This window comes from Saimiri boliviensis, chromosome 14, assembly GCF_048565385.1.
Source record: "Saimiri boliviensis isolate mSaiBol1 chromosome 14, mSaiBol1.pri, whole genome shotgun sequence".
Classification (NCBI taxonomy): domain Eukaryota; kingdom Metazoa; phylum Chordata; class Mammalia; order Primates; family Cebidae; genus Saimiri; species Saimiri boliviensis.
The window spans coordinates 10,167,155-10,289,050 of record NC_133462.1 but is presented as its reverse complement, the minus strand read 5'-3'; the positions used below and the strand labels follow the sequence as shown (position 1 = coordinate 10,289,050).

Below are 121,896 nucleotides of genomic sequence, written 5' to 3'. Positions count from 1 at the left end.
GTAGTCTGGGAGATCTTTCCCTATCAGTACACAGAGAACATCCTTGTTCTTTTTCTTTTCTTTTCTTTTCTTTTCTTTTTTTTTTTTTTGAGACAGAGTCCCGCTCTGTCACCAGGCTGGAGTGCAGTGGCATGATCTTGGCTCACTGCAACCTCCATCCTCACTGGATCAAGCGATCCTCCCCCTTCAGCCTCTGGAGTAGTTGGGATTACAGGCACCCACCACCATGCCTGGCTAATTTTTGTATTTTAGTAGAGATGAGATTTCATCATGGTGGCCAGGCTGGTCGGGAACTTCTGACCTCAAGTGATCTGCCCACCTCAGCCTCCCAAGTGTTGGGATTACAGGCGTCAGCCACTGCGCCTGGCCTCATTCTTTTTTTTTTTTCAACGACATCTTTATTGACATGTAATTCACATACCATAAAATCCACCCATCTAAAGTGTACCAATTCAATGGTTTTCAGTATATTCACAGAATTGTGCAGCCATCACCACAGTCCATTTTACAACATTTTCATCATCCCGAAAAGAAACCGTAGTCATGAGCAGCCGCTCTGAATTGCTCCCTCCCCGCAGTCCTTAGCAACCAGGCGTCTACTTTTGGTCTCTGTGGGTTTGCCTGTTCTGGACATTATGCCTCAATGGAATCATGCAGTGTGTGGCCTTTGTGCCTGGCTCCCTTCACTCTGGGTCATGTGTTCAGTGTTATACATGTTGTAGCATGTGCCAGTGCTTCCTTCCTTCTTATAGCGGAGTGATATTCTGTGGTATGGGCTGGGCATGGTGGCTCACATCTGTAATCCCAGCACTTTGGGAGGCTGAGGTGGGCGGATCACTTGAGGTCAGGAGTTCAAGACCAGCCTGGCCAACATGCTGAAACCCTGTCTCTACTAACAATAAAAGATTAGCTGGGCATGGTGGCACATGCCTATTATCCCAGCTACTCAGGAGGCTGAGGCAGGAGAATCGTTTGAACCCGGGAGGCGGAGGTTGCAGTGAGCCGAGATCATGCCACTGCATTCCAGCCTGGGCGACAGAGCAAGACTCCATCTAAAAAAAAAAAAAAAAAAAAAAAAAAAAAAGAAAAAAAAAAAAAAAAAAATCCATGATGTGGATATACTACATCCATTTATCCATTCATCCACAGACAGGCATTTGGGTCCTTTCCACCTTTTGCCTCTTGCAAGTATTGGTGCTGTGGACGTTCACAGGCCAGTTTTTGTTTTGTTTTCTTGAGACGGAGTTTCGCTCTTGTTACCCAGGCTGGAGTGCAATGGCGTGATCTCGGCTCACCACAACCTCCGCCTCCTGGGCTCAGGCAATTCTTCTGTCTCAGCCTCCCCAGTAGCTGGGATTACAGGCACGCGCCACCATGCCCAGCTAATTTTTTGCATTTTTAGTAGAGACGGGGTTTCACCACGTTGACCAGGATGGTCTCGATCTCTTGGCCTCGTGATCCACCTGCCTCGGCCTCCCAAAGTGCTGGGATTACAGGCTTCAGCCACCGCGCCCGGCCAAGAGATGGAGTTTTACTATTGTTGCCCAGGCTGGAGTGCAGTGGCGTGATCTCAGCTGACTGCAACCTGCGCCTCCTGGGTTCAAGCGATTCTTCTGCCTCAGCCTCCTCCTGAGTAGCTGGGATGACAGGCATGAGCCACCGCGCCCGGCCCCCGGCCAGTTTTCGTGTGGACATATGTTTTCATCTCTCTTGGGTGTATAAGTAGGAGTGGAATTGCTGGGTCATGTGGTAACTCTATGTTTAACTTCTTGAGGAACTGCCAGGCGGGTTTCCACAGCAGCTGCACCATTTTACGTTCCCTCCAGCAGGGTGTGAGCGTTCGTGTGTGTCGCCACACCCTCACAACACTTGCTCTCGTCTGTCTCTCTGATTAGAGATCTCCTCATGGGTGCCAAATGGTATCCTGTGATTCTGACGTGCGCTTCCCTGGTGGCTAGTGATGTTGAGTATCATGTCATGGCCATTCGTATACCTCTTTCTTTTTTGTACAGCTGCATAATATTCCCCTGCTTAGAGGAACTGTAGTTTGTTTATTTATTTATTTTATTACTATTATTATTTGAGACAGAGCCACCTTCTGTCACCAGGCGGGATTGCAGTGGTGCGATCTCTGCTCACTGCAACCTCTGGCTCCCTGGTTCAAGTGATTCTCCTGCCTCAGCCCCCCGAGTATCTGTGACTACAGGTACCTGCCACCATGCCTGGCTAATTTTTGTACTTTTAGTAGAAATGGGGTTTCACCATATTGGCCAGGATGGTCTCGATCTGCTGACCTTGTGATGCACCCACCTCTGCCTCCCAAAGTGCTGGGATTACAGGAGTGAACCACCGTCCAGCCTGGAACTGTAGTTTATTTAACCTGTTTACTACTGCAATAGTCCTGGCCCAGTAATTAAAAAAATAAATAAATAAACCTGTTTACTCCTGATGGCCAGTGGATTGTTTCCAGTGTATTGCTGTTATTAATAGAAACATAACTGTAAGGCCAGGGCATGGTGGCTCATGCCTGTAATCCCAGCACTTTGAGAGGCTGAGGTGGGAAGATTACTTGAGCTCAGAGAGTTCAAGACCACCCTGGGCAGCATAGCAAGAATCCATCTCTATGAAAAAAAAAAATTCACAAAACAACACACTTGTAAATGCTCCTAACTGTATGATTTTGGTCGTCTCAATGGTACCTGCAGGATACGTTCCTGTAAGTGAAGTCGCCGGGCAAAGGGTGACTGCGTCTTGATCTTGCTGTAGGTATCATCATGTGCAGTGGGTCCTCATTACTCCAGGATACCACATTTGCAGATTCATCTAATCGCGAACGCTTACTCATAACCCCAAAATCAATAATGCACGATGCTTTTCCCGTCATTTACAGACACTCACGGAAGAGCAAAAAATTTGAGTCGCCTAGTGTATACTTCCCCAGACCTGTATACTCGTGCTATAAACAAGTGTTCTTTTTTGTGGTCTAGTTAGTGCCATGTTTTCTGGTTTTGTGCTTTGTGATTTGGCTGTTTAAAACGTCCCCAGTTTGGACAGGCACAGTGGCTCATGCCTGTAATCCCAGCACTTTGGGAGGCCTAGGTGGGTGGATCACCCGAGGTCAGGAGTTCGAGACCAGCCTTGCCAACATGACAAAAACTTGTCGCTACTAAATATACAAAACTAGCTGGGTGTGATGGCACGCGCCTGTAATCCCAGCAACTCCGGAGGCTGAAGCAGTAGAATTTCTTGAACTTGGGAGGCAAAGGTTACAGTGAGCCAAGATTGTAGAGCCAAGATCGCGCCACTGCACTCCAGCCTGGGAAACAAGAGTGAAACTCGATCTCAAACACAAACAAACAAACAAAATTAGTAAAATGTTCCCAGTTTAGGCCAGGTGCAGTGGATCATGCCTGTAATCCCAGCACTTTGGGAGGCTAAGGTGGGTGGATCTGCTGAGGTCAGGAGTTCAAGACCAGCCTGGCCAACACAGTGAAACCCCATCTCTACTAAAAGTACAAAAAACGTTAGCTGGGCATGGTGGTGCATGCCTGTAATCCCAGCTACTCCAGAGGCTGGAGGCAGGAGAATTGCTTGAATCTGGGAGGCAGGGGTTTCAGTGAGCCAAGATTATGCCACTGCATGCCAGCCTGGGCAACGTGGTGAGATCCTGTCTTGACAAAAAAAAAATTAAAAATTAGCCAGTCGTACTAGCACACACTTAGGAGGATCATATGAGCCTAGGTGGTCAAGGCTGCAGTGAGTTCTGGTCCCACCACTGCACTCCAGCCTGGGCAACAGTGAGACCCTGTCTCAAAAAAAAAAAACACACACAAAAAAAACAGTAACAAGAAGGCTGTGATGTGCCTTTCAGAGAAGAGACATTTATTAGAGAAATTTCATTCAGCCACAAGTAAGGGTGCTGTTGATGTGAGGCTCAATGTTAGCGATTCAAATATATATATATTAAGTAAGGTGTCTTCAAACAGAAACAGACATAAGCCAAGGTTATATATTGGTTGTTGAAAGTATCGTGGCCACAGGCTCTTGGGAACCTAACTTTGTATTTCCCCCAGGAGACATGGCTCAGTATTTGCTAATCCAGTGTTCACAGTGACTTTACAGATTCTGTAATATAGAACACAGCCACCTGGAGTAACCATCGATTGCACAGGGACTTTTTTCTACATGCTCGTGGTGCCTTACTGGGATTGAATTCATGTGCAGGAAAACGCACAGATCTGAAGTGCACAGCGTGATGAGTTTTGACAAATACTACCTGTATAAGCATTACTCAGATCTAGCTACAGAACATGTCCATCATCAGCTCCCGCACAGCCTTTCCCAGTCATTCCTCCATCCCTCCCTTGAAGCCGCCACACCTGATTTTTTCCCCAGTGTAAATCAGTTCTGGATGTTCTAGATCCTTACACAGACTTGCACAGCGTATAGGCTTTGGTGCCAGCCTTCCTTTGCTCAGCATGAGCCACTTTAAGACTTGTTTGCGTTGTGGCCTGTAGAATTCCTTCATTCCCTTTTTTTGTTCGTTTGGTTTTGTTTTTTGAGACAGTATCTTGCTCCGTCGCCCAGGCTGGAATGCAGTGGCATGATCTCGCCTCACTGCAATCTCCGTCTTTCGGATTCAAGCAAGTCTCCCAAGTAGCTGGGACTACAGGCACCTGCCACCACACCTAGCTAATTTTTGTATTTTCAGTAGAAACAGGATTTCACCTTGTTGGTCAGGCTGGTCTTGAACGCCTGACCTCAGGTGATCCACCCGCCTCGGCATCCCAAAGTGCTGGGATTGTAGGCGTGAGCCACCGTGCCCGGCCTTTATTCCCTGTTACAGCCAAGCTGTATTCTGTCGTGTGGAAGTATCCGTGTATCCATTTACCTGTTGATGGCTGTTTGGGTCATTTACAGTTAGGGGCTTTTATGAGTAAGGCTGCTGTGAAAATTTTTATACAGGTGCTTTTGTGGACGTATTCTTCACCTCTGTTGACTAAATGCCTTGGTGTGACATTGTTCGGTCATAGAGTTGATATATGTTTAACTTTGCTTAATACAGGCTTTAAATTCTCTTCTGGGACAAGATGTCTAGGAGGAGGCCATTCCAGGGATGTTTGGCAGCTGAAGATCGTCAGGCTAGTAGGCCAACGTCCCTCTGATACTCTCTCTCTTTTTTTTTTTTTAACCTGAGTGTGTTTGCTAGGGAATCCCTGATCCTCTTAACCTTCCCCTCAGGAAAGCATAATGGCTGCTGTGGCACCGGTTGTTGTCATTGTATTCACAGCAGTCTTTCAAGCAAAAAGAAGGGGCAGGAGCCAACAGTCTTCCCAAGACAAGATTCTGCCTTTTTAGCCAAATGTGAAACTTTCCCATATCCACAGTGAGCTGCAAGGGAGTCCGAGGAGAAAAGTTTCTGGCAAAGGAGCAGGGGTCTATACTCACTGCGGTCCACCCTCTGTTGACCAGGATGTTGGGGTTGGAAGTGATCATCAGACCCTGGGCAGCTTCTTTGGCCCTCCTGAGCCTCGGAGAAAACTTGGTGGGGCCACTTGGTTGGGGGCCTGGACCTTGACCAGGAACTGGTGGCTTGTGTCTGATACAAGGACAAGAACCCCAGAAGGAAAACTAAAGAGGCAGAAGCTTCTAGGCTGGGCGCAGTGGCTCATGCCTGTAATCCCGACACTTTGGGAGGCCAGGGCGGGCAGATCACTTGAGGTCAGGAGTTCACCAGGCACGGTGGCAGGTGCCTGTAATCCCACTTACTCGGGAGGCCGAGGTAGGAAGATGGCTTGAACCTGGGAGGCAGAGGTTGCAGTGAGCTGAGGTCGTGCCACTGCACTCCAGCCTGGGTGACAGAGCAAGACTTAATCTCAAAAAAAAAAAAAAAAAAAAACAAGTAGCTTCTAGAACAGTGGTTCCCAGATCGTGGTCTATGCCAACAGCATCAGCATCACCCGGGAACTGGTTAGAAATGCAGTCTCAGGCCACGCCGGCACCTGCTGATTCCCAAGTCTGTGTAAGAACCAGTGGTCCACAAACTGTATGCACATCTTGGGGATGTTTGTTTCCCCTTTGCTTCTCTTAGCTGCGTTTTGTTTTGTTTTTTTTCCCTTGAATTCGAAGCCTGCTTTGTTGCCTGATGACTTGTGAGGCCCTGTGTCCCGTGATCACAATAATTTCTTTTGTCTTCCCTTCACCCACCCCGAAGGCCTGTGCTTCACCCTCTCCCACGGTTTTTCCTGCTTCTCATAAGCCAGCATTGAGAAAAATCCAAACCCTTTTGAGATACCTGGTTTTCTTGGCAAGGCTGCAGCTTTATAGCTGTATTTAGAACAGCATCAAATGGTGAAAAGGGAAAAGAGAAGAGCACAGAACATTTCTAGTTTGTGACTACCTGTATCAAACAGGCTTTTAGGAGTTAGACTCCAGTCGCTTTATGAGCAATCTAAGCTTTATGGGGCCTACTTTACTTGGTTAAACTGATTCAATGGTTTTAGAACTCAAAAGGTCACTAAAAATAAAGACGGTGTAAATTTTAATTGCTCTTCAAATTGCTCTTTCTCTGTCTTCCCCAACAAGGGTGGAGGTGGGTAAAGAGCCAACATTTTTTTTTCCCCTTTTCCTTCTCTGGCTTTGAAATAGACACGTCATGCAAGTGGCTACATAAGCCAGCTCTTAGGGGGCTTTTGCATGCAATTGAAAATGGTGCTTTGTTCCAGAGGGCGTGACTCTGTGGCGTGTCCTTTGTATGAATTGGGAAAGGGGACTCCTTCCTCCGTGTGGATGCCACCCTTCTCTGGGGCTCACAGGTATGAGCAGAACCTGGACTGGATTTGATGCCCCACTTGCCTCTTTGTCTGGGTTTCTTTGAGCAGTGAACAGCCTGTGCAGCTGTACATGGTGGTGCGCGCGCGCGCACACACACACACACACACACACACTCACTTTCTTTTCTTTTTTTTCTTTTTTGAGACAGGGTCTCCCTTTGTCACCCACACTGTAGAGCAGTGACATGATCCTGGCTCACCGCAGCCTCAGCCTCCCAGGCTCAAGCCATTCCCACACCTCAGCTACCCAAGTGGCTGGGACCACAGGTGCACACTAGCATGCCTGGCTAATTTGTTAAAATTTTTTGCAGAGTTGGGGGTGTCACAGTGTTGCCCAGGCTAGATATATATGTTCTGTACTCGGTACATATTATAGGCTGCTTCTCTGTTTGAGAAACTTACATGTACGTTAGTTTCCCATTGTTGTGGTAACAAATACTACAGTTGCGGGATCTTAAAGCAGAAAGCTAGTCTCGTATAGTTTCAGAGCCCCTAAGTTCAAAATCAAGGTGTTAGTACGGCCACTGGGGTGGTCAGAGCTGTGCTCCCTCCAGAGGCTTTAAGGAGGAACGCTTCTTCACCCGGTCCAGCTCCTGGAGCTCTGGGTGGTCCTTGGCTTGTAACCACATGACACTAAGCTCTGCCCCTTCCTCATGTGGCCTTTTGCTCTTCTGTGACATCTTTGCGGTTAAGAGGACACTTATCATGGGATTTTGAGCCTACCCAGATAATCCAGGACGGCCTCCTCTCACGATCATTCATCTAATTATATCTGCAAAGACCCTATTTTCCAAATAAGGATGGCCACATCCACAGGTTCTGGGATGTTTACGTATTTTTGTGTGTGTGGTGGGGGCCCCCATTCAACTCACTACAAACGCCTTGGAAATACATACATCCTAAGAGCTTCACTTGTAGGCATCACAGCATGTGAAGTCCTTATCCCAGGTGAATGCATCACCTGATTTGTCGGTCTGACCAAGGCGCACGGGAATGACTCATTTAAGGCATTTTTTTTACATTTCTTTTCTTCTTCTTTCCTTTTTCTTTTCTTTTCACTGTATAGAAAAGTCTTCTGCCAGATCGAGGCATTTCAGGACAATGCAAGGGATAGTGGACCTGGCCGGGTGGTAACTGGAGGAGGTGGGGAACCTGTCACGGTACTCCCTGCTGCAGAGGGCAGAGGGGGAGATGGCCAGGCTGGCACCATCATGTAGTTCCCATGGCTTAGGAGTCTCAGCTGGGTTCAGATCCTGGCTTTGGGTGACCTTGGGCAAGTACCCACCCCTCTTTGACCTCAGTCTCCTCATCTGGATAATGGGCATGAGGATCATGGCATCTGCCTCAGAGGGTTGCTGTGAGAATGAAATGAAGTAAGATGAAGCACTTAGTAAGCACTACTTGGCCGGGGCGACAAAGATGATGAAGTTGGAGATGACTGTAGCCAAGGGCTCATGGGACAGAACCTGACCCAGTCAAACACCCAGATTACCAAACACCAGGGAGGCTCCCAGGCAGAGATCAGACTCGTCGTTTGAGCAGGTCCAGCTGGTGGCCGGTGAGGAAGGGGGTTGGTGGGGAGGAGCAGGGGCCAGAAGGAGCCAGGCCGGGGAGGTGGGCTTCCTATGATCATTTGCACATGGCATCTCAGTGTCCAGCATGGGGCAGGAATATAGGAGGAGCCGAGGCTGCTCGAGGAGCATTTATTACCAATCAGTAGGGAAGCTTTTGAGTATTCTAATGACAGAAGCAGCCAGATGTGAAGAAGCCAAATATGAACCCAGGCTGGGTAGTGGGAGAAATGGTAGGGCCTAGATTTGGGCCAGAGTAGTGGTCATGAGAGGAGGGTACAGACTGGAGAGATTTGGGAGGTGGCATAGATAAAACTTGGGTGAGTCAGTTATGGGGTCAAAGTTGATTCCTAGTCCCCAAAGAGAGCTGTATCAGTGAGCTGTTGCTAAGTAACAAACAGCCCTAGCTGGCCACAGTGGCTCATGTCTGTAATCCCAGCACTTTGGGAGGTCGAGATGGGAGGATCGCTTGAGCCTAGGCATTTGAGACCTGCCTGGGCAACACAGTGGGACCCCGTCTCTACAAAAAATTAGCCAGGTGTGGTCGCGTGTGCCTGTAGTCCCAGCTATTCTGGAAGCTAAGGTGGAAGGATCCCCGGAGCCCGGGAGGTCAAGGCTGCAGTGAGTCTTGATTGTACCACTGCAGTCCATCCTGGGCAACAGAGCGAGACCCTGTCTCAGAAAAAACAATGATAAACAGAAAAAGGAAAACCATGATCCCAACGATTAGAATTTGGACTGGGCTTAGCTAAGTGCTTCTGGTCTGGGCTGGGTATCTGCAGTCAGCTGTTGGGCAGCTGGTAGCTTTGCGTTTAGGCCTAGGCTGACTGTTAATTGGCGTGATGGGGTGATGAGCACGTGGCGCTCATCCTCTTGCCGGCCAGCCTGGGCTTCTTCACCTGGCAGCTGGGCAAAGAGTGGAAGCGTGCCAGGCTTAGAATCACACATATCACTTTCACTGCATTCTGTTGGCCAAAGCAAGTAAAGAAGCCAGTCCAGGGTCAAGGGCTGAAGTAATAGACCCTACTTTTTTTTGTTGTTTTTTTCTGAGAGTTTTGCTCTTGATGCCCAGGCTGGAGTGCAGTGGCATGATCTCGGCTGACTGCAGCCTCCACCTCTTGGGTTGAAGTGATTCTCTTGCCTCAGCCTCCTGAGTAGCTGGGATTACAGGCATGTGCCACCATGCCCAGCTAATTTTTTTTTTTTTTTTTGGAGATGGAATTTCGCTCTTGTTACCCAGGCTGGAGTGCAATGGCGCGATCTCGGCTCACCGCAACCTCCGCCTCCTGGGTTGAGGCAATTCTCCTGCCTCAGCCTCCTGAGTAGCTGGGATTACAGGCAAGCGCCACCATGCCCAGCTAATTTTTTGTATTTTTAGTAGAGATGGGGTTTCACCATGTTGGTCAGGCTGATCTCGAACTCCTGAAACTCCTGACCTCATGATCCACCCTCCTTGGACTCCCAGAGTGCTGGGATTACAGGCATCAGCCACCGCACTCGGCCCGCACTTCTTCGTAGGAGGAGCTGCGAAGAGTGTGGGTTGAGGAAGGAGAATTTTTGGCTACTTTGCAATCAACCACAGTGGGCTTTGCTTCAAGTGCCTGTCCACCAGGCCTCTCCCATTTTGTTTGGCCTCTTCTTAACCAGTGACCCACCAAGAACAGCCCCCGACCCATGTGCAAGGCCTTGCCCTGGGTTGCAAAGATACCCAGAAATGGAAGCTCTTTTGCCTCACGTTGTATTTGGCTGCAAATAATGGGAACCAAATAGTGGTTTAACTCATAAGGATTAACAAGTCTGGAAGGGGGCAGCCCGTGAAGTTATTAACAACACAGTCTGGGCTGGCTGGCTGTAGTGAGCCCCTGGTGTGGGGGCTCATGCCTGAAATCTTAGTACTTTGGGAGGCCATAGCGGGCAGATCACTTGAGGTCAGGAGTTTTGAGACTAGCCTGACCAACATGGTAAACCCTGTCTCTACTAAAGATACAAAAATTAGACGGGCGTGGTTGCTCACGCCTGTAATCCCAGCACTTTGGGAGGCTGAGGTGGGCAGATCACTTGAGGTCAGGGGTCCGAAACCAGCCTGGCCAACATGGTAAACCCTGTCTCTACTAAAATACAAAAATTAAGAGGGGCATGGTGGCTCGTGCCTGAAATCCCAGTACTTTGGGCCTCCCAAATTAGCTGGGCAGGGTGGCAGGCACCTGTAATCCTAGCCACTCAGGAGGCTGAGGCAGAAGAGTCACTTGAACCTGGGAGGCGGAGGTTGCAGTGAGCTGCAGTCACGCCACTGCACGCCAGCCTGGGCAACAGAGCGAGACTCTGCCTCACAAAAAATAACATGGTCTTTTTGTCAACTCCCAGCAACCATCCTATGCGGATGGACATTTCAGCATCAGGTTTGTAGTTTCATGGTTGTAAAACGGCTGCCACTGCTCTAGTCATTGCAACTGTATTTAAAGCTGGAAGCAGCAGCAAGAGACTGTCTAGAGAAGCTCTGTCTTTGTATTCTGGAGGAAACACTTTCCCTGAGCCTTCCCTGGAAGTCTCACTGAGCAGAACCTGTCTGTACACTTGGGTTTTTATATTTGCAGAACTGTGCTTACTTATTCTTACCGCAAGAAAGGCTGGCAAAATGAGTGTCTGATAAAGGAGATAGGAGAGCCTCCAGCTCAGTTCAATTATTTTAAGGCTATTTTGACCACAACTCACAGTCCAAAATATGTTTCTGTGTGACGCAGTACACACACGCGTGTGCGCACACACACACACACACACACACACACAATTGAAACCAGTCTGTCAAATACTCTTAGCATGTATGATGCACGTTAATGTTTGCTGTTCTATTCCGCGCTCTTTTATTATTTAAAGCAGTTCCTAGTCACAACCTGCTAATTTGATTTCACAACCTTCGACAGCGTGACCCATACTTAGAGAAAGACTGGCCGAGAACGTTTTTGTTTACGTCTAAGCGTTGGCAACTTCTGTGAGCAGAGGAGGAGGAGAGGTGGGGAAACGGTGTTTTGAAAAGCAACAGATAGACTTTGCCACAGCATCTGCATTTCCTCTTGGCAAATGATAAAGTTCTGGAGACTTCCTTACTGGCAGGTAACCTGAGGGTCACTCCCATTTATACTGGGAAATTAAACTGCGCCTGCTTGTGGAGCTCGGAGGGCCCTTTTAATTCTGTACCCTGCTGGCAGCCTGGCTTCTGCACAGCTCCTGATGACAGCGCAAAACTCCGACTGCATTACAAGTGGAGGAGGAATTCACACAATTTTCTGGAAGGACACCGTGTCATTGTTGCGTCATGGCTGTTCTCTGGAGCCGTTTGTGGTTTTCAGGCCCGGCCTTTCCTGCTTTTTATAGCGTGGTGGTAGAGAGTGAGATCTTCAGAATCACAGGGTCTGAGTTCAAATTCTGGGCCCACAGTGCGATCTGGGGCAAGTGTCCCGGCCGCCTCTGAGTCTCCTTTTCCTGTACGATGTGCGTCAGCATCGCTTCTGAGGGGGCCGGTACCCAGAAGCACTTGGGCGATGCAGGCTTTTCGGGGTGTGCTAGGCAGCTTCGGCTGCACGATGCCACCGTGACGAGTGAGCCTGGGTCACAGTGGCTCACGGTGGCAGAGGCTCGCTTCTTACATGTGTGTGCGCCCGTGGTGGGTTGGATGCAGCTCTGTCTACATGTTCGCCCTGTCCTGGGACTCGGGCGGAACCACGTGATGGCTCTGAAAGCTTCTGTTCTGAACGTGTACTGTGTGCCCACTCCATCTCATGGAAGGAGAATCTTCCCATAGGAGCGGGCCCACTGGGTAGAGGACAGCGGACAGATGGTTAAAAAGCCAGCGTGCCACACCAGGGCTTGTCTCCAGGGTGCTGGTGACCATTTTGGGTCTGCAACCCTGCATACTAATTTCTGGCCCACCCCCGCCCGTCCGGCAGCCCCACAACCTCAGTCACTGTTTCAAAAGTTTTTGAGTGTGGGGCGGGGAGGCGTCTCCAGCGCCCTCCCTGGCTGAGAGCCACCGGCCGTGCTCCCCAAGCCAAGGATGGGGTCTGCTTCTGTCCTTTCAGTGTCTTCAGCACCCTCCCACCAGACACCCAGTAGGTGCCAACTAAACGCACATTTCACCAGGTTGCCCGTCGAACAAATGCATGGATTTGTTTAACTTCCTCTGCAGATTCGCTCGTTCCTCCCACAGATACTTACTGAGCTCCTACTGTATGCCACATACTGTGCCAGCCCCAGGGATCTTGCCAAAGATTGCTGGGGACAAGACAGGCAAAGGTGCCTGTCCTGGGGGACACTTGGGTAGAGGAACACACGTTAGTAAACAACTAAACCATCAGACAGATGTGTGATATTTGAGGTTAAAGTTTTTTTTTTTTTTTTTTTTTTTTTTTGAGACGGGATCCTGCTCTGTTGCCCAGGCAACACATGGTGTGGTGGCACAATCACAGCTCACTGCAGCCTTGAACTCCTGGGTCCAAGTGATTCTCCTGCCTCAGTCTCCTGAGTAGCTGGGACAAGAGGTGTGCAAGACCATGTCTGGCTAATTTTGTTTGTTTGTTTTTTTAATCTTCACGTGTGTCTTTAAAGCCTTCCTCTGCCTGCCGGGTTGAGAGCAGCAAGACGCTGAGCTGGCCTGGTGTGGGGGCAACACAGTATGGCTGCCGTAGCACCCCCAAAACTGCTCTTTTCCGCTGCGCCAATCTCATCTGGAAAATGGGAGTAGGACCAGGGTGGTGGGAAGGATTCAGGGAGACCTGGTACCTGGCAGTTTGAGTAGGACCATGTTGATAAACCCCTGGCGGAAGCAGGGGATCTGCGCACCCTTCCAAATCCACACGCAGGCCACATGTAGCAAAGAACGCCAAAGTGCAGCGCCTTCTGTCCCGCCTCACTGGGCTGTGGCCCGAAAGCTCTGGGAGTCACCCCAGTAGATAGCGTCAGCAGTGGCAATCAAAATGATCACAGCTAGCACACATACTGCCTGCCAGCAGAGTGCTTCAGGACACGGATTAGAGATGTTCATATGTAACAGTCCCATAGAGGATGTAGTGTTATCCTCCCCATGTTCCAGATGGGGAAACTGAGACACAGAGTGGCTAAGTAATTTGTCTTAGGGTACACGGCTGGGAACGGGAAGTGGCAGCCCAGGGAGGGGAGCTGCAGAACCGGTCAAGCTGCACTTCTGCTGTGGGCATGCCAATACAGCAAACCCAGCCCCTCGCCCAGTTTCAATTTTTTTTTCTTTTTTTCTTTTTTTTCCCCGAGATGGAACCCCACTCTGCTGCCCAGGTTGGAGTGCACTGGCATGATCTCAGCTCACTCCAACCTCTGCCTCCCAGATGCAAGCGATTCTTCTGCCTCAGCCTCCCGAGTAGCTGGGACTACAGGCGCCCGCTACCACGCCTGTCTAATGTTTGAATTTTTAGTAGAGATGAGTTTCACTATGTTAACCAGGCTGGTCTTGAATTCCTGGCCTCAAGTAAGCCACCGCGCCCAGTCCCCTTGCCCAGTTTCTGACCTTCTGGATGCAGGGCAGGTCCTGAAGGTCAGTGTGAGACTGTGGAAACGAGGCCGGGGAGGGGAAAGGGTGGAAGCCAAGGCCCCTGTACCTCTGAGCTTTTCTCAGTAGCTGGCCATGTTTAAAAACACTCACAAAATCATGTCAGTACCAATGAGATCAACACCAGCATCCTGAGCCGGGCACTGTGCTGGGGGCCTGGAGTCCCAGCTACTTGGGAGGCTGAGACAGGAGAATCACTTGAGCCCAGGGGTTTGAGACCAGCCTGGCTACCTGGGCAACATAGCAAGACCCTGTCTCTAGAAAATAAGAAAATCTGACTTAAAAAAATACACTGACATCAGTTATGCTCAAACCACAGACCAGGCCCTGTTCTTTGTGCCTCTGCCCTGCCACATGAGAGGTGAGGACATGGTTGTGCCCATTTTACAGAGGAAGACATTGAGGCCCAGAGAGACAAAGTCACTTGCCCAAGGTCACCCAGCCAGTTTGTTGGGGAGTGGGGATTTGAGGCCCAGAACTTGTACCTGGCACTGTCACCCCACAGGGCCTCTTGGCATCAGCCTGATGGGAGACATAGCTGCCAGCCCAGGCACCTGAAGTTGGGGCGCATCTAAGAGGAACCCCAGACCTTCCTGTCATTGACATGTGTTTCCTTTCTTTTGAGACACAGAGTATTGCTTTGTCACCCAGGCTAGAGTGCAGTGGCATGATCTAGGGTCACTGTAACCTCCGCCTCCTATATTCAAGCGATTCTCGTGCCTCAAACTCCCAAGTTCCTGGGATTACAGGCATGTGCCACCACATACCCAGTTAATTTTTGTATTTTTAGTAGAGATGGGGTTTCCTCAAGTGGCCAGGCTGGTCTTGAATGCCTTGGCCTCCCAAAGTGCTGAGATTACAGACATGAGCCACTGCGCCTGGCCTTTTTGTTACGGAGTTTCCAAAATATGCCAAGTAGATAGAACAGTGTGAAGAAGCCCCAGGGATCGATCCATCGCCTGCTTCAGCAGTTCCCAGCGTTCCGCTGTTCTTCTTTCTTCCTCTCACCACCACTCCAGGATGCTGATGCTGATGCTGATGACTGGCATTTTGGTTTTTTAGAGACAGGGTCTCCCTCGGTCACCCAGGCTGGAGTGCAGTGGTGCGATCTTGGCTCACTGCAGCCTCTGCCTCTCTAGCCCAGGCCACGTTTCCTCTTCCATGCCAGTCACTTTATCACCTTTTCCCATCTGAGGCATCCCAGGCATCCACAAAATAACAGAGACGCACACCGCCGCCACCCAGCCCTGCAATAGCGTCTGAGCTCTGACACCCGGGCTGGAGTGCAGTGGCGTGATCTCGGCTCACTGCAACCTCTGCCTCCTGGGTTCAAGCGATTATCCTGCCTCAGCTTCCCAAGTAGCTGGGACTACAGGTGCGTGCCACCGTGCCAGGCTAATTTTTGTATTTTTAGTAGGGACGGGGTTTCTCCATGTTGGCCAGGATGGTCTCGATATCCTGACCTCATGATCTGCCTTCCTCGGCCTCCCAAAGTGCTGGGATTACAGGCATGAGCCACCGCGCCCGGCCCAGCTGTCAAACTCTGAACACTCATATAACCACACCTCAGTCACAACACAGAACATTTCCCTTTCCCCAGGAAGTTCCTGTTCGTGTCTTTAATGTTGTCATTGGAATGAAAGCACACGAACACAAAATCCTCACTGAGAGCTCTGCAGCCCCCACTTGGAAATTCTCCCTCAGGACTGGTTTGCAGAAGGCCCACCGGAGCCGCACTCCTCCTGTCTCTAATTCTGCTGGAAGGTAGGACATGCGCAGAGCTTGGGCCACACCTGCCAGAGCCAGGGAGGAGGCATGAACAGACGTGAACCCTTCATCTTGGGAGCCTCGTGCACACCCCCAGGCCAGAAGCAAGAGCACCCGGATCCAGAGGAAAAGAATCCTGTGTTCCAGGGTCTTGCGACATCTGCTTTCTGGATCTTTCTGGTATTGGGACCTAAGAGGAAGAGGGAGAGCCACTTGCCACTCCTGTTCTTTCCTCCCTCTTCCATGCCAGTCACGTTATCACCTTTTCCAATCTGAAGCATCCCAGGCATCCACAAAATAACAGAGACACACAGCCCCCTCATCCAGCCCTATGATACTGTCTGAACGTTTCTGCTGCATGTTTCAGATCCTACGAGAGAAGTAGCAGGAGAGGGTGGCCTGTGGGGCAGTGGTTAAGGGCGGGACCTCTGCAGTTAGTCTGCCCGGGTTCAGATCCCAGCCTGGGCTGAGCACAATGCCTCACGCCTGTCATCCCAGCACTTTGAGAGGCTGGGGCAGGCGGACCACCTGAGGTCAGGAGTTCGAGACCATCCTGGCCAACATGGTGAAACCCTATCTCTGCGAAAAATACAAAAGTTACCTGCGTGTAGTAGTGCATGCCTGCATGCCTATAATCCCAGCTACTCGGGAGGCTGAGGCAGAAGGATCACTTGAACCTGGGAAGTGGCGGTTGCAGTGAGCCGAGATTGTGCCGTGGCACTCCAGCCTGGGTGACGAGCAAAAAGATAAAATTAAAAATCGCAGCCTGGCCCCTTACCAGCTGCAGGATCTTAGGCAGATAACTAAGCTCTCTGAGCCTGTTTCCTCATCTACCGGGTAGGGATCACAGAAGCACCTGCCTCTTGGGACTTAGGGAAAGCGGAATGAGTTATACATGCTGGGTACCTAAACCAGCACCCAGCACATGGTGGACGTGCACTCGGTGTGGGTTATCATCATCGTTACAGTCGGTCCTCGTTCTTCACAGATCCCATATGTGCGAATTCACCGACTTGCAAACATCGGTAACCTCAGAGCAGTGCTGGCCATTTGCAGAAGTGGGTAGAGTGGCCAAAACAATGACGCCGGCCATGCAGGCTCCCAGCCGAGGTCGGCGGCGGCACTCCGACTTCCCGTTTCAGCTCAGATCGCAAAGCAGTGTCCTTTTTGCAGTCTGTTTAGTGCTGCGTTTTTCACATCTTTGTGTACCTCTTTTTATTTTTATTTTTTGAGACAGAGTCTCGCTCTGTCACCCAGGCTGGAATGCCAGTGGTGCGCTCTCAGCTCACTGCAACATCCACCTCCTGTGTTCAAGCAGTTTCATGCCTCAGTAGCTGTGACTACAGGCACCCATCACCATGCCTGGCTTTTTTTCTGTTTTTAATAGAGAGTGAGTTGTGCCATGTTGGCCAGGCTGGTCTCGAACTCTTGGCCTCAAGTGATCTGCCTGCCTCAGCCTCCCAAAGTGCCAGGATACAGGCATGAGCCACCACACCTTGCTGTCTTTGTGCTTCTTGTTGGTGATTTCTCTATTTAAAGTGGCCCCTAGGCCAGGGGCAGTGGCTCACACCTGTTCCCAGCACTTTGGGAGGCCGAGATGGGTGGATCACTTGAAGTCAGGAGTTTTCAGACCAGCCTGGCCAATATGGTGAAACCTTATCTCCACTTAGCCCGGTGTGGTAACATATGCCTGTAGTCCCAGCTGCTCGTGAGGCTGAGGCAAGAGAATTGCTTGAACCCAGGAGGCGGAGGTTGCAGTGAGCTGAGATCACATCACTCTGGGTGACAGAGCGAGACTCTGGTCTCACAAAAAATAAAAGCATAGAGCTGGGTGCAGTGGCTCACGCCTGTAATCCCAGCACTTTAAGAGGCTGAGGTGGGCAGATCACGAGGTCAGGAGTTTGAGACCAGCCTGGGCAATATGATGAAACCCCGTCTCTACTAAAAATACAAAAATTAGCTGGGTGTGGTAGTGCGTGCCTGTAATCCCAGCTACTTGGGAGGCTTAGGCAGGAGAATTGCTTGAACCCAGAAGGCAGAGGTTGCAGTGAGCCGAGATCTTGCCACTGCTCCAGCCTGGGCAGCAGAGCGAGGCTGTGTCTCAAAAAAAAAAAAAAAAAAAAAAAAAAAATTAAATAAATAAAATAAGTAAATAAATAATAAAACGGCTCCAAGCAGGGTGCAGAAGTCTGGTGTTCCTAAGGGCCATAAGGCTGTGACGTGCCTTACGGAGAAAACACCTGTGTTAGAGAAGCTTCCTTCAGGTGGGAGTTACCTGTTGGCCGTGAGTTCAATGTGAATCAGTCAACAGGATGCATTAAATAAGATGTCTTCGTACAGAAACGCATGTAAGTCAAGGTGCTGTATCGATTGATGGGCGGAAAACCTTGTGGCCAGAGCCTGGCAGCAACCCGGCCTCACGCTTCCCCCAGGAGAAGGGCCTCCGTGTCCACCGTGACTCTCTAGAACCTAGCTACTGCAAATAGCAGGACTGGCTGCATCCTGTTAGGCTATACTTAGGCTCCATGACTTAGTATAATGTTGCATGCCATAGTGTGTGTGCTACATATATGTAGTATACGCATGGGATACTCGTAAGTATAGTGTTGTTCTGTGTGATTTTAATTTTTTTTTTTTTTTTTTTTTTTTTTTTTTGAGACGGAATTTCGCTCTTGTTACCCAGGCTGGAGTGCAATGGCGCGATCTCGGCTCACCGCAACCTCCGCCTCCCGGGTTCAGGCAATTCTCCTGCCTCAGCCTCCTGAGTAGCTGGGATTACAGGCACGCGCCACCACGCCCAGCTAATTTTTTTTTTTGTATTCTTAGTAGAGACGGGGTTTCACCATGTTGACCAGGATGGTCTCGATCTCTTGACCTCGTGATCCACCCGCCTCGGCCTCCCAAAGTGCTGGGATTACAGGCTTGAGCCACCGCGCCCGGCCAATTTTTTTTTTTTTTTTTTTTTTGAGACAGGGTCTCACTGTCGCCCAGGCTGGAGCGAAGTGGCGCAATCCTAGCTCACAGCATCCTTGACCTTCTGGGTGCAAGCGATCCTCCTGCCTCAGCCTCCCGAGTAACTGGGACTATAGGCAAGAAACCGTGCCCAGCCAAAAAAAATTTCATTTTGTAGTGACAAGATCTCCCTATGTTGCCCAGTCAGGCTGGTCTTGAACTCCTGGGCTCCAGCAATCCTCCTGCCTTAACCTCCCAAAGTACTGGGTTTACAGGCATGTGCCACCACGCTGGCCATTTTGTGTCATTTTAAACTTGTATCTTTTTGTTTTTTTCTTGAGATGGAGTCTTGCTCTGTTGCCCAGGCTGGAGTGCAGTGTCGTGATCTCAGCTCACCGCAACCTCCGCCTCCCAGGTTCAAGCAATTCTCCTGCCTCAGCCTCCCAAGTAGCTGGGATTATAGGCACCTGCCACCATGCCTGGCTAATTTTTTGTATTTTTAGTGGAGACGGCGTTTCATAGTGTTGGACAGGCTGGTCTCGAGCTCTTGAGCTCATGATCCACCCGTCTCGGCCTCCCAAAGTGTTGGGTTTACAGGCGTGAGCGACCATACCAACCATGTTGCGTGATTTTAAACTTGTGTCTGTTTTTAAACTTCACTTGAATATGGCCGTTTCAGCCGCCCATCTTTCTTTCATCCCTCCTTAGTCCATCCCTCTCCTGTCTGCCTTCCATAGCTCTGTCCATCTCTGACCACGTCTCTTTCCTTTTCTCTGACTTATTTACTCACTGCCTGCCTCTCATTTTCTCCACAGCTGGCCCCCAAGAGGACTCTTTCCAAGTCCCCAGCTGGGGGCCCCGCGTAGACCTGGAGTGGACACGCCCCTCCTTCCCTTCATGATTCGTTTGTAGCGCAGGTAACCAGCAAAGCATCCCTGTTCTTGGAGGGGCAGCTGTCCCTCGTTCCACCTCCCCAGCCCCACCCTGACCCCTGGATGAGGAAGGAGCATTCCTTCCTGGCAGAGCCTAGCTAAGCAACATCTCCGGCTCTTTCCTCTCCCACCCGGGCCCCCTGGGTCACCTGGGCCATCCCCCTGCCTCTGCATTAGCTGCAGGCAAAATCTTCCTCCCCGCCCCTTTTCCCTCTTCTCCAGATTCTTTGCAGACCATGCCTTTTCGTGCCCTCTGTGGGCGGGTTGGGGAGGGAAGGGGCTCTTTGGTCGTGGACGTGGTGAGACCGGGGAAGGAAGCCTGGAGGGGCCACAGGGGATATGGGGCAGGCGAGAGCACATCCTCACCGCTTTCTAAGGTAGCAAGAGGAGCCTCCTTGGGGACAGTCCCCACAGCCAGCCCCTGAGTGGCAGAGTAATTGGCATGTGGGGCTCCAGGGATGCATGCGTGTCTGTGCTGCAGGGAGGGGCATCTGTGAACCCCAGGAAAGTATGTGTCACATTTTTCACCCACATGCATGTTTTGGCGTGAAATGTGCATGTGTCGTCAGATTTTTCACGGCATGATTCAGCAAATACTGTCTCCCCACCAGCCCACTGTGGGAGGTCCCTGGCCGGGGCTCTTCATTACGTAACAGCATCGGGGATGGGGGACCTGAGGGTGGCGCCGAGTAGGCCACCCGTTAGGGGAGTTGAGAGTGTGCTGTTGGGGTGAGAGGCTGTGAACCAGCCGAGGGTGCATGTAAGATTTCATAGGTGGGGTTTTTGGGTGGGGATGGTGACCCATGGCAGTTGTCACATGATCAGTGAGGTTTGGGATCCCCTACCCCAAGGGAAAAAGAGAGTAAGGGCGCACTCCATGGTTCTGAGCTGTAAATTCCCACCATTCAAGGATGGGGTCTTCTTTCCCATTGTGTATTTTGTGTGTCATTGGGAGGAGAGGTGAGCAGAGGGTGCAGGAAGAGATGGAGGGGGTGTTGGATGGGAGCTTGGAAGGATGGAGGTATGAGCAGGTAGATGGATAGAAGGACGGGGCGATGGGTGGGAGGATGGAGGATGGGTGGGAGGATGGGTGGGAGGATGGGTGGGAGGATGGAGGATGGGTGGGAGGATGGGTGGGAGGATGGGTGGGAGGACGGGTGGGAGGATGGAGGATGGGTGGGAGGATGGAGGATGGGTGGGAGGGTGGAGGGCAGAAGAGACTGATAGTTGGAGGGAGGAAGGAGGAAGCTTTGGGGGGACGGGTGGTTGGATGTCTGGAGGGATGAAGAGGTGGATGGATGGATGGAGGCAGGGAAGGGAGGGATGTTTTGGAGGGTGGTAGGAAGTTGGGTGAAAGGATGTTTTGGAGGCAGGGAGGAGGGGTGTTTGAAGGGATGAAGGCTAGATGGATGGGAGGGTGGATGGGTAAATACATAGAGCATCTGCTTCCTCTGGTGTCAGATGGGACTAACCATCCCTTCCCCGTGGGGGTGGCACAAGCTAACATCGCTGAAGCGCTCAGACAGTGCCTGGCACCTAGTGAGCGCTCGACAGATGTTAGCCATCCTCATCCTCATCATTCAGATCATGGGCTCAGCCTCGCCCCGGCGGCTTCTCTGACTCAGAGCACCCATCCTCATGAGTCCGTCTCCCTTGCTTCTGCCTCAGTTTCCCCACCACCCTCCTCTTCTTTGGTAACACACTGTAGACATCTTCAAGGACCACCCAGAGCCTTGAGCCACAAAGCCCTTCTCGTTGCCCACACTGGCTCCCTTACTCCTTCACCCGTTTATATGTAGGGCAGACTCTCACCACACGCCCCATGTCCAGAGAGACAGGACAGTGGGGTGGTGAAGAGCAGGCTCGGGAGCCAGGCTTCCTAGGTTCCAGGCCTGGCTCTGCCACCTGCTTCCTGGGAGACGGAGGATGACCGTCCTGGTGCCTCCAGTTCTCTGCAAAGTACAGGCCACAGGGCCCCTCCTGTGATACCTTGAGGACTAGCTCAGTGTGTGTGAAGGACAGTCAGGACTCACTTAGTCTTAGGTGATATCATCATCAGGGGCTGGGAGAGTTGGAGAGGGAGGAAAAGGACCCTGTCCCTGGTCAGGGGTTCCTGGCTGGGAGGGCACCTGGGAGGTGTTCCTTGTCCCCATCTATCCCCACGGACTCAAGGGAACAGAAACTCTGACCCCCTCCAGGGGGCTCCCCTGAAGGGAGGGGGCCAGGCAAGCTGCCAAAATCTAACCTTGTCTCCCTCGCCCTCTTCCTGACCCCACCCCATCCAGTGGCGATGGATGATGAGGATGGGAGATGCTTACTAGACGTGATTTGGTGAGTAACAGGCTCCCTACCCCCCAACCCTCTGTCTCAACCCCCTTCCCCCCCTCCCCTCCCCAGCTCCTTACCTCCTCAGTGTCTCTTCCTCTTCTCTTCCAGTGACCCACAGGCCCTCAATGACTTCTTGCATGGATCCGAGAAGGTAAGCATTGGCACAGGGAGCGGCGTTCCCTTGGTGGGGGCTGTATAGCTGGGAGTGAGGGGCAGTGAGAGACGTCCCCTTGATGCAGTGGCCATCTCCTTGTGCCTTCTAACACCGGGCACCGGAGTTACACCCTTGAGCAAAACTCATGGTAAATCCCTGTCCTCCTACCGTGTACACCTCCTTGGTAAACAAAGAAACCGGTCACTAATAAAGGTGATGGCTAAAAGTACCATGTAGACTATGATAAAAAATAATGTCATTTGCCCAATGAAAGAGGTTTTAAAGAACCTCCTTTAGACAGTGTGGCCAGGGAGGGACACACAGGGGAGGTAGTGAAGGGGAGACCTGAATGACCACAGGGAGGTGTCCAGGCCAGGTGCTCCCGGCAGGGGAAGAGCAGGTTCAAAGGTGGGAGTGAGCTTGGTGTGGCTGAGGAACAGGAAGGAGGCTGGTGGGGCCAAACTGAAGGGGAAGCTAGTAGGAAGTGAGACTGCAATAGGGAAAAGTCACCAGGTTATGCAGGCCTGGAAGCCCCTGATAGAGGAGTTGTTATTTTTATTCTGAATGTGACAGGCAGCTCTGATGGGCTTTTAAACAGGAGAATGCCATTTTTGCTTTGCTCCCCAGAGAATGGAGCAAAATAAGGAAAAGTGGAAGTCTGTTGAGCTCTGAGCAGCTCTGTGGCTGTGTAACAGATTATTCCAGCATGCAGTGCCTTCAACATTTGTTAGTGCTCTTGCGGTGTCCGCAGGTCAAGAATCTGGGAGCAGCTTAGCTGGGTGGTTCAGGCTCAGGGACTGTCATGAGGCTGCCGGCAAGCTGTGGACTGGGGCTGCTGTCATCCGAAGGCTTGACTGGGGCTGGCAGATGTGCTTCCACCAGGACTCATTCTTGTGGCTGTTGGCAGGAGGCCTCAGTTCCTCACCGCACGGGCCTCTCCATAGTGCTGCTTGAGTGTCCTCACAGCATGGCAACTGCCTTCCCCCCGAACGAGTGATCTGAGAGGGAACACAGGAAGAACCCACAGTGCCCTTAATGACCCAGTCTCCAAAGTCCCACATTCTTCCTGCATCGCCCTGTATTCACTAGAAGCCACTCAGTCCGGTCAGCACTCAGAGGGAGGAGAATTGAGCTCCACCTCTTGAAAGAGGAGAGGTATCAAATAATTTTTAGAGCAAAGGCACGGGCAGCAGGATGATGGTGGCCTGGGCCACGGTGTAGGCAGTGGGGCGGGCGTGTGGCACTGTATTTGGGATCTATGTGGGAGGTAGCATCAACTAGACTTGCTGGTGGATTTGATACTGAGGGGCAGAGTGTCCAGCATGGCTTCTGGATTTCGGCTTGAGCAACTGAGTGGATTCTAGTGCCATTTTCTGAGGTTGGGAGTTTGGGGAAGATTCCAGAAGTCCAGGTGGTGCTGGTGGATGTCCAAGTTGGGGTTGTAGACAGATGTCCAGCTGGAACAAGAAATGAGGGAGGCCCCAGCCATGGCCAGACATTCACTGGGCACTTAGGTGGATGCCAGGGCCTGTTGCGGGTGCTAGGGTGGTGCTGGGAATCCGATACGGTTCTGCCCTTCCAGAGACAGCACCACACGGCTTCTCAATCGTGGGCGTGCCAGGCACTCGGACTGCCCTGGGAAAGGAGTACTCAGTGAGGAGGGACAGGAGCCGTTGGAGGAGGTTGCACAGGTAGCCACTCCTGAAGGCTGTGCTACAGGAGAGACTGGGGCTGCTGGCAGGGCACAGCTTGGGCAGCGGCGTGGAGGCTGGCTTCTAGGTTTTGGAATTCAAGGCAGGCATGGCAGGAGAGCTTCGCAGGCCAGGCTCGAGGACTCAGAGCTGCGGATGCCTTGGGTTTTAGGCAGGCACCCAAGCCCCTGGCTTTGGGGCCTCTTTCCGGGGGGCAGGGACAGGCAGACAGAGTTTCCCATACCCCCAGCCCTCTCCCATCCCACCCGTCGTCTTTCTGTCCCGAGTGACCCTAAATTGGTTTCTGCCCCAGAGCATGGGCCTGCCCTGCTGACCTTTGACCTTGGATGGGGTGGGTCTTGTTGCAGCTCGACAGTGATGACCTCCTGGATAATCCTGGGGAGGCCCAAAGTGCCTTCTATGAAGGTCCTGGGGTAAGTGCCGTGGCTCCCAGTCATCACTTGAGCTCCTGGGGCCGCCAGTGGGAGGGGGGCCCTGGAGGCAAGAAGGGAGGCTTGGGCTCGTCTCCTGAGGGCTGTCGATGGGATGAGGGCAGGGGGTGGGCCACCGAGGGTGGCTGGACCACCCTGGCAGTGCAGAACGGAGTAGAGCTGGGGGACCCTGGAGGTGGCCAACATGGGCAAGGCTGACCGCGCCTTGCAGGCCCCTCGGGGAAGAGGTGGGAGTCCCCGAGGGCTTGGAGCCCTGGAGCAGCTGGTGCAGAGTAGTTTTGGGGAGCTGACGCGGATGTGGGTTGCAGGGCTAACAGGGGCACTGCTCTGGAGAGCAGGGGGCTGGAGGAGCCTGGGGTCCTGTCCACCTCAGCCATGGCAGGGTGTGACCTAGGGGAGGGGCCTTGTTACCTGCAGGCTTTAGTCTTCACCTGGACAGTCAAGACAGCTGCTGAGCAAAGCCCGGAGCGGGCAAGGCAGAGGACATTTTTTGAGCACCTACTGTGTGCCTGACTGTGCCGGTCCCATGACAAAGTGCCAGTTGTCCACACCACGGTGGCCACCCCTTCCGCTTTCTCCCTCTTCTGCTGCTGCCTTCCCCGCCCTTACCTTTTCCTCCCCCTCCTTTTCCTTCAGCCTCCCTTCTCCCTGCCTCGCCTTCCTCCTTCCGCCTCCTCACGCTCCCCACCTTCCCTCTTCATCACCATCACACTCACTCCCTAAACACTTATCCTGTGACAGGCCTTCATGGTCGTGTTCATTTAGTTCTCACAACGATATCATCTTCCAAATAGCTTACCTTTCGTAATTTAAATGGCGAGGAAATGCAATAATTTATATAACCTTGATGCATTTGCAGGCCCAGTAACAGCGGTGATCCTGTTACTATTTTGTGATCACACTTCTTACCGTTACCATCATTTTCACATACCCTGAGGTCCGCAGTCAGGTTCTAAATACTCTCTGAAGGTGACGTCCGTGAATTTTCATAGGCACATCCCAGGGGGCAGGTTGGCTGTGGCCGTGTGGCACATAAGAGATGAGGGGGTCACAGTGGCCTGCCTGGTCCTCAGTCAGTCAGAGGCCGAGCCAGAGCCCCATCTGCCTGCCATTCCCTCCACCCACCGCTGGTTGACCCAGGCAGTACCCTCACCTGTGGCATGAGGAAGGAACCAGCACCTGCCTCATGGGACTGTCACCAAAAACGACAGAATGGACAGTAGTAATGACAGTGCTGATGATAGATGATGCTTCTTGTGGCAGGTGCTACTGTGAGGCCTCCATGTGGATTTACTGAGAATCTTGGAAGCTGCGGGTTTTGATGGGTTATCTGGGCAGGTACTGGTGGAGATCAACTGCCGTATTGCCAAGCATGGTGGCTCACGCCTGTAATCCCAGCACTTTGGGAGGCCAAGGCGGGCAGATCACGAGGTCAGATCGAGATCCTCCTGGCCAACATGGTGAAACCTCATCTCTACTAAAAATACAAAAAATCAGCTGGGCCTGGTGGCACGTGTCTGTAGTCCCAGCTATTTGGGAGGCTGAGGCAAGAGAATTGCTTGAACCTGGGAAGCGGAGATTGCAGTGAGCGGAGATAGCACCATTGCACTCCAGCCTGGGTGACAGAGCGTGACTCCGTCACAAAACAAACAAACTGCCGTATCATAAGTATTGCTTGTGGGGCTTTCCACACATATGCAAGCGGACATTTTTCCATGCGTGTGCTGGGTTGCAGTTCAGGCTAGCATGAAAAGCACTTAAAAAGCATTGAGCTCACAGTGCGGGTGGCATGAAAGGTCACAGATGGGAGCTGCTCACTGCCGATGTGAGCTTGACTCCACCAGAACTACGACTGTTTGTAGGAAACTTTTAGGGCCAGGCATGTTTCGGAATTTCGAATTTCTCAAATTCTGGAAAAGTGGTACCAGGTGTGTTGTGTCTGTAATGTCACACGCTTGCCTCTCGGTGGCCAGACTTACGAAGCCACATCGTGTGGATAGATGGATCCCACCTAAAGTGCCGTGTTAGTTCTGGTCAGGTTTTGCTGCCAAAAGAGCTATGAAAACAGTCTCAGTTCTTAGAGCTTTTCAGGTTTTGTAATGACGGGTAAGTGTTATAGGCCCGTATGACCATTTAAACATAGTTGCTTGTTTTTATTTATTTCTGTTTTGTTTTTTCGAGATGGAGTCTCGCTCTGTTGCCCAGGCTGGAGTGCAGTGGCAGGATCTCAGCTCATTACAGCCTCCACCTCCTGGGTTCAAGCCATTCTCCTGCCTCAGCCTCCCAAGTAGCTGGGGCTGCAGGTGTGAGCCACCACACCCAGCTAGTTTTTGTGTTTTTAGTAGAGATGGGGTTTCACCATGCTGGCCAGGCTGGTCTCAAACTCCTGGCCTCAAGTGATCCACCTGCCTCAGCCTCCCGAAGTGCTGGGATTACAGGCGTGAGTCACTGTACCTGGCTAACAATAGTTTTTTAAATTACATTTTACTGAGGGTTACAGATGGAGAAACTGAGGTCAGATCAAGCCCTAGGCAGAGCTGGGATTTGATCCCGGGTCCAGCCACTTGCAGATGGAATGTTCTTTTTTCTTTCTTTCTTTCTTATTTTTGTAGACAGAGTCTTGCCCTGTCGCGCAGGCTAAAGGGTCATGGTGTGCACCTAGCTCCACTATGCAACCTCAAATTCCTGGGCTTTAGTGATCCTCCCATCTCAGCCTCCCACGTAGCTAGGACCACAGGCACATGCTACCACGCCTGGCTAATTTTTCTTTTTTTAAATTTTTTTTACAGAGACAGGGACTCACTGTGTTGCCCAGGCTGGTCTCGAACTCCTGGGCTCAAGCCATCTTCCTACCTGTTTCCCAAAGTGCTGAGATTACAAGCGCTAGCCACCCTGCCAGGCAGGAATGTTCTTTCTTGAACATGGCTGCCCTGTCAACCTGAGCATTCTTTGCCACAGCGGTGGCCTGAGCCTAGCCCCTTGCTAACCTCAGCTTTTTCCTTCCCATCTTTCGTGGCCTCCAGCTCCATGTGCAAGAAGCTTCTGGCAACCACCTAAACCCAGAGCCCAACCAGCCGGCCCCCAGTGTGGACCTAGACTTCCTGGAAGATGACATCCTGGGCTCTCCTGCGACAGGGGGCGGCGGCGGGGGCGGTGGGGGCGCTGACCAGCCCTGTGACATCCTCCAGCAGAGCCTCCAAGAGGCCAACATCACAGAGCAGACGCTGGAGGCCGAGGCCGAGCTGGACCTGGGTCCCTTCCAGCTGCCCACCCTGCAGCCTGCGGATGGTGGGGCGGGCCCGACAGGCGCTGGAGGGGCGGCAGCCGTGGCTGCGGGGCCCCAAGCCCTCTTCCCGGGCAGCACCGACCTCCTAGGGCTGCAGGCCCCATCCACTGTGCTGACCCACCAGGCCCTGGTGCCACCCCAGGACGTGGTCAACAAGGCCCTGAGCGTCCAGCCCTTCCTGCAGCCTGTGGGCCTGGGCAACGTGACCCTGCAGCCCATCCCGGGCCTCCAGGGTCTGCCCAATGGCAGCCCTGGGGGCGCCACGGCGGCCACGCTGGGCCTGGCGCCCATCCAGGTGGTGGGCCAGCCCGTCATGGCGCTCAACACGCCCACCTCCCAGCTCCTGGCCAAGCAGGTGCCCGTCAGCGGCTACCTGGCCTCAGCAGCTGGCCCCTCGGAGCCCGTGACCCTGGCGTCGGCCGGCGTCTCACCGCAGGGGGCTGGCCTGGTCATCCAAAAGAACCTCCCGGCCGCTGTGGCCACCACGCTCAACGGGAACTCTGTGTTTGGAGGCGCGGGGGCCGCCTCGGCATCCAGTGGGGCGCCCTCGGGACAGCCGCTGGCGGTAGCCCCGGGCCTGGGTTCCTCGCCACTGGTCCCGGCGCCCAACGTGATCCTGCATCGCACGCCCACGCCCATCCAGCCCAAGCCCGCGGGGGTGCTACCCCCCAAGCTCTACCAGCTGACACCCAAGCCGTTCGCGCCCGCGGGCGCCACGCTCACCATCCAGGGCGAGCCAGGGACGCTCCCGCAGCAGCCCAAGGCTCCGCAGAACCTGACGTTCATGGCGGCGGGGAAGGCCGGCCAGAACGTGGTGCTGTCGGGCTTCCCCGCGCCCGCGCTGCAGGCGAACGTCTTCAAGCAGCCGCCGGCCACCACCACGGGTGCGGCCCCGCCGCAGCCACCCGGGGCCCTGAGCAAGCCCATGAGCGTCCACCTCCTGAACCAGGGCAGCAGCATCGTCATCCCCGCCCAGCACATGCTGCCGGGCCAGAACCAGTTCCTGCTGCCCGGCGCACCCGCGGTCCAGCTACCACAGTCGCTCTCAGCCCTGCCGGCCAACGTGGGCGGGCAGATCCTGGCGGCCGCTGCCCCCCACACGGGAGGACAGCTCATCGCGAACCCCATCCTCACCAACCAGAACCTGGCAGGCCCGCTGAGCCTGGGCCCCGTATTGGCACCCCACTCCGGGGCTCACAGCGCACACATCCTCTCCGCCGCCCCCATCCAGGTGGGCCAGCCCGCACTCTTCCAGATGCCCGTATCACTGGCTGCGGGCAGCCTGCCCACGCAAAGCCAGCCAGCTCCCGCTGGGCCAGCCGCCACCACAGTCCTCCAGGGGGTCACCTTGCCACCCAGCGCCGTGGCCATGCTCAACACCCCTGACGGCCTGGTGCAGCCGACCACCCCTGCCGCCGCCACTGGGGAGGCCGCTCCGGTCCTCACCGTGCAGCCTGCCCCCCAGGCGCCCCCCGCGGTCAGCACGCCCCTGCCCCTGGGTCTCCAGCAGCCGCAGGCACAGCAGACCCCGCAGGCCCCCACCCCGCAGGCGGCCGCTCCGCCTCAGGCCACCACCCCCCAGCCCAGCCCTGGCCTGGCATCTAGCCCGGAGAAGATCGTCCTGGGGCAGCCGCCCTCTGCCGCCCCCACGGCCATCCTCACTCAGGACTCCCTGCAGATGTTCCTGCCCCAGGTAAGCAGGGCGGGGCAGGGAAGCAAGTGCCAGAGGAGGCGGCGGGTTTGGGAGGAGGAAGGGCCCTGGGGCGAGGGCCCAAGATCCAAAAGTGGTTGGCACTGTGGCAGCCAAGGGGGAGGGTCTCAGTCATGGCATAGGTGGCCGCTAAGAGGAGGCCAGATGGCCGAACTGGCAGGAAGATGGATTGGCAGGCTGGCTGGCTGACAGATGAGGGGCAGGACAACTCATTAGTCAGCTGGACGGACTGTTGGACAGACAGACAAGGAGAGGGACCGGCAGACAGACAGACGGGGGGAGGGACCGGGGACGGACGGACAGAGAAGAACAGGCACTGGCTGGCCTGCTGCCAGGCAAGGAGAGGGATCTCAGAGAGGAAGTGGACGAGTTGGGGACTGACGGACAGGCAGGTGGGGCAGGAGAGAGGCAGGGCAAGGTGGAGCTGGCAGAGGGGCCAACGGGAGCTTAGAACGGAGCGGGCGGCCTGGGTTCCGGCCTCCATGGCCTCTGTGCCTGGCACCTCCTCGCCCACCTGGCTGCCCACCACCCCATCCTCTGGAGCCTTGGGAACATCAGCAGGGGCAGGGGTCTCGGGTGGGGAGGTTGAGGGCCCGTAGGGGCAGCCTTCTGACCCTGTGTGGGCTGCCCGTTGCAGGAGAGGAGCCAGCAGCCCCTCTCCGCAGAGGGCCCCCACCTCTCCGTGCCTGCCTCGGTCATAGTCAGCGCCCCGCCTCCCGCCCAAGACCCAGCCCCGGCCACCCCCGTCGCCAAAGGAGCTGGCCTCGGCCATCAGGCTCCCGACGGCCAGGCTTCCCCGGCTCCGACCCCCCAGGTAGAGGGACCCCAGCAGCCTATGTCCGCAGCACAGACCCAGCCTCGCCCCTCCTGCCCGCTCTCCCGCTCCTGCTCTCTGCCCTGCCTGCATCTCTGTCCTGCTGATGTGGAACACAGAGCTCTCCTTCACCCAAGTGTTTCCCAACAATCATGGTTGCTTGAGAACAGGGCCGGCCCTGGGGGAGCCCACACTCTACAGGAATACAAGACACACACTGTTATTTCCTGAAATTCTAGTTGTCACATCTGAATGTGTGATGCATTCAGATAATTCACATTTCAGAGGTACAGAAAGGTGCACAGGGGAAAGCCCACCTCTCCTGAACCAGAAGTCCCTGTCCTTCCGTGGTGGTTTTCTTGCATTTGTTATCTGGACAAATGCGAGAAGGGAATCAAATATGGATTCTTCTCTTCAGTTTTCACAAAAAGGGTACCATCCTCTGCCTGCAGTATTGTATCTTTTATTATTTAAAAAAATTGATCTTGGAGCCATTCTTCATTCTCTCTCTCTCTCTCTCTCTCTTTTTTTTTTTTTTTTTTTTTTTTTTTGAGACGGAGTCTCCCTCCGTTGCCCAAGCTGGAGTGCAGTGGCGTGATCTCAGCTCACTGCAGCCTCCACCTCCCGGGTTCAAGTGATTCTCCTGCCTCAGCTTCCCAAGTAGCTGGGACTACTTGTGCCTGCCACCATGCCAGGCTAATTTTTGTATTTTTAGTAGAAAGGGGGTTTCACCATGTTGCCCAAGCTGGTCTCGAAGTCCTGACCTCAAGTGATCCACCTGCCTCAGCCTCCCAAAGTGCTGGGATTACAGGCATGAGCCACCGTATCTGGCCCCATTCTTCATGCTCTTATATGACTGTGTAGTATTTAACTGTGGGCATGTACTGTTACTTATGTAGCCAATCTAGATTGTTGTTGGGCTTTTAGGTCACTTCTGATCTTTAGCTATTGTGAACAAGGCTATAGAGAAAATCTCTGTATGTATGTTGTTTTGTAAGATAAGTTCTTCAGAAGGAATTTGCTGGCTCTAAAGGCATAGCATTTTTATCTCTGACAGATATGGCAATTATAAATGGGTTTAAAACCTTTATCAGCAATATATGAATGTGCCTTTTTCCCCACTGCCTCACCATGTGCTGAACTTGGCTAGTCTAGATAGCTGAAAAATTGTATCTGGTTGGTTGGTTGGTTGGTTTTGAGATGGAGTCTTGCTCTTCCGCTAGGCTGGAGTGCAGTGGTGTGATCTCAGCTCACTGCAACCTCCACCTCCCGGGTTCAAGATTCTCCTTCCTCAGCCTTCTGAGTAGCTGCGATTACAGGCACTCGCGCCACCATGCCCAGCTAACTTTTTGTGTTTTCAGTAGAGATGGGGCTTCACCGTGTTAGTCAGGATGGTCTCTTACCTCCTCACTTCATGATCCGCTGGCCTCGGCCTCCCAGAGTGATTATAGGCGTGAGCCACCGCAGGCGGCCTGGCACTCTCGTTTAAACCTCACACCCTCCACCAGGTCGGTGGTATCATCTCATTTTGCAGGTGAGGAAATAGAGGCACAGGGAGATTAATTCACTTGCCAAGGTTATCCATCTGGCAAATGCTAGGGCCTGGATGAAAACCCTGGGAGCTTGAGCAAGCCAGACCTGGGTGTGAATCCAGCTGTGCTTGGCGGAGCTCTCTGAGGCATGGTTTATGCATGTAAAATGGGAATAAGGCCGGTGACCTCACACGACGGTGCTGCACGGAGCCGGCATGAGTGAACAGTTAGCAGTTGCAGCAGTGATGCTATAGCTCAGCTTCCTTTTTTGGAGACAGGGTCTGGCTCTGTGGCCCACGCTAGAGTGCAATGGTGCAATCTCTGCACCTGCAGCCTCCGCCTCCCATGCTCAAATCATCTCCCCACCTCAGCCTCTGAAGTAGGTGGGACTACAGGCGCGTGCCACCACGCCCAGCTAATTTTTTATTTTCTGGGGGGAGGGAGAGATGGGATCTCACTATGTTGCCCAGGCTAGTCTCAAACTCCAGGGCTCAGTAATCCTCCCAACTTGGCCTCTCACAGGGCTGGGATTACAGGGGTGAGCCACTGGCTTGACTATGTGGATGACCTTTGAGAAGGAAGGTTAGCCGATCCTTCGGGGACACACACACAGGCGGGGAGACACAAGGTAGGGCCCTCCACAGTAGCTGTACCTGCAGCAGTGCCCCGCGTGGCAGAAGGTGGTCGGTGCATGTTTGCTGGGTGGGCAAGCGATGGACAGATGGATGGCTGAACGGACGGATAGATGGATGGCTTGGGTGGGTATGTGACTGGGTGATCAGCCAAGTGTCTCCTGGTGAGGACAGAGTCATCCAGACTGAGAGCCGCCATCCTGTGCATATGCAGGAATGCACAGAATAGCAGTTCTCAGTCTGGGAGATTGTTGTCATTAGTAAGAATAGTGGTTCCCTTACTGTCCGAATTCCACCCCTTGCACTCGGAACTCTGTGCTTTCTGGACCCAGGTGGATTTGACAGTGTGTGTGTGCACATTTGTGTGTGTGTGCATGCTCACGCATGCACATTTTCCCTTTGTGTTAACATAAACAGAAGCACAAAGCCTCTGGCCTGTGTCTGGCTTTCCTTACTTAGCAGCACGTCTCGGAGCACTGGCTCTCTGACCTGTTTTTCGCTTGACCCACCACCTGGGATAAGAATTCTTTATTTTGGCCGGGCACGGTGGCTTGAGCCAAGGCGGGAGGCTCACGAGGTCAGGAGTTCAAGACCAGACTGGCCAACATGGTAAAACCCTGTCTCTACTAAAAAATACAAAAATTAGCTGGGCATGGTGGCTCGTGCCTGTAATCCCAGCTACTTGGGAGGCTGAAGTAAAAAGAATTCCTTTTTTTTTTTTTTTTTTACACTGTCACCCAGGCTGGAGTGCAATGACATGATCTCGGCTCACTGCAACCTCCACCTCTCAGGTTCAAGTGATTCTCCTGCCTCAGCCTCCTGAGTAGCTGGGACTACAAGCGTGCACACCACATACAGCTAATTTTTGTGTTTTTAGTAGAGATGGGCTTTTTTTTGGCCAGGCCGGTCTTGAATTCCTGACTTCAGGTGATCCACCTGCCTCGGCCTTCCAAATTCTGGGATTACAGGGGTGAGCCACTGCGCCCAGCACGAGAACTCCATTGTATGTCGACACCCAGGACCTGCATACATATATGTATTTGTATATATACACATATCACTGAAACACAAGTGTCATGAGCTAACGCCTATCATTACAATGTGTGATACACATCAATATTTTCTATTCTGTTTCCACTGGTGTTTTTGGGCTGGGGGGGATGGAGTCTCCCTCCCTCTGTCGCCCAGGCTGGAGTGCAGTGGCACAATCTCAGCTTACTGCAACCTCCACCTCCCAGGTCCAAGTGATTCTCCTGCCTCAGCTTCTCAAGTAGCTGGGATTGCAGGCACGCGCCACCACACCAAGCTTATTTTTGCACCTTTAGTAGAGACAGGGTTTCACCATGTTGCCCAGGGTGGTCTCGAACTCCTGACCTCAGGTGATCACCTTGGCCTCCCAAAGTACTGAGATTACAGGCATGAGTCACCTTGCTCAGCCTCCACTGTTTTTTTTTAAGTGCTGGTCACAATCCCCTAAGGTGACTTGAGCCATTACCAGTGGGTACTGCGTGCAGGGATTTTTTCTTTTTGGTTTTGTTTTTGTAAACACCATCGGGGAGGATTGTTGTGATGTGGGAGTTAGGACTTGGCCACTTGCAGGCTCTGTGACCTTCGGCAAGCTGCTCTCGTCTCTGTTAGGCTGTGGTGTCTACCTGCAGAATGAGAATGATAGGAACAGCGGCTACTGTGTAGAGCTGTGAGGGTTAAATAAACTAGTATCTGTAAATTGATAGACGTATATTAACATTAGGATGTTTGAGAACAGAGTTGGGCATTTTGAAAGAGCAATGAAGGGAACGAAGCCAGGCAAACTTTGTTTTTGCTTATTTGATTTTTATTCACTTGTTTATTTTTCCAGGCAACTTTCTATAAAGAGGCAAGAGTAAACGTTTCAGGCTTTTGTGGGCCATATGGTCTCTGTCATTATAGTGCAAAAGCAGCCACAGACCGTATGTAAATGAAGGAGCACGGGAATGTTCCAATAAAACTTTATTTAAGGACACTGAAATTTGAATTTCATGTAATTTTCGCAAGTCACAAAATAGTACTTATGATTTTTTCTTCAACTATTTAAAAATGTAAAAACTATTCTTAGCTTGTGGGCTGTAGTTTGCATCTTTCTTTTGATATCTTTATTGTGTTTTGTGATATGGACACACCTTGATTTCTTTATTCAGTCCCCTTTTCAGGAATACTTCAGGGGGGTTGTCACCATTTACAACCAACACTCCTGTAAGATATTCTTGGATGAGCACGGTGGCTCACACCTGTAATCCCAGCACTTTGGGAGGTCGAGGCGGGCGATCACTTGAAGTCAGGAGTTTGAAACCAGCCTGGCCAACATGGTGAAACCCTGTCTCTACTAAAAATACAAAAATCAGCTGGGTGTGGTGACAGGCGCCTGTAGTCCCAGCTACTTTGGAGGCTGAGGCAGGAGAATCACTTGAACCTGGGAAGCAGAGGTTGTAGTGAGCCAGGATGGCGTTGCAGTGAGCCGAGATCGCACCCCTGCACTCTTGCCTGGGCGACAGAGTGAGACTCCGCCTCAAAAAAAAAAAAAAAAAAAAAAATCTCACACCCATGCTTCCCATACAGGTGTGAAAATACTTGCAGGGTAAATTTCTAGAAATAGAATTGCCAGATGCAAGGGATAAGCTTTGCAGCCGTTTTATGGAAAGTGCTAAACCTTTTCGAAAAGGTTCATGCCAGTGACGGCTCCGCCTGGTCCTGCAGCTTTACTGATGTGCCAGATTTGCAGCCCGCCTGCTCTTCGCCAGGCTGGAAAGTAACACACTCCCTGTGTTTTCTCTCGTGGTGCGTGAAGCTGAGCATCTTGCCGTCTCCACAGGGGGCTCTTGAAATCTCTTTTAAGCTGGGCGCGGTGCCTCATGCCTGTAGTCCCAGCTACTCAGGAGGGAGGCTGAGGCAGGAGGATTCCTTGAGCCCAGGAGTTTGAGGCCAGCCCGGGCAACATAGCAAGACCTCATTTCTGAAAAAAAGAAAGAGAAAGAGGAAGGAAGGGAGAGAGAGAGGGAGGGAAGGAATCTATTCGTGAACAGTCCACTCATTTGGTAGCTTTTTTGCTTTGGGAGGCTAAGGTGGGGGGATCACTTGAGCCCAGCAGTTGAAGACCCAATAATAATAATAATTTTATGCTCACGTAGAGAAAGTAGAAAATACAGAAAAGAACAAAGAAGAGGCTGGGCGCTGTGGCTCACGCTGTAATCCCAGCACTTTGGGAGGCCAAGGCAGGCAGATCACGAGGTCAAGAGATTGAGACCATCCTGGCCAACATTGTGAAACCCCATCTCTACTAAAATACAAAAATCAACTGGGCGTGGTGGCACACACCTGTAGTCCCAGCTGCTCGAGAGGCTCAGGCAGGAGAATCACTTGAACCTGGGAGGCAAAGGTTGCAGTGAGCCGAGATCGCACCACTGCACTCCAGCCTGGCACCTGGCGACAGAGCAAGACTCTGTCTCAAAAAAATAAAAAAGAACAAAGAAGAAAAATATGTCACATGTAATTGTGCAAGCAGCTGGTAAAATTTTTTTTTCTTTTCATTTTTTTCTTGTGTTTTGTTTTGCTTTTTTGTTTTTGAGACAGCATCTCTCTCTGTCACCTGGGCTGGAGTGCAGTGGCATGATCTCTACTCACTGCAACCTTCGCCTCTGGGATTGAGGCAATCCTCCTGCCTCAGCCTCCCAGGTAACTTGGATTACAGGCATATGCCACCATGCCCGGCTAACTTTGGTATTTTTAGAGAGACAAGGTTTTACCATGTTGGCCAGGTTGGTCTTGAACTCCTGACCTCAAGTGATCCATCACCTCGGCCTCCCAAAGTGCTAGGATTATAGGCTTGAGCCACCATGCCAGGCCTAACTTTGTTTTTTCTAAGATAACTATTGTAGAAGAAGCAGCATTTTCGTATGGACTTTGTGTTTAGCCCCCTGCCCCCGCCACCCCAATTTTATTTAAAACATTTTTTAAATACAGTGTTTTATTCACATGGTATAATCATCCAAAAAAAATTTTTTTTAACTTTTTTTGTTTTTAGAGATAGGATCTTGCTCTGTTGCCCAGCCTGGATTGCAGTGGTGCAGACACAGCTACACAATTCCCTACTGCCTCAAACTTCCGGGCTCAAGCAGTCTTCCTGCCTCAGCCTCCTGTGAACCTGGATCTACAGGTGTGCACCACCATGCCTGGCTAATCTTTTTTTTTTTTATTTTTGTAGTGATGAGATCTTGCTCTATTGCCCAGGCTGGTCTTGAATTCCTGGGCTCAAGCATTCCTCCTGCCTTAGCCTCCCAGAGTGCTAGGATTACAGGCATGAGCCACTGAATCTGGCCTAATTTTTTTTTTTTTCTTTTTTTGAGATGGAGTCTTGCTCTGTCGCCCGGGATGGAGTGCAGTGGCAAAATCTCGGCTCACTGCAACCTCCATTTCCCAGGTTCAAGCAGTTCTCCCTGCCTCCACCTCTGGAGTAGCTGGGATTACACACCACCAAGCCCAGCTAATTTTTCTATTTTTAGTAGAGACGGGGTTTCGCCATGTTGGCCAGGCTGGTCTTGAACTCCCAACCTCAGGTGATCTGCTTGCCTTAGCCTCCCAAAGTACTGGGATTGCAGGTATGAGCCACTACGCCTGGCCACCTGGCCTAATTTTTGTATCCCTTTACAGTCCTTTGTATATATACAATCCAGTGCAAATATGGGTTACATTTCTCTCCCATTTGTACCCAAAAGGGAGCTCATTATGTATTCACTGTGGCAGTAACAGAGAGTTCGCCTGTTCTCTGTGGTAGTCTTGAAGTATCCTTTGTACAGAAGCGCCACAGTTCACGTCCCCAGGAAATGCCATATTGACGCATGTTAGACCACATCCAGATTTTGGCATTCTACACAAAGCTGCAGCAAACAACTTGCTCACCTGTTTTATTTTTGTTTCTGAGGCAAAGTTTTGCTCTTTTTGCCCAGGCTGGAGTGCAGTGGTATGACCTTGGCTCACTGCAACCTCTGCTTCCCAGGTTCAAGCAGTTCTCCTGCCTTAGCCTCCCAAGTAGCTGGGATTACAGGCACGCACCACCGTGTTCATCTGGTTTTTGTATTTTTAGCAGAGACTGGGTTTCACCATGTTGGCCAGGCTGGTCTCGAATCCTGGCCTCAGGTGATCTGCTCGCCTGAGCCTCCCAAAGTGCTGAGATTGCAGGTGTGAGCCCCCGTGCACGGCCTACTTGTTCACCTGTTATTTCTCACATGTGCAGGTCTGTTTGCTGGACTAAAGCAAATGTGCATTTATAATTTGGATAGCTACTGCTGAATTGCATTCCTCTGGAGTTGTAGCAAATTGTGCCCGTTTAGACCTCCACGGGTAGTATATGCAAGTGTCTTGACTAGACAGAGGGTTTATTCCTAATGCAGTGGGTGAAAAACAGTACCCTAGGGTGAAAAATAATGCCCTACGGTGAAAATAGTGCCCTAGTGTGTGTTTTGCTGTGCATTTCTCTTATTTCAAATGAGGTTGAGCAGCTCTGGAAATACTTAAGCCTTTTGTGTTTCCTTTTCCGTGTGCTGTCTGATCATATCATTTGCCCCTTTTTCTCACCAGTTGTAATTCTTAGTGATTTCTAGAGGCTCTTTATATATGAGAGAGGATAACTTTGTGCCAGGAGTTGCAGGTATTTTCCCCAGCAAGTCATTTGGCATATGACTTAAGTTGTGGGGGGAGTGTGTGTGTGTGTGTGTGTGTGTGTGTGTACTTTTGATGAGAATGAGATTAAAATTTTTTAATGTTTTGGTATCTTTAAGCTTTTTATGTTTAAATGACTTCAAATACATAAAAAGTTTCAGGACTAGTACAAAGAGCTCATGGGAGTTCTTTACTCCTTAACAAAATGTATTAGTTATCTATTGCTATGCAGTAAATTGCCCCCAAAACTCAGCAGCTTAAAACAGCAGGCATTCACATATTTCACACTGTCTCTAAGCATCAGGAAGCTGGAAGTTAGGAGGTTCTAGCTCTGGATCTCCCATGAGGTTATAGTCATGATGTCAGCTGGGGCTGTGGTCATCTGAAGGTCCCACTGATCCAGAGAACCTGCTCCCATGCTCACTTGTGTGGCTGTTGTCAGGAGGCCTCAGTTGTTCCCTGCGAGGGCTCTCCAAGGGGAAGCACATGACACGGAGAGGTTGGCTTACCTGCAAAGTGAGTGACCCAATAGAAACAGATGAGAAGGCTCAGGATGGGAGCTGCAGGCCTTTTATAACTAATCTTGGAAGTGTCATGTGATCACTTCCGCCAAATTCTATTGGCCACAAAGACAAACAGTGGGAGGGGGCTGAATACAAGAAGGTGGGGATTGGTGGTGGCCGCCTCACACATCTACCCATGATCAGCCTTTTGCTGCATTTGCCTCGACCTTAGCGCCCTTGATCTGTGTATATTTTTGTCTGAGTCAGTTGAGAGTACATAAGTAAGTTGCAGCCATCATACCCATTTACCCCTTAATATTTTATCTGTTTATTTTTTATTTATCTGTTTATTTATTTATTTATTTATTTTTGAGTCAGAGTCTCACTCTGTCACCCAGGTTGGAGTGCAGTGGTGCAATCTTAGCTCACTGTAACCTCTGCCTCCTGGGTTCAAGCAGTTCTGCCTCAGCCTCCAGAATAGCTGGGATTATAGGAGCCCGCCACCACGCCTAGCTAATTTTTGGGTTTTTAGTAGAGACCGGGTTTCACCGTGTTGACCAGGTTGGTCTTGAACTCCTGGGCTGCAGTGAGCCACCGCGGCCAGCCTACCCCTGTTTTAGTGTAATATTTCAGCCCTGAGAACAAGGACATTCTCTTAACCATCATACGGTGAAGAAATAAAGCAGACAGCATTGACACGAGACTGTTGTGAAATCCACTGTCCATAATCCGATTTAGCCAGTTGCCCAGGGATCCTGTAATGCATTCCTGTCGGTTTTCATGTGTCGTCGGAGTGCCGCTGTGTGCAGACCACCCCCTGAGCCCTTGGAACCTGTCAGGTGGGCCAGCTCTCTTCCCCTGCTCACTCAGCGACACACCTGCCATTGGTCACCTGAGTCAATTCCCCTTTTCCTCTATTGTAAATACTCCCACAGTGGGTATCTCCACGAGCGACTACTTTAATACTCTATCACAGATTCCTGGAGGGGGAACTTCCAGGTCAAAGTCGTGAGCCTGTCAGAGTCCCCGGACCAAGCTGCCTCCCAGCGGGATGGTCCAGGGGGCCTCCCAACCAGCTGCACATAGCGCCAGGGGCTGCCCCTCTGATCCCTTCTTAGAGGTGGCAAACCTTTCAGATGTCTGGATTGATTGATTGATTGATTGATTGGGTCAGTTTGGTTCTTTAATTGCCAGAAGTTACTCAGGGCCCAGCTTGGAAGGGATGCTGAAAGGGCCCTGGGACTTAGAGGCTGAAGCTGGTGGTGAGTCTGATGTCATGCTGAGATCCCCAGCTTTGGAGTGTGGGGGTGCTGGCTGTCCTGGCCGGGTCCCCGGAGCCCTCTGAGCTCAGTCAGCTTTGAGAAACCACTCAGAAGTCACTGAGCTGTGTAAAGGCTTCAGTTCCGCCTTCCCCCACCTGGAGGGTCTGGACCAGTTTTGGCTCCTTGGCCTCAGTGTCTCATCTGTGAAACGGGTCCAGTGTTGCCACTGCTCTCAGGGCTAGGAAGAGATCACACGAATGCGTGCGGGAGGCCAGCCATCCGTGTTAGATCAGCATGAGCTGTTACTAGGGTGTAGATTCTGTGACAGTAGGTGTCACAGTGCCAGCCAAGTGTTGGGTACACAGCTGGTGCCCACTGGTTACACAGTGGCTGCTCTGGTTATGATTTTTTGGAGGAGGGCCCAGAGGAGCAAGGCGCTCTGTCTCAGACAAGCTTCAGGCAAGGTGGGTGTGCGTGTGGGGTGGAAGTAGCCCCAGATCGCGTGAGCTTGCAGGCGCAGGCTTCAGCAGAGTCTGGTGCGTCGCACGTGCAAGCACGCCTGTACTTGCAAGCTCACGTGGCGGCCAGGTGGGCCTTCAGCCATGGCCACACGGACACACAGAGCCGGGGTCCCAGGCCTTCCCATGCCGCGTCTAGAGGTCCACACGTGCCTGTGAACCCAGGCCTGGCCCTGTCCCCTCAGTGGCCATCTGTATCCTTGGCAGCCCCCATTCTGTGGCCGTCAGCCCTGAGCCATGGTACACAGCATCACGCTGGTGTCTCTCTGCCTTGACTTGGCTGGAGGGGCGGGCGGGGGCTGGCAGCTGGGACGCTGCCCCGCCTGCCCTCCTTCCCCGCTGCTGTGCTCGCCGCTGCCCGCCTGGCCCTCCTGCCTCCTGCTGGGCAGCGGGTATGGTGCCCCTGCTGCCGCTGCCACGCTGCCTCTGCTTCCTCCGCTGCTGCCACCCCAACCCCGCAGGGCTCGCCTTCGTCTGGGGAACTGCGAGGGGTGGGGGAATGGGGCAGACAAGGGGGATGAGATCGGAAGCCAGAGAAATATGGAGGAGCTGGGGTGCGGGACAGAGATGGGGGCAGGTGGGGGGGCGCCACGAGGTGAGAGAGGGAGGGAAGGACAGCCGTAGCGGGCCCCCCTCTCAGGACGGGGGTGGGCTAGGAAGGGGGCTTCTGGTGGGGATGGCTGGGGTCCCCAGTGTCTTGGGGCAGTGGGAGCCACGGTTGGTTCTGACCCTTGCGCCTCCCCTCTCCCTCCCTTCCCTGCCCAGATCCCGGCAGCGGCTCCGCTGAAGGGCCCAGGCCCCTCTTCGTCCCCATCACTACCTCACCAGGCCCCTCTGGGGGACAGCCCCCACCTACCCTCCCCACACCCTGCCCGGCCCCCTTCCCGTCCACCCTCCCGGCCTCAGAGCGTGTCTCGCCCTCCCTCAGAGCCAGCCCTGCACTCTTGCCCTCCACCCCAGGCCCCCCAACTCTGCCTGGCATCTTTGTCATCCAGAACCAGCTGGGCGTTCCCCCACCTGCTAGCAACCCAGCCCCTACTGCCCCAGGCCCGCCCCAGCCACCTCTCCGCCCCCAATCCCAGCCGCCCGAGGGACCGCTGCCCCCAGCCCCCCACCTCCCTCCATCCTCCACGTCTTCCGCCGTGGCCGCCTCCTCGGAGACGTCCACCAGGTTGCCAGCCCCTGCGCCATCCGACTTCCAGCTCCAGTTCGCACCCAGCCAGGTGCCCCACAAGTCCCCCACGCCCCCTGCAACCCTCCACCTGGTCCCCGAGCCGGCAGTGCCCCCCCCACCGCCTCCTCGGACCTTCCAGATGGTGACCACCCCCTTCCCAGCGCTGCCCCAGCCGAAGGCTCTTCTCGAGAGATTTCACCAGGTAACGGGAGGCAGGGACCGCCCACCCCACCAGCCCCCCCATCCCACCCCCTCAATCTGATGGGGGTCCCCCCACCTCACGGCTCTGTGTTCCTCCCCAGCCCTGCTGCGTCTGGACACCCCACTCCTAGCCCGTGTCCCCCACCCCTCATCCACCTGTCCCTCCTCAGGTGCCGTCCGGAATCATTCTCCAGAACAAGGCTGCGGGGGCCCCTGCCACCCCGCAGGCCTCCACCAGCCTGGGGCCTCTCACCAGCCCCACTGCTTCTGTGCTGGTCAGCGGGCAGGCCCCATCTGGGACCCCCACCACCCCCAGCCACGCCCCCGCCCCGGCACCCATGGCCACCACAGGTAGGGGAGAGGCCTGAAGATGGGTTGCGGGGCTGAGAGCAGGAGGGTGGGGTGGGGCAGGGCTGTGGGACTCAGCACAGGGCATCCGAACTCAGGGATCCAGCGGGGGTGGAGGTGGCAGGGCTGGCCCCCGATCTGAGGGGCCGGAGGGCCAGGAGGAAGCCGTGGGGTTAGGGCCGGGCCCCCATTTGAGGAGGGCTCCTGCCGTGACTGCAGGCCCCGTCTCACCCCGCCCACCCCCAGGCCTCCCTCCTCTGCTTCCGGCCGAGACCAAGGCTTTTGCCAGCAACCTCCCGAGCCTGAGTGTGGCCAAGGCCGCTTCATCCGGGCCAGGGAAGCCCTCTGGGCTGCAGGTAAGGGGCCCTCGGAGCGGGGGACGGGACAGGACCAGGAGTCTTTGGGGAACTGGGCACTGGGGCTGGCGAGGGCACGGGGGACCAGGAAGATGGGGGCAGGGGGAAGCTGGGACCGTCAGACAGAGGCAGCTGGGACACCACCAACAGCTGTGCAGGGACAGGGAGGGCAGATGACACCCAGACGGGCGGCCAGAGATGAGGCAGAAACACGGAGATGGTGGGACGGAGACGGCGCCAAGATGGCCGATGAAGGTGGCGTGGACACGGGATGGGAGGACAGGGCCGAGGGACAGGATGGTGAGCTCAGGACAGGAGAGGCGGGGATGAGACGAGACCAACTAGAGACGGAGCGGATCAGGGACCCAGAACGGAAGGGCGAGAGGGCGAGGCCGCCTGTGAGATGGAAGACGGAGGGAGACGCAGACAAGGAGACGGGCAGGTGGGAGGACCGGGGCGCAAGAGGCCAGGAGAGGCGCAGACACGGAGGCGACGGGACAGAGGGCAGACACCGAGGACGAGAGGGGAAGCCAGGAAGGGACGGGGGCGGAACGACAGGAGCCATGTGGGGAGAGAAACCGTGAGAGTCAGGAGCGCTGGGCTGGATGGTGACCAGGAAGCAGGCGTCTGGCAGAGAAGGGAGGTCACACAGACGCCCTGGGCGAGGGGACAGGACACCCAGGCGAGGGTGCCCAGCCTGCCTGTCACCCTCTTTGTCAGCTCCCCAGCCCAGTCCAGGTCTCCCCTGGGGTTCATCGTGATGGGCAGGGGATCCCGCCGCTGGGCCAGTCCCCCACCCAGGTGTGACACCGGTCCCCTGCCCCGTCGACATCCCAGGCTGGAGGGGAAGCGGGTCAGGGCGCAGAGGGAAGCCTTCTCCGAGGCAAAGGCCTCTCACTCATCCTTCTTCCCCCAGTACGAGAGCAAGCTGAGTGGCCTGAAGAAGCCCCCTACGCTTCAGCCCAGCAAGGAAGCCTGGTGAGCCCACACCCCACCCTCTCACTCCTGCCTTGTACCTTTCTGAGACCTGGGGGAGCATGGGGCCACCCTCCAGAAGCGAGGGTCGGGGCGGCGGGCCAGTGCCAAGCCCAGCTCCACCTCTTCATAGCAATGTGGTTCCCTCATAGACCAGAAGGTGGTGGAGGGATGGTGGGCTGTGGCTCCGAGAGGCTGGGGCTCAGATGGGCGGCAGCTTGGTCCATCCGGGTTGTGGGTGTGCCCTCGTCGTGTCCCACACGGCTGGGCAGGGTTGGTCCTGAGCCCCACCGGGTGGGTGAAGTGCTGGGTGGAGGGAGGGAGTGGCTGGCATGGCTGCTGGAGGATGATGGGTGGGTGTTTGGGATGGAGGGATGGGAGTCTGAGCAGGTAGACGGGCACATGCTGGATGCCAGCCTGCCCTCTCTCCTGCCCTCCTTCTACCACCAGTGTTTTTTGTTTGTTTGTTTGTTTGTTTGTTTTTTTTGAGCTGGAGTCTTACTCTGTCACCCAGGCTGGAGTGCAATAGCACAGTGTCGGCTCACTGCAACCTCTGCCTCTTGGGTTCAAGTGATTCTCCTGCCTCAGCCTCCCAAGTAGCTGGGACCACAAGCGCATGCCACCTCACCCTATTTTTAGTAGAGACGGGGTTTCACCATGTTGGCCAGGCTGGTCTCGAACTCCTGGCCTCAAGTGATCCACCTACTTCGGCCTCCCAAAGTGCTGGGATTACAGGCATGAGCCATGACGCCCGGCCCACCATAAGTGTTTTTTAAAAATATTTTTTTTAAATGCTTGTTTTTTTTTGTGGAGACCAGGTCTTACTATATTGCCCAGGCTGGTTGGTTTGTATTTGTTTTGTTTTGTTTTTGAAGATGAAGTCTCATTCTGTCGCCCAGGCTGGAGTGCAGTGGTGCAATCTCTGCTCACTGCAACTTCTGCCTCCCGGGTTCAAGTGATTCTCCTGCCTCAGCCTCCCTAGTAGCTGGGACTACAAGTGTGCACCACCACACCCGGCTAATTTTTGTATTTTTAGTAGAGATGCGGTTTCACCATGTTGGCCAGGCTGGTCTCGAACTTCTGACCTCAAGTGACCTGCCCACCTCGGCCTCCCAAAGTGCTAGGAGTACAGGCGTGAGCCACTGCGCCTGGCCTAGGTTGGTGTGAAACTCCTAGGCTCAAACGATCCTCCCACCTCTGTCTCCGGAGTACCTGGGACTACAGGCACATGCCTCCACACTCGGCTAATTTTTTATAATTTTTGTAGAGACAGGGTCTTGCTGTGTTGCCCAGGCTGGTCTTGAACTCCTGGGCTCAGATGATCCTTCTGCTTCGGCCTTCCAGAGCGCTGGGATTGCAGGTGTGAACCCCTGTGCCTAGCCTAGGAATGTGAGGGAAGTCCCCACTCAGTGCCCAGGCCCTGGGCTCCATGCTGGGAACACAGCAGTGAGTGCCAGAGTCCCTGCCCCCTCATGCAGAGAGGCTGCTGGTCTTTAGCAGAGGACGGAGTTGGGCCTGCCTGGTTGGAGACAGTCACACGGCCAATAGACAACCCACCGTAACACAGGCTACACACGCCGCCCCGTGGGAAGACAGGATCCAGCCTCCCTCCCTCCCGAAGGCTGCCCTGAGGCAGGAGGCAGGGTGGAGCCACACTGCCCCCAGGTGGCGGGAGGCAGAATAGCAGCTTCGAGGCTCTGGCCTGGCTCCCACTCTGCTCTTTCTCCCAAATGTGCTCTGGGGAGGAGTGACTTCACTTCCCTTTCTCGACCTCACCTTCCCCTTCTGTAAAATGGGGATAGCGATGGCACTGCTTTGTTCGGCTCCTGGGACTGAGTGAGACCGAACAAGCAAGCTCAGCACATGTGAGCAGCGCTGTGAAGTCCTCCCCTTCCCTGTTGTGTGCAGCTGCGGCCTGGGGCTCCGGGTTCAGGGGCCCCCCCTGGTCCTCACCCGCTCTCCCCCACCCGCCGTGTGTCACCTCTCCCCTCTCCACCCGTAGTTTCCTGGAGCATTTGCACAAACATCAGGGCTCCGTCCTGCACCCCGACTACAAGACGGCCTTCCCCTCCTTTGAGGACGCCCTGAATCGCCTCCTCCCCTACCACGTCTACCAGGGCGCCCTCCCCTCCCCCAGTGACTACCACAAAGGTAAGGCCTCCCCAGGACACAGCCCTGTATGTCCTGGGGGACCACAGCCGGAGGGGCGGTCCGCCACCAGCGTGGAGTCGTGGGTGCTCGGTGCGCGATGCTGACCCTGCCCCGCCCTCCTTCCTGCGTGTCCATCCGCGGGTCTGCGTGCCCCCGACATCGCCGCCCCTGCCTCTCTTCCCTTCCTTGCAGTGGACGAGGAGTTTGAGACGGTCTCCACGCAGCTGCTGAAACGCACCCAGGCCATGCTCAATAAATACCGGCTCCTGCTCCTGGAGGAGTCCCGGGTAGGGTCAGAGTCGCCTTCCTCGCTTCTGGGCTCCTCCCCACTGGGACATGGCCCCTTCCCCTCACCCTCTCTGCGCGCAAAGTGGAGCCCCCCCGGGAAGCAGGAAGGAGGGGGCGGGAGCTCCGATCACAAGGGGGACAGTTTGGACCCTGCGCGCACCGTCCCCGTCGCTCACGCCCCTTCCCCCTTCTTGCTGGTTCACTCTTGCTGATTGTTCTTCCCCCCCCCCCCACCCCAGAGGGTGAGCCCCTCAGCGGAGATGGTAATGATCGACCGAATGTTCATTCAGGAGGAGAAGACCACCCTTGCCTTGGATAAACAGCTGGCCAAGGAGAAGCCAGGTGAGGGGGGGTGTGAGGGGAGGGGAGGGAGAGGTGCCCCCACCCCCCCACCCCTGGCAGAAGACTTAGATTCAGGGTGGGGAGTGGGTGCGTGGCCCTACCTCACTCCACCACCAGGCGGCGCCCAGCCCCACCTTCCTGCTGCGGCTGGGCCTGCCCTGACCTCCGGCATCCGAGACCAGAGAGCCCACATCCGCCTTCCTCCATCCTTCTGTGTCCCTTTCATGCCCGCCACTCTGGGATCGGGGGAATATTCTGCCACCTGAGGACAGAAAACGGGAGAGCCGGTGCCTAGGTTGCAAAACATACAAGGTGGCGCCTACTCTTGGGTGCCTGTCCTGAGTGCCTCCTTAAGTGTCGCGCCTTAGGTGGCTCGCTGGTCTCGTCTGCTGTCTGCAGGAAACGGCCCAGGCTGATCCCAGATGCCAGAGTTTCCAAATATCCCCTTAGCCCTCCCCCACGGCTTCCCTGCTTTCTGCTTCCAGCCCCAGGCTTTTTCACCTTGAGCTCTGGACGTTAATTTTGAAAAAGCGGTCATTGGTACTTAAATGGGTGCAAAGGGGCGGCCGTAGTGAAGGAGGCAGGAGTGATTCTGAAGTCTCTAGGGCGGGAGAGGAAGGATAGTTCCTTAGGGGCACGATGCTGCAGTCTTGGTTCAAATCCTGGTTCTGCCACTTACTAACGGTGACCTTGGGCAAGTTCCTTACCTTCTCTGTGTCTCCGTGTTCTCATGAAGTGGGGGTTGTGATGATCAATTTACATTCTTTTATCTGACACCCGGGGTGCCTGATGTGTTCTGGGATCTTCTGCTTTTAGAAAGACGATGAGCTGCCCACATGCTGTCTTCTGATTTACCCCCAGTGGGTTTGGGGAAGCACCCTGTGATCAAACACACTCATATTTCTGTAGCGAAACCGATGGGTATCCAGAGTAGTTGGGATGCATCAAGACCATAAGTAACCTTATGTAGTAGGGTCCAGTGGCTCACGCCTGTACTGGAACTTTGGGAGGCGGAAGCAAGCAGATCACGTCAGGTCAGGAGTTTGAGATCAGCCTGGCCAACATGGCGAAACCCTGTATCTACTAAAAATACAAAAGTTAGCTGGGCGTGGTGGTGCGCAGCTGTAGTCCCAGCTACTCAGGAGGCTGAGGCAGGAGAATCGCTTGAACCCAGGAGGTGGAGGTTGAAGTGAGTCAAGATGGCGCCATTGCACTCCAGCCTGGGCAACAGAGTGAGGCTGTCTCAAAAAAAAAAAAAAAAAAAAAAAAAGCAAAAGCCATGTCATTTCAGACTAGATTTTGAAATTGGATACCTCACCCCCATTTTTTGAAAAATCTTGTATATACGAGTGGTGCTGTTAAGTTGAACTTTTTTTTTTTTTTTTTTTTTTTTTTTTTGAGACGGAGTTTCGCTCGTTACCCAGGCTGGAGTGCAATGGCGCGATCTCGGCTCACTGCAACCTCCGCCTCCTGGGTTCAGGCAATTCTCCTGCCTCAGCCTCCTGAGTAGCTGGGATTACAGGCACGCGCCACCATGTCCAGCTAATTTTTGTGTTTTTAGTAGAGGCGGGGTTTCACCATGTTGACCAGGATGGTCTCGATCTCTTGACCTCGTGATCCACCCGCCTCGGCCTCCCAAAGTGCTGAAACTTCTTTTTTGCAAAGACAGGGGTCTCACTATTATGCCCAGGCAGGTCTCAAACTCCTGCGCTCACGCAATCCTCCTGCCTTGGCTTCCCGAAGTGCTGAGATGACAGGCCTGAGCCACCACCAGCCTTGTATTCTTTTAATTCATTTAACTCTGAGTGAGCCCCAGTGGTTCGTGGCCGCTGTGCCAGACACGGTGGTTTAGATTTGGGGGGATCTGGGCCTCGCTGAAGAGGGTCACAGGCAGCCTGTCCAGAGGATTGGAGGGGCCAGGACGCAGCCTGGTGTCTGGGTGGCAGTCGGTGCTCCCTGCACACAGCCCTTCCCAGCTCGGTCGGGGGCCTCATCCTAACCCTGTGCTTTCTTCGCCCCTGATTCTGCAGACGAGTATGTGTCTTCCTCCCGCTCGCTCGGCCTCCCTGTCACAGCCTCTTCCGACGGTCATCGGCTCCCCGGCCACGGCCCCCCATCATCCTCGGCTCCCGGGGCCTGCTCCCAGCCCCCTCCGCACCTGCCCACCAAGCTCGTGATCCGGCACGGCGGGGCAGGCGGCTCCCCTTCGGTCACCTGGGCCAGGGCGTCCTCCTCCCTGTCCTCCTCCTCCTCCTCCTCCTCCGCCGCTTCCTCCCTGGACGCCGACGAGGACGGCCCCATGCCTTCCCGCAACCGCCCGCCCATCAAGACCTACGAGGCCCGGAGCCGCATTGGGCTCAAGCTCAAGATCAAGCAGGAAGCCGGGCTCAGCAAGGTTGTGCACAACACGGCCCTGGACCCCGTGCACCAGCCCCCGCCGCCCCCCGCCGCCCTCAAGGTGGCCGAGCCCCCGCCGCGGCCCCCGCCGCCCCCGCCTCCCACGGGCCAGATGAACGGCACCGTGGACCACCCGCCGCCCACCGCCCCCGAGCGCAAGACCCTGGGCACCGCCCCGCACTGCCCTCGCCTGCCGCTGCGCAAGACCTACCGCGAGAACGTCGGGGATCCCGGCGCCCAGGAGGGGGCGCCCGCGGGCAGGGCGCGGGGAGGCAGCCCGGCCCCGCTGCCGGCCAAAGTGGACGAGGCCACCAGCGGGCTCATCCGCGAGCTGGCGGCCGTGGAGGACGAGCTGTACCAGCGCATGCTCAAGGGCGCCCCGCCGGAGCCCGCGGCCAGCGCCGCCCAGGGCACCGGGGACCCCAGCTGGGAGGTTCCCGCGCTGCCCCCAGCCAAGCGGCGCAAGTCCGACTCGCCCGATGTGGACCAGGCCAGCTTCTCCAGCGACAGCCCGCAAGACGACACGCTCACCGAGCACCTGCAGAGCGCCATCGACAGCATCCTGAACCTGCAGCAGGCCCCCGGCCGGACGCCCGCGCCCCCGTACCCCCACGCCGCCCCGGCCGGCACGCCCGCCTCCCCGCCGCCCCTGCACAGGCCCGAGGCCTACCCGCCCTCCAGTCACAACGGTGGCCTCGGCGCCAGGACGTTGACCAGATAACACCGGGCCGGCTTCCCTTCCCCTCCCCTCCTCCCGCAGCCGCCGGGACAGCCGCGCGTCCGCCCCCAGCGTCCCGCGGACTCGAGCCGGGGATCCCCTGACGGTTTTTCTTGCCTAAGTTATTTGAGTCACAAAGGCCTCTCCTTCCCCGCCGCCTGTAGCTGGGTGGCTGGGGGGTGGGCACGGCGGCGTGGATTTCGGGGAGGGGCCGTGCTGCCAAACGTCCCCCCTGCCAGAGGAGGGGCCAATCGGTGTGTCCGTTCCTGTGTCTTCCCACTTCCTGGCACACACTGCCCCTCTGCCTGGGGGACACGCGCGCGTTTGCCAGGGATGGGGCCGCCAGGTTGATGCCAACGCTCCGGGTGCCTGTCTTGTCCGTGTGGCTTCACTGATGGTGGAGGGCGCGGGGAGCTGGCGGGGTCCTTCCAGACGGGCTCGGCTTCTCCCCACCGCCCCCAACAGGCCGTTAAACAAAACCAGAGACGGGGTGGAGGAGCCAGCCTCCCTGCGCGCTGTGCCCGCGGGCACCCGTGTGACATGCGCACGTCCGGCGCGTGACCTGTGTCCCTGTGTGTGCGTGTGCGCGTGTGTGTGTCCGTGTGCGTGTGTCCGTGTGCGCGTGTGTCCGTGTGCGCGCGTGTGCGTGTGAGAGATTTCGAACGCTCCCATCCCTCGACTTTGAGCAAAACAAGAAATTGGGGTCTTCCTCTCCCCCGACCCCCTCCCCAGCCAGTCTTCCCTCTGTTCTTCCTGCCTCCATCCACCCGCGCCAGATTTTGAAATCTCGGAGACAAAACTAGTACTGTAAGATAAAGTTTTTTGTACTGTATTTATTGTGTATAACGACTTTTTTAAAGGAGAATTCTGTACATTTAGAACTCTTGTAAATTAAAAACCAATCCTTTTTTTAAAACTGTACTCAAGCCCCCTCGGCGCATTGCTTTGGGTGTTTGAGGGTGGATCTGGGTGGCGAGGCCGCCGTCTGTGAGTGTTGGTGGAGCACCTGCAGAGTGCCACGTTCTAGCCTCGGGGTTCAACATGAACGAGGCAGGCGAGAGTTCCGCTAACAAGCCGACTTGGTAGTGAGGAAGGCAGACAGTAAACCTATGGCTGGTTGCCTCGCAGGGAGTTCGAACACGCCCAGCTCCCTCCCCGCTTGAAAATTACCTCACCAGAATATGCCCATCATCTAGCCCCGCCCTTGGAAATCCCCTCTGCACTCGGCAACTAGCCCCGCCCTTGGAAATCCCCTCTGCACCCGGCACCTAGCCCCGCCTTGGAAATCCCCTCTGCACCCGGCACCTAGCCCCACCTTTGGAAATCCCCCCTGCACTCGGCACCTAGCCCCGCCCTCGGAAATCCCCTCTGCACCCGGCACCTATCCCCGCCCTCGGAAATCCCCTCTGCACCCGGCACCTAGCCCTGCCTTGGAAATCCCCTCTGCACCCGGCACCTAGCCCCGCCTTGGAAATCCCCTCTGCACTCGGCACCTAGCCCCGCCTTGGAAATCCCCTCTGCACTCGGCACCTAGCCCCGCCCTTGGACAGCTCCTCTGCACTCGGCACCTAGCCCCGCCTTGGAAATCCCCTCTGCACTCGGCACCTAGCCCCGCCTTGGAAATCCCCTCTGCACTCGGCACCTAGCCCCGCCCTTGGACAGCCCCTCTGCACTCGGCACCTAGCCCCGCCCTTGGACAGCTCCTCTGCACTCGGCACCTAGCCCCGCCTTGGAAATCCCCTCTGCACTCGGCACCTAGCCCCGCCTTGGAAATCCCCTCTGCACTCGGCACCTAGCCCCGCCCTTGGACAGCTCCTCTGCACTCGGCACCTAGCCCCGCCTTGGAAATCCCCTCTGCACTCGGCACCTAGCCCCGCCTTGGAAATCCCCTCTGCACTCGGCACCTAGCCCCGCCTTGGAAATCCCCTCTGCACTCGGCACCTAGCCCCGCCCTTGGAAATCCCCTCTGCACTCGGCACCTAGCCCCGCCTTGGAAATCCCCTCTGCACTCGGCACCTAGCCCCGCCTTGGAAATCCCCTCTGCACCTGGCACCAGCCCCGCGCTTGGAAATCCCCTCTGCACTCGGCACCTAGTCCCGCCTTGGAAATCCCCTCTGCACTCGGCACCTAGCCCCGCCCTTCGACAGCCCCTCTGCACTCGAAACCTAGCCCCGCCTTGGAAATCCCCTCTGCACCCGGCACCTAGGCCCGCCCTTGGACAGCCCCTCTGCACTCCACACCTAACCCGACCCTTGGACGTCCCCTCTGCACTCGGCACTTAGCCTGCTCACCGGAAGTCCCACCCACCTACCAATAGCAGCTCACCCCATCCACATCCTGTTTCTCCAAATCCAACTGAACGCCTTCACTCTCTATAAAACCCCACTCCTGAGAGGAAGCTTTGCAACTTTCCTGGCACCTCTCCCTAGGATCAGAACCTTGCCCAGGAGCTGAGTACATTGGCATCTAATTTTCTTGTGCTGGCCGCAGTTTCCTCGTTTTTAACATGGCAATAAACTACAGAGAATAAACTTTTTTTTGAGACGGAGTTTCGCTCTTGTTACCCAGGCTGGAGTGCAATAGCGCGATCTTCGCTCACCACAACCTCCGCCTCCTGGGTTCAGGCCATTCTCCTGCCTCAGCCTCCTGAGTAGCTGGGATTACAGGCACGCGCCACCATGCCCAGCTAATTTTTGTATTTTTAGTAGAGACGGGGCTTCACCATGTTGACCAGGTTGGTCTTGATCTCTCGACCTCGTGATTTGCCTGCCTCGGCCTCCCAAAGTGCTGGGATTACAGGCGGGAGCCACCAAGCCTGGCATCACTTCTCTTCTAAGAACACCAGCCATATTGGATTTTTGCCCATCCTACCAGTATGCCGTTATAACTTATCTCCAAAGACCCTGATTCCTCCTTCTTCTTTTTTTTTTTTTCCTTCTCGCTTTCTTCACACCAGAGGCCCTGATGATTCCACATAAAATTACATCCACAGGCACTTGCATTAGGACCTCAGCATATTTTGAGAGGACACAACAGCTCACTCCTTAATGCAGGGTGATGAGGTGGGTGAGTGACAATTATCTGCGCTGGTTGTGTCGGGGTAAGAGAATTTACCAAGATAGTTGTAGGGAGAGAAAGGCAGATTTGTGCGTTCAGGCCTGTAATCCCAACACTTTAGGAGGTGGGCGGATCACTTGAGGTCAGGAGTTCGAGACCAGGCTGACTAACATGGTGAACCCCGTGCAGTGGCTCACACCTGTAATACCAGCACTTTGGGAGGCTGAGGCGGGCGGATCACCTGAGGTCAGAAGTTTGAGACCAGCCTGGCCAATATGGCAAAACCCTGTCTCTGCTGAAAAATACAAAAATTAGCCAGATATGGTGGTGGGCACCTGTAATCCCAGCTACATGGGAGGCCAAGGCAAGAGAATTACTTGAACCCAGGAGGGGAGGTTGCAGTGAGCTGAGATGGCGCCATTGCACTCCAGCCTGGGCAACAAGAGTCAAACTCCATTTCAAAATAATAAATTAATTAAACAAACAAAAAAAATAAGCTGGTGCACACCTGTGGTCTCAGGTACTTGGGAGCTGGAACAATCACTTGAGCCCAGGAGGCAGAAGTTGCAGTGAGCCAAGATTGCACCACTGCACTCCAGCCTGGGCAACAGAGTGAGGAAAAAAAGGAAAGGCAGATTTATGAAATAAAGTAGGAAAATACCATGCAAAGTTGCAATAGGCAGCACAGCCAGTGAGAACCTGACTGCAAAAAAGAAAGGCTTGCTGGGGGCTGTCTAGGACGGAGTTGGGGTTTTTTTTGTTTTTTTTTAGGTAGAGTTTCACTCTGTCAGGCTGGAATGCAGTGGCATGAGCTCAGCTCACTGCAACCCGGGTTCAAGCCATTCTCCTGCCTCAGCCTCCCGAGTAGCTGGGATTACAGGCGCCCACCACCACACCCAGCTGATTTTCGTGTTTTGTTTTTGTTTTTGTTTTTTTGGAGACGGAGTTTCGCTCTTGTTACCCAGGCTGGAGTCCAATGGCGCGATCTCAGCTCACCGCAACCTCCGCCTCCTGGGTTCAGGCAATTCTCCTGCCTCAGCCTCCTGAGTAGCTGGGATTACAGGCACGCGCCACCATGCCCAGCTAATTTTTTGTATTTTTAGTAGAGACGGGGTTTCACCATGTTGACCAGGATGGTCTCGATCTCTTGACCTCGTGATCCACCCGCCTCGGCCTCCCAAAGTGCTGGGATTACAGGCTTGAGCCACCGCGCCTGGCCTGATTTTCGGTCTTTTTTTTTTTTTTTTTTTTTTTTTTTTGAGACGGAGTTTCTCTCTTGTTACCCAGGCTGGAGTGCAATGGCGCGATCTCGGCTCACTGCAACCTCCGCCTCCTGAGTTCAGGCAATTCTCCTGCCTCAGCCTCCCAAGTAGGTGGGATTATAGGCACACGCCACCATGCCCAGCTAATTTTTTGTATTTTTAGTAGAGACGGGGTTTCACCATGTTGACCAGGTTGGTCTCGATCTCTCAACCTTGTGATCCACCCGCCTCGGCCTCCCAAAGTGCTGGGATTACAGGCTTGAGCCACCGCGCCCGGCCTGATTTTCGTATTTTTAATAGAGATCGAACTCCTGACCTCAAGTGATCCATCTGCCTCTGCCTCCATAAGTGCTGAGATTACAGGTGTGAGCCACCATGCCAGGCCATATATTTATTTATTTAAGACAGAGTCTTATTCTGTCACCCAGGCTAGAGTGCAGTTGTGTGATCTCAGCTCACTGCAACCTCTGCCTCCCGGGTTCAAGTGATTCTCCTGCCTCAGCCTCCCTAGTAGCTGGGATTACAGGAACGTGCCACTGCACCCACCTAATTTTTGTTTTTTTAGTAGAGATGGGGTTTCACCATGTTGCCCAGGCTGGTCTCAAACCCCTGACCTCAAGTGATCAACTGGCCTTAGCCTCCCAAAGTGCTGGGATTACAGGCGTGAGCCACTGCGCCTGGCCCTATTATATTTTTAGAGATGAGTTCCAGCTCTGTCACCTATGCTGGAGGGCAGTGGCACAATCATAGCTCACTGCAGCCTTGACCTCCTGGGTTCAAACGATCCTCCCACCTCACCCTTCTGAGTTGTTGGGATTGCAGGTGTGCTCCCTTGCGCCCGGCTACATTATTTTTACTATTTTCTTATTTATTATTTATTTATTTTTTTTTTTTTTTTGAGACGGAGTTTCACTCTTGTTACCCAGGCTGGAGTGCAATGGCGCAATCTCGGCTCACCGCAACCTCCGTCTCCTGGGTTCAGGCAATTCTCCTGCCTCAGCCTCCTGAGTAGCTGGGATTACAGGCACGCACCACCACGCCCAGCTAGTTTTTTGTATTTTTTTAGTAGAGACGGGGTCTCACCATGTTGACCAGGATGGCCTCGATCTCTTGGCCTTGTGATCCACTCGCCTCGGCCTCCCAAAGTGCTGGGATTATTTATTTTTATTTTTAATAGACATGGGGTCTTGCTATGTTGCCCGGACTCCTGGCCTCAAGCCATCTTCCCATCTTGGCCTTCCAAAGTGTTGGGGTTACAGGTGTGAGCCAGGGCACCCGACCTAAATTATTGCTACTATTATTGCTGCTGCTGTTGTGATTCCCGTGTTAAGAAGAGAGACAGATTGGTGAGCGGCCCAACGCCAGAGGTGGAGGTGGAATTCGAACCACTGGACGCTGGAGCTCTCGCCCACCGGGCTAAGGCGTCCTCCTCACTCTCCACCAGGGGGCGCCAGAAACCGGGAGCCCGGTTGGGGGACCGGGACGGGGTGGGGGGGGGGAGGGAGGGCGCCTCGTCCCGCCCCTCTCTATCGTCCTCCCTCCTGTTCTCTCCGCTCCGGGCCCCACCCGGCTCAGACGGCTCCGGACGGGACTGCGAACACAGGCCGCTCCAAGGGCGCCTCGGATCCCCGCGGGACCCCCGCGCCCAGCCCGCTCAGCCCGCTGCAGCCGCCAGCGCGCCCCGTCGGTGAGTGCTCCCCGCACGGCAGCTGTGGCCTCCCGACCCCCGCCCGAGCCTGCCCTGGTTCCACGTGCATGATCCCTGCTCCCTGCCACCCTGTCCCGAGTCTCTAACGGTCTCCCCAGGTGTCCCCCGTCCCTTCCAGTCTGCACCAGTCCCCCTAATCTGTAACCATGTACCCCACTCCCCCAGTCCCCCCATCTTCCTACAGTCTTTCGCAGCCTCTCCCACTGCCTCAGTCTCCTCCATTTCCCCCAATGCCCCGCCCCACCCCCCGACACCCCTCCCTATCTCCTGGCTAGAGGAGATCCTCTCTGGGGTCTCCCTTCCCGCCGTCATCCCTATCGGTTAACTTGGTCCCCCCAGCCACTCAAGAGCCCCTGCCTGTCCTGCCTCCAACTCCATCAGCCACTGCCTTCAGCCACCACCAGGCATTCTCCCCAGCTCTCCCCGGGCCCATCCTGCCTGCGGCACCGCCCAGAGCGCTCTCCCTCTGCCCACGTCCCGGATCCTGCCTCTTTTCCACTCCTGCGACTCCTTCACGGACTCCTTCTCCTTCTGTGTCCCCCACCCTTTCACCACCCCTTTTAAAAGTCCCATGGTTTTATGGATTTTAGCATATTCGATTCACAGTTATTTTGATGCTCAAATTGCCCCATTTTGGGCCAGTGGGAGCCCCTGCAAGCTGGGTCCTCTGTCGCTGAAACATCCCCTATCCGCCTCGGAGCACTTCCTCAGGGTCTTACCCAGGCTCACTTGTTCTTCCCCGCCCCAGCCCTGGAGCCCACCATTTCTCCCAGGAGTCTCGGGTTCTTTTAGTGGGGAATGGTATTTAGAGACTCCAATCTGATGAAAAGTAGGTTCTTTGAAAAGATCTGTAAAATCATAAGCATAAACAGAGACCAATCATGTTTGAAAAAAAAAGAAAGAAAAGCCAAGACACACACCTATGACTCATACCAGGAATGAAAGAGGGGACATCACTACAGTCCCTATGGTGAATAAAAGGTTGGTAAGGGAGGGAAGATAGAGATCGAGGCCTTGGCGGCTGGGGGTGCCCACTGCTCCTTCCGCGTCAGATCTGTAGACCTGTGTTAGGATTTCGGTGTGCCTGGGTTTGAGGCCCAGCTTGAGCATCTTCTTTTTTTTCTTTTTTTCTTTTTTTTTTTTTTTTTTTCTGTCCCCAGGCTGGAGTGCAGTGGTGAGATTTCAGCTCACTGCAACCTCCACCTCCTGGGTTCAAATGATCCTCCTGCCTCAGCCTCCCCAGTAGCTGGGACTACAGGCGCTCACCACCACGCCCAGCTAATTTTTGTATTTTTAGTAGAGACAGGGTTTCGCCATGTTGGCCAGGCTGGTCTCAATCTCTTGATCTCGTGATCCACCCGCCTCGGCCTCCCAAAGTGCTGAGATTACAGGCATGAGCCACCCGCGCCAGGCCTGAGCATTTTCTAGCTAAGTGATTTTGAGTAGTTTATTCCTGTCTTCCTGAGCCTCCTTCGCCTTGTTAGAAAAGCAGGGATGATAATAGACCGACTTCACAGGGTTGTGAAGGTAAAGCGAGTCAGCACAGCCCCTGGCATGCAGTGCTCATAAATGTTGCATTATTTTTCTTGTTAATACCCAAGGGCCCTCATGCCCTGGGTGCACCCAGGCAACCTTCTCAGTGCCATTTCTCACCCCTCCTCTTTGTGCCGGTGTCTGGCTACCCACCCAGATGTTTCATGGCTCCCAACACATCAGGACTTCTCACGCCTCCAGGCCTTTGCACGCACCATCCTCTCTGCTTAAATCCTCTTGTCTTGCCTGCTCTTCATGGAGCAGCTCAAAAGTCAGCCTCGCCCTGAGTCACACTGGCCCTGTGGTCAGTTTCTCATGCCCTCTGGATGTCTGGCATATGTTCTGTCCTCACTGGGGGCTCTGGTTGAGTGGGGGATGATTTCTGGCTCATTTCTGGGTCCATGGTGCCTGAAGCATGGAGTGAGAGATTTCAGTGAACATGGGTCAGATGATGGAACGGAGAAGGGAGGAAGAAATGAATGAAGGGATTAAGGAATCATTTCTTCCGGCAGCTTCTGCATCCTTCGCCTGGTCCATCCTTCCACCACCACCATCCTTCTCTGACCGAATCTCCATCAGTCTCTCTCTTCCCCCAGCTGCTTCGCTATCACCTCCCTCTTTTTTTTTGAGACGGAGTCTCACTCTGTCGAGTGCAGTGGCGGGATCTCGGCTCACTGCAACCTCTGCCTCCTGAGTTCAAGCGATTCTCCTGCCTCCGCCTCCCAAGTAGCTGGGACTACAGGCGTGCGCCACCACGCCTGGCTCATTTTTTGTATTTTTAGTAGAGACAGTGTTTCACTGGTCAGGCTGGTCTCAAACTCCTGACCTCAGGTGGTCCGCCCGCCTTGGCCTCCCAAAGTGCTGGGATTACAGGTGTGAGCCACCGTGCTCAGCACTTTTTTTTTTTTTTTTTTTTTTAAGATGATGTCTTGCTCTGTAGCCCAGGCTGGAGTGCAGTGGTATGATCATAGCTCACTGCAGCCTTGAACTCCTGAGCTCAAGCAATGCTCCTGTCTCAGTCTCCCAAAGTGCTGGGACTACAGGCATGTACCACCATGCCCTGCTAATTATTTTTTTGGAGAGATGGTTGGTTGGCGGGGTGGGGGGGGGTCTCCCTATTTTACCCAGGCTGGTCTCAAACTGCTGACCTCAAGCGATCCTCCTGCCTCAGCCTCAGCCTCCCAAGATACTGGGATTGCAGGCATGAGCCATCACGCCTGGCCCAATTCCCATCCTCCTCCTGCTCCGTGCCATTTGTGACCACGAATATTTGTGCTCCTCCTCCTCCTCTGCCACCCGTCCTGCCACGCAGACATTCTACATCCAGTCCCCTTTCCTCCTCCTTGGCCGGGGCAGCCCAGGCTCATGCCCTCCCCTCGTCCCACAGGCAGCTCTTCACCTGCTGGTCTCTCCGTGAGCCCCGTGGGCAGGCGCAGCCACCATGTTCAGCTGGCTGAAGCGGGGCGGGGCCCGGGGCCAGCAGCCCGAGGCCATCCGCACGGTGACCTCGGCCCTCAAGGAGCTGTACCGCTCGAAGCTGCTGCCGCTGGAGGAGCACTACCGCTTCGGGGCCTTCCACTCGCCCGCCCTGGAGGACGCAGACTTCGACGGCAAGCCCATGGTGCTGGTGGCCGGCCAGTACAGCACGGGCAAGACCAGCTTCATCCAGTACCTGCTGGAGCAGGAGGTGCCCGGCTCCCGCGTGGGGCCTGAGCCCACCACCGACTGCTTCGTGGCCGTCATGCACGGGGACACCGAGGGCACCGTGCCCGGCAACGCTCTCGTCGTGGACCCAGACAAGCCCTTCCGCAAACTCAACCCCTTCGGAAACACCTTCCTCAACAGGTGCACCAGCCACGAGCCCAGGGCGCGCCCGTCCCCCTCCCTCCTTCCCTCCCTCCCTCCCTCCCTTCCTCCCTTCCCCCTCCCTTCCCTTCTCTTCCCTTCTCCTTCCCTCCCTCCCTCTTCCCCTCCCTCCCTCCCTTCCTTCCTTCTCTCCCTCCCTCCCCTTCCCCCTTCCCTTCCCTCCCTCCTTCCTACCCTTCCTTTTCCTCCCCTCCCTCCCTCCCTCCCTCCTTCCCTCCTTCCCTCCTTCCTCCCTTTCTTTCTTCCTTCTTTCCTTCCTTTGCCAGGCTGGTCTCAAACTCCGGGCCTCAGGTGATCCACCCTCCTTGGCCTCGCTAAGTGCTGGGATTACTGGTGAGCCGCTGCGCCCAGCCCTGGGGGTGCATCTTGCTGTCCCCCTTCTCTGTCCCCTCCCTGATGGTGTTTCCCTTCTTCTTCGCCCGACTCCCTTCTCTCTACCCAGTTCTCCCCAAGCCTCTCCGCTGTGTTCTCCAGGGGAGCGCTGGGGCTGGTGAAGTCAGCATGCCTGGGGCAAATCCCGGCCAGCCGGGCGGCCTCAGGCAAGCGAGTTGACCTCTTTGCCCCTCTTGTAGCCTCATCTGCAAAATGGGGATCAATCGCCTTGGCCAACGTGGTGAAACCTGTCTCCACCAAAAATACAAAAGATGAGCCGGGCATGGTGGTGGGCGTCTGTAGTCCCAGCTACTCAGGAGGCTGAGGCAGGAGAATCGCTTAAACCCAGGAGGCGGAGGTTGCGGTGAGCCGAGATCGCACCGTTGCACTCCAGCCTGGGTGACAAGAGCGAAACTGCATCTTAAAAAATACGTATATATAAAAAAACTGAACAGCACCTGGCACAGATGAAGTGCTCCCCGAACACGAGTTACGGCTGGTGATGGCTCTGAGGCAGTCCCGGCCTCCCCGTCTTTGCCGGAGTCTTTCTTTGCCTGTACAGGATGCTCTGCCACCGGGCCCGAGTCCCTCCTCACGCTTTCCCTCCTGTCCTTCCCTGCGCTGACCCCAACCCTCCCTCTGCCTCCAGGTTCATGTGTGCCCAGCTCCCCAACCAGGTCCTGGAGAGCATCAGCATCATCGACACCCCAGGCATCCTGTCGGGTGCCAAGCAGAGGGTGAGCCGAGGTGAGTGGGGCCAGACCCCGGGGTCTGAGGGAGGAGGGGCTGGGGGCCTAGACTCCTGGGTCTGAGGGAGGAGGGGCTGGTGTCTGGACTCCTGGGTCTGAGGGAGGAGGGCGGGGTCTCCGCCGGGATCTGGGCCTGTGTCCTCTGGCCCTGGCTGGCGGGGCAGCTGCCTGGAGCTAGTGGAAGCTGTGACTGCTCCGTGCTGGCTGGCGCTGATGGGTGGGGGAGGTGTGTGGGTGACCACGTGGTGGGGGTGGGCAGGGGCAGCGTGTCTGGGCAGTCGGTTAGAATGGGAAGGGAGAGGTGAAGAGGGACGGGGATTCCGAGGCAATGAGGCAGCAGTGCAGGGAGACACAGGCCTAGAGGCAAGGCAGCGCCCCGGCAGGGGAGGCTGGGCCCTGGACCTCCTGGCTCCGCGTCGGGGCCACAGATGGGGCTGAGAAGGGGAGGGGAATCTGGGTGGGGGCCAAGGCTGGGCCTGGAATTTATAAACAGCTGTGCGAGGAGGTGGGGGGGGTGGATTCCAGCATGGGCCTCCGGGTGCTGAGCCCCACCACTGTCCCCACCCAGCTCCGCATCTGTGTCCCCCACCCCCCACGGCCTTGGAGGCCCGGAACTGGGGCAAAGGAGGCGGCCATGCAGGGCAGAGGGGATGGGAGGCCCCAGCAAGGAGGCTGGCCTGGGGTGCGGCAGGGGCGCCGGGGGTGAGCGTGTCCCTGGCCGCCGTCCAGAGGCCCCACGGGAGAAAGGCAGGAGGCAGCTGCAGAAACCATTGGGAGGACGCGCTGCCTGCCAAGGGGTGGATCCTGGGGCTCCCACCGCAGGCCTGGGCCTGGGACGGCGGGACGGGCGGAAGCGGCTCTCTCAGCCAGGGCAGGGGTGCGGGCCGGGGGTGGTGGGGGGGGCATGGGGAGTGGGGAACGGGGTCTCCTTCCCTGGCCTTGAGGGCGGAGGAGGAGAGAATGTCCATCTGTCGGTGTGTATGTGTGTGTGACTTGCTGCGTATCTTGGGAAAGTATGTCATTGTGAGTGTACAGCGGGGTGTGGGGGTTCCCCGTGTTTGCGTGTAGCGGTGGACGTGCGTCACTGGAGCCATGGCTCTGAGACTGTGTGACTTCAAACTGTGCACATGCCTGTGTGTGTGTGTGTGTGTGTGTGTGTGTGTGTGTCTATAATTGTGGCTGGATGACTGTTCTGTTTGTTTTTTCGGCAGCCTCCCTCTGTCGCCCAGGGTGGAGTGCAGTGGTGCGATCTCTGCTCACTGCAACCTCCGCCTCCAAGTTTAAGTGATCCTTCTGTCTCAGGCTCCTGAGTAGGTGGGACTACAGGCATGTGCCACCACGCCCGGCTAATTTTTGTGTGTGTGTGTATATATATATATATATATATATATATATATATATATATATTAGTAGAGATGGGGTTTCATCATGTTGGCCAGGCTGGTCTGGAATTCCTGACCTCAGGCGATCCTCCTGTCTTGGCCTCCCAAAGCGCTGGGATTACGGGTGTGAGCCACCACACCCGGCCTGCTGGATGACTTTGTGTGACTCTGATGGGCTGTGTAGGACTATGAGAGACTTTGTGTAATTGTATGCAACTGATTCTGTCCCTATAAACTGTTATATTGTGAAGTGTGTGTGTGTGTGTGTGTGAGAGAAAGAGAAAGACAGAGACACATAAAAGGCATCTTTTGTCTATGTGGATAATTTAGAGTGTATCACTGTGGGTGTGCCTGTGTGAGATGGTCTGGGCATATATGTATGTCTGGGCTGTGTGTGACTTTGTGTGACTGCGCAGGGCAGGACAGGGCTGCGGGGATTTTGTTGGACTGTATGTGACTACCTGTGATTGTATCTCGGGATACTGTGTGCTCACTGCACACACTCACAGATGTTTGTGGTCACACAATCACAAAGATACTGTGAGATGCACACACAATCACAGACACAGACACCCGCAAGTACAGATAGTCACAGAGCACAGTTCACACCCACACAGACACAACCACACACGTATAGCCTCCCATACCCTCCCAGACCCAAAGGCACCCACAGACACAACCACACATAGTTACACAAAAGATATACTCCTGCACACACGCATTCTCACATACACAATGCCACACAGAAGCACACAGCAGTGCCCTGAGATACAATCATAGCAGTGGATGTGCATGATTGTGGCTCTGAGGGTGTGTGACTTCGAATTGTGTACATGCTTCTGTGTGTGTGTGTGCACGCGTACATCTGTGCAAGTCCCAGACTGTGAATACGGGTGTGTCTGGGAGCCTGCATCTTGTAGTAATTGGCTATATTTGTGTCCGGGTGTGTGCCACTGTGTGTGTGCGCATGTGAGCTCACGTGTGAGGCTGCCTCTTCATGTAAGATCTGCGAACACATGCGTGTGATTGTAGCATAGTAAATCCCTCCAATCTGGGCTCTGCTACTTTTATTTATTTATTTTCTGCTACTTTTAAACTGTGGGACCTTGGGCAAGCCACTTAACCGCTCTTTGCCTCAATTTTCTTATCTGCAAAATGAGAAAACATATAGGCCGGGCGTGGTGGCTCATGCCTGTAATCCCAGCACTTCGGCTGAGGCAGCCAGATCATCTGAGGTCAGGAGTTTGAGACCAGCCTGGCCAACATGGTGAAACCCTGTCTCTACTAAAAATACAAAAATTAGCCTGGCGTGGTGGCAAGTACCTGTAATCCCAGCTACTCAGGAGGCTGAAGCAGGAGACTCACTTGAATCTGCGAGGCGGAGGTTGTAGTGAGCTGACATCGCACCACTGCACTCCAGCCTGGGCAACAGAGTAAGACTCTGTCTCAAAAAACAAAAACCACAAGGGGAATGATAACACTGGTAGCCTCATAGTTGTCCTAAGGATTAAATTAGTTTAAAAACACACAAAGCACTTAGAACGGTATGTGTGCACACAGTAGGTGCTGTGGAAGTGCCGGCGATGCCCGTTTTTCTCTGGCGAGTGCCCTTGTGGACCCTTCCTGCCACGTCTCCCATCCCACACTGACTCAACCCCTCTCCGTCCTTCCCTCCCCGCCCCATGAGACACACTTTCCAAATCTGGGCCAGTGTGTGTGTTCGTGGAGACACCAGGAGGGAGAGGGGATCCAGCTGCTGTCCCTCCAGTGACCTGGCCCTTCCTCCCCGAAACAATGCCCCCCACCCCATCCCGCCCCTGAGACACCCTCAAGGAGGCTGCTTCCCCCCAGGAAGGATGGGCAAGATCACCAGCTCTCCAGAGGAGCATAGAGACCCAGGGGGCTCCTCTTCTGTCGCCTCTTACCTGTGTGTCTTGAGTAAGTCCCCTGACTTCTCTGTGCCTCAGTTTCCTCATCTGGAAAATGGGGTCAGAACAGCACCCACCTCCTGGGGTAGTCCTGAAGAGTCACTGAGTTCTATCTGGGGGGCTTGAAGTCGGTAATTCGGTACTTCCGGCGGCTCCCTCTTCTGCCGGTTAACTCTTTGCCCTCTGGGTCCACACTCTGCATTCCCTCATCCAGGAAGTCCTCCCTGACCCCCCAGGCTGGGAACTGGGTCAGGCACTGGCCCGGGGCTCCCACAGCTCCCTGGGTCCCCCTGCTCGTCCCAGCCTGATCACTCAGGGGCGAGGTCTCTGTCCCAGTGGGCTGAGAGCTGCAAGGACAGGGCCGGGACTGCCTCAGCCTCCACACACACGGCAGGGGGTGCAGGGGGTGCTTCCTGAGTGGATCCCCGCGGGTGACACCACCATGACTTGCTGAGCGCTTACTGTGCATCCAGCACTGTTTTTTTTTTAAAACACTTTCATTGAGGTTTAAGTAACGTGCCACAAAAGCTGAACCTTTTTTTTTTTTTTTTTTTTAAAGAGACAAGGTCTTGCTCTGGCACAAATTAGCATTTGCTATGGCAAGAGCCCAGCCGTCCAGCATGAACTCTAGTTGCTGGATCGTGGGGAGATCCAACAGGTCTTGGAGAGAGGAGTTGGGGTGATAGAGGCGTGTGGCAGGCTTGGGGCTTCCACAGAAGCACAGGGGGATCTCTCAGGAAACATGTCTGTATTTTTTTTCTTTTTTATAACATGTCTGTATTTTTAACAACCTACACATACATACTCAACCACTAATATCTTTCTAATGAATGAGCGAATGGAAAAATGAACACTCATGCCTGTAATCCCAACATTTTGGGAGGCAGAGACAGGAGGATCGCTTGAGCTCCAGAGTTTGAGAGCAGGCCGGGTAACATAGTGAGACCCCATCTCTACCAAAAAAAAAAAAAAAAAAAAAAAATTAGCCAGGTGTGGTGACGCACACCTGCAGTCCCAGCTACTGGGGAGGCTGAGGTGGGAGGATTGCCTGAGCTCTGGGAGGCGGTGTTTGCAGGGAGGCGTGATCCCACCATTGCACTCCAGCAAAAGAAAAAGGTGGATGGACAGGGTGTGGTGGCTCACACCTGTAATCCCAGCACTTTGGGAGGCCAAGGCTGGAAGATCACAAAGGTCAAGCGATTGAGACCATCCTGGCCAACATGGTGAAACCCTGTCTCTACTAAAAATACAAAAATTAGCCGGGTGTGGTGGTGCACACCTGTAATCCCAGCTACTCGGGAGGCTGAGGCCAGAGAATCACTTGAACCTGGGAGGCGGAGGTTGCAGTGAGCCGAGATCGCACCACTGCACTCCAGCCTGGCGACAGAGTGAGACTTCATCTCAAAAAAAAAAAAGAAAAAGAAAGAAAAAAAGCCAAGGTGGGGTGACTGCCCACTGTAGCCAGATGGCTTGAGGTGCTGGGGCCAGAGTGAGGGAGGAGATTCGAGGGTCTGGGAAGCCAGAGCAGCGGTACCCACTGAGGTCGTTGGCTCCTTTGCCCAGACAGGATTTGAACAGCTAACTACGTGAACATCTTTACAGTCCAATATGCAAGAGAATGGCTGGAGCGTGGGGGTCTGACTTCCGCCCCTGGCGCCCCTGTCTCCGCACTCCCTCCCAGGCTACGACTTCCCGGCCGTGCTGCGCTGGTTTGCCGAGCGCGTGGACCTCATCATCCTGCTCTTCGATGCGCACAAGCTGGAGATCTCCGACGAGTTCTCCGAGGCCATCGAAGCGCTGCGGGGCCACGAGGACAAGATCCGCGTGGTGCTCAACAAGGCCGACATGGTGGAGACGCAGCAGCTGATGCGCGTCTACGGCGCGCTCATGTGGGCGCTGGGCAAGGTGGTGGGCACGCCCGAGGTGCTGCGCGTCTACATCGGCTCCTTCTGGTCCCAGCCCCTCCTCGTGCCCGACAACCGGCGCCTCTTCGAGTTGGAGGAGCAGGATCTCTTCCGCGACATCCAGGGCCTGCCCCGGCACGCCGCCTTGCGCAAGCTCAACGACCTGGTGAAGAGGGCTCGGCTGGTGCGGGTGAGTCGTCCCGGGGGCTGGGCGCGCATTCTCGGAGGAGGGCGCCGGGGGAGCCCCAGCCTTTCCTCAGTCCTCGCCTACCAGTGCTGCGAGGCCCTCACTTACCAGTGCCCAGATCAGTTTTCTTGAAGTTGGGTCATTCTGCCGCGGAGCGGAGCGGGGAGGAGAAACTGCATGCAGGCTCCTTCCTCCGCCTCTCCATTTCTGTGTCAAATCCGTGCCTCCCTGGCTTCGCTGTTCTGACATTTCTTCTTTTCTTTCTTATTCTCCTTCTCCTCCCCCTCCTTCCTCTTGCTCTTCCCCCTTCCTCCTCCTCCTCCCTTCTTTCAATGCTCTCTCCCTTCCTCCCTCCTCCCTTTTTACCTTCCTTCCATCCTCTCCTTCCCTCTTCTTCCTTTTTTTTTTTAAAGATGGGGTCTTGCTCTGTTGCCCTGGCTGGAGTGCAATGATGCAATCACAGCTCACTACAGCCTTGAACTCCAGTGCTCAAGCGATCCTCCCTCCTCAGCCTGCCCCAAGTAGCTGGGACCACAGGCACATGCCACCACACCTAGCTAATTATTTATTTTTTTGTAGAGACGGGGTCTTGCTATGTTGCCTGGGCTGGTCTTGAACTCCTGCCCTCAAGTGATCCAGCCCCCTTTGGCCTTCCAAAGTGCTGGGATTACAGGCATGAGCTCTATTGAATTTTTGAGATTCCTATAAAATACAGACATACCAATACTCATTCTTCTTCCTTCCTTGTTTATTTTTTGATAATTTATAAGATTGTGGCTCAAAGGTTCCCAAGTTCATTGGTTTATTCCACAAATATTTCTTTTCTTCTTCTTTTTTTTTTTTTTTTTTTTGAGATGGACTTTCATTCTCGTTGCCCAGGCTGGAATGCAGTGGTGTGATCTTGGCTCACCGCTACCTCCACCTCTGGGGTTTGAGCCATTCTCCTGCCTCAGCCTCCCGAGTAGCTGGGATTACAGGCACACATGACCATGACTGGCTAATTTTGTATTTTTAGTAGAGATGGGGTTGCACCATGTTGGTCAGGCGGGTGGCCTGAGGTCCAACTCCCTACCTGAGGTGATCCGCCTGCCCTGGCCTCCCAAAGTGCAGGGATTACAGGCATGAGCCACTGTGCCCCACCCACAAATATTTCCTGAATGCTTTCTGTACACATGGTGCTGGAACTGCGGATGGAGGGAAGAGACGGGGGTTTGACCCTCCTGGGGCTCATCTTTTTTAAAATTTGTATTAATTGAGCTGGGTGTGGTGGTTCATGTAATCCCAGCCTTTGGGAGGCTGAGGTGGGCAGATCACCTGAGGTCAGGAGTTCAAGACCAGCCTGACCAATATCGTGAAACCCCGTCTCAAAAAAAAATTAATTTATTTTTAAGCTGGTCAAATTTAGCAGTGGGGGCAGGGGAGGCTGCATGCCAACTTTAGTGACACTCGAACTAGTAAGTTCTGATAACCGAGGCTGGGCACGGTGCCTCACGTCCGTCATCCCAGCACTGTGGGAGGATGGCTGGAGCCCAGGCACTGGAGACCAGCCTGGGCAACATAATGAGACCCCATCTCTATTTAAAAAAAAAAAAAAAACCGCCATGGTGGCTCATGCCTGTAATCCCAGCACTTTGGGAAGCCGAGGCAGGCAGATCACGAGGTCAGGAGATCAAGACCATCTAGGCCAACAAAACATACAAAAATTAGCCAGGTGTGGTGGCGGGCACCTGGAATCTCAGCTATTCAGGAGGCTGAGGCAGGGGATTCGCTTGAACCCGGGAAATGGAGGTTGCAGTGAACAGAGATCACGCCACTGCACTCCAGCCTGGGCGACAGTACAAGACTCTGTCTCAAAAAAAAAAAAAAAAAAAAAAAGATGAATTTATTCCATCTTAGGCGCTTCACACCACCTGTCTCCAGTGGCACCGTGACACCCCTGCGATGGTGGCCACAGGCCGTCCCCTTCCCTCACTGCCGTCTCTGTCCTCACCTCCCTTCCCTTCCCATCATCCCCTGCACTTCACAGGGTGGCCTCGGTCCTGCCCCAGGGCAGTGTGCTTGCTGGTCCCTCCTCCTGGAAGCCTCTTCTGCCTTCTTCCCCTCCCACCTGGCCATCCCCAAGGCTCACTCACTCCTCACCACTTTCAAGGCTCTGCTCAAATGCTCCCTTCTCAGGAAAGCTGTCCCTGCCTCCTTTGAATGAATATAACCCCCCACATGGGCCATTCTTTACCCCGACACTGTTGCTGTTTTCTTTTCTTTCTTTCTTTTTTTTTTTTTTTGAGACGTGGAGTCTCACTCTGTTGCCCAGGCTGGAGTGCAGTGGCACAATCTCGGCTCACTGCAACCTCTGCCTCCCAGGTTCAAGCGACTCTCCTGCCTCAGCCTCCTGAGTAGCTGAGATTACAGGTGCCCGCCACCACAGCCTGGCTAATTTTTTTTTTTTTTTTAAAGATGGGGTTTCACCATGTTGCTCAGGCTGATCTTGAACTCCCAACCTCAGGTGATCTGCCCGCCTCGGCCTCCCAGAGTGCTGGGATTACAGGCATGAGCCACCGCGCCCGGCCTAATGTTTGTATTTTTAGTAGAGATGGGGTTTCACCGTGTTGGTCAGGCTGGTCTCAAACTCCCGACTTCAGGTGATCCGCCCGCCTCGGCCTCCCACAGCGCTGGGATTACAGGGCTGAGCTACCTCGCCCTGCCAATCAGGGCTCTTGGAATATTTTCACTGATTTATCCCCAGCGCCTGGAACAGAAATGGTGCTCTGTAAATATTTATTGAATGAATGACATTGAACAAACAGTAGCACTGAACAAAATCTCCTCTATGCCTGGCCTGGTGTTGGGTGGTGCAGGGACACAGCAGTGACCACTGTGGTTCCAGCTCTGTCCTGCTCGGGCTCCCAGTCCTAATAACTAAGGCAGTTCCAGGGCTTTGTCCTGGCTGGGGCTCCTGGAGAGGAGACAGATCCATCCCCAGACAATGACGACACAGTGTGGTCAGAGCTGGGGCTGGGTAGCTGGGGGTGTCAGAGAGGGCTTCTTTGGAGGAGAAGGCATCTGAGGGAAGACAACAGTGTTGATCCCAGTGTAGACAGTATGCAGAACTCAATTAGAGGCTGAGGATGTGGTTGAGATCAGACCACAGGAGGTGGTGTGGGCTGTGTCAGGGAATCTGCGCTTTGTCTTAAGGGCACTAGGGAGCCACGGAAGGGTTCGGAGCAGGAAAAGGAGATAATTAGACTCAGGCTACCTTTTGGAGGGTGGATTCAAGGTACGTGAGTTTAGGGGACTCCTGACCAGGGAAAAGGCTGGAGGTTCCTGGATCAGGACAGGCCTTGGGGAGGGAGAGGAGAAAGGAGAGGGCCGGTTCCAGAATGATTTTGGAGGCCGAATTGAACATTCACAGGGGAGGCTGCCAGGGTGGAGGCAGGGCAGGAAGCTGGGCAGGCAGGGAGGCCCAGAAGGTTCTGGAGGGTGGGTGGAGGAGCCTGGGGTGTTGGTTTAAGGAGCAGGGAGAGTGGGTGAGTCAGAGTCCCCACCCCCACCCCAGGAATCCTCCTTCAAAGGGAGCGGCCCAGTGTGGACGGGGCTGCCACTCCTGGAACTTCGGAATTCACCTGGCGCTCCTCCGCCCACGGCGCTCTGGAGTGTCCGTCTCTCTTTTTCTGTCTCTCTATCAGTCCTCTTTCTGCCTCTCTCTCAATCTCTTTCTTCTCCATTTTTACCTTCTCTTTTATCCTAACTCCCTTTCCTTCTCTCTCTCACCCTCTCCGCCGCCTCCTGTCTCTCCATCTCTCCCCCCCCAACCCCCCCCCGCCCCGCCTTCCTCCTGATCTGGCTCAGATTTCCCCAGGTTCGTTCCTGCGGGTCCCTTGGGGGGATCTGGAGCCCAGGGCCCAGGGACAGAGGGGCGGGGCCGGGCCAGACACCTGGTGCCCCCGCCAGGCTGGAGGCGGCTCCGGAAACCCAGACAAACCCCGGTGTCAGGGACCCAGCCCCGGCCCAGGCCGCCCTCCCACCTTATCTCTTCCTGGCACCTTCCCCTGCTTCCTCTCTGGAAAAGCCATTCAGCGCCCTCCCGCCTCCCCACCTCTGGTCCCCGTGGAGCCGCCCTTCGGCCCTGCCCCCTGGCCCCATTGGTCCGCTCTGGCAGGTCCCGCCTCCAGCCCGGCCACACCCTTGCCGTGATTGGTCCCTCCGACCCGTAGGCACTTCCTCCCCCTCTTCCTGCAGGGTCATCCGTGGCTCCCCAGTGCCGCTCAGGACACAGGAGACTGGCATTCAGGGTCTGCTGTGACCAAGGCCCGCTGCCCCTCCCCTCACCTCTGCTCCTCACGTACGAGTCTGCCACACTTGGTCGCCACCAACAATAGCCCCACTATTAACTTCCCCTCGTGCGCTCCTTCAAAGCTACCAGGCCCTCTGGGACTCTCTGGGAAGAGGTAATCGCCCTCCTCCCAGTGCCTCAGTTTCCCCGTCTGTACGATGGAGGGTGTGGACGACTCCTCTGGCTCTAAGTCCTTTGGTTGAAGTGATAGCTGCTAGAAGGGGCGACTTTTTTGACGCCAAGGCCAAGATCTTGGAAGGGTAAGATTCTAAAGAGGCCAAGATGCCCTGAACCGTCAGACCAAACTCCCCGCAGTGGCCGAGCGCATGCGGCACTCTACTAGACTCTGGAGCTACAGCAGGGAACAAAGATAAATTCCTTTTCTTGTGGAGTTATTTTTTTAGTGGGGAAGCAGACATTGAGTAAATCAATGGTTATAAAGAAAAATGAAGCAGAGGAAAGGGGGGCTGGCAAGGGACTATTTTAAGGTGGTCTGAAGGAGAGGAAGGGGTGAGCCAAGTGGCGACTGGGTGGAAGAACAGTGCATGCAGCGAGAACAGCATGTGCAAAGGCCCTGGGGCAGCCATGTGCTTGATGTGTTCGAACTGAGAGCCCAGCGGGCTGGAGATGGCAGTGGTGGACAGTGGAGGAGATGAGGATTTAGAACCAGCCAGGGGACACCAGCATTCTCAGAATTCTAAATCTGTGATTCTTTAAAAGTTTTTTTTTTGAGCTAGAGTCTTGCTCTGTTGCCCAGGCTGGAGTACAGTGGTGTGATCTCAGCTCACTGCAACCTCCGCCTCCCGAGTTCAAGCGATTCTTCTGCCTCAGCCTCTTGAGTAGCTGGGACTGCAGGCATGCACCACCACGCCCAGCTAATTTTTGTATTTTTAGTAGAGATGGGGTTTTACCATGTTGGCCAGGCTGGTCTCGAATTCCTGACCTCAGGTGATCCACCCACCTTTGCTTCCCAAAGGGCTGGGATTACAGCCGTGAGCCACTGTGCCTGGCCCACAATCTTAAATTATTGAAAAATAAACAAATAGGTCAGAATAATGAATATTGGTATGTCTATACTTTATAGGAAGCTCAAAAATTAAATATTGCTCGGCCTCCCAAAGTGCTGAGATTACAGGCGTTAGCCACCGAACTCAGCTCCAGCAACCTGCGTTTTAACAAGCACCCCCCGGGCGGACCTTGACGCAGGCTCAGGTAGGCCCTCTTCCCGCAGGTTCACGCTTACATCATCAGCTACCTGAAGAAGGAGATGCCCTCTGTGTTTGGGAAGGAGAACAAGAAGAAGCAGCTGATCCTCAAGCTGCCCGTCATCTTTGCTAAGATTCAGCTGGAGCATCACATCTCCCCCGGGGACTTCCCTGATTGCCAGAAAATGCAGGTGGGAAGCTGCCCTGGAGCGGGTAGTGGAGGGCGGTGATGAGAAGGTTGGCTTCTGGAAGCTCTGAGATGAGACCTCAAAAGCTGGAGGGATGGATGGCAGGTTCTGGAAAGCACCTCCCTCAAATAGTTCTGTGGGAGCATGGTTTTATGAGTCAGGCTAGGGGAGTGAAGAGAAAACCCAAAATAACAGTGGCTGAATTAAGGTGGAGGCTTTTTTCTTGCTTTCCTCCATAAAAGTCTCAGAAAGTGGTCCAGGACTGTTTTGGTGCTTTACAGAGCCAGGGATCTAGTCCACTTCTGTCTTATTTGTCTTCCATGCCTGGCCTCCAGGCCCAAGGAACCTCATGGTACAAAAGGGCTGTCAATGCTCCAGCCATTGTGTCTGCATTCCAGCCAGCAAGAAGTTGGGAAGGGGAAGAAAATGTACAGTCTCTCTCTCTCTCTTTTTTTTTTTTGAGACAGAGTTTTGCTCTTGTTACCTAGGCTGGAATGCAATGGCGTGATCTCGGCTCATCGCAACCACCACCTCCTGGGTTCAGGCAATTCTCCTGCTTCAGCCTCCTGAGTAGCTGGGATTACAGGCACGCACCACCATGCCCAGCTAATGTTTTGTATTTTCAGTAGAGACGGGGTTTCACCATGTTGACCAGGATGGTCTCGATCTCTTGACCTCGTGATCCACCCGCCTCGGCCTCCCAAAGTGCTGGGATTACAGGCTTGAGCCACCGCGCCCGGCCCTTTTTTTTTTTTTCAGTCTCTTTTTTTTGAGACAAAGTCTCGTTCTGTCACTCAGTCTAGAGTGCAGTGGCACGATCTTGGCTCACTGCAGCCTCCTCCTCCCAGGTTCAAGCTATTCCACTGCCTCAGTCTCGTGAGTAGCTGGGATTACAGGTGAGCGCCACCACATCCAGCTAATTTTTGTATTTTTAGTAGCAATAGGGTTTCACCATGTTGGCCAGACAGGTCTTGAACTCCCCACCTACTAATCCGCCCACCTCGGCCTCTCAAAGTGCTGGGATTACAGGCGTAAGCCACTGCGCCCAGCCCAAAAGGTCTCTTTAAGAACACTTTCTGTTTATTTTCATTTATTTATTTTTAGAGACTTAAATATTTCTATTTGCACAGCGGCTCACGCCTGTAATCCCAGCACCGTGGGAGGCTGAGCAGACGGATCGCCTGAGGTCAGGAGTCACTTTGTGCTAGAGCAGCTGGAGGGGTGGGCTCGTTGCCATGCTGCTTCTCACACGGGCAACTCTAAGTTGCCTGCAAAAGGTGGATTCCGGCTGATCAGGACTCTGAAGGGGTGGGGCTCCTAGGTTGCAGCCTGGATGCCCTGGCAGCAAGGGCATGACCTAGTCCAGGTGCTGAGGCCAGCACGGGTTACACCTGCGGCTTCTACTGTCCGCCTGTGCAATATGGCAGCCATTAGCCACGTGGGCTTACTTACATTCGTTCAAATAAGTAAAATACAGGCCAGATGCAGCGGCTCACTCCTATAATCCCAGCACTTTGGGAGGCTGAGATAGGAGGATCACCTGAGGTCAGGAGTTCGAAACCAGCCTGGTCAACATGGCGAAACTCCATCTCTAGTAAAAATGCAAAATTAGCCGGGCGTGGTGGCGGGTACCTATAATCTCAGATACTCTCAAGGTTGAGGCAGGAGAATCACTTGAACCTGGGAGGTGGAGGTTGCAGTGAGCAACCTCTGCGTGGGGAGGGGGTGGTCCCAGGAAGCCCTGATAATCTGATCATTCCAAACCTCACCTCCGAATCCCGCAGCCAGTGCTCAGCCCTTGCTGCGTGGCACAGTGGCACAGTGGCAGGAATTGAGCTTTCTTAACTTTGCTTTTTGTTTGTTTGTTTGTTTGTTTGTTTTGAGACGGAGTTTCTCTCTTGTTACCCAGGCTGGAGTGCAATGGCGCCATCTCGGCTCACCGCAACCTCCGCCTCCTGGGCTCAGGCAATTCTCCTGCCTCAGCCTCCTGAGTAGCTGGGACTACAGGCACGTGCCACCATGCCCAGCTAATTTTTTGTATTTTTAGTATAGACGGGGTTTCACCATGTTGACCAGGATGGTCTCGATCTCTCGACCTCGTGATCCACCCGCCTCGGCCTCCCAAAGTGCTGGGATTACAGGCTTGAGCCACCGCGCCCGGCCTTAACTTTGCTTTTTACTCCCCTCTCCCTGCCTTTTTTTTTTTTTTTTTTTGAGACAAACTCTTGCCCTGTCACCCAGGCTGGAATGCAGAGGTGCTATCTTGGCTCACTGCAACCTCCACCTCCCGAGGTTCAAGTGATTCTCCTGCCTCAGCTTCCTAAAGTAGTTGGGACTGCAGGCATGCACCACTAAGCCTGGCTAATTTAAATTTTTTTTTTTAATTTAGAAATAGGGTTTTGAGGCTGGGCGCAGAGGCTCATGTCTGTAATCACAGCACTTTGGGAAGCTGAGGTGGGCAGATTGCGTGAGGTCAGGAGTTCGAGACCAGCTTGGCCAGCATGGTGAAACCCCATCTCTACTAAAAATATGAAAATTAGCTTGGTGTGGTGGCAGGTGCCTGTAATCCCAGCTACTGGGGAGGCTGAGGCAGGAGAATTGCTTGAACCCTGGAGACGGAGGTTGCAGTGCGCTGAGATCACGCCATTGCACTCCAGCCTGGGCAACAGAGAGAGACTAATCTCAAAAAAAAAAAAAAAAAGGCGGGGGGGGAAAGAAATAGGGTTTTGCCATGTTGCCCAGGCTGGTCCTGTACTCCTGGGCTCAAGTGATTCTCCCACCTCAGTCTCCAAAAGTGCTGGGATTACAGGTGTGAGCCACTAACACGTGCCGAGTTTGTTTTAACTTTCACTGTTGGGCATGCTGGCGGGGCAGCTGGAGTTGGGTAGAGGGCAGTTAGGGTCCTGGGATGCTCGGAGAAGGTCATACCTCATGTGAAAATATGGAAACCTTTCTCTGCCAGCTGGCAAAGGGCACTGCTCTCACTCCTCAGAGGGGCCCAGCCTTCCCACCCTTCAGTAATTCTGGGCTGCAGGAGAAAGCCTCTGGGACCTTGTTGCCCACGTGTCTTCTGAGTGGTGGATGCCGGGGCGGAACAGGTTGTTAGATATTCCAGCACTTCTGCACGTGTCAGTAAAGATCTGCTAAGCTGGCCAGGGGCAGTGGCTCACCCTGCAATCCCAGCACTTTGGGAGGCCAAGGTGGGAGGACCGCTTGAGCCCAGGAGTTTGAGACCAGCCTGGGCAACATATCGAGACCCTGTCTCTATGAATAACTAAACACTTAGCTGGGTATGGTGGTGTGTGCCTGTGGTCCCAGCTACTTGGGAGAGTCTAGCCTGGGTGACAGAGTGAGACCCTGTCAAAAAAACAAAACGAAACAAAACAAAACAAAAAACAGGCCTGCCACGGTGGCTTATGCTTATAATCCCAGCACTTTGGGAGGTGTGAGAATCGACTGAGGTCAGGAGTTCAAGACCAGCCTGGCCAACATGGTGAAACCCTGTCTCTACTAAAATTATAAACATTAGGCCAGGCGTGGTGGCTCATGCCTGTAATCCCAGCACTTTGGGAGGCCGAGGCGGGTGGATCACCTGAGGTCAGGAGTTCGAGACCAGCCTGACCAACGTGGAAAAATCCCGTCTCTACTAAAAATACAAAATTAGCCGGGCGTGGTGGTACATGCCTGTAGTCCCAGCTACTTGGGAGGCTGACGCAGGAGAATCACTTGAACCTGGAAGGCGGAGGTTGCAGTGAGCCAAGATCACACCAGTGCACTCCAGGCTGGGCAACAAAGCAAGACTCTGTCTCAAAAGAAACAAACAAGGCCGGGCGCGGTGGCTCAAGCCTGTAATCCCAGCACTTTGGGAGGCCGAGGCGGGTGGATCACAAGGTCGAGAGATCGAGACCAACCTGGTCAACATGGTGAAACCCCGTCTCTACTAAAAATACAAAATTAGCTGGGCATGGTGGCGCGTGCCTGTAATCCCAGCTACTCAGGAGGCTGAGGCAGGAGAATTGCCTGAACCCAGGAGGCGGAGGTTGCGGTGAGCCGAGATCGCGCCATTGCACTCCAGCCTGGGTAACAAGAGTGAAACTCTGTCTCAAAACAAACAAACAAACAAACAAACAACGACAACAACAACCCACAGCAGCTGCCCCCCACCCCGAGCTTCCCCAGTGTCCTGGTTCCACCTTGCAGCTCGAGGGCCTCAGGGAGGACACTGCCTGAATTCTGGGTGCCCCTGTCCCCCACCACAGGAGCTGCTGATGGCACATGACTTCACCAAGTTTCACTCGCTGAAGCCAAAGCTGCTGGAGGCGCTGGATGAGATGCTGACACACGACATCGCCAAGCTGATGCCCCTGCTGCGGCAGGAGGAGCTGGAGAGCATGGAGGTGGGCGTGCAGGGGGGCGCTTTTGAGGGCACCCACATGGGCCCGTTCGTGGAGCGGGGGCCCGACGAGGCCATGGAGGACGGCGAGGAGGGCTCGGACGACGAGGCCGAGTGGGTGGTCACCAAGGATAAGTCCAAGTACGACGAGATCTTCTACAACCTGGCGCCTGCCGATGGCAAGCTGAGCGGCTCCAAGGCCAAGACCTGGATGGTGGGGACCAAGCTCCCCAACTCGGTGCTGGGGCGCATCTGGAAGCTGAGTGATGTCGACCGGGACGGCATGCTGGATGACGAGGAGTTCGCGCTGGCCAGCCACCTCATCGAGGCGAAGCTGGAGGGCCACGGGCTGCCCACCAACCTGCCCCGTCGCCTAGTGCCACCCTCCAAGCGGCGCCACAAAGGCTCTGCTGAGTGAGCTGGTGCACACCCCCCATGGCCCCGCTGTGGCTCCCCAGCTCCAGTTGGCTGCACGCACACCCCCGCCCTGGCTCACACATGCCCTCCCTGCCCTCCCTGCCCAGCTCTAAGGACCGGGGGGGTCTCCCTCCCCACTATTGCCAGGCACCCCGGTGGAAGCATTTAGAGGGGACCACGGGAGGGACAAGACTTCTCTGTCCGCCCCTCACACCTCCAGCCTCACGTTCACTTAGGCACATCACACAGACACTAGCACACGCAGGCATCCCTTCATCCATTAGTCATTCAGATATTTATTGAGCACCTATTATGTGCCCAGCCCTGTTCTAGGCACCGGGCATTACCATAGAGAACAAAATAGACAAATACATGTGCCCTTGTGGAAGCCGACTTTCCCAGGAGAGGGCGCCTACACCATCACAAAAACACACACTCATTCCTAGCAGGACCCCAGTCCCTCCCCTGGGGGAGCAGCCCCGTGGTTGAAATGACTAACAGATAAACAGACCCCTTTCTGCTCCACTTCCTTCTGCCCAGCCAGGCAAGAAGCCCAACCCATTCCATCACATCCTCAGGTCTCGGGACCATAGGGGGCTCAGAGGGGAGACACAGCCTCCTGTTTCCTCAGATGGGCCTCTCCGAAGCCCCTCCCCTTGCTTGGGGAAAGCCCCCAATTCTGTCCACACCCATTTCTTTTCTATTTCTTTTTTTTGAGAGGGAGTCTCGAACTATCACCCAGGCTGTAGTGCAGTGCTGCGTTCTTGGCTAACTGTAACCTCTGCCTCTTGAGTTCAAACAGTTCTGCCTCAGCCTCCCAAGTAGCTGGGATTACAAGTGTTTGCTATTTTTTTTTTTTTTTTGGTAGAGATGGGGTTTCATCATGTTGACCAGGCTGGTCTTGAACTCCTGACCTCAGGTTATCCGCCCTCCTTGACCTTTCAAAGTGCTGGGATTACAGACACAGAGCCACTGTGCCCAGCCCACACCCATTTATTATTATTATTATTATTATATTTTTTAAAAGACGGGGTTTCACCATGTTGGCCAGGCTGATCTTGAACTCCTGACCTCAGGTGATCTGCCCGCCTTGGCCTCCAAAGTGCTTGGATTACAGGCATGAGCCACCACGCCCAGCCTATGTTTATTATTTATTATTTTTATTTTTGAGATGGAGTCTTACTTTGCCACCCAGGCTGGAGTGCAGTGGTGAGATCTTGGCTCACTGCAACCTCCTCCTCCTGGTTTAAGTCATTCTTGTGCCTCAGCCTCCCAAGTGGCTGGGACTCCAGGCACTAGTCACCACCCTGGCTAATTTTTGTATTTTTAGTAGAGACGGGGTTTCACCATGTTGGCCAGGCTGGTCTCGAACTCCTGACCTCAGGTAATTCATCCGCCTCATTCTCCCAAAGTGCTGGGATTACAGACATGAGCCACTGCGCCGGGCTTCACACCCATTTCTTTAAAAAGGATCCTACAGCAGGCAGAAAAGCCCCTTCCATCCCAGCTGTACCCCGTTGGAGGTATTTCCGTCCTCCACCCACGTGTTCGTGGCCCCTGGCCCCCTGGAAACCTCGCACAGCTGGTGGTCTGGACTTACGGATTGCTGGGCCACCGCCTATCTGCCCCCCCCACCCCATCCCGCCAGTTCATATTTAAGTGGAGCCCCTACCAGATAGAAAGGCCACGGGGCTTTATTTTAGTCTAGTTTTCAGGGATGTTGTGGGCGAGGGAGGGGGTTTCTTGGTGCTACAGCCCTCTCCCCACTCCTAAAGGGACCCCGACGTTCTTTGCTGTCTTCACCACGTATTAGTGCTTGACCCTGGCAGGGGACCCCATGGAACAGATGGTGAAGAGTAAAATACATGGAGGCGACGCCCCCTTCAGGATGCTCGCTGGGATTCCCACGCCCACTATTGTCCCCCCACCCCGTGGCTGGGAGGGGCCTCTGAACTGAACAGTGTCCAGAAAGCGAATAAAACCAAGGCTTCTTCCCAAGTGGCAGGCTGGCTGGCGTGGGACAGGGATCGCCCGTCCTTCCCCTGGGAAGGAGAGACCTGGGCAGGATTTGGGGTAGGGGGGAGGCCCCCTTCCGTGCTCTCCGGGGCGGGATGGAGTCCGTGAATCAGTGCAGCGAGGCCTGGTGACTCAGGCCTGGGCTGGGGGCCAGACCGGCATATTTTCCGAAGAAAAGTGACTCTGGGGCCCTCCCCGCGGGACATCCCTCCCTCCCACCTCCCGCGGCGGGGGCCTGGGAACCAAGCCCTGGGGCGCGCAAGATGTGTGTGTGTGTTCGGGCACGAAGTGCTCCACCAGCCCCTCCCTTCCCCGCTGCCCTGCCCAGCACCGTGCCCTTGCACAACCTCGGTACACAACTCCAGACGCGTTACGCCAGGGGGACACACCGGCCCGTGCTGGGGAGGGGGGATCTTGCTCACACGGGTTGCCAGGAGTGCGCGCGTGCTCACCCCCCGGGGACTCTTGGCTAGAACTGGGCAGCTCGCGCCACGCGCAAGGTCCCGCGCAATCACACCCAGCCACACCCACAACGCCCCGGGACACGCTGACCGCGCGCTCTTCCCGCCCACGCGGGCCCGGTCTCGCGGCTCGCTGCGCCCCCTGGCGGACGCTCAGGAAGCAGGCAGGTTGTGGTCGCCGAAACCCCTGTCCCAGGTGGTCCGGCGCTGGGCCGGGTAGGGGGGTGAGGGGCAGCGGGTCTCGGAGGGCTACGATGATCCAGGGCTTGTCACCTTTCCAACGCTCTGCGCAAGGATCTAGCTGACTTCAGCCGTGTGACCATGTGTGTGGCGCCTTCCCTCTCTGTGTCTGTTAGGGTCACAGCAAGGCAAGCCCATAGACCACCCCCCCCCATTCTCCCCTGCAAAAACAGCCTCAAGCCTTCTAAACAGGACACCTAGGTTCCAGGACGTGGTCACACCCGTCTCTCGAACCCAGGATGTTGACCCAATTAAGTAGAATGTCAGTCCCTGAGAACCAAAAGGTGGTTTTTCTTAGAATAGCACCCGGCTACCTGCAAAGCCCCTATATAACCCCCATAGTCCGTAAGCCAGGCTGCTGCCTTCGCTGCCTGTGATGAATTTGCTAAACCTGACCCTGGGTCTGACTCTCCATCCTTTCCATCAACCTTACAGTGACTCTTCCCCTTATGAGTCCAGAGTGGCTTATACGAGGCCTGGATCTCTCTGATTTATTTTTGAGACAGGGTCTTGCCCTGTCACCCAGGCTGGAATGCAATGGCACAATCACAGCTCACTTCACCCTCCAACTCCTAGGCTCAAGCCATCCTCCCACCTCAGCCTCCTGAGTATCTGGGACTACAGGCGCATACCACCATGCCTGGTTAAATTGTTGGCAGACACTGGGTCTCACTATGTTGCCCAGGCTGATCTTGAATTCCTGGGCTTAAGCCATCCTCCTGCATCAACCTCCCAAAGTGCTGGGATGACAGGCGTGATTCACCGCACCCTGCCATGGATCCCTTTGAATGGCTGCCAGGGTCCGAGAGCCTCTGAGCTTCCTTGCTTATTTGTAAATAGCAAAGATGAGTTGATTCTAAGCTGAAGCCTCAGCTGGGCGTGGTGACTCATGCCTGTAATCCCAGCACTTCGGGAGGCCAAAGAAGGCAGATCACCTGAGGTCAGGAGTTCCAGACCAGCCTGACCAACATGGAGAAACCCCATCTCTACCAAAAATACAAAAGTAGCCAGGCGTGTTGGTACATGCCTGTAATCCCAGCTACTCAGGAGGCTGAGGCAGGAGAACTGCAAAAACCCAGGAGGTGGAGGTTCCTGTGAGCCAAGATGGTGCCACTGCACTCCAGCCTGGGCAACAAGAGCAAAACCCCATTAAAAACAAAAACAAAAACAAAAACAATGAAGCCTCAGTAACACTAGCTAACACTCAGATGCAAGACGCAGCCTTAAGTGCTTTACATTTGTTTAATCTTCTGCATGATCTATGAGGCAGATGTACCATTATCATCCTTATTTTACAGATAAGGAAACTGAGGCACAGCAAATTAGCCTGCTTAAGATGAATGATTCTGAGTTTGCACTTCTAGAGTCCTAAAAGTGCATGTTTCTAACATTCCTCTAATGTTCCGTGCTTCCAACTGTGAAATTCCAAAAGTTATTTGATTTCCAAGATCCTAGGATTGGAACACCTTATAGAGGATAAAACTTCTGAGACTGGAATGTGTGTTGTTAGAATCTGCCACTGACGGTTCCGATTTTCTAAGAAAAATAATCAAGGCCGAGCACGGTGGCTCACGCCTGTAATCCCAGGACTTTGGGAGGCTGAGGAGGGAGAATCACTTGAGCCCAGAGGTTCAGGACCAGCCTGGACAACATAGTGAGACCTTTGTCTCAAAAAAAGAAAAAATCAAGCCGGGCGCGGTGGCTCAAGCCTGTAATCCCAGCACTTTGGGAGGCCGAGGCGGGTGGATCACGAGGTCGAGAGATCGAGACCATCCTGGTCAACATGGTGAAACCCCGTCTCTACTAAAAATACAAAAAATTAGCTGGGCATGGTGGCGTGTGCCTGTAATCCCAGCTACTCAGGAGGCTGAGGCAGGAGAATTGCCTGAGCCTGGGAGGCGGAGGTTGCGGTGAGCCGAGATCGCGCCATTGCACTCCAGCCTGGGTAACAAGAGGGAAACTCCGTCTCAAAAAAAAAAAAAAGAAAGAAAGAAAAAAAAAAAAAAAGAAAAAATCAGCTGGGGGTAGTGGCTCACACCTGTTAATCCCAGCAGTTTTGGAGGCTGAGGCAGGCAGACAAGGAGGTCAAGAGATTGAGACCATCCTGGCCAACATGGTGAAACCTCATCTCTACTAAAAACACAAAAAAATTAGCTGGGCGTGGTGGCCCGAGCCTGTGGTCCCAGCTACTTGGGAAGCTGAGGCAAGAGAATCACTTGAGCCCAGGAGGTGGAGGTTGCAGTGAGCTGAGATCACACCACTGCACTCCAGCCTCGTGACAGAGCGAGACTCCATCTCAAAAAAAAAAAAAAAAAAAAAAAAGTTTAAAAATCAGTTTGGACTGGGAGTGATGGTGTGTGCCTGTAATCCCAGCGCTCTGTGAGGCATAGGAAGGAGAAGATCAGGTGTTCAAGACCAGCCTGAGCAACACAGGGAGGCTCCATCTCTAAAAATAAATAAAAATAAAAAATTAGCCAGGTGTGGTTGTACGCGTCTCAGGTGTGGCTACGAGCGTCTGTGGTCACTGCAGTGAGCTATGATCCTGCCACTGCAAATCCAGCCTGGGGACAACAAAGTGAGACCCTGTCGGTCTGGCGCGGTGGCTCACGCTTGTAATCCCAGCATTTTGGGAAGCGGAGGCAGGTGGATCACCTGAGGTCAGGAGTTCGAGACCAGCCGGAGCAACATGGTGAAACCCCGTCTCTACTAAAAAAAAAACAAAAAACAAAAAACAAAAATTAGCCGGGCAAGGTGGCGGGCTCCTGTTATCTCAGCTACTGCTGAGGCTGAGGCAGGAGAATCACTTGAACCCGGGAGGCAGAGACTGCACTGTGCCGAGATCGCGCCATTGCACTCCAGTCTGGGAAACAGAGTAAGACTCCGTCAAAAAAAAAGTGAGACCCTGTCTATGAAAGAAAAAAATCAGTTTGAGCAAAGGCCCCGGGCAGCCGGGTAGGTGCTCGCTTAGGGCGAGAGCCAAGAACCTGCGACTTTCCCGTCTCTCTCCTACTACCCGCCGCCGTTAGGAATCTTCGGATCCCGGTGTAAAGAATGGAAGAAGAAGGAGCCATTCATACTTTACAAAGATGGCAGCCTCCCGGCAACTCCAGTCACTTTACAAATATGGCTGCCACAGGAAGTGCGTCACGGAAGGGGGTGGGGAGTCTGCGCGCGCACGCTGCAAAGGGGCTGTCTGGGACGCCGGCGCCTGTTCTTCCTTTGACAAGATGGCGGTGGGAGGCAGTGGTGGTGGTGGTGGTGGGAAGCACAGCTCGAAAAGCGATGCCGATTCTGGCTTCCTGGGGCTGCGGCCCACTTCAGTGGATCCGGCGTTGAGGCGGCGGCGGCGAGGCCCACGAAACAAGAAGCGGGGCTGGCGGCGACTCGCTCAGGAGCCGCTGGGGCTCGAGGTTGACCAGTTCTTGGAAGACGTGCGGCTACAGGAGCGCACGAGCGGGTACGGGGGGCGGGACTTCCGGGAGCTGGGACAGTCCCTGGTCCCAGGTGCGAGACCGGGCTTGCTTGCGGGGACTGGCCGGCGGTCGGGGGAGCGGGGCGCCTGTCCCAGTACTGCTGAGGAAGTGGAGAGCATGGGCTGGGGACTCAGGAAGGGAAGCTGGAGAGCTTGATAGAGTTACCAGATTTAGGAGATAAATATACAGGACGTTCAATTAAATTTGGATTTTAGGTAAACAGCGAATACGTTTTAGCATAAATACGTTCCATGCATCTACCTTAGCTTTTTATTTTTATTTATTTATTTTTTTTGAGACGGAGTTTCGCTCTTGTTCCCCAGGCTGGAGTGCAATGGCGCGATCTCGGCTCACCGCAACCTCCGCCTCCCGGGTTCAGGCAATTCTCCTGCCTCAGCCTCCTGAGTAGCTGGGATTACAGGCACGCGCCACCATGCCCAGCTAATTTTTTTGTATTTTTAGTAGAGACGGGGTTTCACCATGTTGACCAGGATGGTCTCAATCTCTTGACCTCGTGATCCACCCGTCTCGGCCTCCCAAACAGGCGTGAGCCACCGCGGCAGCTTTCCCCCCCCCCCCACCCGATAGAGTCACACTCTGTCGCCCAGACTGGAGTGCAGGAGTGCAGTGGCGCGATCTCAGCTCACCACAACCTCCGCCTCCCAGGCTCAAGCGATTCTCTTGCCGCAGCCTCCCAAGTAGCTGGGATTACAGGCGGCCACCACCACACCCGGCTAATTTTTTATTTTATTTTTGATTTTTTGAGACAGAGTCTCTCTCTCTCTAGCCCAAGCACGATCTTGGCACACTGCAAACTCTGCCTCCTTGGTTCAAGTGATTCTCCTGCCTCAGGCTTTCACGTAGTTGGGATTATAGGCATGTGCCACCATGTCTGGCTGATTTTTGTGTTTTTTATAGATAGAGAGTTTTGCCATTTTGGCCAGGTTGGTCTTGGAACTCCTGACCTCAGGTGATGCACCTGCTTTGGCCTCCTAAAGTGCTGGGATTACAGGCGTGAGCCACCCCGCCTGGCAGTCCCTCCTAAATATTAAGTTCTGTAAACTGCGGGGCCAGGCCTTACCCTGGAAAAGTCCCATGGCGGGAAGAGGGTGCTTCACTGAGAGGAAGAGGAAGGCTGGACCTGGGAGGATCTCTTCCCTCCCTTCCCAGCATCTCTGGCTGATGTTGTGCATTTCTGTCCCCCCAGTGGCTTGCTGTCAGAGGCCCCAAATGAAAAACTCTTCTTCGTGGACACTGGCTCCAAGGAGAAAGGTGAGTAGGGGCTTATGTGGTGGGGAATGGCCGTTATGTGTAGTAATCCAGCTTACCACAGCCTCTGAGATCTGTGTTAATGATGTTTGGGAACCAAGTATCCGCTGAAACGGGTCAACCTTAATATAAACAAGGGGACCTCCAATGGGCAGAAGGCAAGCTGGAGATGAACACAGATAAGGCAGGTTTTTCTTTTGAGGTGTCAGAAATCTCCATTCACAGATAAACTGCTGGGAGGCTGTCTCAATGAAGAGGTTAGAAACAGGATCTCTGGTTAGCCTGCAGAAAAGCAAGTCAAGGACCTGCTTAAAGAAACAGGTCCTGGGCTGGGCGCGGTGGCTCACGCCTGTAATCCCAGCACTTTGGGAGGCCGAGGTGGGTGGATCACCTGAGGTCAGGAGTTCAAGACCAGCCTGGCCATCATGGTGAAACCCTATCTTAAAAAAAAAAAAAAAAGAAAAAAGAAAAAGAAACAGGTCCTGCAGTGGGTCACACCTGTATTCCCAGCACTTTGGGAGGCTCAGGCGGGCAGATCACTTGAGGTCAGGAGTTCGAGACCAGCCTGGCCAATATGGCAGAACCTCAAAAAAATGAGCCAGGCATGGTGGCTTAGCAGTCCCAGCTGCTCAGGAAGCTAAGGCAGGAGAATTGTTTGAACCTGGGAGGCGGAGTTGCAGTGAGTCAAGATCTGTGCCACTGTACGCCAGCCTGGGTGACAGAATGAGACTCCGTCTCAAAAAATGAAATAAACAAAATGAAGCTCATCTTGTTAACTAAAACAAGACTGATTTCTTTATTATTATTATTGTTTTGAGACAGTTTTGCTGGGTCACCCAGGCTGGAGTGCAGTGGTACCATCTCGGCTCACTGCAGCCCCGTCTCCTGGGTTCAGGGGATTCTCCTGCCTCAGCCTCCCAAGTAGCTGGGGCTACAGGCTGCACCACCACAGCCAGCTAATTTTTGTATTGTTAGTAGAGACAGGATTTCACCATTCAGCCAGGCTGGTCTCAAACTCCTGACCTCAGGTGATCCACCCTCCTCTGCCTCCCAGAGTGCTGGATTACAGGCTTGAGCTACCGACCTAGGCCAAGATGAGCTTCAATAGGAACGAGAGGACCTGTTGTAGTGAGCAGGTAAGAAACTAATCTTAACCTGCTTGCCTTAAGCTGCCAGAATGCAGGGTGGGGATCTGCTGAAACAAGGTCAGGAGTGAGGCAGGGATTGCTCTGATGAGTAATAATGTTTATTTCAATATGTAGAAAAACAAACTAAGAACAGACGATGTGCTCTAAGGAAGGACCTGGAAGCAGGCCAGGGGTCTGCTTTGATGGCAAGGCTGATGGCTTAATGAGCAAGAGTGAGCTGCTTCCACTGCAGGATACCTCTCCAGTGAGCTACTGTGAGATCAAAGGGTCTATTTCAATGAAAACGAGAGGACCTGTTTCAGTGAGCAGATAGAAGGGAAGGAGCTGCTTTGAGGTATAGGAAACTTCCGGTAGGCGGGTAAAAATTGGTTTTTAGCGTAGGGGCACAGTGCCCTACGCCTGTAATCCCAGCACTTTGGGAGGCCAGGGTGGGCGGATGACTTGAGGTCAGGAGCTGGAGACCAGCCTGGCTGACGTGGCGCCATTTCTACTAAGAATGCCAGACGTCGTGGTGCATCCATGTAATCCCAGCTGCTGAGAAGCGCTCTAACCCAGGAGACAGAGGTTGCAGTGAGTCAAGATCACACCACTGCACTCCAGCCTGAGCGACAGAGCAAGACTGTGTCTCAGGCTGGGCGCCATGCTGTAATCCCAGCACTTTGGGAGGCTGAGGTGGGCAGATTACCTGAGATGAGTTTGAGACCAGCCTGGCCAACATGGCGAAATGCCGTCTACTAAAAATACCAAATTAGCCAGGAGAGGTGGGGCATGCCTGCAGTTCCAGCTACTCAGGAGGCTGAGGCTGGAGAATCGCTTAAGCCTGGAAGGCGGAGGTTTCTGTGAGCTGAGGTGACCCCATTGCACTCCAGCCTCGGCAACAGGAGCAAAATTCCATCTCAAAAAAAAAAAAAAAAAGTGGGGGTCATTAGAGCAGTCAGACTTGATAGAAGTGAAGATCTGGTGTGAGTAGAAAGGGTAAGTCAGTGACAGATGAGGAGGTGGTGGTGGGCATGCTTTGGCGAGTGGGTAGCCTCTTTAGGGGGCGGAAGAGAGGCAGTTTATGGGTTGTACTTCAGTGAGCAAATGGGGACAAAGATGAGAGCGATTGTGAGCAGTCGCAGGTCATCCCCTGGGCTTTGTGGCCCTGAAATGGTTACATCTTCACAACAGCCCAGTGAGGGGGTGTTGACATCCTCATTTTGGGGGACAGAGAGGAGCTAAGCCTCGCCACCTCCCAGATTCAACAATGCTCCTGCCTCCGCTTCCCGAGTAGCTGGGACTAAAGGCACCCACCACCATGGCCAGCTAATTTTTGTATTTTTAGTAGACGGGATTTCACCATCTTGGCCAGGCTGGTCTCGATCTCCTACCTCGTGATCTGCCCGCCCTGGCCTCCCAAAATGCTGGGATTACAGGCATGAGCATGAGCCACCAGGCCCAGCCAAGTTACTGCCTTTTTTTTTTTTTTTTGAGACGGAGTTTCGCTCTTGTTACCCAGGCTGGAGTGCAATGGCGTGATCTCGGCTCACCGCAACCTCCGCCTCCTGGGCTCAGGCAATTCTCCTGCCTCAGCCTCCTGAGTAGCTGGGATTACAGGCACGTGCCATCATGCCCAGCTAATTTTTTGTATTTTTAGTAGAGACGGGGTTTCACCATGTTGACCAGGATGGTCTCGATCTCTTGACCTCGTGATCCACCCGCCTCGGCCTCCCAAAGTGCTGGGATTACAGGCTTGAGCCACCGCGCCCGGCCAAGTTACTGCTTTTAACTGTTAGGGTTTTGAAGTAAAAGTCATAGGGACCTTTCGCGGAGGAAAATTGCAGTGAAAACCAAAGAACTGGAGGTGACGCTGAGGGGTGGCCGTCCGGGCTCCCAGGTCCAGTTCTCTGGGCCTCCCTGGGCTTCGGTGTCAACTGATCACTTGCTTTCTTTACCTTTTTTTTTTTTTTTTTTTTTGAGATGAGATCTCACCATGTTGCTCAGGCTGATCTCAAACTCCTGGGTTCCGGTGATCCTCGCACCTCAGCCTCCCAGAGTGCTGGGATTATAGGCATGAGCCACCATGCCTGATCCTCCTCCCTCTTTGTCTGGGAGACCCTTGTATGTGGCTGTGACCATTCATGTCCCCCGCATACGGCCTGCCTCCCGCTGGCCCAGCACTTGGTTGTGGAGGGTCAAGGCTTGAGCACCTTGGGCCTCACCTTGGGGGTCCTCTGCCTCCGGTTAGGAGCTTGGGGACACCAAGGTCTCCGGGGGTGACATGGGACGAAGTTCTGATGGCTCCCCTGGAGCTGAATGGAGTGGGCGGTCTTCGGCAGTGGGTAGGCCCAAGGCCCTGACTCCTCCTCTTTCCCACTCTCAGGGCTGACTAAGAAGAGAACCAAAGTCCAGAAGAAGTCACTGCTTCTCAGGAAACCCCTTCGGGTTGATCTCATCCTTGAGAACACATCCAAAGTCCCTGCCCCCAAAGAGTGAGTGTCCCAGCACCTCCAGGCACCACTTTCCCTCCAGGCTCTGGGGGCAGTAGGTCAGGGTCATTTGGAGGGAGGGCAGGGTCAGGTTTGGGCTTGGGAGTGCAGATTGGAGGGAGTGAGTCTAGGTGCCCTGGTGCTGGGCCGAGGCAGGTGAGGAGCGGCTGGACCTGGGTGAGGGCTTTGGGATTGCAGGGGAAGGGCTGGGTGGGAGGCGTGTTCAGGAGGCACATCAGGTGGGACGTGGGGGGGTGAGCGGGTGAGAGGGCAGACAGCTGGGCTTGCCCTGAGATGGGGATGTGGAGGAGGAGGGATTCCGGGTGATGCTGAGGTTGGTTTTGACATGTTGGTGGGAGGTGTCCTGTACGGGGCATTGCTTCATTGAGTCTGGGGCTCAGAGTGGGGGCCTAGGCTGGAGACAGACAAGGGGAGAGGGGTTCTCTGAAGAGGAGGCGGAGCGTCGCCTTTTGGAGAGGGGGTGGTGGAGGGGGAGCTGCCTTGACGGTGGAGGAAGCCTGCCAGGGTAGATGCGTGGCTGCTGCTCAGGCTGCCACCTCAACCGCTGCACTCGTGTCACCTCTCCCCGCCCAGCGTCCTTGCCCACCAGGTCCCCAATGCGAAGAAGCTCAGGCGGAAGGAGCAGCTATGGGAGAAGCTGGCCAAGCAGGGCGAGCTGCCCCGGGAGGTGCGCAGGGCCCAGGCCCGACTCCTCAACCCTCCGGCAGCCAAGGCCAAGGCCAAGCCCCAGGATACCGTGGAGCGGCCCTTCTATGACCTCTGGGCCCCAGACAGTGAGTGATCCTGCCGTCACCTGTGAATGGGGACAGGACTGCCATGTGCAGTTGTGTGTGTTGTGTACTGCACGAGAGTACAGTGTGCAGGGGGTGCTCTGGGTGCTTTGGTAACCTCCCGGCAGAGCTGAGCATCCTGAGGGGGCAGCCATTTCCCACTCACCTTTCCCTTTCCTGAGTTGTGAGGCTCCTGCCTTCAGCCTTGGCCTCCGCCACTTCTGAACCCATCCAGACACAGATTTGTCCTTGGGGTCTGAGAATCAGTCCTTCCCTCACCTGAGCTTCGGTGTCGCCTTTTTGAAATCGGGAGGGATTGCGGGGAGCCCTTTTGGGGCCTCTTCCTTGCTGGGAGTGCCCCCCAGCTTCCCTTGCTGTGTCCACAGACCCCTTGGACAGGCCGCTGGTTGGCCAGGATGAGTTCTTCCTGGAGCAGACCAAGAAGAAGGGAGTGAAGGTGAGACGTGTGGGAAGGGCGTACTTGGGGACGGGAGGGTGAGGAGGGCCAGGAGCTGCCCTGGGTCCGACAGTGGAGTCTCAGTCTCAGTCTCGGAACCCTTCCTTCCCAGTGGCTGGGAAGCCCATGCTGGAGCCAGATGGCTGGGATTCCCGTCCCAGCTCCAGTGCTGGCTGATCTGGGAAGGTGGTCTGACTTCTCTGTGCCCTGTATCTTCCTCTAAAATGCAGACGAGGGCTGGGTGCGGTGGCTCACGCCTGTAATCCTGGCACTTTGGGAGGCTGAGGCAGGTAGATGACCTGCGGTCAGGAGTTTGAGACTAGCCTGGCCAACATGGTGAAACCCTGTCTCTACTAAAAATGCAAAAAAAAAAAAAAAAAAAAATAGCTGGATGTGGTGACATGTGCCTGTAATCCCAGCTACTCGGGAGGCTGAGGCAGGAAAATGGCTTGATTCTGGGAGGTGGAGGTTGCAGTGAGCCGAGATCACACAATTGTACTCCACCCTGGCAACAAGAGCGAGACTTCGTCTCAAAAGAAAGAAAAAATAAGAAAGATAAAATACAAAAGAAATAGTACTTAGATCAGGGCCTGTTGGGAAGAGTTTAAAGAGGTAGCACCTGAGAAGGAGGAGCGGGTGGGTGGAGGAGGCATCTGTGAGGAGGAGGAGGAGGAGGAGGAGGAGCGGGAGGGTGGAGGAGGCATCTGAGGAGGAGGAGGAGGAGGAGGAGGAGCGGGAGGGTGGAGGAGGCATCTGAGGAGGAGGAGGAGGAGGAGGAGGAGCGGGAGGGTGGAGGAGGAGGAGGAGGAGGAGGAGCGGGAGGGTGGAGGAGGCATCTGAGGAGGAGGAGGAGGAGGAGCGGGCGGGTGGTCGAAGGGTTCGTGTTTGAGGTCCTCCTGTCTTGAGCTGCTGGATCCTGGGTGTCGGAGCCCAGGTGCTTATAGCCTGGGGGACCTTCTGAGCTTGTGTGGCCCCACCCTGCCGCCTTGTCTCTGCAGCGGCCACCGCGCCTGCTCGCCAAGCCATCCCAGGCCCCCGCCGTGGAGGTGGCGCCTGCTGGAGCCTCCTACAACCCGTCCTTTGGAGACCATCAGGTACGCCCCGCCCAGCCTCTCGGCCTCGCCTTCCCCGGCTCCCTCTCTGCACTGGGTGGTGCTGGGAACTTCGGAGGGACCCAGACACTCTGGGCCTGTCCTCACGGGGCTCACGGTCCAGTGCAAGAGACAGACCTGTTCCCAGATGGTGATCACCAGAGTGGCTGGGGCTGGGAGCCCAGACAGGGCACCTGGCCCAGCCTGAGGGGTCGGGAAGAGCTCCCCGGAGGAGGGGACGCCTGAGCTGAGGCAGAGGCTGAGGGGGGTTTGCAGTGGGAGGAGGGAAGTGGGCTTTCCAGTGGGGGGGACAGTGTGTGCAAACGCTCGGCGGTGAGGCCGTGGCGCCTTCCAGGAGGTCTGTGTGACAGAGATGCAAAAGGCTGTGGTGTCAGGGTGGCAAACTGGCAACCAGGTGACGGTTATTCCAGGTCGAGGCTGGCCCAGCAATGGGAAAGTCTGGTTCGGCCACTGTGCGTTTAGCAGGCATGTGTTGGCACAGGTGCTGTGGACAGAGGGGACAAGAACCCCTCCCTTGGCCGGGCGCGGTGGCTCGTGCCTGTAATCCCAGCACTTTGGGAAGCTGAGGTGGACAGATCATTTGAGGTCAGGAGTTCGAGACCAGCCTGACCAACATGGCGAAACCCCATCTCCACTAAAATTACCAAAAAAAACCCGTGGTGAGCGTGGTGGTGCACGCCTGTAGAAGGCTGAGGCAGGAGAATCACTTGAACTTGGGAGGCGGAGGTGGCAGTTAGCTGAGATCGCACCACTGCACTCCAGCCTGCGTGACACTTCAAGACTCTGACTCAAAAAAAAAAAAAAAAAGCTACGAAGCATACAGGCCAGATCTCCTTCACAGACGCGCAATTATGTGAGGGCGAGAGTTTGAGGTTCCCTCCGGCTCTGCAGGGTGGGTGTGCTGGTAGACCCCCGGGCGAGCCTCGCCGGGGCAGCATTTGTGGTCGGTGGGTGAGGGACAGATGGGAGATAAGAGGGTCTAGTCTCAGTCTCAGGAGAGGGCCAGGGACTGGTCCTCACTCCCTGCCTCCCGTCCCTTGCAGACCCTGCTCTCAGCGGCCCACGAGGTGGAGTTGCAGCGGCAGAAGGAGGCGGAGAAGCTGGAGCGGCAGGTGGCCCTGCCCTCCGCGGAGCAGGCTGCCACCCAGGTAAGCCCCGCACCTGCCCACTCCCTCCCGGGCCTCCCACCCGCCCTGACACCTCTCCCCGCTCCCCGCCTCCCAGGAGTCCACGTTCCAGGAGTTGTGTGAGGGGCTGCTGGAGGAGTCGGATGGTGAGGGGGAGCCAGGCCAGGGCGAGGAGCCGGAGGCTGGGGATGCGGAGGTCTGTGCCACGCCCGCCCGCCTGGCCACCATGGAGAAGAAGACAGAGCAGCAGCGGCGGCGGGAGAAGGCTGCGCGCAGGCTGGTGAGCGCCTGGGCCGGTGGGGCCAGCCTCCGATTCCTCGCCCCTTCCTTCCTCCCACCCAAGGGCTGCCCTGGGTGCTGCAGCAGCCTGCCGGCCCAAGTGGGGCCCGTGGTTCGCGCCGTTTGGGGACTCACAGCTGAGACCCATGTCCCAGCCTCCTCCAGGCAGTGCTCTGGACTGGGGTGGGACCAGGGTCCCGGGCACTTCTGTTTGAGGAGCAGGGTTGGGGGGAGGTTTCTGTATCGAAGACCAGAGGAGACGGATTACCAAGGGGGTTTCAGCAGACGGCTGCTGGGAGGGCACTGGAGCGGCCGCTGATGTGACGGGGACGGTGTCAGGAAGGGCCCCCTGGGGAGGCAGGTTTGTGGGGAGGGTTCCCTGGGCAGGCAGCACTCACCTGGGCCCTGACCCTGCCCGTCTCCACAGCGGGCACAGCAGGCGGTGTTGCGGGCCGCCCGGCTCCGGCACCAGGAGCTGTTCCGGCTGCGCGGGATCAAGGCGCAGGTGGCCCTGAGACTTGCGGAGCTGGCGCGGCGACGGAGGCAGCGGCAGGCACGGCGGGAGGCGGAGGCCAACAAGCCCCGAAGGCTCGGGCGTCTCAAGTGAGAACCACGCCGGGGAAAATGGGAGAGGCTGGGGCTCCTCCTGTGCGACCCGCAGAGACCCTTCCCAAAGCAAATGAGAGCGAGGAGTTGTTAAGCCGAGTCCAGGTTTATTGGGGTTTGCGGGCAACTCGAGCGGGAGAGGGAAGAGCTGCACCCAGCAGCTGCCGGAGAGGGTTTTTATAGGGGCGGCGGCCTGTTTAGGCAAGGTGTTGTGAAGTGATTGGTGGCGGTTAAACAAAGAAGAAGGAAGAGCCATGTGGCAAGAGGGGATGGGCTCCGGAGGCGGTCGGCTGGATGTGGGTCCCGGGCATGGGGAATGGGCCTTTTCTACCTAACACTCCCCTTCCTGCCTTTGTTCAGGAACTGTCCCCCAGCTGGGAGACCACCTCTTCCCCGACAAAACCCCACGTTCTGAGGTTCCTTGTCCAGGACGAGGCTTCGGACTGGGCGTCCTGGGCCCTCGGGGTGATCTTTCTGAACCCCCGCCCTGTTCTGCAGGTACCAGGCACCCGACATCGACGTGCAGCTCAGCTCGGAGCTGACTGACTCGCTCAGGACCCTGAAGGTGCGAGCTCCAAGCCGCCATGGGCCCCCGTGCCCGGTGATGACACCATCCTTGCTCCCCCGTGCCCCCCCCCAGGGGCTGTGGGCGACACCATGGCTGCCCCCAGGCTGGGCCAGTGGGGCCGATGCCTGGGGGTCTGAGGGCACGGGGTCCTGGGGTGGGATCCCAGGGTGGGGGCCCGGCTAGGGTTCCAGTCTGGGACCCTAAGAATGCTTTTCCTCCCAGCTGGTCCCTGTTGCCATCCCCATCAGCTTTCAGAGTAGAGGGACCTTCCTGCAGCTCAGAACCAGCCCTGTCCCTCCCCTGCTCAGAACCTGCTGTGGCTCCCCAGTTCCGCCAAGGAAACCCAGCTCTTCTGTCAGCCACACGCCTTGCCCGGCCTGGCCATGGGGCTCCGGCCAGCTGTGCTCATGAGTGGACTGCGTCTTCTCCCTCTGACCTGGCTTTTGCCGCTGCTGTCCCCTCTTCTGTGTCGTCACCAGCCCCCTTCCCGTGACTCCTCCAAGCCCAGCTCAGAGATGGCCGTGGGTTAATGGCTGCCGTCCCACCGCTGAGCCTCAGCAGCTGACGGCCAGACTGAGTCCCTGGCGCCCACCAGGCTGCCCTGGGGAGACTGCCTGGGGCTGAGCCCTGCCAGGACCCCGAGGAGAGGTCTCAGGCCCTCGGGCTTCTCCTAGGCCCTGCTGAGGCCTCTGTCTCTGTTCCACAGCCCGAGGGCAACATCCTTCGAGACCGGTTCAAGAGCTTCCAGAGGAGGAATATGATCGAACCTCGAGAGAGAGCCAAGTGAGGGGCGCCCGGGGCTGCTGTGGGGGGGGGCGAGGGGTGCCCAGGGCTGCTGTGGGGAGCGGTGCCCGGGGCTGCTGTGGGGGGGTGAGGGGGGCCCAGGGCTGCTGTGGGGAAGGGCGCCCGGGGCTGCTGTGGGGGGCGAGGGGGACCCAGGGCTGCTGGGGGAGGGGGGCATCTGGAATCGGCCCCGGGCACTGATTGCTCCACTGTCCCTGCTCCAGGTTCAAGCGCAAGTACAAGGTGAAGCTGGTGGAGAAGCGGGCATTCCGTGAGATCCAGTGAGTCCATCCGGCTTCAGCACAAGGGAGGGAGCCGTCTCCCACCCGGAGGTGTCCACTGAGGCCCGGGCCCCTCCCAAAGTGTGGCCAGTGTCTGTGTCACGCCCCCTTGGCCATGTTCAGAAGAGGGCCTGAAACTAGAGCTGGGGGGCTGAAGGGTCCCTAAAGGAAAATTGAAAGGCAGGGGGTGTCAGGTGGGCAGGGGGCGTGGGGCACCCTCTCACCCGCCCTCAGCCCCTGTCCTCTGTCCCCAGGTTGTAGCTGCCAGCAGACGCCGGAGCCCCGCCCTTCAATAAAAAGTCCCTTCTAGCCGCTGAGTGGGCTTCGAGTGTGGCCTGTGTGCCTCCTGCGGGCGGCGCTGCGCACCCCCCACCCTGTGGTGCACAATCATGTAGGTCCCAGAACTCCCCACCAGAGCCTGCTGGGGTCCTAGGTTGTGTCTGAAGGGTCCTCAGCCGACTGGGTTTTGCCCTCTCCAATGGCACTGAGGTTGGCAGCCCTTCTGGTCCAAGGCAGATCCTAAAATGCCCACAAGCAGAGGGTGCAGGGCTTGGGGCCTGACCAGAGGTGGGAGGTGAGGAAGAGGTTCCCCCACTGGATCCTGGCTTGGGTAATAGCCCAGTTCTGCTGCGGGTCACATCGCTGCTCTCGACACAATGATAGTAGGAGTGGCAGCAGCTGACCTCTGCCTGGCACCTGCTAACAGGTTTAAGCAGGTGGATTCACCCATTGAAGTCTCGCAGCAGCCCAACTAAGGAGGGCTGTGCTTTTTCCCGTTTTAAAGGTGAGGGAACAAGGCTGGGCACTGTGGCTCACGCCTGTAATCCCAACACTTTGGGAGGCTGAGGCGGGCAGCTCGCTTGAGACCAGCCTGGGCAACATAGCCAGACTGTGTCTCTACCAAAAATTAGCCAGGTGTGGTGGTAGACACCTGGTCCCAGCTACTGGGGAGGCTGAGGTGGGAGGGTCACTGAGCCTAGGAGGCAGAGGCTGCAGTGAGCCGTGATCAGGCCACTGCACTCCAGCCTGGGTGACAGAGGGAGACTTGGATCAAAAAGCTAAGTAACAAAGGGGAGGAAACAGGCACATGAAATGTCATTTTCCCGCATTCCATCCCTGTTTTAAAAACATGTTTTAAAAATCTCTGTTCTACAAGAAACGAACTTTCTCACTATAAATCATTGTCAGACGTGTGTCACTGGTGACCTTTGCCCTCCAGTGGCATCCACACCCCTGTTGTGGAGCTGCTTGTCGGGCAGTCAACGCAGCGTTCTGTGAGTGGTGATGCTCCATGTGTGATTCTATCAAATCACATAATCAGGCTGGGCATGGCGGCTTTTGACTATAATCCCAGCACTTTGGGAGGCTGAGGCGGGCGGATCATATGAGGTCGGGAGTTCAAGACCAGCCTGACCAACATGAAGAAACCCGATCTCTACCAAAAATACAAAAGTTGCCGGATGTGGTGGCACATGCCTGTAATCCCAGGTACCCGGGAGGCTAAGGCAGGAGAATTGCTTGAACTTGGGAGGTGGAGGTTGCAGTGAGCCAAGATTGCGCCACTGCACTCCAGCCTGGGCAACAAGAGTGAAACTCCATCTCAAAAAATAAATTACATAATTGATTAGCTGGGCATGGTGGTGTGCACCAGTAGTTTCAGCTCCTGAGGAGGCTGAGGCAGGAAAATCACTTGAGCCTGGGAGGTGGAGGCTGTAGTGAGCTGAGATTGTGCCACTGTACTCTATTCTGGATGACAAAGCAAGACCCTGTCTCGACCCCTCACTCCCTGAAAAAACTAACAAATTTCACGCACGTTCTTGTGAGGGGAGAATTGGTTTTCTCTGCGTCTGAGGATCACACCATGCGTGGTTCTGCAGCTTGCTGTCTGTGCATTTTGTCTGTACAGAGCACCTTCTGTTTTGTGGCAGTGTGGATTCTTATTACGTGGGCCTGCCTTGTGTTACTTACCCAGGCCTGTGAGCCTCCTAATGAACCCGAAACAACGCCTTTGTCCACGTGCCTCCTCACGCGCATCTGTAGATAAGTACCTGGAAGTGAGTCTCAGCTGAAGGGTACACGTGTCCGTAACGGGTCATTTGATGGATTCAACCCAATTGCTCTCCACTCGAGCTGTGCTGATGTTTACTCTCCGGTAGTGAAGGAGGAGCCGGCCTGTTTCCCTGTAGCTTTGCTACTGTGTGATCTCACTGTTTTTATTTGATTATTCCTGGTTACCAGTGAGGTTTAACATGTGTCTTTTTTCTTGTTGAGGCAGGGTGGCCCAGGCTACAGTGCAGTGGTGCAATCCTGGCTTCTTGGCTGCCTGCAGCCTTGACCTCCTGGGCTCAAGTGATTCTCCCACTTAAGCCTCCCGAGTAGTTGGAACTACAGGCTGGCGCCACCACGCCCAGCTAATTTTTGTATTTTTTAGTAGAGACGGGGTTTCACCATGTTGACCTGGTTGGTCTTGATCTCTTGACCTCATGATCTGCCTGCCTTGGCTTCTCGAAGTTCTGGGATTACAGGCGTGAGCCACTGGTGGTGCCTGGCCCAGCAGGCAGTTTATAAAAGAAATGGATGGCCAGGTGCAGGTGGCTCATGCCTGTAATCCTAGCACTTTGTGAGGCCCAGGCAGGAGGATTGCTTGAGGCCAGGAATTGGGAGATCAACCTGGGCAACATAGCGAAACTCCATCTCTATTTAAAAAAGGGTTTTAGGCCAGTGCAGTGGCTCATGCTTGTAATCCTAGCACTTAGAGAGGCCGAGGAGGGTGAATTGCTTGAGCCCAGGAGTTTGAGACCAGCCTGGGCAGCATGACAAAACCCCACTGGTTTCTACAAAAGAGAAAAAAGTAGCTTGGGCATGGTGGTGCACACCTGTAGTCCCAGCTACTCAGGAGGCTGAGGTGGGAGGATCGCTTGAGCTCCGGAGGTTGAGGTTGCAGTGAACCAAAACAGCCACTGCGATTCCCACTGAGTGACAGAGTAAGACCCTGTCTTTTAAAAAGGAAAAAGGTTAATTTAAAATCGTTTAGTCATGGTGTTGCACTCCTGTAGTTCTTGCTTCTCAGGAGGCTGAGGCTGGAGGATCGCTTGAGCCCAGGAGGTGGAGGCTGCAGTGCGACATATTGATGCCACTGTCCTCCAGCCTGGGCGACAGGCTAAAACATGAAATACACAACTTGGCGCAGTGGCTCACGCCTGTAATCCAAGCACTTTGGAGGCCAAGGTGGGCAGATCACCTGACGTCAGGAGTTCAAAACCAGCCTGACCAACGTGGTGAAATCCTCTTTATTTAAAAAAAAAAAAAAAAAAAGAAAAGCCAGGCGTGGTGGCGTACGCCTGTAATCTCAGCTACTCGGGAGGCTGAGGCAAGAGAATCGCTTGAATCCCAGAGGCAGAGGTTGTGGTGAGCCGAGATCACACCATTGCACTCCAGCCTGGGCAACAAGAGTGAAACTCTGTCTCAAAAAAAAAAAAAAATGTGGAAACTTGCAGTTTGTGCCAAAGACGACTCACCAGTGCTCTGACCCTTTGGCCCAGTGATTGCACGGTTGGGAACTTGGCCTATGGAAACAGCCGGAAGTGGGGGAAGAGCGTTTTGCACGGGCTGGTTCTTGAGAGTGTTCTGCAGAATGGGAGGAAACATGGTCATGGACACGAGGCGGGCCCTGGGCCTGTGGGCGTGGCCTCTGTGGTCGTTAACCGAGGGGTGGGAAGCACCTGCCGCCACTGGGAGGTGTTGGTGTTTGGACGCTTTGTTGGAAAAAGCAGACAGGATTTGCCGCCTTCCATGCTGGCATTCATCAGTCAACCCCTTGCCAGAAGTCTCTTGGGTGGGAGGATTTCAGAGGACTCCTTCTCCTTATTCTTTTTTCCAGCATGAGATGGTGTCTCACTCTGTCCACACAAGGCTGGAAGTACCCCAGAAGGGTCGACCAGGAGGCGGGGGCAGGGTGTCCATCGCCTGAGCTGCTCGGGGTGTTCAGGGCTGGGAGCAGCCTCAAAGCACCGCTGTGGCCCTGCACAGTCGCTGTTGCCCCCATTCCCTGATCCTGTGTGAATGTCAAATGCAGGAGCTCCCAGGTTCAAGGATAATCCGGATGTGGGGGACTGACCGCCAGGAGGTGCTGTGAGCCCGCTCCAGGATCCGGGCAGCCTGGGAGGTCCGAGCGGCCCTAACTCTCCTCCCACTCCTACTCAGGACCCCTGAGAGGGCCACAGAGCGGGGGTTTCTGGCCTGGAGATTTGGGGACGGGGGTTCAAGGCAGAGGGTGAGTGGGACGGAAGGCCGTGGGTTCTGGCAGTGGGCCTGGAGGTGGACAGGGGTCTCTGGCCATGAGGGCCATGTGCCAACCATGGTGAGAAATTGCTGAGTCAGATCTCTCTGTACAAACCCTCGTTGCTTTTCAGTCAGCAAGGGTGTCAGGCTTGACCCCTAACAACCACCCACCTGTCCTCCCCCATTGACACTCTGTGACCTTACCTAGAGCCCCTGGGGGCTAGCAGGAATCTTTCCCCCTCCAGGGACGGAATCTCAGGGTGTCACATATCCTGAAGCTGTGATGGTCTAGAATTCCACGTAGAGGTTCCGGGCTTCCAGTCCTGTGAGCCACCAGAGGCAGCAGGGAACCTAAGGAATGAGAGGCAGGAAAGAGAGGGAGACAGACTCAGGGAGATGACATCAGAACACCTGGATCCAGCTGTGCCTGAAACCCCCCCCTTGGGCTTTTTAGTTACAGGAGCCAAGTACTTAAGCCAATCACAACTTGGGTCAGACACTTATGACCAGATACTTATCTGAAACATGTCCTGATGCCCCTTCCCCATCTCAGCGGCCTTCCTCAGGCTTCGCCTCTGCCCCTGTCACTGGTGGGAACCCATCCAAACCTTCCAAGCCTCTAGAATCTGGAGTCTTACCTTGATTGATTGATTGATTGATTGCAGTGGAGTCTCAGTCTGTTGCCCAGGCTGGAGTGCAGTGTCGTAATCTTGTCTCACTGCCGCCTCCGCTTCGCGGGTTCAAGCGATTCTCCTGCCTTCATCTCCGTGCGCCACCACGCCCTGCTGATTTTTGTATTTTTAGTAGAGACAGGGTTTCACCATGCTCGTCAGGCTGGTCTCAAACTCCTGACCTCAGGTGATCCGCCCACCTTGGCCTCTGAAAGTGCTGGGATTACAGGCGTGAGCCACTGTGCCCAGCCTAGATTTATTTTATTTTTAATTAATTAATTAATATATTTATTTGTTTATGAGACAGAGTCTTGCTCTGTTGCCCAGGCTGGAGTGCAGTGGCGTGATCTTGGCTCACTGCAACTTTCACTTCCCAGGCTCAAGCAATTCTCCTGCCTCAGCCTCCTGAGTAGCTGGGACTACAGGCACCTGCTACCAGGCCCGGCTAATTTTTGTATTTTTAGTAGAGATGGGGTTTTCACATGTTGGCCAGGCTGGTCTCAAATTCTTGGCCTCAAGTGATCTGCCCACCTTGGCCTCCTAAAATGCTGGGATTACAAGTGTGAGTCATGGTGCCTAGCCAGTAGCGTCTAGATTTAACTCCCAGTGTATGGAATACACCAGGGAGAGAGGAGCATGTTAAATGGCACCACAGAGTAAACCCAGTCAACCTGCTTTCTTCAACAAATGAATGGCATTTTAAAAACGGAGCTATGGTGGCTCATACCTGTAGTCCCAGCACTTTGGGAGGCTGAGGCGGATGGATCACGAGCTGAGTTCAAGACCAACCAGCCAGGGTGGTGAAACCCCATCTCTACTAAAAATAGAAAAATTAGCCAGGCATTGTGATGGGTGCCTGTAATCCCAGCTACTTGGGAGGCCTAGGCAGGGGAATTGCTTGAACCCGGGGTGCAGAGATTGCAGTGAGCCAAGATTGAGCCACTGCACTCCAGCCTGAGTGACAGAGACTCCATCTCCAAAAAAACAAAAAGCAGTGGCAATGACCCCTACTCTTCTCCCAAATCGAGATGCAGATATTGAGGAGGGTGGAAGGCTCTGCTGTGACTGGACTGGAACCCAGGCCATCCCAAGCCCAGGTGGACAGAGATGCTTGCGTGCCTGGGCGTCCTGACTTCCAGCAGGTCTCTGCTTAGGGCTGCCACCGCCTTGCAGTTGATCATGGCAGCTTCTTTTTGCCTCTGGCTTGAGGTCCCAGCTGCCTGTGTATTTTCCCAGTGGGCATGGAGCTGCAGCGTGGCTGCCAGGAGCAGCACCGTGTCTCCCTGTCCACCAGCTGCAGCTCCAGCCAGATGTGAACCGTCAGGCAGGGGCAGTTGCTGCTGGTATCCAGGGAGCATCGAACGGCAGGCGGGACTAGGGAAAGCAGGAGACAGGAAAGAAGGTGGGTGCGAGGGACAGGATGCCATATCAAAGGTCGTCCTTGGAAGACAAGGAAAACCTAGTCAACCCCCAAAGCAGAAAACCGCTTAAGACATTACGAGCCGGGCGCGGTGGTTCACACCTGTAATCCCAGCACTTTGGGAGGCCGAGGCAGGTGGATCACGAGGTCAAGAGATCTAGATCATCCTGGTCAACATGGTGAAACCCCGTCTCTACTAAATACAGAAAATTAGCTGGGCATGGTGGTGCGTGCCTGTAATCCCAGCTACTCAGGAGGCTGAGGCAGGAGAATTGCCTGAACCCAGGAGGCGGAGGCTGCGGTGAGCCGAGATCGCGCCATTGCACTGCAGCCTGGGTAACGAGAGCGAAACTCCGTTTCAAAAAAAAAAAAAAAAAAAGTTACGAAACAGTAACCAATATGAGTAAGTCTCACACCAGATGAATTAGTTCTTTGAACACAGGATATGTGACTTTTTCCTTTCTTCCCTTGTAAAGAGCACTTTCGGCCGGGCGTGGTGGCTCACGCCTGTAATCCAAGCACTTTGGAGGCCAAGGCGGGCAGATCACCTGAGGTTGGGAGATCAAGACCATCCTGACCAACATGGTGAAAACCCCGTCTTAAAAAAAAGAAGAGCGATTTCTAGTTTATCTTTAACCTGTAGTAAACATACACTAGCAGCCTGGTTAGTTTACCTTTAACCAATGAAAGATCACAGAGCATCCACTTCTTAAACTTATCACTGGAAGGTAAAGAATAAATACATGGGTCAGAGTCTGCTCTAGGCTCTCAGCTGGGAATGCTGTGAGACCCCCTGATGTCCCACTCTGATCACCCACCTTTACTTTCAGTCTCTGTGTCTGTTTCTTAACTCCTTCAGTGCTGCCTGGGTTGGGGTCTCTGTGGCTGAGCTGGTCTTGGCAGTCCATCCATCCATCCATCCATCCAACCACAGACATAATGTGAAGGGAAAGAATCCAGACATAAAGAGTACACAGTATATGATATGTTTATATGAAGTTTGAGAACAGGCCAAACTGACCTATGTTGAGATGAGCCAGGCTAGTGGTGACCCTCATGTTGGAATCCACTGACTGGGAGGATGCTGAGAAAACTTGGGGAACTGGAAGTAATCTACATCTTGATCTGGGGTGCTTAAATGGTATTACACATATGAAAGGTTTACTCACCTGTACATTTACGATTTATGTAAAAAAAAAAAAAAAAGGCCTGAGAAGGTGCCATTGAGGAAATACCCATGTCACTTTCACCAGGGAATGCTCCCAGACACCTGCAGATACCGTATACCTCTGTGTAGCCAGCACACAAATACTCGGGATGGCTCCGTTGAGTACTGTATTCACCAGAATAAATTATACCAGATTCCTGCTTTGTACCATATGCACTTGTATTGTGGCACACTATGTTCCTGGCAAACAGAAGAGGCCTGACGGGAACTCAGTGTGTCTTTGGAAAATTCTGCACCCAGTGGAAGAAGAGCCTATAAGCCCTACTTAAAAAAAAAAAAAAATTATAAATCTGAAATACTTTTTTTCCCTTAAAGGTTGCGCAAAGGCTTATCTGAGCAGGAAATTAAACAGACAACCCCTCCCTCCCAGCATGCCTGAATTCTAAGTGCTGGCCCAGAGAGAGAAGAATTATCACAGGGAGAGTGAGATAAGGATTTTCTTGGTTAGTGCTAGCAAATGACAGAGTTTTTCCTGTTTCACATACGGTTTTTACATGATTTAATTGTTTAAAATGTTTGTGAACATTCAGATAACTGCCCTGTGGTTTTATAGACTTTTTTATGAAAATGAATAACGTTCGAAATTTTATTCATTAATATAAACGACTCAACAGTAAGCTTTGCTTTTTTTTTTTTTGAGATGGAGTCTCACTCTGGTCACCCGGCCTGGAGTGCAGTGGTGTGATCCGACTCTCAGGTGTTTCTCATGCCTCAGCCTCCCCAATAGCTGAGACTACAGGTGCCTGCCATCAGGCCCAGCTAATTTTTTTTTTTTTTTTTTTTTTTTGAGACGGAGTTTCGCTCTTGTTACCCAGGCTGGAGTGCAATGGCTCGATCTCGGCTCACCGCAACCTCCGCCTCCTGGGTTCAGGCAATTCTCCTGCCTCAGCCTCCTGAGTAGCTGGGATTACAGACACGCGCCACCATGCCCAGCTAATTTTTTGTATTTTTAGTAGAGACGGGGTTGCACCATGTTGACCAGGATGGTCTCGATCTCTCGACCTCGTGATCCACCTGCCTCGGCCTCCCAAAGTGCTGGGATTACAGGCTTGAGCCATCGCGCCCGGCCAATTTTTGTATTTTTAGTAGAGATGGGTTTCACCATGTTGGCCAGGCTTGTCTGGAACTCCTGAGCTCAGCTGATCTGCCTGCCTTGGCCTCCCAGAGTACTGGGATTATAGGCCTCCCAGAGTGCTGGGATTATCGGGGTTTTTTTTTTTTTTTCATTTTATTTATTTATTTATTTTAAGATTACAGTCATGGGCCACCATGCCTGACTAATTTTGTATTTTTAGTAGAGACAGGTTTTCTCCATGTTGGTCAGGCTGGTCTTGAACTCCTCACCTCAGGTGATCCACCAGCCTCAGCCTCCCAAAGTGCTGGGATTACAGGCGTGAGCGGGTGCCTGTAGTCCTAGCTACTCAGGAGGCTGAGGCAGGAGAATCGCTTGAACCTGCAGGCGGAGGTTGCAGTTAACTGAGATCTCCTGCCTCAGTCTCCCAAGTAGCCGGTATTACAGGTGCCTAGCCGGTATTACAGGCGCCCAGTACCACTGAAATATTTTTCTGAGAGGGAGACTTGCTCTGTTGCCCAGACTGGAGTGAAGTGGTGTGATCTCAGGTCACTGCAACCTCCGCCTCCTCGGTTCAAGTGATTCTCTTGCCTCAGCCTCCCAAGCAGCTGGTCTACAGGCACATGCCACCATACCCAGCTAATTTTTGTATTTTTAGTTTTAGTAGAGAGGGGTTTCACTGTTTTGGCCAGACTGGTCTCAAACTCCTGACCTCAAGTGATCCGCCTGCCTTGGCCTCCCAAAGTGCTTGGATTACAGGTGTGGGCCAGGGCTGTGGTGTATTGAGAGCAAGGCATGCTTTTGTGTTGCTCTGTGGCTGAATAAAAGTGTTTGATGTGTTGTGTCTCTGGCTGGGTTGGGTTTGTCTGGATGTGCAATCGTGTAAATGGGTGTGGGTGATCACTGTGTGTTATTTGTCGTGTGTATGTGTGTGTGTGAGGGAGAGAGAGGGAGAGAGAAAAGGAGGGGGTGAGAGAGCGAGAGTGAGAGAAAGAGAGAGAAAGAGAGAGAGAGAGAAGGGGGGAAAGGGGGGGAAGGGAGAGGGGTGGCCTGCCAGCCCAAGATTCATTAGTAATTCCTCCAGCATCACCACCCATTTCTGGGCAACAGAAGCCCCTTTGTTCTCAGTGGCAGAAGCAGTGATGTCCCTTTTCTCTTGAGGCCCCTGGCAACTTCTCAGCCTTGAGCCTGCTCAACAGAAGGTCCTCCAAGCTTTTGCACTGAGCCTGGACACTTGCAGAGTGTGCTGAGGACATTAGTGAGGGCACCAGGCCTGTGACAGCCACAGTGACTTGGCCGGTGCTGGAGGAGCCCAGGGGCTTAGAGAAGACCTTCTTTTTTTTTTGTGAGACGCAGTCTCGCTGTGTCACCAGGCTGGAGTGCAGTGGTGCAGTCTCGACTCACTGCAACCTCTGCCTCCCGAGTTCAGGCGATTCTCCTGCCTCAGTCTCCCAAGTAGCTAGGATTACAGGTGCCCACTACCACCCCCCACAATTTTTTTCTTTTTCTTTTTCTTTTTTTTTTTTTAGCTGGAGCCTGGCTCTGTTGCTTAGACGAGTGCAGTGGCTCGATCTCGGCTCACTGTAATATCTGTCTCCCAGGTTCAAGTGATTCTTTTGCCTCAGCCTCCTAGGTAGCTGGGACTACAGGCTGGAACCACCACGCCCAGCCTATTTTTTTTTTTTTTTTTTTTTGTATTTAGTAGAGACAGGGTTTCACCGTGTTGGCCAGGCTAGTCTTGAACTCCTGACCTCAGGTAATCTGCCCGCCTTGGCCTCCCCAAGTGCTGGATTACAGGTGTGAGCCACTGTGCCCGGCCGAGTTAACCTTTATTGAGTTATTCCCGTGTGCCCGACACAGCTCTGGTTCTTTCTACCTGTATAAATTTACTCACTGCTCACATCAACCCCCAACGGAAGTGTTATTTTCATGTTGCTTCCTGCTCTTTATCTCCACTTGCCAAATCACTCCCATGAGTAAGGGGACTTCTATTTCTTCATTGCTATATCAGTCCCTGGAAACTGGGACTGCAGGTGGTTACAAAGTACCTATTGTTAAGTAAGTGAACATTCCCGGTAGGCAATTACACTCATCTCCCAAATGGGAAACAGGTTCAGAGGTAGCATCTGCACTCTCATTCTCAGCTGCCTTGTTTCTAGCACTTTCCATGATGATGCCCTTTCACGGAGAGGGTTCTTGGGAAGTGACCATTGCTGTGTAATGAATGACCAGGCTGTGCCAGGGTCCAGCTGCAGCCTTTTCCTTTCGCTCTCTCTCTCTTTTTGAGACGGAGTTTCGCTCTTGTTGCCCAGACAGAAGGGCAGTGGTGCGATCTTGGCTCACTGCAACCTCTGCTTCCCCGTTCAAGTGATTCAAGCCTCCGGAGGAGCTGGGATGACAGGTACCTGCCACCAGGCCCAGCTAATTCTTTGTGTGTGTTTTTTTTTTTTTTTTTTTTGAGACGGAGTTTCGCTCTTGTTACCCAGGCTGGAGTGCAATGGCTCGATCTCGGCTCACCGCAACCTCCGCCTCCTGGGTTCAGGCAATTCTCCTGCCTCAGCCTCCTGAGTAGCTGGGATTACAGGCACACGCCACCACGCCCAGCTAATTTTTTGTATTTTTAGTAGAGACAGGGTTTCACCATGTTGACCAGGATGGTCTCGATCTCTCGACCTCGTGATCCACCCGCCTCGGCCTCCCAAAGTGCTGGGATTACAGGCTTGAGCCACCGCGCCCGGCCCTCTTTGTGTTTTTAGTAGAGATGGGGTTTCACCATGTTGGCCAGGCTGGTCTTGAATTCCTGATCTCAGGTGATCCACCTGCTCTGGCCTCCCAAAGTGCTGGGGTTACAGGCATGAGTCACCGCGCCTGACCAGGCCTTTTCTTTTTGAGACAGTGTCTCACTGTGTTGCCCAGGCTGGAGTGGCGGTGGCGCAATCATGGTTCACTGCTGCCTCAAACTCCTGGGCTAAAGTAATCCTTCCACCTCAGCCTCCCCAATAACTGGGAGTACAGGTGTATGCCACCACTAGAACTAATTTTTAAATTTTTTTGTAGAGATGGGAACTCGCTATGTTGCCCCAGCTGGTCCCAGATTCTTAGGCTCAAGCTATCCTTCTGCCTCGGCCTCCCAAAGCGTTGGGATTACAGGTATGAGCCACCGTGCCTGGCCACAGCAGGTCTTGTTTTTTTAGAGAGGGTCTCGCTTGGTGGGCCAAGGTAGAGTGCAGGGCTGCAATCACCGCTCACAGCAGCTTCCAACTCCTGGGCTCGAGTGATCCTCCTGCCTCAGCCTCTCCAGTAGCTGGAACTATAGGCACACACCACCCCGCCCTGCTAATTTATTATGTATGTATGTGTGTAGGTATGTATTTTTTGAGACGGAGTCTCTCTCTGTTGCCCAGGCTGAAGTGCATTGGTCCGATCTTGGCTCACTGCAGCCTCTGCCTCCGAGGTTCAAGCGATTCTCCTGCCCCTGCCTCAGCCTTCAGAGGAGCTGGGCTTACAGCCGTGCGCCACCATGCCCAGCTAATTTTTATATTTTTAGTAGAGACGGGGTTTTATGTTGGCCAGGCTGGTCTCGAACTCTTGACCTCAAATGATCCGCCCACCTCGGCCTCCCAAAGTGCTGGGATTACAGGTGTGAGCTACCGCGCCCAGCTGCTAATGTATGATGATTATTCTGCAGAGACGCAGTCTAGACATGTTGCCCAGGCTGGTCTTGAAATCCTGGGCTCAAGCGATCCTCCCGCCTCTGCCTCCCAAAGTCCTGGGGTTACAGGCCTGAGCCACCGCGCACTCCAGCTGCAGGTCTTTTTAAGGCAGCTGTGGGGGGCCTGGACCGCTCCCAGAAAACCTTCCCTCCAACCCCCTCCCTCTTCCGTCACCTGGTCTACCCCGAATCTTCCCCTACTCGTCCCTCTCGCCCTCTCCGAGAGATGAGGGACCCGAGAATCGCGCCCCGCCTCCGTCCCCACGGCGCCGCCCCGCAGCCCACGCGCTTTTTGAAAGGACCACCCTTGAGGCTGATTCCGGGTCCAGCTGGGAGCGGCGGCCCCTGAACCAGCACCCGCGCGGGCCGTTCCATTCCGGCCGGGGAGGGGGGGACCTGGGAAGGGACGCGCGGAGGGCGTCACCCGGGGACTGCCTCTATCGAGACTCTCTCCAGCCCAACAGGGGGACGGGAAGGAGACTTGTGTGGGGGCTTCGGGCTGGCGGGCCGCGGGTCCGTCGTCCCCCGCCTTGGCGCCTCTCCGCCCCCCGCTCCTCCCCGGCATTGGTTGGCGCCAGGGGAAGCAGAGGCTCCGTCCTTACTGAGCGGGTTCCTGCCGCACTCGCGCAGACGTCGCGCGTCCAGGCGGGAGGTCGGTGTGGCCCGGGCGTCTGCTCCCCGGCGGCTGTGGCAGCCCCGAGCCATGGCTCTCACGGTCCGAGTCGTTTATTGGTAAGCGCAGCGGGCAGCGGCGCCCCCGTTCCCGACCCCTTCTGGGACCCGATCCTCCGCAACGCTCGGAGTCGGGGTCTGGGGGCGTCGGGGCGAGGACCCGTGGGAAAAGCGATTCCCGTGTGGGTGGGGTGGGCGTGCGGAGGGGCGAAAAGCAGAGGGCGGTGGCCCCTGGGTCGCCTCGTCGGCTTGCGACACGCTGGGCATCCCGCGTTCTAAAAGGTGCGGCTGAGACGGGTGTGCGTCAGTTTCCAGCTCCCGCGGCGGGGCTGCGCTGGGGGAAGGGGCTGGCGGTCAGCTTTGTAAAGGGACCTCAGCCCCCTCCACCCTAAGTCTTCCCCTCCCGCAGCATCCAGAACAGTCACGGGGTGGGGACGGTGAGCGCCCAGAAGGTTCGAGAATGTCTCAACCCGCGTTTCGAAAGCACTTGCATTGTGGGCCTCTGCCCGGTGGTTTCCCTTGGCCACGAACCCCTCTCCGTTTCTGGCCTGAGTTTTCCTGTCTGTGGCGAGAGGGAGGCTTCGCGTCAGCACCGAACCCGTTTAATACCTCCCAAGTCTCAGGAAGGATGTAATAGGATAGGACATAAATTACATTCTCCCCACTCCCCAATACCAAATACTATGCTGACATTCAGTTAGGTATTTAGTAAACACATGCTCAATAAATTTATCCTCCCACAAATCCTTTAAGAGAGGAGAATTTTAGGCCAGGCACCGTTGATCACGCCTGTAATCCAAACACTTTGCGAGGGGCCGAGGCGGGTGGATCGCTTGAGTCCAAGAGTTCGAGGCCAGCCTGGGCTGTATTGCCCAGGGAGATCCCCATCTCTACAAAAACTTAGAAAGTTAGCCGGGCTTGGTGCACCTGTAGTCCCAGCTACTCCGGAGGCTGAGTTAGGAGGATCAGGAGGATCGCAGGAGCCTGGGAGGCGGAGGTTGCCATGAGCTGAGAACGCAACACTGCACTCCAGCCTTGGCGGCCGAGTGAGACTACCTTACAGGCGAGGAAACAGGCTGGGGCTAGGGTGGGGTCACGTCAGTAGCTTCAAGTCTGGACTGCAGGTGACAGGGGTAACTGGAACCCGGGTCTGCTCGCAGCTTTCGAATGTCTCTGCCTGCTCGACAAAGCAGAGACAAGAGTGACATTTCGAGACGCCCACCAGGCCTGTGCAGCAGATTCCAGTCCCAAAATAGCCTGCTGTGGGGGTAGGGTGAGCTTGTATTTCAGCCTGGGGACTGGGAAGGTGTTCAGAAACCTGGAGCCGCTGGGCCGTGCGCTGTGGCTCGTGCCTGTAATCTCAGCACTTTGGGAGGCAGAGGCGGGCTGATCCCCTGAGGTCAGAAGTTTGAGCCTGGGCAGCAGGGCGAAAATACAAAAATTAGGCGGGCGTGGTGTAAGAATCCAGTAGCCGCAGGGTTTTCCTTGGAGCGCTGCGAGGGCTTTGGGTGGGGGCGTGGGCACAGGAAGTGGGTGGGGGCCTCATTTGCGCTGTTCTAATCCAGTTCTCCTGGTTTTTCTCTGTCCCGTCTGTCTCATCCTGCTGGCGTCCCTGTCTCCTCTCTCTCGCGTTCTTCCCCCCCCCCTCCGTCTCTTGCGTGGTGTTGGTTTTCTGTGTGTGTCTGTGCTTCCTGGTGCCACCCGGTGCTGTGTCCCAACACTCTGCCTGGCTGGTGCCATCTGTCACCTCTGCTTGGTCATCTGTGTTCCTCTATTTCTTCCTGGCCCCACCTTGCTCCCCCCACCCCCACACTGCCTGTCTCTCCCCTCCTCTCCCGGATCCCCCACTTCTCCCTCTCTCCCCTGGGCCCCGCCTTCTCGGACTCTCCTACCAGTGGCGCTTGAGGCTACAAGTCCAAGGTAAGCAGAGTGGGGGCTGGCGGGGGAGTGCCTATCAGGAGGGAGGCTAACTGGTATGACCCCTGCCGTGACCTCCCACCCCATTTTCAGTATCTTCAGCTCAAGAAGAAGTTAGAAGATGAGTTCCCCGGCCGCCTGGACATCGTGAGTCTCGGGAGGGGAAGAAAGACTTGAGCACAGGCACTGTGCTGGTCCCTTAGGCCTGGATGGCATTGGGGGTAGGGGCTGTTAGGTAACCCCCTGGGAAGGGGAGGGTCTCCCCAAGAGGACATCTCAGCCCCTCCAACATCCTCTCTCCCTTCCTCAGTCCGGCGAGGGAACTCCCCAGGCCACCGGGTTCTTCGAAGTAACGGTAGCTGGGAAGTTGATTCACTCTAAGAAGGTATGTCTGTCTGTCCTGCCTCGTTTTGGCGCTAGCGTGGGTTGCAGCTGAGGTTGGTGTCTCAGTCCCAGCTCATCCCTTCTTTCTTCCTCCCCTTCCTAGAAAGGCGATGGCTATGTGGACACGGAAAGCAAGTTTCTGAAGCTGGTGGCCGCCATCAAAGCTGCCTTGGCTCAGGGCTAATGCGCCCTGAAGGCAGAGGTGAGAGGGAGGGGCCACCAGACAGGGAACCACCCTTTGGGTCTTCTCCCAGCCCTGTCCTCTGACTCCTTGACCCAGGGTGGAGAGCCTAGGAGATGAGGGGGACATCTCGTATGTCCCCAGAGCAAGCAGGATGAAGTTAGACCTGCATGATGAAGGATGACAACTGAGATGGAGTCAGAGGTGTGCAGGGTGACAGCTGAGATGGTAGTGATGGGTTAGAGGTGTGCAGTGTGATCGGCTTTCCTCCATCTCCCAAAGTGCTGGGACTACAGGCGGGAGCCACAGCGCTCGGCTATTCATTTATTTTTTGAGATGGAGTCTCGCTCTGTCACCTAGGCTGGAGTGCAGTGGCGCATTTTCGGCTCACTGCAACCTCCGCCTCCCGTATTTAAGGGATTCTCTTGTCTCAGCCTCCTGAGTAGCTGGGATTACAGGCTCGTGCTACCATGCCTAGCTAATTTTTGTATTTTTAGTGGAGATGGAGTTTCGCCCTATTGGCCAGGCTCGTTTTGAACTCCTGACCTCAGGTGATCCACTTGCCTTGGCCCCCGAAAATGCTGGGATTCCAGGCATGAACCACCGAGCACAGCCATACTTTCTACTCCTCTCTAGACTTCAGCTCCCGTCCCCACTCCATGCTGATCTAGAACAGAGTCCCGTCCAGCACAAGGTGGACCCGAGTACCAGCTCCCAGCAGGCCTTGTGCCAGAAAACTAGTTTGAAGTGCATGAAGCTCAAGTTCCATTTCCTAGAATTCCCAGAGCAGAACGAGGTCGTGTTCAGTGTGAATTGGGACGTGCTAATTTGAAGTCGTGCAGTACAGAGACACAAATGGTATCTTGCCTTATGTGCAGGTCTGAAACAAAGCAAATCCCTTTAAAATAATGGAAAAGAAAATGGAATTGCAGAATTCCAAAGCTGTATTAGCTGAATACATTGTGGCCTGTTGCTGAGTGTGGGGGTGGGGTGCCACCATGTGAGCTTTGAATTTTTTTTTTTTTTTTTTTGAGATTGAGTTTCACTCTGTTGCCCAGGCTGGAGTACAGTGATGCCATCTCTGCTCACCACAGCCTCCACCTCCCAGGTTGATGCCATCTCCTGCCTCCTCCTGAGTAGCTGGGATTACAGGTGCCCACCACCATGCCTGGCTACTTTTTGTAACTCCTGACCTCAAGTAATCACCCACCTCAGCCTCCCAAAGTGCTGGCTGTTTTTTTTTCCCCCACCCAGATGGAGTCTCGCTCTGTTGCCCAGGCTAATTTCTGTGTCTTTAGTAAGATGGGGTTTTACCCTGTTGGCCAGGCTAGTCTTGAACTCCTGCACTCGAGTGATCCACCCGCCTCAGCCTCCCAAAGTGCTGGGATTATAGGTGTGAGCCACCGCGCCTGGTCTGACTAGGACAGTCTTAGGCAGGACGCTGCAAGGTCTTATAGGGGACCCCCCAGGAGCTGGGCAAGGTGCAGATCTCTTTGGCGGAGGCGAACTCTCTTCTGCACAGTGACTAAACCAGGCAGTTGGTGAGGAACAGAGAGGTCCAAGTGGGACCCAGCCCAGGGGGACTGCCTTGGGTATCAAAGAAAACAGTGTCTGTTGGCCGGGTGCGGTGGCTTATGACTGTAATTCCAGCACTTTGGGAGGCTGAGACAGGCAGATCACGAGGTCAGGAGATCCATACCGTCCTGGCTAACACGGTGAAACCCCAGCTATACCGAAAATATAAAAAATTAGCCGAGCGTGGTGGCGGGCACCTGTAATCCCAGCCACTGCTTGGGAGGCTGAGGCAGGAGAATCGATTGAACCTGGGAGGCAGAGATTACAGTGAGCCGAGATGGTGCCAACTGCACTCTAACCTGGGCACAGAGCGAGACTCTGCCTCAAAAAAAAAAAAAAAAAAGAAAACAATGTCTGTTGTTGTAATAGGTCTCTGGAAACCAGATTTGGCTGTGTGGGGGTGGCTAGCAAGGCTTTCTGTGAGGTCCGTGGCTGGCTGCCCCTCAGCACCATCACAGCTGCCTCAGTTTCCTCATCAGAATTCCTCACTGCAGAAAACTGAGAAGTAGGTCTTAGCCAAACTCACTTTGTGGAGTTACAATTTCTTTCCCTCCTGGGTGTTCCATTTCCTTGTGCCTCAGTTTCTCTCTGCATCTTCATTTTCCTCCGACTCTTCCTTATCCTTCTTGTGTTTATTTTTTTTTGTTTTGAAATGGAATTTCACTCTTGTTGCCCAGGCTGGAGTGCAGAGGCACTATCTCAGCTCACTGCAACTTCCGCCTCCTGGGTTCAAGCAGTTCTCCTGCCTCAGCCTTGCAAGTAGCTGGTATTACAGGCGCCCACCACCATTCCTGGCTAATTTTTTGTGTTTTTAGTAGAGACAGGGTTTCACTATGTTGGCCAGGCTGGTTTAGTAGAGACAGGGTTTCACTATGTTGGCCAGGCTGGTTTTGAACTTCTCACCTCAGGCAATCCACCTACCTCGGCCTCCCAAAGTGCTGGGATTACAGGTGTGAGCCACTGCGCCTGGCGTTTTGTGTGGTTTTTTTTTTTTTTTTTTTTTTTTTTTGAGACAGGGTCTCCTTGTCATCCAGGCTGGAGTTAAGTGGTGCAGTCACAGCTCACTGCAGCCTCGACCTCCTAGGCGCAAGTGACCCTCCCACTTCGGCCTCCCAAGTAGCTGGGACTACAGGTGTGCAGCACCATGCCCAGCTAATTTTTGCAGTTTTTGTAGAGATGGATTTTTTTTTTTGTTTGTTTTTTTTGCCTTTTTTTTTTTTTTTTTTTTTTGCCATGTTGCCCAGATTGGTCTCAAACTCCTGGGCTGAAGTGATCGCCTGCCTCAGCCTTGCAAAGTGCTGGGATTACAGGCAAGAGTCATCGCGCCCTGCTTATTTATCTTTCTTCCTTGTGATGGGGCCCCCAAGCCTGGCCTCTGTTCCTGCAAACTGACTCCCTCCCCCAGCCACCTTTTTTTCCTCTCCACAGTCCAGGGACCTTAATCCAGCCCCTCTCAGCAGACGCTTCATGACGGGAAGGAGTGAAATGCCTCGTGGACGCCTGGTCCTTCCCCGATGCTCTCGTGGCTGCTGTTGGGGGCAGAGATTGATGCCCTTGCTCTCTGCCTCTGTGTGTGTGTGTCTTCCCTGGGCTCCACACTGCCCCACCCTCCTCCCATCGCCCGATCTGATCAGATTTCTGTGCACACCCCATGTTTCCCCAGTTGTCCCCCGGAGTTTGGGGCACAGTCCTGCCTCAGGCATCCTTCTCAAGGGGAAGCCAAGAGAGGCATCAGGATGGTTGAGTGTCTGATTGTGGCAAAGTTTGTAGCTGTTCACAATTCAATAAATATTGGAAGAGTTTAACCCAATGTGCCTGTGAGGAGTGTATTCTCTTTTACCCCGGGCCTGCTCCCTCCAGGCCCGCATCCCAGATGATTGACCACGTGTTGAGTGCTCAGTGCACCAGCCCTCTGCTAATAAGGAAGCACTTTGCAGCAATACCGAGGGTGTGATTTTTTGAGACAGTTTTGCCCTGGAGGGCAGTGGTATGATCCCAGCTCACTGTAACCTCCATTTCAGGGGTATAAGTGATTCTATCGGCCTCCTGATACCTGGGGACCACAGGGGAGCACTGCCATGCCTGGCTGATTTTTTTTTCTTTTTTCTTTTTTTTTTTTTTTGAGGCAGTCTTGCTCTGTCGCCCAGGCTGGAGTGCAGTGGTGCCGTCTCAGCTCACTACAACCTTCGCCTCCCAGGTTCAAGCGATTCTCTTGCCTCAGCCTCCCAAGTACCTGGGATTGCAGGTTTGTGCCACCATGCCTGGCTAATTTTTGTATTTTTAATAGAGACAGGGTTTCACCATGTTGGCCAGGCTGATCACGAACTCTTGACCTCAGGGGATCCACCTGCCTTGGCCACCCAAACTGCTGGGATTACTTAGGCTTGAGGTACTGCTCCCCTTTTTTTTGTAGAGATGAGGTCTCACTATGTTGCCCAGGCTGGTCTTGAACTGAGCTCAAATGATTCTCCTGCCTCCATCTCCTGAAGTGTTGGGATTGCAGGTGTGGGCCACCTGTGCCTGGCCCTAGGTATTTTCTCACAGTTCTGGAGGCCAGAAATCCAAGATCAAGAAGGTGCTGGGGGAGTCATGTCCTCTTCATACTGGGTCGCCTTTTCTTTTTTAGATGGAGTCTTTGTCACTCAGGCTGGAGTGCAGTGGCTCGGTCTCAGCTCACTGCAACCTCCACCTCCCAGATTCTCTTGCCTCAGCCTCCTGAGTAGCTGGAATTACAGGCACCTGCCACCACACCCAGCTAATTTTTTGTATTTTCAGTAGAGACGGGGTTTCAACGTGTTTGCCAGGATTGTCTCAATCTCCTGTCCTCGTGACCCGCCCGCGTGGGCCTCCCACAGCTCTGGGATTACAGACGTGAGCCGCCCGTCCCAGCCTGCTTTTCTTTTTTTTTAAAGAGACTAAGATATGGCTCTGTCACCCAGGCTGGAGTGCAGTGGCATGATCACAGTTCATTGCAGCCTCGAACTCCTGAGTGACCCTCCCACCTTAGCCATCTGAGTAGCTGGGACTACAAGCGTACCACCACTCGCAGCTGATTTATTTTTCATTTTGGAGGGGAACTGGGTGGTGATGGCGCAGGGTGGGAGGCCTCGTTAATGTTGCTCAGGCCGGTCTTGAATCAGGTCTCAAGCAATCTTACCCGCCTTGGCTTTCAGAGCAGGCATTGGTTGGGAAAAGCGTCAGCCGGGAAGTGATGCGAATCAGCTTTCGTCACAGCCCATTGGCCAGAACCAGTTACACAGCCCCGCCCACTTTCCGAACTCCGCCCACAAAACCCGTGCCCACCTGTGGAACCTGGCTAGGGAACTTGTTTAGGAAGGGAATGAGAAGCCGGGCGCAGTGGCTCACCCCTCTAATGCCAGCACTTTGGGAGGCTGAGGTGAGTGGATCACGAGGTCAGAAGTTCAAGACCAGCCTAGTGAAGATGGTGAAAACCCGTCTCTACTAAAAACTACAAAAATATTAGCCGAGTGTGGTGGCGGGCACCTGTAATCCCAGCTGCTTGGGAGGTTGAGGTAGGAGAATCGCTTGAACCTGGGAAGGGGAGGTGGAGGTTGCTGTGAGCCGAGATCATGCCACTGCACTCCAGCCTGGGCGACTGAGAATCTGAGAAAAAAAAAAAAACGAAGGGGATGAGAAATTGAAAACTTGGTGAGCACTCCAAGTATCTACCAGCCCTCTCTTGTTTTCATTGTACCATATGCATGAAAGCGCCACCATCTGACTTTGGCTTAATCAGGACCATTCACACCTTCCAAGAGTTCAGCCTAAACATCACCAGACTAACGGGGGGCGGGGGGAGGGGGGGAGGGGAGACACCGTGAATTCCTTTCTAACGGCGACAGCATGTGGCCACGGCTGAGAACTGCATCTTCTCAGTTCACCTCGGATCACCGTGGAAGACCTGGAATCCCTGCGGGTCACCAGGAATGGCTTCCGGCCATCTGAATTTTGAGTAGTCAAGCGAATCACCATCTTTGGCTGGGTGACGTGACACTTTCTTTTTAAAACTTAAAAATTTAAATTTGGCCGGGCAAGGTGGCTCACGCCTGTAATCCCAGTACTTTGGGAAGCCAAGGTGGGTGATCACAAGGTCAGGAGTTTGAGGCCAGCCCGGCCAACACGGTGAAACCCCGTCTTTGCTAAAAATACAAAAATTAGCAGGGCGTCGTGGCACAAGCCTGTTGTCCCATCTGCTCAGGAGGCTGAGGCAGGAGAATCACTTGAACCCGGGAGGCAGAGGTTGCAGTGAGCCGAGATTGAGCCATTACACTCCAGCCTGAGTGACAGAGTGAGACTCTGTCTCAAAAAAAAAAAAAAAATTTCTGGGTACATAGTAGGTGTATATATTTATGGGGCACATGGGCTACTTTGATACAGACATACAATGCATAATAATCACATCAGAGTAAATGAAGTATTTATCCCCTCAAGCATTAACTTTCGTTACAAATAATCCAATTAATAATCTTGTTTTTTTAGACATAGTCTCACTCTGTCGCCCAGGTTGGAGTGCAATGGTACCATCTAAGCTCACTGCAACCTCCGCCTCCTGGCTTCAAGCGATTCTCCTGCCTCGGCATCCCTAGTAGTTGGGACTACAGGCGCACACCACCACGCCCAGCTAAATTTTGTATTTTCAGTAGAGACAGGTTTTTACCACATTGGCCAGGATGGTCTCGATCTCTTGACCTCATGATCCACCCACCTCGGCCTCCCAAAGTGCTGGGATTACAGGGGCGATTACCTGCCTTTGGTTTCTTTAAATTGCGCCTAAATTCCACAGACATAATCTCTGCCATCGCTGAAAATCCTATTTTCAGGCTTGGTGAAGTATTCCAGGCATGTCTTCTTATTTCCTACCCAAACCTGGAGTCAGCATTTGTGTCAAGGACCTCGAGTTCCTTTCAGAGGAAAATGATTTCGACAATAATCTGTGTGCCTAGAAATCTAGATGGGACTTAACAAAATCTCTGCTCCCTTAGTGGTGAAGAGGGCAGAGTCTGCCAGCCCTCTTTGGGTAGGGGCTCACTCTATCTCTTGTGCCTCTGCCTCTCTATCCCCCTGTCTGTTACTCAGAGTTCTGTGTCACTCCCTCTCCTAGTCTGTCAAAAGCAGGAGAAGGCTGGACTCGGCGGCTCACGCCTGTAATGCTAGCACTTTGGGAGACTGAGGCAGGTGGATCACATAAAGTCAGGAGTTGGAGCCCAGCTTGGCCAACATGGTGAAACCCTGTCTCTACTAAAAATACAAAAAACTAGCCAGGTGTGGTGGTGGGCGCCTGTAATCCACAGCTACTCAGGAGGCTGAGGCAGGAGAATCGCTTGAACCTGGGAGGTGGAGGTTGCAGCGAGCCGAGATAACCCCACTGCACTCCAGCCTGGACCACAAAGGCAAAACTCCCTCTAAAAAACAAAAACAAAACAAAACAAAAAAGGCTGGGCGTGGTGGCTTATGCTTGTAATCCCAGCACTTTGAAAGGCCGAGGCAGTGGATCACCTGAGGTCAGAAGTTCGAGACCAGCCTGGCCAACATGATGAAACCCTGTCTCTACTAAAAAGACAAAAAAAACTTAGCCAGTGTGGTTGTGGGTGCCTGTAATCCCAGCTACTCGGGAGGCTGAGGTAGGAGAATCTTGTGAACCCGGGAGGCAGAGGTTGCAGTGAGCTGAGATGGTGCACTCCAGCCTGGGTGACAGAAAAAAAAAAGCAGGAGGGGCTTTTGTTTTAAAACACTTTGTCTGGGGCAGCACTTTGGGAGGTTGAGGTGGGCAGACCACCTGAGGTCGGGAGTTTGAGACCAGCCTGACCAACATGGAGAAACATTGTCTCTACTAAAAATACAAAATTAGCTGGCGTGGTGGTGCGTGCCTGTAATCCCAGCTACTCGGGAGGCTGAGGCAGGTGAATCGCTTGAACCCGGGAGGTAGAGGTAGTGGTGAGCTGAGATCGCGCCATTGCACTCCAGCCTGGGCAACAAGAGTGAAACTCCATCTTGCCGGGCGCGGTGGCTCAAGCCTGTAATCCCAGCACTTTGGGAGGCCGAGGCGGGTGGATCACGAGGTCGAGAGATCGAGACCATCCTGGTCAACATGGTGAAACCCCGTCTCTACTAAAAATACAAAAAAGTAGCTGGGCATGGTGGCACGTGCCTGTAATCCCAGCTACTCAGGAGGCTGAGGCAGGAGAATTGCCTGAGCCCAGGAGGCGGAGGTTGCGGTGAGCCGAGATCGCCCATTGCACTCCAGCCTGGGTAACAAGAGCGAAACTCCGTCTCAAAAAAAAAAAAAAAAAAAGAAAAAAAGAGTGAAACTCCATCTCAAAAAAAAAAAAACGGCTGTCTGTCCTCACCCCCTCCCCCAGTAGCCTGTTGGGTGTCTCCTGCCTCCAAATCGGATTTAATTCTCTCTGTGCTCTGCTGAGGCTGGCCTGGTTTAAGAGGATTGGGACACTTGCTAAATGGGACCAGGAACAACAGTGGGGAGAACCATGGGCCAGGATTGCCACCAGGGGGCAGCAGAGGAGAGGCAGAGTGGCAGAAGGAAGTGATGGGGGTGCTTCCATGTGACGAAGGTGAGGAGGGTAAGGGGGTGGGGAAGTGGGGGGAGTGAACTGGGAGGGGATGGTATAGAGAGGACAGTCCTCCCAGCCCACCTGAGTGGGTTAACAGTACTTACATGGTCACTGGATACATTCTGAGAAAATGAGGCTGGGCACAGTGATTCACGCCTGTCATCTTGACACTGGGAGGTTGAAGTGGGAGGGTCTCTGGAGGTCAGGAGTTGGAGACCAGCCTGGGCAACGTGGCAAAACCCAGTTTCTACCAAAAATACAAAAAATTATCCGGGCCTGGTGACACATGCCTGTGGTCCCAGCCACTCGGGAGGCCGAGGTGAGAGGATCCCTTGAGCCCAGGAGATGGAGGTTGCAGTGAGCTGAGATCACATCACTGCAGTTCGGCCTGGGTGACAGAGGGAGACCCTGACCAAACAAACAAAAACAACAACAAGAAATAAGTGAAGAGGAAGTAGGCCAGGCGCGGTGGCTCACGCCTGTAATCCCAGCACTTTGGGAGGCTGAGGTGGGCGGATCACGAGGTCAGTAGTTCAAGACCAGCCTGGCCAACATGGTGAAACCCCATCTCTACTAAAAATACAAAAATTAGCCAGGCGCGGTGGATGGTGCCTGTAGTCCCAGCTACTTGGGAGTCTGAGGCAGGAGAATTGTTTGAACCTGGGAGGTGGAGGTTGCGGTGAGCCGAGACCCAGCCACTGCATTCCAGCCTGGGCTGCAGAGCAAGACTCTGTCTCAAAAAAAAAAAAAAAAAGTTACCGCTGTATTTTATCCAAGATACAGTTCTGTAATGATAAAATACAAACACTTCTATGGCAAGAAATTCTAAGTATACAGAAGTGAACAGGCTGGGCATGGTGATTCACATCTGTAATCCCAGCACTTCGGGAGACCAAGTCAGGTGAATCACTTGAGGTCAGGAGTTTTGAGACCAGCCTGGCCAGCGTGGTGAAATCCTGTCTCTACTAAAAAAAAATAGTCGGGTGTGATGGCGGGTGCCTGTAATCCCAGCTACTTGGGAGGCTGAGGCAGGTGGATCACGAGGTCAAGAGATTGAGACCATCCTGGCCAACATGGTGAAACCCCGTCTCTACTAAAAAAAAAAAAAAATTAGCTGGGCGTGGTGGCGGGCGCCTGTAATCCTGGCCACTCAGGAGGCTGAGGCAGGAGAATCGCTTGAACCCAGGAGGCGGAGGTTGCAGTGAGCCGAGATCGCGCCATTGCACTCCAGCCTGGCGACAGAGCCAAAACTCATCTCAAAAAAAAAAAAAAGTGGGAGGGTTTACATTTTTCATCAAATATACAAAGACAATCAGGTGCGTCTGTGAACATCCACAGTATGTGGTTCCACTCACTGGCCAATTCTGCAGCTCCCCTTTGTCTTCCTGAAGGGTCTCCCTGGGGCTTATGCAGGGGAAGGGCTCCAGGAGACCCTGACAGCGCCTACTGCTGTAACTGAAGTCTCACGGCCATCGAGGAGGCATGAGAAGGTGCCAGCACAAGCTTGCAAAGGGTTTTGACATCATCCACCAATATGTCCCACGTCCCCTTCAACTCTTCGCTGACCCGGCTGAGATTCTGCAGATGCCGCCTCACCTGGCTCTAAGCGGATTGGGGCAGGTGGTGAGTTAGATTAGGTCAAGGCCAGGGAAACCTGCTAGGGAGAAGGGCAGGGACTGAGAGGGAGGGAGAGGCTAGGGAGGGAGAGGGAAGGGGGAGCATGGGTCTGCACAGGGCAGAGAGGTAGGAGGTGAGTTAGAGGAGGGAAGAGATATGGGTTGAGGGTGTTGTGTAAATGGCAAAATAATAAGATCACCCATTTACTTAGAGCTTCCTGTAAGCGAGGCTCTGTGCTGGGCATGTAAATGGCATAACCCAATATTGCTCACACCCTGCACGTATGGAGAAGGTGTAGTTGTTACCCAAAGTCTCGTGGACCTCCAGCTGCCCACGGGTCATCCTCCAGACAGTCCAAGAAGCAGGTGAGCTTGGTACCACTCGAAAGAATGGAGGGCTTCAGGGCAGCGCTCTTCAGCTGGGAGGCCTGGTCCATGCTCAGACTGAATATTTGCAGTCTACTCAGAAAGGCACTTCCACACCCTGATGGTTGGCATAACCCCCCGTAGGCAAAGGGATTACAGGCTGCCAGCCTCAAAGGACCTTTTGTAAGGGTATTAGAGCACATAGGACAGCTGCCGTCACATGGGAAGTGACACATGCTAGGGAGACCCTGCCTATTCTGGTTTTGAGGGCGAGAAACTCCTGTGCCTCAGTTTCCCCTTTTCTTTGCACCTCATTCTCTCCTCTCCCTGCCCCCACCATCCATCTCTCCCTGTTTCAATCGCTCTGCTTCCCTCGGGAGCCTCAGTGTGGTTTTCTGTGTACATCCCTCTCAGGATCTCTCTGAGAAGCAGGAAGGTTTTTCATTATATCCTGGCCGTCTGTCCCCACCTCCAAATGCAGCCTGTCACATGTCTCCCCCAAATCCGCACTAATGCTCCCTGTGTTTTGCTGAGGCTGGCCTGACCTAAGAGGATTGAAGCATTTGCTAAATGAGACCAGGACGGGGTCAGAGAACTAGCTGTGGGAAGACACGGGCCGCAAAGTGATGGCAGAGGAAGCAGGAGAGGAGAGGGCGGAGGGAAGAGGTGGCATGCGATTGGTGCAAGAACACAGAGACCAAGAGCCCAGTAGAGACTTTCTGTAGAGCCAGTCGTGGTGGCTCACGCTTGTAATTCCAGCACTTTGGGAGGCCAAGGCGGGAGGATCACTTGAACCCAGCAATTAGACCAGCCTGGGTAACATGGTGAGCCCTTGTTTCTACAAAAAGTAAAAAGAAATTAGCCAGGCATGGTGGTGTGTGCATGTGGTCCCAGCTACTCAGAAGGCAGAGTTGGGGGAGGATCATTGGAACCTCGGAGGTTGAGGCTGCAGTGAACGGTGATTGTGCCACTATACTCCAGCCTGAGCAACAGAGTGAGACCCTGTCAAAAAAAAAAAAAAAAAAAAGAAAAAAGAAAAAAAGCAAGCCAGGTGTGGTGGGTCATGCCTGTGGTCTCAGCACATTGGGAGGCTGAGGCTATCGAATCAATGAAGCCCAGAGTTCAAGACCAACATAGCCAACATGACAAAGCCCTGTTTCTCCCTTTTTTTTTTTTTTTTTTGAGACAGAGTCTTGTTCTGTCACCAGCTGGAGTGTAGTGGCGACATCTCAGCTCACTGCAACTCCACTCCCAGGTTCAAGCAATTTTCCTGCCTCAGACTCCCAAATAGCTGGGACTACAGGTGCGTGCCACCACGCCCAGCTAATTTTTGTATTTTTAGTAGAGACAGGGTTTCACCATGTTGGCCAGGATGGTCTCAAAATACAAAAAAATTTAGCTTAAATGTGGCTGTAAATAAAACAAAACAACAACAACAACGAAAAAATTAACTGGGCATGGTGGTGCATGCCTGTAATCCCAGCTACTCAGGAGGCTGAGGCATGAGAATTACTTGAACCTGGGATGCAGAGGCTGCAGTGGGCTGAGATGGTGCCATTGCACTCCAGCCTGGGTGACAAAGTGAGACTATCTAAAAAAACAACAATGAAAATCAAACAAACAGAAAGACTTTGTAGATACAGACTCAAACATTAATGGACCCTTGATTTGTGACAAAATACAAAATAAATTACAAGGTTCTCAATAAATCAACAATTGGAAATCCACGAGAAAAGAAAAATCCTTACCTCACACCATACACCATCAATTCTATATGTATGAGAGACCTAAATATGAAAGGTAAAACTATAAACATTTAGTGAACAAAACAGAATACCTTCATCATCATGTGATAATGAAAGATTTCTTATTTTCCTGTTGGGTACTTGATATTGGAGAAAGATATTTTAAGCAAGCCAAAAAAGGAAAGCATTACTCTTAGAAGGGAAAAGTGAGAAAATAGAGCAATCTTCAAAGCCGTAAGCCAAACACTTCAGACTGGTGCCACCTGTGGGTTTTGTCTCTAATTAGTAACAATTAGGAACAGAGGCCTTTTAGAAACACCAACTTTTATAAGCTTTTCTGTCAATTTGAAAATAGAGATATATTGAGGTATCTTGTAAAAGTAATTTTTATTTTATCATTATATGTATGTATATATATATATATATATATATATATATATTTTTTTTTTTTTTTTTTGAGACAGAGTTTCACTCTTGTTACCCAGGCTGGAGTGCAATGGCGTGATCTCGGCTCACCGCAACCTCCGCCTCCTGGGTTCAGGCAATTCTCCTGCCTCAGCCTCCTGAGTAGCTGGGATTACAGGCACGCGCCACCATGCCCAGCTAATTTTTTTGTATTTTTAGTAGAGACGGGGTTTCACCATGTTGACCAGGATGGTCTCGATCTCTTGATCTTGTGATCCACCCGCCTCGGCCTCCCAAAGTGCTGTGATTACAGGCTTGAGCCACCGCGCCTGGCCCACTTTATATTTTTTAGACAAGATCTCACTCTGTAGTACAGGCTGCAGTATGGTGGCAGTATCTCAGCTCACTGCAACATCAGGTTTAAGTGATTATTCTGCCTTAGCCTCCCAAGTAGCTGGGATTCCAGGCGCCTGCCAGCATGCCTGGGTCAATTTTGTATATATTATACGTATTTTTGAGATGTAGTCTAGCTCTGTTGCCAGGCTGGAGTGCAGTGGTGCAGTCTCGGCTTATTGCAACCTCTGACTCCTGGGTTCCAGCGATTCTCCTGCCTCAATCTCCTGAGTAGTTGGGACTATAGGTGTGCGCTACCACGCCCAGCGAGTTTTTAATTTTTATTTTTAGTAGAGATGGTTTTGACCATGTTAGCTAGGATGGTCTGGATCTCCTGACCTTGTGATCTGCCTGCCTCAGTCTCCCAAAGTGCTGGGATTACAGGCATGAGCCACTGTGCCCAGTCTAATCTTTGTATTTTTTTTTTTTAAGTAAGAGATGGGATTTCACCATTTTGGCCAGGCTGGTCTCGAACTCCTGACTTCAAGTGATCCACCTGGCTTGGCCTCCCCCCGGCTTGGCCACGTAAAGTGTTGGGATTACAGGCATGAGCCACCACCACGCCTGGCCCATTTTAATTTTTACTGATGACTTCATTGTGTTTTACATGATCAATCTGCTGCTGATAGAAATGAAAAATAAAAAGATAAAACTGGTCCATAACAACAGGTAATTTGAAAAGTGGTGAAATAGATAACATTAAAATCAAGAAACGCTACTAATTAAACAAAATACAAATAGGAAAGGCATCTACAGCACTTTAATTACCAAGAGAATACAAGAATTCATTGAAATAGATTAACAACAATGGGTAAACAAATAGACACATTATGAGGATATCTAAGATTCAATTAACATCTGAGAATTTCTAAACCTCTCAGTCATCAGGGAAATGGATATTAAAACCAAAACAAAACCACAAGTCATTGAATTGACAAACATTACAAAGTCTCA

General features: G+C 54.1%; 4 protein-coding genes and 1 non-coding gene across 6 annotated transcripts; all 5 read left to right on the top strand.

Moving 5' to 3' along the window:
- Positions 1 to 20,862: 20,862 nt before the first annotated feature.
- On the top strand, positions 20,863 to 50,075 carry BICRA (BRD4 interacting chromatin remodeling complex associated protein). The gene is given in 14 exon segments (XM_039466705.2): positions 20,863 to 21,961; positions 22,067 to 22,109; positions 24,172 to 24,237; positions 27,279 to 29,234; positions 29,890 to 30,066; positions 40,970 to 41,162; positions 41,165 to 41,580; positions 41,750 to 41,930; positions 42,174 to 42,283; positions 43,200 to 43,261; positions 45,261 to 45,409; positions 45,602 to 45,696; positions 45,937 to 46,039; positions 48,070 to 50,075. Coding segments are annotated over 14 exon segments (4,680 nt in total). The 5' UTR covers positions 20,863 to 21,920; the 3' UTR covers positions 49,158 to 50,075.
- Positions 50,076 to 55,022: 4,947 nt separating this feature from the next.
- On the top strand, positions 55,023 to 77,633 carry EHD2 (EH domain containing 2). Its single transcript, XM_003940293.4, has 6 exons — positions 55,023 to 55,160; positions 58,102 to 58,559; positions 59,602 to 59,699; positions 64,693 to 65,105; positions 70,664 to 70,828; positions 75,085 to 77,633. The coding sequence occupies exons 2-6, from the start codon at positions 58,156 to 58,158 to the stop codon at positions 75,634 to 75,636; spliced, it is 1,632 nt and encodes a 543-aa protein (XP_003940342.1). The 5' UTR covers positions 55,023 to 55,160; positions 58,102 to 58,155; the 3' UTR covers positions 75,637 to 77,633.
- Positions 77,634 to 81,546: 3,913 nt separating this feature from the next.
- On the top strand, positions 81,547 to 93,031 carry NOP53 (NOP53 ribosome biogenesis factor). Its single transcript, XM_003940294.4, has 13 exons — positions 81,547 to 81,809; positions 83,033 to 83,097; positions 86,605 to 86,713; positions 87,305 to 87,504; positions 87,888 to 87,958; positions 88,957 to 89,052; positions 90,114 to 90,218; positions 90,295 to 90,477; positions 90,904 to 91,079; positions 91,581 to 91,647; positions 92,357 to 92,433; positions 92,658 to 92,714; positions 92,969 to 93,031. Exons 1-13 carry the CDS (start codon positions 81,580 to 81,582, stop codon positions 92,973 to 92,975), a joined length of 1,443 nt encoding a protein of 480 aa, XP_003940343.2. The 5' UTR covers positions 81,547 to 81,579; the 3' UTR covers positions 92,976 to 93,031.
- On the top strand, positions 91,678 to 91,792 carry LOC120362898 (small nucleolar RNA SNORD23). The gene has a single exon (XR_005578690.2). It is a non-coding gene; the product is annotated as a small nucleolar RNA SNORD23 (small nucleolar RNA).
- A 12,669-nt stretch (positions 93,032 to 105,700) lies between the features above and the next one.
- Positions 105,701 to 111,442, top strand: SELENOW (selenoprotein W). 2 transcript variants are annotated; one of them, XM_074386131.1, is made up of 6 exons: positions 105,701 to 105,830; positions 107,666 to 107,690; positions 107,781 to 107,834; positions 107,998 to 108,072; positions 108,175 to 108,273; positions 108,889 to 110,178. In XM_074386131.1, the coding sequence occupies exons 1-5, from the start codon at positions 105,802 to 105,804 to the stop codon at positions 108,253 to 108,255; spliced, it is 264 nt and encodes an 87-aa protein (XP_074242232.1). In that variant the 5' UTR covers positions 105,701 to 105,801; the 3' UTR covers positions 108,256 to 108,273; positions 108,889 to 110,178. The 2 variants fall into 2 exon arrangements, with proteins under 2 accessions (XP_074242232.1, XP_003945186.2); XM_003945137.4 differs by lacking the exon at positions 108,889 to 110,178 and adding an exon at positions 111,256 to 111,442 and having other exon boundaries at positions 105,702 to 105,830.
- The last annotated feature ends 10,454 nt before the right edge of the window (positions 111,443 to 121,896 follow it).

What these genes read in the sequence shown, in the direction of transcription:
- EHD2 (XM_003940293.4), top strand. Translation starts at nt 58,156, where the DNA reads ATGTTCAGCTGGCTGAAGCGGGGCGGGGCCCGGGGCCAGCAGCCCGAG. An exon ending in GGAAACACCTTCCTCAACAG is followed by an intron (nt 58,560 to 59,601) that starts GTGCACCAGCCA and finishes CTCTGCCTCCAG; the next exon opens with GTTCATGTGTGCCCAGCTCC. An exon ending in AGAGGGCTCGGCTGGTGCGG is followed by an intron (nt 65,106 to 70,663) that starts GTGAGTCGTCCC and finishes CTCTTCCCGCAG; the next exon opens with GTTCACGCTTACATCATCAG.
- NOP53 (XM_003940294.4), top strand. Translation starts at nt 81,580, where the DNA reads ATGGCGGTGGGAGGCAGTGGTGGTGGTGGTGGTGGGAAGCACAGCTCG. An exon ending in CTACAGGAGCGCACGAGCGG is followed by an intron (nt 81,810 to 83,032) that starts GTACGGGGGGCG and finishes CTGTCCCCCCAG; the next exon opens with TGGCTTGCTGTCAGAGGCCC. An exon ending in CCAAGAAGAAGGGAGTGAAG is followed by an intron (nt 87,959 to 88,956) that starts GTGAGACGTGTG and finishes TTGTCTCTGCAG; the next exon opens with CGGCCACCGCGCCTGCTCGC.